Source organism: Mesoplodon mirus (genome assembly GCF_964341445.2).
Source record: "Mesoplodon mirus genome assembly, chromosome: 16".
Taxonomy (NCBI): Eukaryota; Metazoa; Chordata; class Mammalia; order Artiodactyla; family Ziphiidae; genus Mesoplodon; species Mesoplodon mirus.
Genome location: NC_138992.1, coordinates 53902261 through 54046439, shown reverse-complemented (window position 1 = coordinate 54046439; position 144179 = coordinate 53902261). Strand labels below are relative to the sequence as shown.

Sequence of the window (144179 nt, the reverse complement as noted above, 5' to 3'; positions counted from 1 at the left end):
TTAGAAGGGCCATCATCAAAAAATCTACAAACAATAAATGCTGGAGAGGGTGTGGAGAAAAGGGAACCCTCTTGCACTCTTGGTGGGAATGTAAATTGATACAGCCACTATGGAGAACAGTATGGACGTTCCTTAAAAACTAAAAATAGAACTACCATAAGACCCAGCAATGCCACTACTGGGCATATACCCTGAGAAAACCATAATTCAAGAAGAGTCATGTACCACAATGTTCATTGCAGCTCTATTTACAATAGCCAGGACATGGAAGCAACCTAGGTGTCCATCAACAGATGAATGGATAAAGAAGATGTGGCACATATATACAATGGAATATTACTCAGCCATAAAAGGAAACGAAATTGAGTTATTTGTAGTGAGGTGGATGGACATAGAGTCCGTCATAGAGAGTGCAGTAAGTCAGAAAGAGAAAAACAAATACCATATGCTAACACATATATATGGAATCTAAGGGGAAAAAAATGATTCTGAAGAACCTAAGGGCAAGATGGGAATAAAGATGCAGACCTACTAGAGAATGGACTTGAGGATATGGGGAGGGGAATGTGTAAGCTGGGAGAAAGTGAGAGAGTGGCATGGACATATATATATACACTACCAAATGTAAAATAGATCGCTAGTGGGAAGCAGCTGCATAGCACAGGGAGATCAGCTCGGTGCTTTGTGACCACCCAGAGGGGTGGGATAGGGAGGGTGAGAGGGAGGGAGACACAAGAGGGAAGAGATATTGGGATATATGTATATGTATAACTGTTTCACTTTGTTTTAAAGCAGAAACTAACACACCATTGTAAAACAATTATACTCCAATAAAGATGTTAAAAAAAGACCACTAAACAATAGATGGATAAATTATTTTCTATGATAGGTGCCGATATGTTTGGAAAAAATGAAGGAATAAATCAGGGTAAGCAGAATGAGAGGACGGTGGTAAACGTGGGAGTAGGGAGAGAACAGTTAGTAGTGTTAAGATAGGTCTGCTTGAAAAATTGAGGTCCGTGCAAATGTTTGTAGGAGGTAAGTGTATTTGTTACCTAAGAGTACATTTAGAGGAAGAGCGTTCCAGCCAGAGCAATCAGCTAGAGCAAAGGCCCTAAGATGGGAATAGACCTGGGATAGCCAAGGAACAAGGAGGTCAGTGGGCTGGAACAAGGTGTGCATGGGGGAACCAGGGTGTCAGTTGATATAAGGTCTTATAGATATTGTAAGAACTTTAGCTTTTGCTATGTGTGAGATGGGAAAATGGCTAAGAGCAGAGCAAAGATATTTTCTGATTTATGTTTTCAAAGGCTCACACAGGCTTCTTTACTAAGAATAGACAATAGATGGTCTAGTGTGGAAGCAGAGGCCCCTTAGGAGGCTTTTACAACTGCCCAGGTGAGAGATGGTGGGGCCCTGAGTCAGCATGATAGTGATGGAAGCAATGAGAAGTGGCTGGACTCTAAATATATTTTGAATGTAGAGTCAAAAGTATTTGCTGTTGGTTTTGCATGTGAAATGTGAGAAACAGAAGAGTCAAAAGTGACTTTAAGGTTCTTAGGCTGAGCAAGTAGTAGGATGAAGTTGCTTTTTACCAAACAGGGAATACTGTAGAACAGTAGGTTTTGGGGGTGGGCTGAAAGATCAAGAGTTCAATTGTTGCTATGCTAAGTATGAGCTACTTATTAAATAACCAAGTGGTTAAAAATAGAGTAATGCTGAGTATATGAATATGATAACCCACACTCTAGTTTTTTCCTCATCATTGATTCATTTTGTTTTGTACCAAATAAATGGCAGTATATTTATAGCAGAGGCTCAAGGCAATATCGTTATAAACCTGACTCAGTGAGACTAGGTGTGCTGAAAGTTAATATACAGAAGGCGGACTGGAGGAACTCACAGAGAATAATTCATATTAATAGAAGAGGCAAAGGAAGCAAACTTGACCCAACAGCAAATTGCAGAATTGGCCCAGTAGCAGACTTGGCCCCAGAGTGGCAATTCCAGCCACAGAATGGTGTCCATCTCTCAGATTTGTTCCAAGTCTGACTTCTTCCCTCCTTACTTCCTTCCATGGTAGGCTCATTTTTGGATATTATGAGAGTGAGGGTTGTGAACAAAAAGTTAAAGGATTACTTCCACTAAAGTCTCTGTAAGGTATTAGGACAGAAGAGATTATTACTTTGGTTCATTTATGACAGATTGTTATGGATGAGAAAGGGACCCATTTCTCCTCACATTAGTATAGAATACTGAGTAGCTTTTGTACCTTGGTATTCACTATATCAGCACCAGCAGCGAAGGCCATAATAAGAAGTGCTAGCAGTGTCAAGTACAGGGGACCTGAGAACTGTGGTACCCTGTGGAAGTGGTAGCTGAGTCTAGAAAGATGATGGTGCCCAGTCACAAGGTAGATGTTATGTACTGAATGTTAGTGTCTGCCTCAAATTCATATTTGGTATCCTAAACCCCAATGAGGTGGGGTTTTGGGAGGTATTTATGTCTTGGGGGTGCAGCCCTCACCAATAGGATTAGCATTCTTATAAGAAAAGACACAGGGACATGATCTCTCTCTCCACCGTGGGAGGACACAATTAGAAAATGGCAGTCTTTAAAACCGGAAGACGGCCTTCACCAAGAATTCAAGCATGCTAACACCCTGATCTCAGACTTCCAGCCCCTAGAACTGTGAGAAATAATAGTTTGTTATTTAAGCCACCCGTTTTATAGCACTTTGTTGTAGCAGTCCAAACAGACTAAGGCAGTAGATCCCCAGAATTGTAGGAGATTCACAGCAGTACTTAGGGTATGTGAATGTATGTGTGTGTGTGGTTGTGTGTGTGTGTGTGTGTGTGTGTGTGTGTGTGTGTGGAATATGCAGACTGTTGGGTACAAAATAGCAGATGGGTTTGAGAACCAGAGAAATATGTTTTTTTATCAAAGTGATTTGATTTGGGCCTTAGTCGGGGGTGGACTAAAAGAGTGAGTTTACATCACTTTTTGCAAAAAAGATACTATATTTTGGTCACCTTGGTTATTTAGCATAGGATGCTACTGAAACAAAAATCGTGAGCCTCATTTCCAAATGTGCCTTTGGGAAAGAGTTATTAGGAAAGGAGTATTAATGAGGTTCTACTTTGTGTAAGTGACTCCTATAGATGCTTTACATAAGCTATTTCATGACACAAGCTACAATTGACTCAGTGAGTCCTGGACTATTATATTGTTGAAGGAAGGACTTGATTATAAAGATGATGATGATGACAGCAACTATTTTACAGAGGAATTTCTAAGGCATATCCAGTTTGTTTTACATACATTATGCTGTTTAATCTTTACAGCAATACTATTAGATCGACATCATTACACACATTTTACAAATGAGGAAACTGAGAATCAGGTAGGTTGAGAAGTTTGCACAGTTACATGGTTAAGCTGCAAAATGGTTCTTCAAATCTAAACCCTTCTGACTTTGAAGTCCACATTCTAAACACTTAAGACAGCTATTGTTTCAATAATGCTACACAAACCATCCCAGAATTCAGAGGCTTTCAATTACAAATATTTATTTTTCTCAAACTTGTATCTGTGGACCTGCTGGGGCAGCTCTGCTCCAGGCTGTAGGTCAGCAGGGTTTGACTCCAGCTGTGGGTACGGTTCATGTTTGCTCATGTATCTCATTTTGGGTGTACTAGGAGTGTACTTTCATCACGGCCATCAGAGGTGTCCAGGTGACCACATATAGTCATCCCTGGTAATCCTAGGGTGGTGGGGAGATTCGTTCCAGCACCCTCTTCAGATACCAAACTCCAGGGATGCTCAAGTCCCATAGTTGGCCCTCCATATTGCATCTGTCAATTCAACCAATTGCAGACTGTAAACATAGTGCTTGAAATGTGGTTGGTTGAATCAAGGGATGTGGAACCCGTGGATATGGAGGACCCATTGTACAGTTTTTCCTGCTTGTGTCACATCCACAGACATTTCAAAGAAAGTCACATGGTCAAGCCAAATGTCACAGGGAGTGAGGAAGCATCCCCACAGTGGGGAGAACTGTAAAATTACATAGCTAAAGGAATAGACTGATGATTTTATAATACAGAAGGAGCAAATAATTGAGATCAATAATCCAGTTTACCACAGTACTACATCACACTACTTTCCTGTTGAAAGGAAATTTATCACTGCTTCAAAAGAGTCATTCTAACTATATTATCCACTGATAGTGTTTTGAAAATGTTATCTTTCTAAATGAAGAGCTGCATCACACAAAATATTAGATCTTAATACATGCTTGAAAAGGTTCTGATGAAAGTAGCCTAGTTAACTGGCAAGTGCAAAGACATAATTTCTACTTCCATTACTTATATGCATTTCTCTATGAATAAGATTAACTTACATTTTAACGTTATCACCGGTGACCAAGTTGGATCTCTTTATAGTTTCTGGACTTACTCCTCACCCACTCCCCATAATTGTTAATTTCATGTACCTATGAATGTTTCTATAATACTGAGCTTTACCTAGTAAGCTTTTTCTATATGATAAGAAAGCAACTGTTTAATTCATCAAAATCAGAAAAACAATATGATCCAACAAATTATTTTGACTCATACATTCTAAACAGTATTTTTATTGATTGAGGCTTTTATTTTTCATCTCACGTGGTTATTATGACTTCACATAGACAATGCTTTTAGTTTATAGAGATTCTGCAATTCAGTACTGCTGGTACATCATTTAACCTCCAAGTTCTATGATTCTGAAATCCTCTAGGAAGTAAGTTTAGTAACTCTGAATTATTGTTTATTTCAACCCTTCCAGATGGAAGTACATTCATCAACATTCACCTGGACTCTGAGGTTCTTTTCTTGAAAAATCTTCCAGCTGAGTCCCTAAGTGTTTGTAGAACCTTCCAAATAAATCCAAAAGCATTTTAAAGGAGAGTTGTAGCATGGATTTTTGTTCTTTATTTGTATCTTTGGCTTTGTAAGGGGTCCTTTTCAAGAGTGCACCATGGTGGAGCTAGAGGTAGTTACAATAGAAGATAGTTTCTTGCAGAGAAAGCTTAGTTTAGACATTTCACTTCTTTAACATTTCTTTCCAACCTTCTATCAAAAGCATCCATGGGGGGGGTGGCTGTTAAAGCACATGAGGAATATGCTGTGAAAGACTGTCCACCTTTGATAGCTGAGAGCAAAAGTCAGTCGAAGATGACCTTTTTTCTTATTATGTAGCTCAGCTGAGGAACTTGCTTTTTGAACTTGGGCGACTTAGCTTCTTCAACCATACAGTCCTCTCAATAGCCCATATATGACAGCCCAGCAGGTGAATTATTTGCTTCTCATTGTAAAAACCTGCAAAGTTCACCGTGCAAAACACTCACAGTTAGTGGTGTGAAACTCACCTCCAAAAATTGGACAGCAGTCCTAGGGGCCAGGAAACAGGTCTTCTGTTCATTCTCTTTGAACCTGAGGACAGACTGGTTTAACTGTGCTCCTCCTGAGTGCCGGGCTCTGAGCCAAGGGCTCTGTGTATCAGCCTTATGAAGTAGGTAGTATTCTTAGACCCATTTTATAGGTAAGGAATCTGAGACTTAGAGAAATTACAGTTTGCTCAAGGTCACACAACTATTAAGTGGAGGAATCAGGCTTTTGACTCTAAAATATGTTCATAACCACCACAACCTTCCTGCCCCTGTCTCGCTGTAGTTCACATTGGAAATGAATCATACACGGGCAAGAGGCCACCAAAAGTGATTAAATGTCTTAATTTTAAAACCTTTTATATATAATTGTGTGTGTATGTGTGCGTGTGTTTCTGTACCAGAACTAATTTGAGGAAAAATGTAAGGCTTTCCTAATTCCCTGAAATGTTTCAAGAACAAAGGTCTGGAAAAAACAGGGGCGTGGCCTAGAAATAAATAGCTTGTAGAGGCAAAACACTTGGATTCATATCCAGATTCCACCTTCCTAGATGACTGATCTTTGGAAAAATCACCTTATGTATCAGAGACTCATTTTCCTCCTCTGTAAAGCAGAAATATGTATATCTTGTCTTCGTGTGGAGTCAATGAGATAATACATGCTATAATATAGGCCTAATAATTGTGGGACTCTGCCAGTGTTAAGTGACTTCCATTTTCTGTAATAAAGTATGCCCTGTGTGTGTGTATGTGTGTGTGTGTGTGTAGAAGAAAGAGGAACTGTTTATCCCATCGTTTTGACTAGAATGTCAATTTGACTTTTATAAAATATTTTATAACAAATGATTCCTGCTGGAGTTGATCAGTGACCCATATTAAGAATAGGAAAACAGTGGAGAAAAATGTTTACACCATTGCTTAATAGAACTTTTCATGGACCACATTATATTAGTTATACATTGATACTTATGAGATTCTAATATGATTGCCTTATAGTAGACCTCTTATTTGCCAAATTTACCTCACTTGAGTTTTTTTTAAAAGACATCATTGTTATAAGTTGTTTATTTATTTTTTCACTAGGTAAAAGAACAACTCTTTTATATAAAAGTTTATATTGGGAAAGAGCAATAATGATAACTAAATAAAACTACAGCCTTTTCCATGTATTTGACGCTGCTAAGCATTGTGGCTTTTTTGATATTTCCAAAAGAAAGAAAAATTCAACTCTAACTTAAATTAGAAAACTACATATTAGCAAATGCATATAGTTATCTAGAGCTAGTCTAAAATTATAAAAACTACATGACAGTATTTTTATTTTATTTGGGGACACATTATATTAGCATTTCCTGTAAAGAACATGTCCTTTCTCATTAAAAACCAATAGTTTTGTGAGTCAGACTTAAATCCTTTCTAGAGTATTGTTCATTTGACTCTTAGAAAGTGGGGTAATGTGTTGGGCCATAGAAAATGCTATAGATGGTTGAGGACTGAGATGCATTTGGCAGAATAATTTTGGTACCTAGATTATTCACTAAGCAGTCATAAACGACTGAAGGAATTGAAAGAAGGACTCTAAGGTGTCTGCTACTCTAGGTGATGGGAATTGTTGAGAAGGGGATGAAGAGGTCCTTTTATGGACCTTATATGTAGCCAAATCAACTTTCACAGATTTTCTCCTCCGTTCAATTATGGGGCTGACATTACATCTTCCATCTGCATAAAGGTTGTACAGGAGACTGTGATGCAACTATCTACATTATATTTTTTGCTTTATTTTAATAATACAGAGGTCTGACCTCATGTTAAAATAATAGGAATTAGCATCTAACCATAATTTTGGTTAATCTGGAAAGTTTCTCTGTATGCTAAAAGAAAAAAAGAAACCCTTTTCTTAAAATTCCCAAGACTGATTCATGTACTGGACAAGTCATTTAATTTGGTATATTTCATTGACCTTGACAAAAATAGACCTTTAAATACCACTAAAAATCCTTAGCACTGGGCAGCTCTTCAGGAATTCAGGGTTTAGGACTTATTTAATTTTTGGAAAGAGTTTCTAACATGTCAGCTGAACAGATTTTCCATTCTGTGTTTTTGATCTCATAAAATCAGATTGCCCATAGCTGTGTTTTTGATCCCATAATTTCTTCTTTCACATTTATAGCTGTTTCCTGGCAAGGTTTGGGTATCTGTCTATTGCACCTGATTCATGGGCACTTGGGCTGACCTCAGAAAGGACAGAGTGAAATTTCATAGAGCACTTTGGCATGTCTCTCTCCACCATTTCTCATAGACTCTGGACGTAGATAATTTGTTAGGCACAGAATGTGCAGAAATATAAAGAGGACTGGCTGATGAGATAGTGCATCAGGAGACATTATTATGTGTGGGCATCTGATGGAAGATTTAGTATGCCAAAGAGTTTGGAGTTGATCTGATAGCAGAGAGGAAGTCCTTGAGTAAGGGAATAGTGTAATGAAAACTACATTTTATAAGAAGACCTTGATATAGTGTCTTGGATAAGCTAACATGGGAAAAAAGTAGGAAGCAATTACAAGTTATTATAGTATGGACAGGAGATAATGAGGTTTTAATGATTATTTTAAGATTTCTCTGTTTAAGTAAAATATGATTAAAGGTAGAAATAATATTCTTTTCTAAATTTGTGAACAACTGGAAAACATAAAGATTTAGATAGTCTTGAAAAAATTGAAGTAATGAGTTTAAGGTTGTACTAATTTTCACCTTCCATTGTCCATCCTAGATTTCTTTATGCTATACCTCTGTCTGTCTTGATTATACAGTTTCTGCCTGAGTTGAATGATGTAGAAGTAATTTCAGGTTTCTGTAATTAAACATTTTTACCTGAAAGAGAAGTTTTAGGTAATCCGTAGTAATACCTATCTATCTGTGTTTGTTTCTTTCACTAAAAATGGTTTAACATAACACATAATTAATCTTTACCAACAAAAATACAAACTATAAAATTTTGAAATATGAATTTTATCCAGTTATACATTCATCATCATCTATTTGCTCATTCATTCAGAAAATATTTATATTCTTAATAACTTGTAATTAGCATTTATCAAGCATTTCAGGGTGACTTTGAAAGGTAGATCCGTGTGGGTTTTGATCTTGTACTTCTGAGTTCCTCTTAGGATCCACTACTTCAAAATTCTCCCTGGTACTCTTAGACAAGACAATTGCAACCATATATACCACCTAGATTATACCCAGAAATTGAAATAGATTGAAAACTAACTCAAAAAAATACATTAGGGTTTGTTATCTCAAATGGTAGTATGTTTCTCTATTTCTTGCTAAACAGAGACATATGTTCATTAAAGAAGAACAGTAAAACCCAGTCTACCTCTATTATTTCATATTAACTCTCTAGATCTGAGCTAATTTACTAGTCACTAACTAAATGCGGCTAGTCTGAATTGAGATGTGCTATATGTATAAAATACACAACAGATTCTTAAGATTAGTACAAAAGAAAAAGTGTAAAATATTTCATTAATAGTTTTTGTATTGATTACATCCTTTTTTTTTTTTTTTTTTTGGCTGCACCCTGTGGCTTGTGGGATTTCAGTTCCTCCAGAAGGGATTGAACCCAGGCTCCAGACCCTCTGCAGTGAAAGTGCAGAGTCCTAACCACTGGACCACCAAGGAATTCCCTGATTACATCTTGAAATAATATTTTTGAAATAGTGAGTTAAATAGATATATTATTTAAATTATGTCATTTGTTTATTTTTAACATAGCTACTAGAAAAGCTATAGTTCAACATGTAGCTCACATATTTTTACATGACAGCACTACTCTATATTAAATATTCTTGTGAATAGTTCTACAGATGAGTAGGCCTATGAAAATTCTATTTGCCAGATTTTCTTTGGCTTTGTCCACAGTAAAATACCACATTTGTTGGAGTCCACATCTATTCTACCAAAATACTACACTAGTGATTTCCCATATCATTAGATAAGAGAGTAGAAGCATCTGTTTGAAGTTAGTACAAATGTGTATTTCTATGAACACGAAACAGAAAAAAATGATAGGAAGGAGAGGCAGCTATTCCCACTTTTTAAAACGAATCACTGATTCATTTCTAATTGACATGCACTTGCTCTGTCTTGCCAGCTCTGTCTCAGTGTAATGCATTTGAGATGATTATCCTTGAGGATGGTTCAATCTGCTAAACGTCATCACATTTCACTAAATTCAATGAATCTTGAGCAATGTACTTTGATCTACATAATCTCAGTAATAAAAAACCTGAGGCCCAAGAGAGGAAAATCTTCCTCTTCCTTTCTTTTATTTTTTTCGACCCCAAATTTATTCCAGTTGCTTTCACCTGATGAGATACATGTTGGAGCAGTCAATGCTTTCCCAGGGTAGACGAGTTGTCAACTCAGCCTCCACCTTTGCCCCAGACTATGGCAACACAGTCAAGTATTGTAGGAAGGTTGAACTGACCTCAGTGACACCAGCCTTAAAAGGGAAACATGGCAAATTTTATTGAATATCTACTATGTGCCAGGCACTGAGGGCTATTTACACACATTCTGTCAATTAATCCCTATTCCAAGCTCATGAGAATGTTTAATATAATAAAATAATATTTTTAATATTCCCATTTTATAGCAACCCCCTCCCCCAAATATCAGATTGCCTAACTAGCAGTGATGGAGCCTAGATTGGAAATCAGCTATCTTTAAGTCCATTCATGATTTTTCAAGTTATTATTTAGCTAAGAATGCATCCTCTGTTTCATTAGTTATTTGTCATCAATAAATTTATTAATAGACCCTCTTTTGGGTTTACTTATTATTTGCACTTCTTCCCCAACAATAAATAAGTTAGGATTAAAAAAACAGATTATCTTACCTTATACTGTCTCACAATTACTTTTTAAGTAACATTACTTATAATTTATTCACATTTCACTAAATAGACTTCAGGATTGACTTTTACTTATCTTGAACAATTTCTGGTCATTTGTAAACTGTTACTTCTTTAAAAATAATGCCTGGGACTTCCCTGGTGGTCTAGTGGTTAAGACTCCACACTTCCAATGCAGGGGACATGGGTTTGATCCCTGGTTGGGGAACTAAGATCCCACATGCTGCGGAGCAGCCAAAAAATAAAAACGAAAAATAATGCCTAACTGGTATGTACGTTTTAAACTAAATGCCAGGAACAGTTTTCAACACTTTATATATATATATATCTTCTCATTTAATTATTTGCCAAATCCTATGATGTAGATACTATTATTATCCCCATTTTACAAATATTGGAGGTTAATGACTACTAAGTAGAAGAGCCAGAATCGAGACCAGGCAACTTACTTCCAGAGTTTACATGCTAAACTTCTATGTTATTCTGCTATTTTCTAATTAACGGGTTACCTACTCTTTACGGTTCTCTCTTCAGAAATACTTCAGTTTATTGCCAGTTTCTGTTTCCCAGGAAGAATAATAGAACCAATCAGAGAAACATTGTGGAAGATGAACTGAATTTAAGTAGTTAAATTTTGAAACAGAAGCAAATATTTAGATTATTTTTAATGTTTTCTTATGCATCTATATTTTGTGAATTACATATATTCTTTACTATAAGTATTCAGTAAGAATTCAAATTCAATTCAAATTTACCTAGTCTTGACTTAAATTAATGGTAAAACTATTGAGGAATTCTTGTACATTGCCAGTGGTTGGTATTTGCACTTTTCTCTGGGTCTCCCATCTTTCAGATCAAAAGACAGAATAGAATACAGTAGTGGAAAGACAGAATCCCCAGGCACAGTCTCTGCCAAGCGTGAACACATCAGTGACAGTGTTGTGACAAAAGTCTCATCTAAACCACTAAGATGTTTCAGTATTAAAGTTGAAAACACCAAATGGGAAGGAAAATGGCAGGATATTCTGAGTTTAGACAGTATATAAAGGCTTCTCAAGGTGAATCAGGCAAGCTGAATTTTCAGCTCTTTTTAAAGACGTCTTCTGTACCATATTTGCAGAGGTATTGCACACAACATTCATTCAGTTGACCAGTTTTGCTTAGTTTGAACCAGTTCTTTTATCTACTTTAATTCCTTTGACTAGTTGATGTTCAAAATGTGCATCAGATCAGCTGTATCTTTGAGCAGAGATTTCTCTTTACTTTCATAAAATGTACCTCAAAGTTTATTAAAGGCTTTCAGTGGCATTAAGAACTTTGTTTTCAAAATGTACAGTAAATTACACAGAAAATGGTCTTTAATTTTTCTGATCTAATTTTGGAAATAATTTCCTGAGTATTTTCCCCATTGTTCTGAGGATATGTGGAAAATGGTGCAGAATTTAACAGATGAAAGGACTTAATGTAAAGCCTATTTCCTTAATGTTTCTGTGCTTTGAAATGTCTTAACATTACAGCTATTTTTTATATTGAAGTGTGATGTATGAAATTTTAATTCAAATGTAACAGTCCTCTAATTTGACTTTCTTTCTATTGTGAGTGTGTATTTGATGAAAGTAAAGGCAAAGCAGCTTAAAGTATATACTGTTCTGAAATTTGGTTGTTATATTGATAATGACAATCAGCTTCTGTATTTGTCAGAGAACTGAAGGTTTAATTGCCAAGTTGTGATTCAAACAATTCTTCAGGTTTTATAACATTTATACTAGTTTTTGCCTGTTCCTGGAGTTCAGGTTATCTCTCCTATTCAGTTTCAGTCCCCACTAAACACATTTGGGAGTGTATATATTATCAGGCAGCTATAATCTCTCTACTTTTGTGCACCTGCAAAGCAAGATCATAGAACAAGCTTAACTACCTAAAAACAGTAAGGAAGCATTCAATCTATAGACTAGAGGTGCTGTACCATCATTCTGCTAAATTCCAAAACTTCAAAATATCTGTGCAAATAAGCAAACACGTCAACAACATATCATAATGAAATTACTGCATTTTTTTCTCTTTTCTTTCCCTCCTGAAGACTCCCATGTCACTTGGTTTAAAATTTTCCAATTTCGGCCTTCTGCATCTTGATATATCCTTTGCAATGACCTGGAAAGCACAGTATGATCTGACCCCTGCCTACCTCTTAGAACGTATCTCTGTGATTCCCCCACTGCTCACTCTGTCAACACATTGACCCCTTTCTGTTCTGACTGAGGGTCTTGGCATTGGTTATTCTTTCTAGCCCGAACATTTTCGCTTAGATCTTCTCATACCTAAGTCCTTCTTACAATTCAGGTTTCAGCTCAAATACTACTTTCTCAGGGAAGTATTATCTCTCTACTCACTTTGAAGTAACTGCCATCCCTACCCTAAATCACTTTAAATGATCTTGTTTATTTCCTTATTTTCTTTCTTCTCTCATTATATTCAGTTCCACGAGATCAAGAATCTTATAATTTTTGTTAATCCTTATATTTCCTTATACTTCCTGGTATATGGTAGGTACTAGGAAGTGGATAAATGGATAGAATAGGCACAACACAACTTACACTTTACATAGTGGCTAGATGGATCTGCTTTGTATTTGGGCAGGATTTGTGTAAAAGTTGTAAAATAGCTTTCATCAGAGGAGACAAAAGAAGATAAATGGCTTTCAAAAGGACTGCATTCATTAGTGAATGAGGAGCTAACAAGTCTTCTTTTTTGTTTTTAAGATATATATATATTTAAATTGGGGTACAGTTGTTTTACAATGATGTGTTAGTTTCTACTGTACAGCAACGTGGAGTTCCCAGTGCTATACAGCAGGACAAGGTTTCTTAAATAAAAATTTACAAAACAGTTCTAAGGCAAAAGGAGACAACTTTAGTCACATGGTAGCACCTCTGAAGATTAAAGGTGAAATGAAATTAGACTAATTGCATGAAGGAGTTTCTTTGTTTGATGGTAATCATTATTTGGAATCACCTACACCCCAAATCTATCTTACTAGATTTCAGGAAGAGAAAGACAATTACTTGGGCACAAATCCATTTTCTTCCTTTCTTACCGTAAAGCTTCAGTGCTTTTGGTTTGATAAATTGCCTAAACTACCTGGCTGGCTTGAAGGGTAAGTTATGTTTTTACATTTATATTAAACAAAAAACTTGGGCTGTAAAAATAAGTCATCACATCTGATAGTACTGCCTCTCTTTCATTTGTTTGCTATCAAGTGTGAGTTAAAGGTTACATGCAGAACAATCCCAGGAGAGCAATTTACACTTCAGGTAGCAGTAAAGCCCTGTAACCAATAACCATCACAAACAGAGGAGCTGTCAAAGACCAAATTTATTACTCCCATCCCCAGAGTCCTTTTGTTTTCAGAAGACACTGAAATATGTTCTCTTTTCTTAGCCCCCGAGAATTTCAAAGAAGTCCTTTGACCTGTCTTTTGGCACCATACAATAAATATAGAAAATTCCCCAACACTGCCTTAAGATCACATATTGGAGGAAAGAGAGTGGGCAAACAGATGTTATACTGAGTGACAATAACTTTATTGTCTTAACGCTTTTAAAATTTGGTGCAGGGTGTGGACTCAGCATAACTTTTTTTTTTTTTTTTTTTTTTTTTTTTTTTGCAGTACGCGGGCTTCTCACTGTTGTGGCCTCTCTCGTTGCGGAGCACAGGCTCCGGACGCGCAGGCTCAGTGGCCATGGCTCACGGGCCCAGCCACTCCACGGCATGTGGGATCTTCCCGGACCGGGGCACGAACCCGTGTCCCTTGCATTGGCAGGCGGACTCTCAACCACTGCACCACCAGGGAAGCCCAGCATAACTTTTGATAGGCAATGTTTCCTCATTATAAGCCTTTCCTAGGAAAATAATATAAACTGTGCCTAACTCACTCTGCCATTCCTGGCTTGGTGCTAGTGTCGCCCAGGGCCTGTGATTACTATGTACATTTAAGTTCATGATGAATTTTTTCTAGCCTTTTCTTCAAAGTTTTACCTTTCTAGTCTTTCCAAGTGACTCTAATAATCAATATTCAACTTTCTAGCTCTGTGACTTTTAAAATTCCTTTAATTTTTCTGGACTTAAATATTCTCATTTGTAGAATACTGCCACTGAAGACATTATCCGGGATCTTTCCCAGCATTAAAATATAAAGCTAAAGTAATCAAGGAACTTCACATGAGGCAGCTCCTTCTGACAAGATACTAGTAATATTAATATATGTAAACTGTATGTCACTTTTCATTCAGAAAGAAGTAGATTAACTGTTTTTTGATAACTTTTATGAGCAGTTTTTACTAAATCAAAGAAGGCTTTCAGGATAAAAGCACTATAAATGTAGCAAGGATTCTAGCTTGAGCACAAGCTGGTCTTTCAATATGGCAAACAGCAGTGAGGACGGGGGCCGAAGTGGGAGACATTAGATTGCATTAACTGAGGAAATGAGATGATCCTTTACAAAGAACTGGCCCTGAGGAAATCCATCAGGAAAATAAACTTTTCCCAGGAACAAAAGTTTTGGCAGCAGAGGAGAGAGCCTATTCTGAAGATAGTTGCAAATTTTTATTTGAAGGCATTCCTGATCCGTGGACCTATGTCTGTGTGTTAAGAATAAAAAGTGCTGTGATGAAAAATAGACTTGTTTTACTCAAATATGTAGACTACTGGGGCATAGGCCCTCCAACTTGTCCCCACCAGCAAAGCATAACAAAGAGGGTGGTGTTACTCCCTCCCCTCTATTACCACAGCAGTGGACCTTGAGGGCTTCGTATATTGATCATGTTTTCCAGCAAGAGACGGCAGAGAAGGAATAACACCAAGTGAGAATGGATTTCCTCATGAGAATATGGAAGACATCTCCTAGGAATTCCTCAAATACAGCTGGGGGAAACTTCAATGGGTTGAAGTTCAGCCTTGGCCGATAATCTCAGAACCAGTGAAAATTTCAGTTGGTACCATTACTTGGACCTCATTTGAACACTGTAGAAGCTCAGAGTTCTAATATATACATGAAGCCCACTTGCCCAAAACCAGGAGGTATGAATTTAATGCAGTCATGTATGTTCAAAACTTACCAATAGGTATTCAGATCTTTGGAGAAAAAATTTAAATTTCCATCATTTAAATATTAGGTTTTCAGCCAACAGAAATTGGCTTTTAGCAATAATTGCATAAATGATGGCCCAGAGTAGTATGGCATCTAAAATATTAGAAGATCAGTCATGAAATATATATTAGAGCAGATGGCCATGAGGAGAGCCAATCAGACAGAATAATAAACAATACAAATTTAGAAATTCATAGTTAATTAAAGAAGATTAAGGGTGCTTAAAGGGTACGTAAAGACCTAGGGACCTTCTCAAACAAAGGATTAGTATGTTGGTGCTATGCCATGCTCTCCTCTCCAACGTGGTGTTAGTGAAAGGACAGTGATGTGCAGAATAGATGAAAAGACTTCATTAGAATTCTATCTTTGATAACACACATCCCTTGGTTCAACATACAGGGACAAAGTGTCATAAATTCTTGTGTAGTTTGGTCTGGGTATTCATCTCTTTTATTCTGCTCTATGCATTTGGATCCCATTAACTTCTAAAAGGACTTTCATGCACAGATAATAATAAGCACATTTAAGGGGCACAGTGACTTAGTGTACTTTATAGTCTTCAACTCTGGGAAGCACTGCTTTACAGAATGTTAATTCTCAAGGGCTTTTCCTTTAGCAGGTATTCTTCAATCAATATTTGTAGAATGAATGAAAAAGCTTGTTTGCAGAGAAGAACAAATTGTTTCCCCTTAGATTTAAAAGTATTTTACACTTATATTTCAAGGGTCACCTGCTAAATCTTATCCATTTTTCAAGATACACCTCAAATTAACATTTATATTCATCATCTATTCATTTGTTCATTCATTTATTTATTCAAATAGTCAATATTTATTGAATACCTATAGGGTTCTAGCTGTTTTGTTTGATACTGATTAATGAAACATAGTCTTTAAACTTGATGGATTCACTGCTTAGAGAGGAAACTAAATATGTAAATCATTTACACAGTACAATGAGAGAAGTACTATAATAAAAATATGTACACATTCTAGGTGAGCGTGAAAGAAGAAATTCTATCTCTGCTGAATTGGGGTGAAAGGAAAGAAAGTATCATGAAAGGAATCAGAGACGATAACTCCTGAGCTGAATCTAAAATACGGCTTTGCAACCATGGGCTGCAGACCACATCTACCCATATCTACTTCTGTAAATAAAGTTTTATAAGAAAGCTATACCTATTCATTTAACGCAAAGTATATGCCTGCTTTCATGCTCCATGACAAAAAAATTGAGTAGTTGTAACCGTGACAGTATGGCTGACAAAGCCAGAAATGCTTACTCTCTGCTCCTTTATAGAAAAAGTTTGCTGACATCTGGTCTAAAAAAGGTTGGTTTTGCTTGGGCCAAGATTAGACAAAGTAGTATGTCCAGAGGCTTGGAGACATGATGAGAGAACATGGGTGGTTAGAATAAAGACTAAATGTTCAGGAAACAGTAAGTAGATCATTTTGTGAAGTGAAGGTGTCACAAAAGAAGCAGAGGAATAAAGATAGAAAGGTCATTTGAATCAAAATTATAGAAGATTTTAAATGTTGGTGACACTCTTTAAACTTTCTAGGGAGAACATAGCACCGATCAGGGGATGTTTATATTTCTCTAACTCAACCTTTAGTGAGAAGATTCCATACATGAGAGTAGTTTCAAAAGAGGAGATTTGTGCTCAGGAAAAAGTGCAATAAAGTGATATTCTTTAGTCGTTGACTCATCTTTGGGATTATGCATTTTTAGAATGCCATGTGACAAGTATGGAAAGATAGGCCTGGGATTGCCTGTCAATGTGGGAAGAGTTTCTGGCCAGGGAAAATCCATATGAGAACCAGAATAAAGGAGGCATCATCTAGGGTACTTTAATTGGTCAAGTCTGGGCAAAGTCATCCTTGCAGTTTAAACATGAGCCAGGTCAGTTCATCATATAAGAGTTTAGGGGCAAAACCTTGACAAGATATACATTTGAGGATATAGGATTTGGGGGTCCTAGATCTTGCCTACCTGTCACCACTTTTCACTTCAGAGATATAAAAATAACAGAGGAGGCAAAGAGATGTATGCTTCCAACCCCCTCCTCCCCATACAAATGGTGTGTGAATCCAGAAGAATGGCTCTGAAACTAATTAGTTCACCAGAATCAACTGGAGGGCTTCTAAAACGTGTACACTCCTGAGCTATACCCCAGACTTGATTCAAAATTTCTGAGTATGGATCCCTGAAATCTTTACCTTTCCAAAAGCCCCTTAGATGATTCTTATGACTTAACCATTTTGATACAACATTTGGGAACCACTGATCCCCAAGACAGTGTCTATACAGCATCACATAGTCACACTTGTGTCTTTTTCACACAACACTAGAGTTTTGCTCTGTATATGCTCAGTCACATGAGTAATGGAAAGTCTAAAGAAATAGGAGTTTATTTGATAACCAGTATAAGAGTCACTGGAAGTTTTAATTAGGGAGTGATAGGAACTTGGGAGTGATATGTTCTATGATTATTATTAATATGGCAGAAATGTATAGGTGGATTAGTGAGAACAAATGATTATGCATAGATTCAAGTCATAGAGTTGGGATTAATTTTAACCTCATTTTAATTTAAGCTTTTATCTATATAAGATTTCTTCCACAAATTTCCTAACTGATGGATGTTAGGGAAAAATCTAAATTCTTTTAGTAAACCTCACTGCTACTTGTGGAAGACCATGACACTCTTAGATATAATGATAGAAGTATCTTTCTTATCCCAAGCCAAAATGTGCCCCTGTATTTTCCACTCACTGATTGTAATTTATACATCCTTGAAAGAAATCAATGTCTTCCATTTTAATTCACTTCTTATATTTCTCCTCAGCCTTTTCTTTTCCGATCTAAAATGACTAGTTTTCCAAGCAAAGAGTATGTTTTTCAAATTTCTTACCACATGGTCCATGACCTTTTGAACATACTTTAGAGCAATATTTCCCAAAGAATGCCCTTTGTGATACTATTTCTGAGAGCTGCATTTTTAAAAAGGAGTCCCATGGTCAAATTCATTGCTGAAAGACTGAAAACCATACCTTCTTAGAGCTTCACAATGCACACTAGCACAGGCATTTTCCAAGGGAAACTTCATGAAAGAAAACTGTTTTTAAAATGGCATATGTTTAATCTGGTATTTTTCAAACTCATTTGATCACAATAGCCTTATTTTCTGTAACATAGTAATACTCCATTGAACACGTTGCAATAAGGACTGCTGTGTGTTGCTGACATTCCTCTTTAAATGTCAGGTATAGGTAAAAAATGCAACATTCCAAATGTCACCTTATCTCTGCTGAGTTCAGACTTTCTCTTTTTTAGATGTGAACACTGTGTTCTTCTTTGGAAATGTTCTTTTTAATATAGCCCATGACCACATCAGCATTTTTGAGTATTTGTATTATCCTATTGACTCACTGAAATTCTGGTCAACTGATGTCATTAAGGCTTTTCACATTAAATGCTGTCAAATTAGGTCATTCTTAGCCTCCCCTCTGCTGGATAAAATAAATAAATGAGAAAACATATTCTTATTAAAATTTGATTCGTTTAACCCCAGAATTTCATTTGTGGGAAATAATTTTAAATCTTGATTTGGCGAACTGATGCTCTCAGGGATATTTCATCTGAAATATGTCTTCTACACTTTCATATCAGTCTAGGTCTAAGTTTTAAGTCATGTAGGACTTTCGTTTCTCTTAGACATGGATTTGTTTTTTATAGCACTCTTTGGCTATAGTTGCTTAACTAGCTGTATGTCCACTTAACTACAGATTCTTGGTTCTCATTTCTCTACTCACAATAGAATGTGGAAGATTTCCTAATGCCTGGCTGAAGTTGATGCACTAATTCCATATCACTCAATTCTAGCCTCTGATGGGAGTGGCTTTTCTGTATTGTATTCCATGGAACCCCAGCCCTCTGGCTTTCATCCCTTTTTGTTATTCTTGACAGAGATTCCAAATATTATGTCTGGTCTAGTAGAAGGGATTAACATTTTGTCTTGCTTTATTACTACTCTATGTTTAGTGCCCGTGATGATGTAACATGATGATGTGGAGAGATGTTTTCATGTATACTTTTTCCATTCAAGTAATGACATATGTTGATTTTAAAAAGAGACAACAGACACAGTGTTCATTGGAATTCTAATTTTGAGGTCTGCTAGTAAACATTTTGAATTGATTTGTGTGAGGTGTGTGTTAAGACACTCTGAAAATGAAAGTCACTATATCTAATTTTAAATAACTATAGAATTGACAACCCAAATTTCTCTCTCTCCCTCTCTCATCAATAGAACTAGTAGTAGGAAGAGTAGGGGCCAAAATTTACTTGTGATGGAACCTTTCTCTCTAAAGACATGCTATAAAACAAGAAGCATCATTGGAATTCTTTCTGACCTTTAGTTTCCCATGTGACAATGAAGAGTACAAAGGTTTGTACTGTTTGCACTTACAAGAACAACTTGATTTCTGGGCCTTAAAGTTGCACTTAGTTCTAGGTGAATATGACCCCAAACTATTTTACTTATGGCAAAAATTATCTTTTAAGGTCACTGCTGACCATTCAATATACTTTGGAAAGATACCTATGACCTACTCTTAAAAGGTATAATATCTGCTCCATTGTCAGATGCAGAAGTTATCTTTCCACTTTCTCCAGTCATCTTACATTACCAATGAGTGAATATGATGAGAAGAAAATGGTGACGAAAAATGCTGTTGTTTAAATTAAAGAAAAATCCACTTAAACTTCTCTAAACAGAAGCAAATTATAGGCTTTCAAGCTGAGACATAACCTGTCTATTTATCAGCTTAGACTGAAATCCACATGGAAGATGGAAAGGTCCTTGAGGATTCTGAGTAAAAGTCATCTTCTCATAAGGTGATTCCTTATAATCTTTTCATTAACTCTGTCCCCTAACATTATTAAGGATTTTTCTTTTAGAAGGAGTAGAATTTTAAAAAATTGAATATTACTTTGAGCATCCATATGTATCAGCTGCTTTTAAATATCATTCCTTAAATAGAGAACAGGATATAAATCTCTATTATTGGAATAAATGAACACATGCTATTAAATATGGCTGATTTTTAAAGATGGAGTTCTGGTAATGTTTTCAGGAATGTTTTGTAAGATGATTCACTGACATAGGTAATTACCAGCTAAAAGGAGAAGAAACAGAAGAGTTGAAGGTGTGAGGAGTAATAGATGTGTTTGATTCCCAGCCTATAAAGGTAAACAGTGACTCAGCTTTAAGTGGTATTTGACTCTGTGTTTTTCTTTTAGTGATCCTGACATATTTTATGCTGAAGAATACATACATCCATCTTTGCCTTCATGCAACTGGAATCTAGCCATGCAGAGCAAAGTATACAGTTTAAGAATAATTTATCAGAATATGATTCAGCATTACTGCAGCTATAAAGTAGACAGCAAAATTCATTGATTTAGGTGAAAACAGATGTAATAATTATAATTATTGAAGTGATTTTTGTCTCAGAGGAGCATGTTTATGATAGATTAGATGTTGCAATAATCAGAGACACTGGCTTGATCTTGAAGACTGCATAAATGATTAATCTGATACTGATTCATAAAGGAGCAGTATTGTATAGTTGAGGATGACTTTTCATTACGTTGAAATGTAAAACAGGTCAAGATAAAATATAATCATGGAAACTACCTTGCTAATTATGAGCAAGGAGGATCAGGAAGTAATATCCATATCCAGGACAAATCTCAAATTGAATGACTTACCTTCTATTTAACAGCTTAGGCCTCAAGAGGCCTTTTTATTTATTTATTTAATTTTTGTGGTACGCGGGCCTCCCACTGCTGTGGCCTCTCCCGTTGCGGAGCACAGGCTCCGGACGCTCAGGCCCAGCGGCCACGGCTCACGGGCCCAGCCGCTCCATGGCACGTGGGATCCTCCCAGACCGGGTCACGAACCTGCGTCCCCTGCATCGGCAGGCGGACTCCCAACCACTGCACCACTAGGGAAGCCCACTTACCTTCTATTAAAAAAATATATATATATGACTAACCTTTTAAAGATTGAAAATAGATTGCTTTATTGGTTATCCATATATAAAATAATCTAGAGAGCAAAATTTAAAAAAAATAGTTTGTTGGGAAGTGCAAGTGTAATAGTGTTATACAATGAAGTTCAGATCTGTTCTGTAACCATTATACTAGGACCTTCCATAAACTGGAGATAGTTCTTGAATCAAAGGTGGATGGAATGTTAATGTAGCTTTTCCATAAATGCTTACTGTTCAATGAAAAAAGATAATTTGAAAGGTCATAAAGACTGGTTTGTGAAGAACAGAAACTTTAAAGCAATTCTAGGGGAAAGGGCCTATATTCCTTGGTTATTTGTTTTCTGGATTTTTCTGTTCTTCACCTTCATATATCCAAATTTAAGTCAATTTTATTTATCAGTACCTTTCAAAAGGAGAAACATTATATAAAATAGCATACAGAAAAAGATTTGGCAATAAAACATATAAGTTTTAGAGAATAAGATTTTTCAATTAATTTTGTGATATGTATACTCAAATAAAATAAATGAGTATGCTAATGCAAATATGTTAACTTTCATCAATGTACACTGTTTTTGCTCTGGCAATCTCCAGTAACTTCTAGTCTATCCAACTAAGCATGTTGAGGACAATGATTTTCTGAACGATTTTGTGTCCTTCAAGATTTGTAGCACAGATTCTAAAGACTATTTACTATGTCTCTAAGACCAGGCATACAGGTGGTATCCAATAGGTACTTTTTGGGGACTGATTCATTAAAAAGGGATTAGTAGAATGCCTCCTTAGCATTGTTATTATTCCATTAATTTGTATTACTGTATTGCAGGAATAAAATGGCATTTTTTATTCTTTAAAAATCAATAATTCATGTTGGCTCTCTCCACGTTTGATTAGAATCAATTTCCTCTATCCTTCAGAGAGAAGTAATAGGAACACCATAGAAAATAATAAAATTTAGGGTAGCTCTAACATGATTTTTGGGTTTTGCTTTTGCTTGAGAACAGATTACACAGATTTTATGGATCCATGCAAACTATTTCTTTCAGTTATTCCTTCTTTCTTTATTCATTAAGTCATTAAGTCAGCTCTTTACTAGGCACTTCTATGGGCCAGGCATGCAGTAAACATGAGATTTTTCAAGTAAGGCATGAATCCAGAACCACTACAGAAGAACGTGTGCTCTCCAGAATATTGATGAGGGGTCTTAAGGGAACTGAAACCGTAGAGAAGAGCCTAACACTGTGACCCAGGAGCAAGAGGCAAAGAAATTGTGTCAAGTTAGATATCTCATGGGCATGAAGCTCACCAAGCTCATGAAGGGGTGCTTCATTCTTTTTTACATTGCAGCCATCACATTTTCCAGTTTCCAGACAATCACACATGGTTAATTTTGCCTGAAGTGCTTGTTTCACCTCTTTTTCCAAATAACTCCACATAATGCTTGTGTCTCAACCTAAGTTCCACATCTTCAAGGAGACCTTCATTGACCCCTTAGCCTAGCTTAGACTAAATTAAGCCCTCTTGATATATGGAAATGTCACCCTTTATTTCTTTTCAATTTTACTACAATCATTCCATTTCTGAATGTTTGACGTCAATTTTTCTTGCTTCATTTTCCTTTTTTAAAAAAGACTGTATTAACTAGGATAGACTAGATTATGTTATACTAACAGTTAATTTCACAATCTCAGGTACATAATACGAAGAAGATGTATTTCTTGCTTGTGCTTTGTTTTTAGTGCTGACAGAAGTGTGTTCAGCTTTACACAATCATTCAGACTCAGGACAGTCGAGGCAGGCTCCACCAAATATTGCAGACAAACCTACTAGAACAGTGTTGTAGTTTTCTTTTTTTAATTTATTTTTTGTTTGGTATATTTGTTTGTTGAGTTTGTTTTGTTTGTTTGTTTGTTTGTTTTTGGTTGCTTGATCCAGGCAATAGTTCAAGGTCTTGTCATGATCCACTGGCTGGATCTAGTCACATAATCCTGTTCAACTGGAATGGGATTGAGAAATGTAGTTCTCCTTGTGTCCTGAAGGGAGAAGAACCTGATATTGGTGAATGAAAGCAATCATCTTTGAATTGAAATCCCTAAAAAAAAAACAATGGTGAGAAGGAAATGATGTCCCAAATTAGGACCAAAATTGAGAGAGAATTTTTAGCTATTCTAATTAGCTTTGGTCCAATTATACCATGTACTACTAAAAGGATTTGCTTTGGGGATTGCTAATTCATTTTCAGCGGTTATTAAGTAATTGTTTGGAGTAGAAGAAGGTTAAGAGAAATTGAGAGGAGCAAGCATAATCCCTTTTCTGAAAATCTGTATGAAATGGAGTTCATAAACTATAAACTGATGGATTATTGCAGTGGTTGTTTATGGAAAGTTGCAGAAACTGTGGTCTACAGACAGGTGCGTGTCTGCAGAACGTTACTGCTCCACGTGATAAGTAGAGAAATAGAAGCATTTTGAAACTTTTGCAGACATTTGTCAGAGAATTTTACATCTATCAAATCTAATAATAATTTAAAAATATTAAAATAACTAAAAACGCACTTGCATTTTGTGTCTTTGCTTTTTATGTGATTTCATTTTTCTAGCCAATCATTTTTTATTGTGTTTTACAAAAGTTTCAGTCCATGATAGATGGAAAAAAAGAAACCAGTTTGGTTCATCACCACAGATGATTTGTGAAGCACTGGTTTGAGCACTTACCGAAGGATATGAAGGAAAGTGATCACTGGGAATTAGCCTGTGTTGATATACTAAGATAAGCAACTAATATCAGTCCACATATATTTTTCTTTTCAATAAATGATCTAGTAATGTTGGAGAAACACAGTACATTCAGTGTATATGGATTTTGGCACATTGACAATTTTCTCACCTTTTTGGAAAAGTCATTGAAATATGGGCTAAGTACCAACTTTATTAAGTAGGTTATCAGTTAAATTCTCACAGCTGGGATCACTGGTTTACATGTCAGTGTCCACCTCTCCAGTTGCCTCTCCACTCTTCCTGAACATGACTTCACCTTCGATGGCACATCTAGTTCCTCTTTACATTTGTAATCCCCTATTTTTCAATGGTACCTTTGCAACAGGTCTGAGGTGTGGAGAATGAGAAGTCAAATAAAGTAATTTTTAACATTTAAAGGAAAAGATGGAGGAGACCTATGTAAAGCATACATAATAAAGCATATATACTTCAATGGACAGAATTAACTGTGTAATTTGACTATCAAAATAATGAAAATAATCTTAGATTGCCTTTTTAGGAGATGTATTGACCTATTAATTTATATTCTACCTTTCTGCCAAACTGGATTGTCAGTTTACTATCCATATATCTTTAAAAATATCAGACTATTGAAGTAGGTTCAGTATATTTTATTACATATTGTAGTATTGTAAGAGGTAGGTCTGAAATTTGTTTCTGAGCTATCTAGTAACCAGAACAAAGAGAAAAGTAAGAATTATGAATAAGATAAAAGTAAAGATTTTTTCCAGGAAAAACCAAACTTCTTCCCAAAAGCCATACAGAAATTGTGTGATATAGTGGTCAATGTCCACTAAAAAATATGTAAAATAAATATAATTTTGAGTTTATATTTCTTTTTCTTGCTGTAGCTCTTTGGTTGTCTGGTTTGAGCAAAATGTAACAAAACACATCTAAAGTAGGTTCTCAAGTTTTAGATTGCCTAAGGATTGTCTGGGGCGAGTCTGACTCAGCAGATCAAGGGTGGGGTTCAGAAATCTGTGTTATTAAAAAACATCTCAGTTGATTCTGATTCCCATGGTCCAGAGACCACAGTTTGAGAAACAGTGATCTAGAGGAGTCCTTGGCAATTTTCCATGTGGGTGGTTTATCACAATTGAGCCTTAGATAAGAATGGCTGCTATTTGTGATTCTGCTATTTGGAAAACATCTGGATTGCATAAATCAAATCTTGCTAATTCAGAAGACAGCCACATAAAATTTGACCTTAAATGCTTCCTCTTAAATGTACTTTAAAAGAAAAAATAGTTTTGCCCTCCAATGTATTTCTCTGGGCTCTCTGCAATCAATAAATACCATAAATGTAGGATTCTTATGAAAGTGAGAGAGCTTACACAGAAAACTTCACATGGAAAACACTGATATGAAGGATTGCCTGAGGAGTTTCCCAGGTATTATGGAATAATTATTTAAAATATTATCTTAAAGGTCAAATTGACAAATACCTACTACTTAACCATTTAAAAATGAAGCTTTATGCTTTAGATCAGATTATTTAGAATATTTAGTAGTCTTTTATTTATTCTGTAACATGGTTATATTGTGCAAGAAGTAAATGGGTAAATGGGCTAGTGTCTTTTTGTTTTTTTTTTTTGCGGTACGCGGGCCTCTCACTGTTGTGGCCTCTCCCGTTGCAGAGCACAGGCTTCCGATGCGCAGGCTCAGCGGCCATGACTCATGGGCCTAGCCGCTCCGTGGCATGTGGGATCTTCCCGGACCGGGGCACAAACCCGTGTCCCCTGCATCGGCAGGCGGACTCTCAACCACTGCTCCACCAGGGAAGCCCTAGTGTCTTTTTTTTTAACTGTAATTCAAAGTAATGTGTTTGATAATAGAAAAATAAGTCATGTGCTTTGAATATTTTAGGTCCTTTGGCTGACCTAGCAGTACATGGCTGGGGTTGGGTACAAAATTTCTTAGAATTTGTGTTATTGATCCCCTGATAGGATGTTTGAACTAACCTCAAAAGAAAATATCAGCCACCTTCTTATAAGTCAGGTTAGTAGTAAGAATCATAGGATAAGATGAAAAGAGTATGCTTTGTGCAAAAGGAAATCTTTTGAAAGAAATTCTGAAAAGTTACATAAAAAAGAATAGATTTCCTAAATAGTGGAATTTCTTTCAATTTTATTTATAAATATGAAATCAAATAATCCTAAATCCAAGTTAATTCAAGTTTTTAAGGCTCCTGCACATGGACCTCTTAACTATACCTCTTCTAAAAGTTGCTTTATTTTATGAAGCACATTAGCACAGCACACTAGAATCAATGTACTAAATATGGGACAATTGTTTTCCTTATATAAATATGCTGCCTAAATTGTGATGTCTTGAAGCATTAAACATTTTTACATGAAGTCCAAAATGAAAATCTTGTTTTATGGAGATAGAGATTGATAGTTTTTGTACATGAAATCAAAGCATCTTAGAGACAGAGAAAATCTTTTCACCCTCCTTCTCTGTTGCCTGTTAAACACATGTAAACACATTACTAGCAGCAGCAGCAATAGCAGTAGCCATGCCTCGAGGCAGAAATCCTTCTTACAATATTTCTTCCAGGTTTCATATACCCTTTGATCAGAAGTTTCCAAGATAAAGTTTCAACACTTTATATTGTGTCCACTCTCTTGCTATGCGTGTCTAATTGTTGAAAAGTTCTGAAGCCAAATTTTGCCTTCCTATAATTTTCCTCCTTACCATTGGGTATGACACAATAAATATGCACCTAGAACCACATGTTCAATTATTTGAAGATATCTCACATTTTCCCTTAAGTCCTTTCTTCAGGCAGAACATTCCCATTATCTCAAATATTTCTTACACTAAAGAGTTTGCAGATGTGCACTGACTTGTGAATTTGCTTTTCTCCTCTACTGGGTCATTTGCTGATTGTGGACAGGAGCAGGGCAATTTTTATATTTCTATTTCCAATTACAGCATAATGTCTAGAACAGATTAGACAATTAAAAACTTACATCCAGATGTTTTATTAGAAGAATGAGTGAGTTACCACTGAACTTCCTACGGTTTTTCAATATTCCCTTTAAAACTAGTACCAGGGCTTCCCTGGTGGCGCAGTGGTTGAGAGTCCACCTGCCGATGCAGGGGACACGGGTTCGTGCCCCGGTCCGGGAAGATCCGACATGCCGCGGAGCGGCTAGGCCCGTGAGCCATGGCCACTGAGCCTGCGCGTCCGGAGCCTGTGCTCCGCAACGGGAGAGACCACAACAGTGAGAGGCCCGCGTACCGAAAGTAGTACCAAAAACTAAACATGGTACTCTTAAGATTACTGGTCAGTTTGACTGCAGAGTGATTATCACATTTTAGAACTTGGATAATCTGCATTTTAAACAATACTGTACATAGGTTTCTTTTCATTATATCACTCTGTGGACTAATACTGAGTTTGTAGTCAGTTAAATACAGTAGGATTGCTTTTCAATTGGCTATTTACTTAACCATTGTCTCCCAATCTGTGTGAATGTACTTGATTTAATCTAAATCTAGGACCTTAAATATTTCCTGTTAAATTTACTATTTTATGAAAAAATTTAGTTCTGCAATCAAATTTATTTTTCCTAACTCTGTGTTAGGAATAAATTTCGTAGACTTGCCTTTAATGTATCTTCCCAAGTGAAAGGACAATAAGTCACAAGAACCTTGTTGCAAATTTTCATGTCTATAAATCAACATATTTTAGTGATAATGATCTTTCCATCTAACTCTGCTGTTAACCAGATAGTTCTTTTGTTCCCTACAGTTATTTCAGGGAAGGCTTTGTCAAAAGATCTGTTAAATCAGTATATACTCTTTTAAAAAGTGATATTCCAAACTATTTGTCTTATAATTCTGTCAAAAAAAGGAGATCTGGGACTGGGCTGGTCTTTGGAGATAACTGCTTTCTAAGTATTCATACATTACTCTAGAATTCTTCTAGGGATCCATGCCATCAGTATATTCTTTGGATAATTTTCTCCTTCTTTTTGAAAAACCACTGACAATATCTGTCTTTAATTTTTGGACTCTTTTACATAAGCTGGGATTCCTTTCTCCTCTTCCCGCCTTCCTCCTGCCCCCATAAGATTCCAGTGCAGGGACATTCTAAATCTTGTCAGTGTTCTCTGTACCGGGTAACATGAAACATGAAATTGTCAACAAGGAAAGTCTAGAATTTACCAGCTGTTATGGATTTAGAAAAAAAATAACCTTGCCAGGTACCATTATACTTGAAGTTCTTTATACCTTCCCTATTTTGTTATCTATGCAGGTTTTTTTTTTTTTTTTTAGTGGTACGTGGTCCTCTCACTGTTGTGGCCTCTCCCGTTGCAGAACACAGGCTCCGGACGCACAGGCTCAGTGGCCATGGCTCACGGGCCCAGCCGCTCTGCGGCATGTGGGATCTTCCCGGACCAGGACACTAACCCATATCCCCTGCATCGGCAGGCGACCTCTCAACCACTGCGCCACCAGGGAAGCCCTCTATGCAGTTTTGAAATCCATAACTTTGGTATGGCTAGGTACTCTGTAGGCCATATCCCTAATGATGTTTCTTTTACTCTTTCTTCCTAATCTTACCTATTGGTTTCCAATTATGTTTCTGCTCTTAGGTCTGTGGATTTCTCTACAAGTACTTTTCCTTTGACTTCCTCCTCACTATCTGTGTTATAGATCCATTGTTTTTTCCAGACATATGTTTCATCTCCCACCAGTTTTCACTGGTATCCATGAGATCAACTTATTTCTTTAGATTACATTTTAAATTTTAATTTATGAGACACCCATATTCCAAACTGTTCTGGAAATAGACCCTAACCAAACTCATAAGGCCTTGTTTTATTACTGAACTCTTTCCCTGTGAATTATTTAACATCACTTCAATCACTATTATTTTTATGCTGAATTTATTTTTCATACTGTTAGTTCAGTCTTTTGATCTGGGAATTTTTCCCCCTCCCTCATGTCTTAAAAGCTTTCTTTATCGTAGCAGGAAATATTCATTACAAACTTCTTTAGATTTCCAGCATTTCCCAGTAACCCATAATTTAAGAGTCACAAACCTTAGTCTAGAAAAATCAAATCTTGATCATCATCTCTTAAGTACTTAGATGTTCACTTTCTGTATTTTTTAAATAACTTTTAATTCTACAGTCATACTTTTCAACTGACAGAAAAATATAAAATCCCTAGATACACCTATACATCTGTATTAGTTATCTATTTCTGTGAAACAAATTAGCCCAAAACATAGCAGCTTAAAAGAATGAGCATTTATTATCTCATAGTTTCTGAGGGTCAGGAGTTTGGAAGCAACGTAGTTGGGGTTCTGCATCTGGGTCTGTCAAGAGGTTGCAGCCAACCTGTAGGCTGGCTCACAATTATCTCAAGGCTCTACTAGGACTGCAAAGTCACTTCAAAACCCACTAATGTGATTGTTGGGAAGCCTTGGTTCCTTGCTAGCTTTTAGATAGAGACTTCAGAGAGAGAGAAAGAGAAAAGGAGAGCATAAGGGAGAAAGTGCCCAAGATGGAAGCAGCAGTCATCTATAACCTAATCTCAGAAGTGACATATTATTATTTCTGCCATATTCTATTGGTCACACAGAGCATCCCTGGTACAAGGTGGGTGGGGACCACAGCAGGGTGTGAGAAGCAGGAGGTGTAGGTCATTGGGGTCATCTTGAAGACTAGTTGCTACAATGTCTTTCAGTTCCCCATCCAAGCCTTCAAATGGGAGCATTCTAGGTTTCTTCTGAAGAAATTAGTAATTCCCATGGACGTTAATTAAGTAACGGTAGTGGATGAAGACCTATGGTTAACTTTAGATAAATTATCACTATATTAGCATACTCTGATTAGCTGTAGCATATGTTTAAGATGATGATCTAAATTTCTGCACCATAATTTCCAAGTTATTTCATTTCCTAGTTTTCAAAGAATAAGGAGAAGGATTGCGTTTGTTAAATATAGAGAATAGCCACATGGAAGATTAACTCTTCTATATATGGTCTTTACCATGTTTAATTCTAGTTCAGAAATTTAACTATATGGAAATATGTAAAATGGTATATGATATAGTGGAGTTAGGTAGTAATGTGTGAAGATAAAGGGGGTATGGAAGCACAAAGGCCAGGAATTCATTTTAGTTTTCAAACTGTGCAAAGCAGGGGAGATGAGATGATAAGATATTCTGCTTACCTTCAAGGAGCTAAGAGTAATTATTAGTTTCAGAACAGACTTGAACTTTGACCATTATTCCATTTTCCCCTTCCTACTAGCTTCAGGGTGGATATCCCATCTGTCAGTTAGGGACGTTGTGAAAAGCAGTGAGATGATTCTTATTGTGTTGTGATCTCGTAAAAAAAAAAAAAACAATGTGTTATATAAATGCCTTATTAAAATTTAAAGAGCCTGTTATAGGCACCATAATTATCAGATGTCTCTACACAAAATGTGTATTTTCCCCTCCTATAACATAAGTATTAAAGTTTCTAATACAATCGTAACTGTGATGAGGCTTTTCTTACAAATATGAACCTAAGTGGCAAAATGGAAGTAATTCTCTAATTAATTCAAGCTAGAACCAAACCCTTTCCCCTAATTATCTGGCAAACAGATTCATTCTATCTTTCTTCTGGGGGAATTAGTATTTCAGGCAAAAGTGATTTTTGGCTTGCAGAGCCTTAAATAATTTTCAAATATTTAAAATAATTTTGGAGTAAAATACCATTATCCTTTCGAGAAATAAGAGAGTGAAATTAGAAGCCTTTAAGTTCATACAAGAAAACTGTATAAGATTAAAGAATCCGGGGTAATATTTTTGTTCTAAATTGTATTACTACTAAAATGTCTAATTTCAACCCAAATCTTGAAATTATATGGAGAGAATCCTCACCCCAAAATGGACTCTCATCTATAGTTTTTAAAATGAGATCTTTTATTTATTTTGAGGGATCTTTCATACTATCGTTAGATGCAATAGGCAAGTCGCACAAAACATATATACACCAAGCCAGAATGATACAACGTATTGCAGTTTTGAATTAGCATTAAAGGAAAAATAAATTAAAATTAGCTACAATCAAGTTTATCAACTAAGAAAGAATTGGAATATTATTTTCCTTCCTCTGGAGTTGGGGTTCATAGTACAGCCAGGCCATTGGATTTTTGCTATGCTAAACTCAACCCGAGAATAGGAATTGCAGGATACTTATTGTCTGTCAGTAGACCTGATTAATTCACAAATGCTTATTATTTATAATACAGGAAAATACAAGATAATCAGCTTGTACAAATTCTTTCTTGCCGTGCTATATCTTTGAATTCTGAACCCTTAAGGTGTAATTTCTGAAAGTGTCTCCTGGTATTTTGTTACTTGCAAATTATGGCTGTATTACTCTAAGAAAATTCAATATCTGGAGATCATTATTTACCAAATACATGGAGGAGAGAAAATTGTTACTATCTGTACTATAAAAAGATTCTGTTTTACAAAATGATGCACTTCATGATTCCTATAAATAGGGAGCTTCTCCAGTGCATTTAAGAATATGAATTGAATAACAGAAATGGGATGTATACAGAATTTTCCAGTCAAACATTTACAGTGGAACAAAAAAAAAAAAAGATTTTTTTTAAAGTATAAGACTGTTTCTGATTAATTTGTGATCAGGAAGCATTTAAACCATTTAAGAAAAATCACAGTCCATCTTTGGGAATCTGTTGATTTTTTTCACCAATAATTTTATTGTAGGTTTCACCAATCAGTGTGATCAAATTTAATTTTCAGTTCATCTGGGGCTTACTAAATCTCTCTGAATTATATCAGTCAAGATGCTAAATGAGGATATAGAACAACTATGATCTTCTAATGCATCGGTTGCCATGGAAGCTGCTCTTCTGGCCTGATTTGATCAATTTTTTTCAAGCAAGTAATTTGATAAATCTTTCCAGAGGGAAAATGTCATAATGTTCTTATACCAAATTGAAAGAACCAAATTGTTTCTTTAAATTTATAATGGTCCCCTCCTAATAACCATGATATTTTTGTCATTTTATTTACATTCAGCAGATACTAAGCCTTGAGTTTGTGTATTTTTAAAAGCGTGTCACTAAAAGTCTTTCTACTTTAACTTCCTTCTTCTATGTTTATCAAAAAAATGATCTAAAAAATCCAAAGCTTTTTAATATAAATATTGTGATGTTTTCCTTGAGAAACAGTGGCTAATTGCATCACAGTTAATGAAATGCGTAGGTAAAAATACTCTTAGAGCCAACCACCACTATCATCAAAAGCCTTCATTAAATGCTGCATTTGCATATTAGATTTATCGCAATTAGCAGAACTGGGATCGTTACTCAGAATCTTTTGACCATCTAGTTCTGATAATCTGCTTCCTGAAATGAAATGGAGCAGGGAAAGAAACTGTGCCATACTATGAAATGTTATGTGCAGGAAGGGACTTTTTCAGTTTCCCTAAACCAATCTCAAACTCTAGGCAGCATTTTTATTTATGATTGTAGTCATAAGATCCAGTGTGCATTTGCGTAGTTAACTTTAATGCTGCATGAAAAGTAGGGGCTTCGTGAAATTAATTAGGACCTTTACTTTCAGCCATGAGAAAGAAAAGAAGTTACTCTCTAACAATTGCAGGCTTGCCTTTAGGTGGCAGCGTGTATCAAGGAGAGACTGGCTGTGATCTTCGACAACAAAAAGTAAAAAGAAAAAAAAAAAGAGATCAGTTTCTTGTCAGAAATGTCTTCTTGTGTCTCTTGCATTTGGTTTCTTCCTCTAATGAATCTCTGAACATACGTGCCCTGTATCACTGAAATCATCACCATGCATTTTCTTTGGTACAAAAACAATATCTGTTCTTTAATACGTACCTCCAAGTACCCACTATAGTGTTATGAGCCCTGTGGGTGTTAAGGAACATTTTTTGCCTGACTGACTGTCAATACTGAGTTGGAAGTAAACATCTCAACTGCTCTATCATTTCCTGTTTCTCAAAATTGGAGCACAGAAGTTATCTGGAGAGTATTGGCCAAGATAAGAAGAACAAATACACAGTCACACTGTTTAAAAAATATTCAGAAGTGGCAATCTGTTTTTGAATTCTAGAGAAAAACTCCTGTGAGTTTCTCTCTGTGATATGCTGTTCCATCGGGTTTTCTTGGGAATTAGGCTTTGCCAGATCTGTCCAAACGCTTTGTCATAAATTCAAATATGAAGCCATGTTTATCCCTTTTCATTATAACCGTATATCCATGCTGTACCCACTTTCTTCTTATGACTATAATTTTCATAGCAAAAACATAAATATAGAAAAAGTCCCTAAGAATTTTTTTCTGATCTTCTTTTCTCCTATCCTAAACAGGAATTATTGGAATTTTGGAAATAATGCATGTTTCTAACTACGAATGTCTTTTGTAAAAGAGACAGTAAAGGAATTAGAGCAATCCAAACATTGCAGCTCCAAACCTTGATCAGAGAATGTATTACTTTTTACATAATTATATTCTGTTCATGTCTGATTCAGTTAGAAGTCTTTCCAACAAAGTAGGTTACAGCATCTGGAGCTTTTGATCTCATTTAATCCTCTGATGTAATCGGACAAAATGATCACTTCAAAAAGAAAATGCAACCCCTCAAAACCCATCTCCCCAATTTCTAATGATACTTTTAACCCTCTGTGTTTGTTGCAGCTGTCACCCTAAGATAACAGCTGGGTTTAGTTCTAAGCTGCAAGCTCAACTATTGCAGAATATTTGACGATCTTCTAATGCTATGTTTGTCAACAATCGCTTATTTCCTTTGCCTACTTTTTTTTTAAGGGCCCTGAAATCAAGCTCATTAATTCAGCTTATTAAAAAAAAAGCAAAACCCTTGCAAAAAAACTATTTAAGATGGCCTTTCCCAGCTATTTGATGTCTCTAGCCCTGCTAAGTTGCAAGGGTCTTTTTCTGTCTTTTCAGTGTTTTCAAATTCATAAAAACAAGCTTTTTTCTTGACTCTAATTTGCTCCTTTCTATCTTCAAGCTGTAATGTCCTTCTACCGAGTCTCTTGTGTTTTATCAGATGTCCCTTGTTTTTATGCTCTTTATGCCTTATGTACTTTGTGCTTTTGTCCTTTTCAAACTACTTTGGATGCTTGTGGGTTTCAGCTCCCTGCCACAACTGTTCTATTCCTTTGTAAACTTCCTCTTGTGGGCAGAACACAGATCAGCTGCTGTTTAATAAAGCAGGCATCTGATTTCATTCCTTTCACATCCATCAAAATGTCTTTTCCTAGAACTGGCATTCTTCCACTATTATTTGGTTAACTTGCTACATACAAGTGATTTTTCATTTCTTGATTGGGGAAAGAAACTCTCAAGGGTGATTTTTTCTTGTTGAATTGGAGAACACCAGCTTTCCTACTAGGAAGGGCTTTCTTCTCTGCCATTTTGATACCCATCCATCCTCTAGTACCTTGAAGCTACCAACTTTGTGAAAGTTAGTGATCTTTGGAGAAAAATGTCATATATTTAACTTCATCTTGAGTTAAAAAACAAAACAAAAAAAATTATTATATATCTTAAATTGATGAACTGCTAAAATTAATTTCAGTAATAGCAATTCTAAATGTTCATGTGTATATATTTTTCTTTATTTGGCAGAATCTCAGATTATAGCATTTATCTATAAGCTCCCATTTCTTTTCTTCCTCTCACTGTTAAGAAACAAACAAGAGTTATTTTTCTCATTTTGTGGTTGGGCAAAATGAAGAAATGCTAAGTGAGCAGAAATATAGTGACAGAGAAGGGAATAAATGTCTCCTGATTCCAAGCCTGCTGCCTCCAGCAGTTTGAAGCTGCTGGTTTCTCTGAAAGTTACTGATATTTGGAGGAAAATGTCACCATTAAAGTGCACTATAGCTTCCACTGGACCAAAGGGATTCTCTGCTTACCATGGGAATGCAACACAGTGATGTGTTTTTGAAAAGTCTTGTGGATCTGTAACTGCTAAAATGAGGCAATTTTCTTTGATTAACACAAGAGTCCATTAACTGATTAGAAAATGTTCTTAATAATATAAGAGGCATGAGAATTCCTGCAAGCTTCTCCTGACTGTGCAATCCATTTGGGGGTTCATTACTGAAATACTGTTTAATGCCTAAAATGAGAATATTGAGCATTTTCAAGCAACACCTATTGTAAGGGCTGTGAATAACCATTTTTTTTTTTCCTGAGGAGATCAGCATTATATATATATATATATATATATATATATATATATATATATATATATATATATATATATAAAACCTTTTTTCCTAATTACAATATATGTTCATAAAATAAAAGTTTAGAATATGCAAAGATGCAAAACCAAATTGTCTGTAATTCTCTCACTTTGGTTTAATTATTTTTCAGATTTTTAAGTAAGCATACATAAAGAATTTTACAAGAATGGGTTTGTGGGTCTCTCAAGGGAACTCCAACAAAAAGCAGCCTTTCTCCACATCTGAAAAGTTAGAGAGAAAAACCCCAAAGGAGTATAGAGGCAAAAATAATGTTTATTACTAACAGAGGGTAGGCAGAGCAAGTAGCTTTATATCTGTTATAGGCTTGCAATAGGAAATTTTAAGATTATGTAGATTCCCTGTTATAGCGTCTGGTTCTAAACTGGGTTGTGGCCCATGCAAGAATCCTACCCAGGTAAAACTTATAGCCTGGAAGAGAGAAAAGTCTGTGTTCTCTGCAGGAATGCTCCATCTTGAGAGGAAGTGAGTGGTTTTAAGCAGAGCATGTCCAGTTATTTGTAAACATTTACCAACAGATTAACTCACAGGGCCAAGAGAATGTGCATTATACAAATTAGTTTCCCTTAGCTGGAAGAACACATCAGTATGGAGAAGTATTTCTCATCAGCAGGGTCACACAATACCTGCTGGTTTATATTTTGCCCTGTCCCCCCATTTAACCAGGAAACTTGATTTTTTTTTCTAGATTCTAGGTGAACCCACTGGATTTACATTAGCCAAGCATGGTTTTAGGCATATAGCATGAATCAAAACTGGAAGTTATTATTATTATTAATTACTATTATTATGTACAAAGAAAACAACTGAAAAACAATATGAGGGGAAGATTGATGCTACCCCACTTCAAGACATACTATAAAGAGACAGTAGGAAAGAATAAACAAATAGATCAATGGAACAGAGTAGAGAGCCCAGAGATGGACCCACATAAATGTAGTCAACTGATCAAAGAAGCAAAGATAATACAATGGAGAAAAGATAGTCTTCAACAAGTGGTACTGGAACAACTGGACATGCACATGCAAAAAAAAAAAATGAATCTAGACATGGAATTTGTACCCATCTCAAAAATTAATTCAAAATGGATCATAGACCTAAATGTAAAATGAAAAACTATAAAACTCCTAGAAGGTAAAATAGGAGAAAACCTAGATGACCTTAGATTTGTCAATGACTTTTCAGATACAACACCAAAGGTGTGATCCAAAAAGAAAGAATTGATAAGTTAGATTTCATTAACATTAAGAATTGCTTTGTGAAAGACAACGTCAAGAGGATGAAAAGACAAGTCATAGACTGTGAGAAAGTTTGAAAAAGACTGATAAAGCTGATAAAGAACTCTTACCAAAATATACAAAGAACTCTTAAAACTCAACAATAAGAAAACAACTCAATTAAAAAATGGACCAAAGATCTTACTTAAGAGGTCCCTCACCAAAGAAAACATACAGATAACAAATAAGCATAGGAAAAGGTGCTCCACATCAAATGTCATCAGGGAAATGTAAATTAAAGCAATGAGATACCGCTCACTTCACACCTATTAGAATAGCTAAAATCAAGAACACCAACAACACCACATACTGTTGAGAATGTGGAGTAACAGAAACTCTCACTAATTGCTGGTAGGAATACAAAACAGTATTATGGTAAATACAGCCACTTTGGAAGATAGCTTGGTAGTTTCTTGCAAAACTAAGCATGTGGGCTTCCCTGGTGGCTCAGTGGTTGAGAGTCTGCCTGCCGATGCAGGGGACACAGGTTCGTGCCCCGGTCCGGGAAGATCCCACATGCCGCAGAGTGGCTGGGCCCATGAGCCATGGCCGCTAAGTCTGCACCTCCGGAGCCTGTGCTCCACAATGGGAGAGGCCACAATAGAGAAAGGCTTTCATACCGCAAAAAAAAAAAAAAAAAAAAAAAAAAAAATCATACTCTTACCATACGATCCAGCAGTCACATTCCTTGGTATTTACCCAAAGAAGTTGAAAACTTATATTTACACAGAAACCTTCATACATATGTTTATAGCAGCTTTATTCATAATTGCCAAAACTTGGAAGCAACCAAGATGCCCTTCAGTAGGTGAATGGATAAACTGTGGTACATCTAGACAATGGATTATTATTCAGTGATAAAAAGAAATGAGCTATCAAGACATGGAGGAACCTTAAATACATATTATTAAGTGAGAGAAACTAATATAAAAAGGCTACATATTGTTTGATTCCAACTACATAACATTTTGGAGAAGACAAAACTATGGAGACATTAAAAAATATCAGTGGGGCTTCCCTGGTGGCGCAGTGGTTGAGAGTCCACCTGCCAATGCAGGGTGACGCAGGTTCGTGCCCTGGTCCGGGAAGATCCCACATGCCTTGGAGCAGCTGGGCCCGTGAGCCATGGCTGCTGAGCCTGCACGTCCGGAGCCTGTGCTCCGCAACGGGAGAGGCCACAACAGTGAGAGACCCGCATACCCCCCCCCCCAAAAAAAAGTAGAAGTACAAAAATATTGGCTTAAATAATCAAAAAGGACTTAATGGAGGAAGTTGGACTTTGACCCATGAAAGATTAGATACACTTTAGCTGTGGCTCAAAAGGGGAATGGCGTTCACAAAGGAATAGCAGTATCAGAGGTTCAGAGAAATTTATGTCAAATTAGAACACTAGTGTAATCCTTGGCTTTCTTCTTAAAGTGGCTTTGGAAAGTATATGTTGAAACTGCAGAGCTGTACTGGGAGAATCCAGTTCAGTGCCTTCACCATTATAATAATTCTGCTCTTCTCCCTCTATTCTTTGGTCTATCTATATTTTCCTGATCTTTGTAACAAAATAATGAAAATAGTAAGAATTGGAAAATTGAATCTGGATAGTACTAACAATTAGAAGAGTTACCTCTGTGAGAACTTAACTTGAAATCTCATGAAGCGATTATGAATAGCCCTTAATTAACATTCACTTGAACATATTTGTTGTAACCACTAAGTGATAACTCTGGTCTAACGTTTAAGGTTACACTACACAGTAAATAGTAGCTACAGTTACCAAGTATTTCATGCAAGTTAACAATATATAGAGGATGCAGTGAACATTGTTGAAACCAAGAATATCAGCATCTAAAAAAGTTGTTCACCAGGGGCTAGTATAAATTCTATGATAAAGAGGGTCCATTGCACTTTCACACGTATAATGATTGTTCTTATAAAATGTTGAATCAACCATAATCATTTATATATATCAATTTTGATTTCTTGGTGCTTTTGATAATAATAACACATGCAACTGTGGAATTCTTTACCATTTGATACCTGTTTGTACTGTGAATAATAAAAAAACGTTACATTAAATGGTCTCTGGAGCAGGAAAGTATTTTCTACTGGAATAAATTCTAAGGGTAGATTTCTGATTCATGAATAGATAGTTGAAAGATTCAGTTAGGATTAGGTTTTTAGTTATGTTAGCCATTATTTTTTCTCCCTCTTGGGAAAATATAAAACCCAAGGCAAAGCTAGAATTTATTAGCTTCTATAACATAATCAGTGCATTCTTCTTCACATAATAACTAATCCCAAACCTTCAGGGTGTGGATTATACTTTTTTTAAAAAAATGGCTTTCACTTTTAAAGTCACTAATATTTAACTTCAAAAAATTCAATTATTATAATCCTATCTTCTGCCTACACAGACAATTTATAAAACCTTTAAAACTCTTTCTTCATTTCTGCTTGATATACCAATATATGGTATATGTAACATACTCTATCTAGTATCTCTATAAAAAGTTTTTCCTTTTGCCTTGTAAAATATTTTGAACCTAATTGTGATATTTTTTAATAAAACACATGTTTTACCTTAGTCTTTTCCACCCCGTGTGTCTGGTTATTGTTCGTTTGCTAATGTGATGTTTCTTCTCTGCATCATATCCATTGATTGATTGGATGCTTATGAAATATTTGAATTCAACCTCATTGGATCTATTTTTATCTCACACTGAGCATTCTGTTGGTTAATTTTCTTTAGATAATAGGCACATCTATTTAGAGTTTTATGTTATGATAATGTGGTATAATGTAATACATCTTATTAATTTCCTAATAATCATTTTGGCATTGAATAGCTTCTTTAGAATGTATTTATTTATGATATCATTATGAATACATAATGATGCATGACTTTATAAATTGTATAAAGGTTTACACTTTTCCAAAAAGCCTTACCATAAATTTTTAAAGGCACTGTACAATTAGTTAATGCTGTATGTTTTCTAAGAGACAGTAACTTCCTACTGGGAAAATTAATCAATTCCAGGAAAATCAAAGTTTGATAATCAAGGGTTGATAACATAAATTAGCCTCATGATGATACTGAAAGTTGTTGCTCTGTGTGGTGCAAGTGTGGTAGAAAAAATGGCAATTGTGTCTCTAGTTGTATATGACATAGAATTCTTGTAAAAGTTGTCCTTTGGTTTGTAATTGTAGTGCTGTTTCTCTTTCTCTTGATTTACTGTGTATATCATTGCTCAAAACAACAACAATGGAAGCAATCACATTCCCATCAGGCATAAAACTGTGTGATTGACAAGTGAGTCTGCCATTTTGGTTTAGTAACCCTGTTACAACTGTGCCATATTTTTTACAGTTGTGATTCATTAAGTACCCACCTATGGCTCTGCCATTTTTTTCATTATATGTTAGCTTTTGAGCAATTTCTGTTATTTATTCTCTTGCCAAGACTAACCCAGTGAGGTTGTTTGGAAGCAATCATTCTTACAGGACTGATAGCTTGGCTTTGTTCTAGGACATTTGTTGGTGACTTTTTTTTTGCAATACATGTTTTTATTTTATTTTTTTTTTGCAATACATTACATGTATACATTACATACAATACATGTTTTTTTTGCAATACATTACTCTTGGATGATACCAATGTAGTTTGATTAGAAATCAGGACACTGTCGAATAAAGAAGGATTTCTATGGGGGCTGAAATAGAACATGCTACCCAGGAAGCCTTAAGATAGAGCATAAACTCTTTAGGAATATATTAGAGTGACACTGTGTGAGTCAAAATCATGTGTCATATCAAATTTACAAGAAGATAAGGATGTTTGTTGAAATGATAATGTATGAGAACAGTCAGACCAATTCATATTTCTGTCAAATATAAGGTTTTAGAAACTTTCTAACAATTCTCTACAGTATACATATCTGCCATACTACTGCCTAGGAATAGAAGAGAGAATTATTTCAATAGATTTGCCTAAGGTTAGTCACCAAACACATAAGTTAGTGATTAAGAAAACATTTTTAACATTTTACCTTTAGGAAGGATATGTGCAAATTTCCTCATTTTTCAAAGCATCTTTATATACTGTGCAAGATGATTAATTCAGAGCTAGACATTTAACAGCATAATTTAAAGTCATAGAGGCAACCACTGGGATATCTCAAATGAGTAATAGTAGGTGGAGGAGAGAGAGGAAGAGAAGAGCAAGGTAGATGCCCAAATTCCTCATCTCTCATGATGAGGAAACGGGAAACTGCCAGCATTATGAATAAGAGAGACATAGAGGTATATTGTAGTGATGACAACCACTAAAATAACTAAAAATAAAAATGTTGAAATACCTGTTGTTGAAGAATAGAGCTAGAAGGTTAGATCTGGGGAAAGAGACCTTACCTTCTCACTCTTAAATTCCATAGTGTTTGAATTTATTTTTTTGTGTGTATTCTCTATCTTTAGAAAAGATACTCTCCATTGGTATTTCCATCCTCTATTCTCCTTGTCTATACGTTTTATAATCACATGCAGCTTTACCCAAATCTCAAATAGCATATACCTTCACATTTCTCTATAAGAATGAGTCATCTCATATGATCTCCAAGAGAGTTTTCACTGGGTTTGTGCCTCTGCCAGTCCTCTAGGTGGAACTGCCTACACAGTGTCTACACTGTCAGACTGAGGGCTTAGTGGAGGAAAACAGTTATTATAGAATATGGTTCCAAAGGTTAGAACAAAGACCTATATGCAAATATTAGAAGAAGAGAAAAATCAGAGTAAGATAGAAGGAATTCCTTCTGGAGGTACTGAGGACCTGTCACTAGAAGTTTCAACTTAGGATAGGTGCATTAGCTTCATTCATAAATGGGCAGTGAGACAAAATTGTGGCTGAATTTTGCCTTGTTGGGATGTTGGGTTTATGCAGGATATCATTTTTCTTCTTCTATGTAGAAGAAGCTGTAGTGCACAGCCTCTAGGGTAGTATCTCTCCATATATGATCCATATGTATGCTGAATGAGAATCAACCTGGGGTGTTTGGAAATTTATGGGCTACAGACTATACATGCTGCTTCAGAATCTTTTGAGTCCTGGGAATCTTAACATTTAATAATGTTGGTTCTGGTGTCGACTAAAGTGTGAGAGTCTCTGCATGGAAAGCAGAAACACATACAAAAATTGTTTCAGATAAGTATGTTTCAAGAATGTGGCTCTTATGTGACCATCACAATGTGTGCAATGAAATAGTGTCTGGGGAGAAGATGGTCAATGCCAAGATATTTTTTTTAAATTGTGTTCATTTTGTTTTTGTAGTTTTATCTTCTCTCTTCTTCTTATATTATTTTTCTTTCACTTCGTGCTATAGAAATAGTGATGAATGCTGTTGAGGCAATAGTTAATCCAACCCCAGACTCTCATTTTCAGGTAATTATTTGAAACCAGAACAGCACTTAACAGCACTGACTTATCTGTCTTGGGAGATTAACTAATTAAAAGCTCAAACAAGACAGGCTCTGGTTTTTTGTTTTCTTTTCTAAGCTGGTTAACAGAAAGAAAAGAGAAAAATAAGAATATTTTGCCTTCTGATATTTTTCTGCCATCATTTTATATTTTTAAAATATGTAGTGTGTCTGTGATCTCTCTTTTCTGAAAAATAGAATGGCAGATTAATATGAAATGGTGAGGGAGGCACAACTGAAAAATGAATCAAATTTATTCAGCCAGAATTATTTAAAAAGATGCAGTAGAAGAGGGCAATGTTTTAGACAAATTATCCAGATGATTGAGGGAAAGCAAATAAAAGTTTTGTGTTTGTTGCATTATCTAGGTATATTTTTATACTGTCTTAAACCAGTGTACTTTGTGGACTGTAAATTTTAGTCTCAATTTTCATTAACCTAATAAGACTGATTAATGAGATATATGCTACAGTACAAGTAATCACTTCATTGATTACACAAAAACAAATGCCACTATCTTGTCGCTGATATGAGAGAGGATATTTTGATTTGGATTTTTGTTTTTACTTTTATTTTGCTTAAGACAACCATCAAATCAAACCTCAGTATATTTCCCCGGTCTTACACTTGGTCAGGTTAGTATTGAAAATGTGTCTTCTTGAGAGCCCTTGTTGCACTTGGGTGCGCGTTTACTTTTGGAGCTGTGTAGTGATCTATCAAACCATCTTTTTAAAGCAAAATCCATTTCAAATGACAGTACCCTATCTTTAAATGTTTCCAGTCACCATTTTAAGAAAAACACAAATACCTGCCATGGGTAGCAGCGTTTTGGCTAAATTTCACACATTATTAATCTTATGATGTTCACTCATAAAGTCTGGGTAGTTTGATTGTACTTTTCCTTTTCATATGCACTTTTAAACTGTGTAATGTCACTCTGTTCTCCCCTCAGAAGTGGCTGTGATATTGTTTTGTGTGAAATGATCCTGTTTATAGTTTTGATGTCATCTTGTTAAATCTGGGAAGTGATTAGGGGGTTCTTTGATTTGAGAAACACATAAAGATCTTGTGACTGTTATGCCATTTATGAATTCAGATTCATCCATGTAGATTACATCCTTTTTTCTTTTTCTTTTGAAATGAAAAGACGAGTGCTTTTAACATTATTCTTTAAGATGGTATGTGCTCTTTAGTAGAATCTGAAATGGAACTGTAATAAATATTCATCTAATCTACAGGACTTGCACACAGAGTTTATCACCATTTCAATTTCAAGCTTTCATTATCTGCCTCTTGCACTGTCGCTTTGGACTAGCTCATTTTTCCCCCTTTGATAGTGACAACAAAAGAGCTAGACCCTTTTTATAGTTTGTGGTTATGTTTAGGCTTAGTAAAAAAATCTTATAATATTCATTTATTCATGCATGCTTGTCTCATGGGATAAGGTAACCATATCATTTGCTTCAATTCTTTCCTTTTCTTCTTTAAATTCGGAAATTCTTCTTTTTATTTCTAAATACATTTTCTTTAGTACATCCAATTCTCTCCAGCACTCCTGTGAACAGCTGTGGGTGGTGATGGGGAGATGTTTTGAGATAGTGCTTCTGAATTCTGCATGTCCCCCCTGAGCGGCTTTATAGAACATGGAAAAGTACAGTCTAGCTCTGTGGCAGATGGACTTTCAAATAGCATTCACTGAGATCTTTCCCTTTCATATCAAGAAACACAGCTATATACCCTGCTTAGTATGCTGACATTTCACAGTTGATATCCTCATATATTTTCCCTCTCACTTGATGGCAGGGATGGGGAATTGAGGTGCCCTTTTCAAGCAAAACATGGGTTTGTTTGTTTTTTTTTTCAGCATCTGTGAATGTTGACTACAACAATCTATTTGGCTGAATTCTACATGTTTTCTAAATTCCTATGTTGTACACCTAATGCAGTGACGACCACCTGTTGGAAAAATGCTAAATTGTTCTCTAAGTGTTTGTTAGCATTTAGCTCAATGATTGTTATATTTTAATATATATTTAATTTAGTAATTCTTGAGACTAATTTTTATGCCATCTTTCATTTCTTTTTCCCTCCACTAGTTTGAGCACTTGTATTTTATTAATTTAAAAATGTACCAAAATTGGCGCCAAAAGAATTCTTGGACAATTCAATGATATCAAATACAGTGTTTAAAAAATTTTGACAGTGAAAAGCATTATCTAGTTTAAATTATATCCTGTGTTTTGAACTGATTTTTACTGTGTATTTTGGAGCAATTAGATGACCAAGAAACTTTTCCAAATGGAAAAAAAAAAGAGTTTTGCCAAAGAGATGGGGAATTGCCACATTTTAAGCTTCTTTATAAAAGGCAGTTTCAAATATCAAAAAGTTTCAGCAGAAATATTACATGCTTATTCTCGGTTCTGCAGTAAATTTGGTTATGGAAAATTTAATACAGTCTGTGTGAAGAGTCTGGAGATAAGTAAGTGTGTTGTTTCCTCTTGGGTAACTCCAAATTGTTTTCTTTAAACTTGTGATTTAGCAGGTAATCCTCTAGGTGAACCTTAACAATCTGGTTATACAGTAGTGCCAGGCCCTCTGAAAACAGCAGGTGATTGGCTAGCTGCCTCACCACTTCCAGCTCTGGGCTTAGGGGAAAAAGACATGTGAATCTTTATGAAGAATTCTAGTGCAGGGTTTATTTAGATTGAAAAGTATCCATGGATGGTCATTAGAGAAGTTTTTAAGGGGCTTAGGATCCATTAGTCAGTGGCAGCTTGGAAATTTCATTTGTACAAGTATAACTCTTGGTACTTCCTCTCTTGTTTATTTGAAAGGGAGACAAATGCTTATGAAAGATTTAAGATTAACCTATGGAAACAGAAAAATTTGTTCTCTGAGAAATAGAAAATAATCTGTGACAGGAAAGGGTTCAAAATCAGTGACCCTGACCATTTTGTGGTAGTAGAAAGTGGATTTTGTTAAAAATGAGTGGGCACAGCAGGAACAGGTTATTATTTTTAAGAGTGGCTATCAGTTTGAGGGCCACAATTATATACCAGATGCTGGGCTGACTGCTTCATGTGTATAATCACATTTTATCTGTATAACCCTATAAAGTAGGAGCTATTATTTCTCCTGTTATACAGGTGAGAAAATTGAGACTCAGAAAGATAAGTGTGGGAGACAGAAAAATGGCTTCTCCAGATATGTCCCCATCCTAATCCCTGGAACCTGTAGCTATGTTATCTTACTAGGAAAATGACACTTTTCAGATGTGATTAAGATTAAGGACCTTGGGGTGGGATGGGGGAGATTATCTTGGCTTGTCTGGGTGAGTCCATCCTCATCACATAAGTCTTTAAAAGAGGAAGCATCTTTTCTCATTGTGGTTAAAGATCCAGATGTGATGATGAAAGAAGGGTCAGAGAGATAAAAAATTGTGGCTTGGAAGTTGGAAGAAAGGTGTCATGAGCCAAGGAATGCAGACAAACTCCAGAAATTGGAAAATACGAGGAAACAGATTCTCCACTAGAGGCTTCAGAAAGTTTCTTAGTCCATTTAGGCTGCAATAACAGAACCACAGACTAAGTGGCTTATAAATGACAGAAATGTATTTCTCACAGTTATGGAGGCTGGAAGTCCAAGATCAGAGTGCCAGCATGATTGGGTGAGGGCGTGTTCCAGGTCACAGACTTCATGTTATATCCTCACATGGCAGAAGGGTCTAGAGAGCTCTGTGGGGTCTGTTTTATAAGAATACTAGTCCTATTCATGAGGACTTTGCCTTAATGACCAAAGTGCCTCCCAAATGCTGCACTTCCTAATTGTATCACACCAGGAATTAGAATTTCAACATATGAATTTTAGGAGGCAACAAACATTCAGACCTTAACAGAAAGGAACAGAGCATGGCAAACATCTTGACTTTAGTCCAGTGAGACCCAACTCAGACTTCTCACCCCCAGAACTGCAAGATAATAAATTTGTGTTGTTTTTAAGCCACTACATTCCTGGTAATTTGTTATAACAACAATAGAAAATTAAGATAATAATAGTATTTTTATCCATAGAAGGTCTGAGAAAGCCTTAGAATACCTAGCAGGGCTGACAGAAGGTATTTCTCTCTCAAAGCCAATCAGTAAAGACTAGAGGAGATGACTGCTACTTCAAATGTGAAGACAGCAATTCAAGACTTGAAGAAACATAAAAAAATCAAGGAAATGTAACACCAAAACTGGATCACAATAATTTTCCAGTAGTTTACCACAAAGACATGAATACTGCAATTTATCTGATAAAGAAATAAATATAGCTGCTTCAAGGAAGTTCAATGAAATACACACACACACACACACACACACAAACCACAGTGGACAATTCAACAAAATTAGGAAAACAATACATGAACAAAATGATAAGATCAACAAAGAGATAGAATAGTAAAAAGAGAACCAAATAAAAATACTGGAGCTGAAGAATATAATGAATGGAATGAAAGATGCAATAGAGAGCATCAGTAACAGAAAGAATCAACCATAAGAAATAATCTGGAAAATAGAAGACAGGAACTTTGAAATTATCCAGTCACAGGAGAGCAAAGAAAAAAGAATGAAAAAAAGTGAAGAAAGCCTATGTGAGCTATGGATAATGTCAAGGTAAGCAATATGTAAATTAATGAAATCCCAGATGGAGAAGAGAGGGAAAAGGGGACAGAAAACTTATTTAAAGAAATAATGACTGATAACTTCCCAAATCTGGGGATAGGTTTGGACATCCAACTTCATGAAGCTTATATGTCCCCAGGCAAATTCAACTTAAAGAGATCTTCTCCAAGACACACTATAATAAAATTTTCAAAAATCAAAGACAATGAGAGAATTATAAAAGCAATAAAAGCAATAAGCAAAAGAAGCTCATCACTCACATGGGACTTGCAATAAGTCTATCAGTGGATTTCTCAGCAGAAAGCTTAAAGGTCAGGAGAGAGTGGGATTATATATTCAAAGTGATGAAACAGAAAGAAAAAAATCTGTCAACAAAGAATACTTTAGGAAAGTGGTCCTTCAGAAATGAAGGAGAGAGAAATATTTTTCTGGACAAACAAAGCTTGAGGGAATTCATCATTACTAGACCTATATTGCAAGAAATACTGAAAGGAGTTCTTCAAGTTGAAATGAAAGGATGCTAATTGGTAACATGAAAATATATGAAAATATACAGCACACTGGTAAAGGTAAGTATATATTCAAATTCAGAATACAATCAGTCCTTTGTATCTGCAGGTTCTGAATCCACGGATGCAAACAAATACAGATAAAAAATATTTGAAAAGGATTTCCCTGGTGGCACAGTGGTTAAGAATCCACCTGCCAGTGCAGGGGACATGGATTCAAGCCCTGGGAAGATCCCACATGCCACAGGGCAGCTAAACCTGTGCATCACAACTACCGAGTCTGTGCTCTAGAGCCCACGAGCCACAACTACTGAAGCCCACGTGCCTAGAGCCCGTGCTCTGCAACAAGAGAAGCCACCACAATGAGAAGCCCACTCACCTCAAAGAAGAATAGCCCCCACTCACCGCAACTACAGAAATCCTGTGTACAACAATGGAGACCCAATGCAGCCAAAAATAAAAATAAATAAATAAATTTATTTTTTAAAAATTCCAAAAAGTTTCAAAAAGCAAAACTTGAATTTATCACGAGCCAGAAACTACTTACATAGCATTTACATTGTCTTTATAACTATTTACATAGCATTTACATTGTATTAGGTATTATAAGTAATCTAAACATGATTTAAAATATACAGGTATACGCATGTTACCTATACATGTGTAGGTTACACATACAGTAACCTACATGTGTGTAGGTTATATGCAAATACTACACCATTTTATATAAGGGACTTGAGCATCTGTAGATTTGGTTATTCGTGGGTAGGGGGAGAGTCCTGGAACCAATCCCTCATGTGTACCAAGGGGCAATTGTACTCTAATATTGTAATATGGTGTTGTGTTAACCACTTAATTCTAGTAAAAAGATTAAAGACCAAAAAATATTAAAAATAACTATAGCTATAATAATTTAATGAACACTCAACATAAAAGAGGTAAATAGTGACATCTAAAAACATAAAGAAGGGGAGGAGTAACAGAATAGAGTTTTCGTATGCAATCAAAGTTGTTGTTATTAGTGTAAAATAAACTGTTATACCTGTAAGGTGTTTTATGTAAGCCTCATGGTAACCACAAAGCAAAACCTACCTTAGATACACAAAAGATGAAGAGATCAAGAGAATAAAAGCATGCCATTATGTAAAATCATTAATTCACAAAGGAAGACAGCAAGAGAGGAAGAAAGGAACAGGGGAGCTACAAAACAGCCAAAAACCAATTAATATATAACATTAGTAAGTTCTTATCTATCAATAATTACTCTAAATGTAAGTAGATTAAATTACAAAAAAAATAGAGTGGTTGAATGGATTTTTTAAAAAAGCCAATTATATGCTTCTTACAAAAGACTAACTTCAGATTTAAGGACAAAGTGAAGAAATGAAAAAAAATTATTCCATTCAAATGGTAAACAAGAGAGCAGGGGTAACTATACTTATATCAGACAAAATTAACTTAAAAAAAGGCTGATAAGAGACAAAGAACTTAATTATATAACAATAAGTGAGTCAAATCATTGAGACTATAACAATTGTAAATATATATATACACTTATCATTAAAGCACATAAACATATTAAGCAAATGCTAACAGATCTGAAGGGAGAAATAGACAATACATTAATACTAAGGAACTTCAAAACACCACTTTCAAAAATGAGTAGGTCATCCAGATGGAAAATCAATAAAGAAAGGTTGGACTTTTTTTTTTGCGGTACGCGCACCTCTCACTGTTGTGGCCTCTCCCGTTGTGGAGCACAGGCTCCGGATGTGCAGGCTCAGTGGCCATTGCTCACAGGCCCAGCCACTCTGTGGCATGTGGGATCTTCCCGGACTGGGGCATGAGCCCGTGTCCCCTACATCGGCAGGTGGACTCTCAACCACTGCGCCACCAGGGAAGCCCGAAATGTTGGACTTTAATTATACTTTAAACCAAATGGACCCAACGAATGTATACAGGATATTCCTTCCCACAGCAGCAGAATACACATTCTCATAAAGCACACAGGGAACATCTCCAGGATAAGTCATATGTTAGATCATGAAACAAGTCTTATCATTTAAAAAGACTGAAATCATACCAAGTATTTTTTTCTGGCCACAAAAATATGAAACCAGAAATCAATACCAGGAGGAAAACTGTAAAATTCACAAACATGTGGAGATTAAACAACACACTCCTGAACAACCAATAAGCCAAAGATGAAACTAAAAATAATATACTGAAACAAACAAAAATGGAAAAAAAATACCAAAATTATGGGATGCAGCAAAAATTTTAAGAGGGAATTTCATAGGGATGAATGGCTCCATTAAGAAAAAAGATATATCTCAAAGACACAACCTCACATTACACCTCAAGGAACTAGAAAAACAACAACAAATTAAGCCAAAAGGTAGCAGAATGAAGGAAATAACAAAGATCAGAGCAAAAATAAATGCAATAGATAGCAGAAAAGCAATAGAGAAGATCAACAAATGTAAGACTTTTTTTTCTTGAAATGGTAAACAAAATGAGCAAACCTTTAAACTCACTAAAAAGAGAGAAGACAAAAATAAATAAAACTAGAAATCAACAAGCAGACATTAATTACAGAAATACAAAGGATCATAAGAGACACCATGAACAATTATATGCCAACAAATTGGATAATCTAGAAGAAATGGATAAAATAAAAAAAACATACAACCTAGCTAGGCTGAGTCATGAATAAACAGAAAATCTGAACAGACCAATAACTAGTAAGGAGACTGAATCAGTAATCAAAATACCTCCCCACAAAAAACTTCCTGAACCAGATGGCATCACTGGTGAATTCTGCCAAACATTTACAGAAGAATTAATGCAGTCCTTCTCAAACTCTTCCCAAAAATTGAAGAGGAAGGAACACTCCCAAACACATCTTATGAGGCTAGAATTATCCTAAAACCAAAGCCAACTAAGGTCACTTCAATTAAAGAAAACTACAGGTCAATATCCCTGATGAACATAGATACAAAACTTCTTAACAAAATACTAGCAAACCAATTTCAATAGCACAAAGGATCATACACCATGATCAAGTGGGATATATCTCTGGGATACAAGGATGATTCAATATACACAAATCAATAAACTTAATACACCGCATTAATAGAGTGAAAACAAAAATCATATGATCACCTCAATAGATGCAGAAAAATCATCCTCTCATGATAAAAAAAAAAACTCTCAACAAATTGGGCATAGAAGGAACATACCTCAATATAATATAGACCATATATAAAAGCCCATAGCTAACATCATATTTAATAGTGAAAGGTTGAAAAGGTTTTTCCTCTAAGATCAGGAACAGGGCAAGAGTGCCCACTCTCACCACTCCTATTCCACTACTACTGGAAGTGCTAACCAGAGCCATCAGGCAGAAAAAGAAATTAAAGGCATCCAAGTCAGAAAGGAAGAAGTAAAATTGTTTCTGCTGGCAGACAACATGATTTTATATATAGAAAACCCTAAAGACTCTGCCAAAAAACTGTTAGAACTAATAAACAAATTCAGTAAGTTGCAGAATAGAAATTTAGCATAAAAAATTAGTTACATTTCTATACACTAAAAATGAACTATCTGAAAAAGAAATAAAGAAAAAAATTCCCATTTACAATTGTATCAAAAACAATAAAATACTTAGCAATAAATTTAACCAAGGCAGTAAAAGATCTGTCGACTGAAAATATAAGGCCTTTATGAAAGAAATTGCAGAAGACACAAGCAAATGGGAAGATATCCCATGTTTATGATCAGAAGAATCAATATGTTAAAATGTTCGTACTACCCAAAGCAACCTACAGTGTCAGTGGAATCCTTATCATAATTCCAATGGCATTTTTCACAGAACTAGAACAAACAGTTCTAAAATTCATATGGAAATAACACGTGTTGGTGAGACTATGGAGAACAGCTAACCCTTGGGCATTCTTGGTGGGAATGTAAATTGGTAGAGCCCTTATTATTATTATTATTACTCAGCCAGTTTTATTCCCAATAGCCAAGACATGGAAACAACAACATAAGTGTCCATCTACCAATGAATGGATAAAGAAGATGTGGCATGCATATATATATATATATATATATATATATATATATATATATATATGTATATATATATATATTTATTTATTTATTTCAGCCATGAAAAAGGACCACTGCCATTTGTGAAAACGTGGATGGAACTTGAGGGTATCACGGTAAGTGAAATGTCAGAAAAAGAAAGACAAATTCTGCGTGATCTCAGTTATGTGTGGAATTTAAAATAGCTGAACCCATAGAAATAGAAAGTGGAATGGTTGTTGCCAGGAGCTGGGAGATGGGGAAAATGGGGAGATGGTCGAAGTGTACAATTCCCAGTTATAAGATGAATGGTTCTGGGGATCTGATGTATAGCATGGTGACTGTAGTTAACAATATTATATTATATACTTGAAAGTTTCTAGGAGAGTAGATCTTGAATGTTCTCACCTCTGAAATAAAATGGTAATTATGTGAGGTCATAGAAGTGTTAACTCTTAACTAATTCTATTGTGGTAACTATTTCACAATATATACATGTATCAAATTTTCACATTGAACACCCTAAACTTAACACAATGTTATATGTCAATTACATTTCAATAAAGCCAGAAAAAAAGTTAAATAAACAAATAACATTGGTACAAGGGAAAGAAAAATATTTATTGAGTGTCTACTCTATGCCAGGTATGGGACTAGGTGCTGGATAGGTGGTAGGATATACTGATACATAAAACAGTCATGGTCTTGCCTTTTTGAGGTATTCTTTCGTCGAAGACAGCAAAAAATACAAAAACAAGGAAATAGATGAACAAATATCCTAATTACAATAGTGATAAGGGTTATGGGGCATATAAGTGTATGAATTGTGATAGAATATGATATTAACTGTAACTGACTTTCTTTAAATGGTTAGAGAAGTTTTCTCTGAAGAGGTAATATTTACTTTAAAACTATGTGTAAATTGAGAGGCATAGGAAAACTAGCATTTGGGAAACTAGAGTATTAGGCATAGAAAAAGACATATGCTAGTGTCCAAGGAAGGAAAGAGTTTGTTGGTGTGTTCACAGAACTGAAAGAAGTCTTTAATAGTTGGAAAAGAGTAAGCTAGAGAGAAGACTCGTGATGAGGTTGAAATTGTGAGCCAGATCATGTAGGGCTTTTATAGGCCATGCATAAGAATTTGGGTTTTACTCTAGTTGCTATAAGAAGTCATAAAAGTGTTCGCAGAGCAAGGAAATAACATGAATTGATTTATGCTTTGCGAAAATTGGATGTGCAGAAAGTGGATTGCAAAGGACAAAAGTCGAGGTTCGGGGACGAAGAGAACTGTAGTCCATGACACAATAAAGTACCTCTTCCCCAGTTTGCACAGGTTTAGTGACTGTCTCCTCCTGAAACAGATTCTACATGATTACTGTCTCTAGAAAAAGGAAGAGAGGCTGCGTTACATGTGCATTATCTTTTAGTTAAGATCTCAACTACCAAAAATATGAGCTCCTTAAATGACTGGATGTAAACAACAAAGATTTCTGTCAGCCTTGATGTCATACTAATTTATCCTTTTGGCATAGGCATTTGTATATTTTTTCCCAAAATGTGTATTGTGATTTGGGGACAAATATTAATCTAATCTTGAGTTGGAAAGCTAACAGGAAGAACTAACTCTTCAATATCACAGCTTATATGAGAGTGATTCTAAATATCTTCTTCTGACTCAGTATAATTTATAAAATTCAGGAGAAATAGTCTAGTTTATTAGGTATGAAATTGTATCTGCTACAGATATAATATGTACATATTTCTATTATCTCTGATGATGAAATCACCTTTATATAAGAAGCTCTGTGTTGCTCTAAAGACATTAGATGGAATTTAAAAGATGCCAAAAACATAAGTGAATGCAACTTCTAATTTCATTTTGAATTAAAAAACCATCACTAGTGCAAAACTCCACAATAATGACAAGCTAAGGCTTTATATATAAGAAAAAAATCCTTTAAGAAATTAAAAAGCTAATCATCTTACAACATAAACACTTATCCACACTGTTTATATATTGTATTCTGCTTGTTAAAGAGATTTTAAGAGTCTGCATTAGTGTGTAGAGTTAGTGCCATGTTGGTGAATTAGAGTTGCTAACTACTTTGTCAACTGTTCATTTTGGTAGATTTTCGCCTTGCATCCTAATGTGGTTTTCAAGTCTCATTTTGATGAATTTTATTGTTACATTAGATACGCTCTGGTTTCTCCAATCAGTCATGTTCACTTCATCACTGTCAATGTGCTACCATAACATTAAATATGACCAGAGGTAAACATTATTGAAAGCTGTGCCTGTTACTGCTTTTTTACAGTAGTGTAATTTTGTTTTTTTATTTCCTGTGATTTTATTCTGAAACGGGTTTCAGCAGTATTTGCCTGAAGCCTTTTTCAACTTTTCTTTTTAATTAAAAAGCCTAATTGGGAGTAATAAAAACTTCCAATTAAGCCTTTTAAATAAAAACTGAAAGCTGAAAGTGGCTCTGGTTGCAGATAGACGCTGGCTCTGACACTTGCATTAGGGCAGGAGTCCATTACTACAATACAATTTGTGGTTTCCAGGTTTAACTTGAGACCTGCGAGTTAGGAGAAGTGGACCTTGAGAGAGATACCCAAGCAGATAATTGTACAGTTAAACATCCATTTTCTTTCATGAGGGGCTTTATTTTTGAGGCAGGAAGGATACTGAAGGGGAGCTTGAATCAATCATCATTATGGCAGGCTCATTAAATAAAAATTTCAGTAATGTTGCACATTTAATAATAAAAACACAAGATTTTAGTATTTGAACAAAAAGATAAAATATGCTATCTTATTTCTTTTTTTAATTTAGGTATAAAATAATCTAAAAGTTTTGGACTTGTTTTATTTTCTTTCATTTCTTGTACCAGAGAAACATGCTAGGAAAAAGCCTGCAATGAAGCCTAAGGTCACACAATGTATAATTGGACAGATCGGTGTATAATTTGCTGATCCTTGTATATGAATTGAATAATAAAGGACTAAAATAAGCTTTTTATACTATTTGAAATGTGTAACTATGTGACTCTGGGATTTTCCTATAAAAAACATTTATGTATTGAACTTAAATTTCTAGCTTTTATCATGATATATGTTTGGGGGCAGGAGGGAAGGGTATGATGGGAGTTGGATTGGGAAGGAGCAATATTTTAGCTTTGCTTGTAATTGGCTCTTAGCAGATTTCATATACTTTGGAAAGGTTAAACACAGGAAACATTCTGTGACTGAATGTCTCAGTTAAGTAAAATACTATTTTAAGACAAATTTTAACTATTTTTCTCTATGGTCACCTATTTTAAATATACCTATTTTTAACAATCAGCCTTATTTGTTTTCTTATACAAGTAGTACCTGTTGCTTACAGAAAATTTGAAATGTATTTAAAAATCAAATTCATATATAATCTTACCTCAAACCACACAACATGTTTGGTATATTTCTGTCCAGCTGTTTCTTTCTTTCTTTTTTAAAAATTTTTAATCTATTCTTTCTACACACATTCACATACAAATGGGCAAAGATAATAAATTTGAGATTGTATTACTTAGAGTTTTATTTATTCTTTTTTCACTTAACATTATATATAAGCATTTTCCATTTTTCAAAAACATATGTCAATATATTTATCCTAATTTATTTGAACAGTCTCCAATTTTTGCTTATTTGGGATTGAGAGGCTGACTATCACAGCAGGTCAGAGCATGGGTTTGGAGTCATGCAGTCTGAATTTAATACTTGCTCCCCAAATCCACTAGCTATGTGATGTTAGCAGTCTCCTTTTCTGAGCTTTTATTTCCTCCTGCATAAAATGCAGAAAAGCATAATATGTACCTAAGGGATAGACATGAAGATTATATTGGTTAATCTATGTAAAAGTAAAAGTGCCATGGCACATAGTAAACACTACACACATATTATATAACTGTTATTGTTTCAAACTATTTTCCATTTTCGATAATTTATGAATTTCAAATAATCTAATAATATTTCTACTTGGTTAGATTTGGCAAAATTAGCTCGTTCCCTGTTACCCTTAGTCCCAGTAGATGTCTCTAGAATGGTTTGTTTAGATCCTCGATTATTCTCAGTAAACAGTTTGGGAGTTTACTTCCTATGGGGTCACATTTTTATTGTCAGAATTTTTATATTGTTTTTGGTAGCTATTATAAATAAAATCTTTCTTCATTGCATTTTCAATTGCTTGATATTTGTGTGCTTTCAGTTATTGATTTTTTAGATATCCATCCACTAAAAGTTTACTAAAATTTTAGTAATAATTGAAATGAAATATTACTTTTGAGGCATAAGGGGAATCTTAGTAAAATTGTCTGTTTCCAATTTTTTTGGAATTAATTTTTTAAATTAAATATTTTGATAGATTTTCACTTATCTTACCTGAGTATTGTTCCTTTTAGGTTTCTGTTTTTCTTTGAGTGAATTTTGAAATTTTATACTTTTTTTTCAGGAAATTATCTATTTCATTAATTTTTTCAGATATCTTAAACATACAACTTTGCATTTAATTTAAAGGAGAAATCCTTTTACTTGTTATCAGACCCTCTTTTCCATGCTTAATCTTATTTACTGATTATTCAATCTTTTATTCTTGACTAGATTTTCTAGAGATTTATTAGCAATATTATTTTTAAAAGAAAATATAAGTTTTGGATTCATTTTATTGTTTTCCTTTTGTTTCAAATTTACTTTTACTCTTATTTTTAAACTAAATTATTATTATAACTTCTCCAGGACAATGATTAGGTTATTTTAAAAAAGTTAGAGAATGTATTTATCATAAATTTGTCTCTAAGTTTTTCTTTGCTTGCAGTTAGCACATTGTCAAATGATTTTCTTTTTTTCATATTTTCTTGTATGCTCCTATATTTCAGAAAAGTGTCTTTTTGACCCTAATATTACATAAATTGTTGTTTTCTAATTTTCTCATCATTTGTTCTCTCAGTTATTGGCTATTGTGGCAGTTTACTTTATCTATGAGTCTCCTGTTTCACCATGCTCCAGACTGCTGCTAGAAGTATATTTTTAAAAGCAATATACTTTCCACAATAGATGTTGTTTAAGGGTACAAACTTGGAAATGATAAATAATACTGATAAATAATACAGATAAATAAATACTAAAGACCTAATATACAGCACAGTGATTATAGTCAACATTACTGTACTATATAACTTCAAGGTTGCTAAGAGATTAGATTTTTTTAAATAAATTTATTTACTTTTGGCTGCATTGGGTCTTTGTTGCTGCACGCAGGCTTTCTTTAGTTGAGGCAAGCAAGGGCTACTCTTCCTTGCGTGTGCATGCTTCTTATGGTTTTAATTTAGGAGAGGGAGGTTGAAGGTGGATATCTTTGTTTTCTCCTCTTTCAACTAACTCTCTACATGTTTTGCCTCTAGATCCGGCAAATACAAATGCTTGGATAAGCTTCTAAGTAGAAATAAAAATGATAATTATCTTTTATTTCTTTTTTTTTCTATGCAGTCATATAGGTGGATTTTCATTAAACATGGGAAGATAAAAAATGGGAAATGCACTTTCCCTGAACTCTCTCAATGTTCTATAAACTGTTCAATTAACTGTACTTGCCATTGTCCATATTTCTTCCCATAGTCTCTGGATTGAGGTCTCTCTTGTGTCTTGGTTAACATTATAAAAGAGAGGCAATTTATTATTTTTTACTGAACTGGGAATAGCTGGGTAAATAAATACTGCTACTAATCATTCCATTTGCTTCATGACCTGTTGTTTAAACTTCTAAGGAACCATAACACAGTAGGGACTAAAACTATCTTAAAAGAAAAGTCAGCTAGTAGATAATAAGAATAAAACTTGATTTTTCCCATGCCTCTGTGCACCATATCCAGCCACCTCAAAACAGCCAAGCAAGTAACTCCATCCCACATACCACATAGAGAAAAAAGAATAGTAATAAAAATTTCAAAGGAGGATAAAGAGCTGGTTTAAGAATCTGAGGTATTTCACATAGAGAAATTTGGGTATGAATCCCAGCTCTGTAATATAATAGTTATGTGACCAGGGGCAAGTTATTTTTTCTCTCTAGACCTTAGTTTCCTCATTTGTAAAATGGGGATAATAATACTTAACTCACAGGTTATTGTAAGGATTGAGATGCTGAATAAAAACCACCAAGAATAGTAAGTGATGCAGGGTAACAGCTCAATAGCTCAATACTGCTGTTATCAATGGGACTGAAGCAAGAAACTTTTCTATCATTGTTATACTTAAGGGACTATTTTGCCATAAGACAGCAAAAGTCAAAATAGTGATTTCTCTTTTTATTTCAGAAAATGTGGGTCTAACTCTGCTTCTATTAAGAGGGAAGTGTGTGTGTGTCAGGGCGGGGTGTGTGTGTGAAAGAGATTGAGAGACGGCAGTGGGGGGATATACTGGCACAGTGGGTGGCGATGTTTCTGCTTGGGTGTACTTAAATTGATTGCTTTAAAACATTATTTAGTGGCAATGTAAGGGAAAGAACAATTGATTTGGAATAAGAAAACTTAGGTTTATGTCTCAGCACTGCCAAATATTGATTGTATTAAATCCTTGATTCATGTAGGTATCAGCAAATGTTTATTAGGATTAAGGACAAATGATTTGTTAGTCCCTGAATATTGGGGTTGTATATAAGTGCAATAGGCTGCACTATTTGCTTCTTTTAAATATCTTGAAAGAGTGATGAGAACTTGAAAGCAAACTTAGTTAGAGTAAGCGTCCATGACTGTGGAGCAGATTGAACCTGCTAGAAATGTTACATCTTCCAAAATGTTTTCTTTGCTGACTGGGAGCCACTAATAGGGACCTCATTATTACTGAATAATTTATCCGGGTCAGTGATTATCACTTTTTTGTCTTGGGACACTTTTATACTTTTAAAAATGACTAGGGGTTCCAGAGAACTCTTGTTTATGTGAGTTATATCTATTGATATTGCTGTATAAAAATTTAAAACATACATTTACAACTATACTAATCAGACCACTACATGTTAATATAAAGAATATTTTCATGAAAAAGAACTACATTTTCCAAAATAAAAAAGATTAGTGAGAAGAGTTAAATCCCCAACCCCTTCATTTTTGCAAATCTGATTAATGTCTGGCTTAACAGAAGGCACCTAGATTCTCTGATCTGTTTCTGCATTTGGTCTGTTGAGATGGCATCTATCATGTAGCTTCTGGAAAACACTATATACTTGTCAAATAATGAGAGTGAAACAAGCAATGGATATCTTAGATTTGTTGTGAAATAAATCTTGACCTGTCTCCTGAAAAGATCTCAGGGACTCTCATGGGTTCCTAGTCCACGCTTTGAGAACCACTGATATTGGTTAACCATTGTTTCTTTCAGCTGTCTTCTTTTAAATTTGGACTCAGAAAGGACTCTACAGTTACTCGACACCATAGGATGAATTGATTAAATTATTGAATTCTGAGTGGGAGAGAGAGCAAGAATGAGAACAATGTAGACTTGAAAGGAATGTGGCCTTGAAAAATATGGGAAATGAGAGGTAATGAATCCTAATATCAATTACATTTTGCAGTTTGTAAATTGGCTCCATTACTTAATAGCAGCTTAAATTTGGACCAGTTACTTAATCTTTCTAAGTCTCAGCTTGTCCATCTATAGAAATAGGGATAATAATATTTAATTCATGATGTTATTGTGATGATTAAATAAGATAATATTTGTGAAACACTTAGTTTACTGCCTGACACATAGTAAGTGGCTCACTATTAAGCTATTATTTGTATTGTTATTTTTATCCAGGATTTGACCTGCTTATAAACATATGTAAATTCTCTCTTCAGGGTTACATGTCTGTGTTGCATTAAATATCTTTGTGCAAAAGATTTCCATATTTAGAATAATGTCCTTACTTTAGAATCCTATATGCTGGGGTGAAGTGAGGGTAGCATCGACATATATACACTACCTAATGTAAAATAGTTAGCTAGTGGAAAGCAGCAGCATAGGACAGGGAGATCAGCTCGGTGCTTTGCGATGACCTAGAGGGGTGGGATAGGGAGAATGGGAGGGAGGCTCAAGAGAGAGGGGATAAGGGGACATAGATATGCATATGGCTGATTCACTTTGGTGTATAACAGAAACTAACACAGTATTGTGAAGCAATTATACTCCAATAAAGATCTATTAAAAAAAAAGAATCCTATTGGAATTACCGACTCAATAAAATTTTTAAGGCTTTGAATTTATGTGGGGAAATTACTTTCCAAAGGGCTATAACATTATCACTCCTATGAGGAATGTATGAGTGCTCAATAATTTTATGTAGATTCTGAGTCCTGGGATACAGCAGTAAGAAAAATAGAAGAACTGTATCCTTTGCTGTGGCAGGTAATATAATTTAAATTTTACAAATTGTATAGGTGAGAATTGTAATGTCTACTGAGTACAAACCATCAACATAAACACTTGGGAGATACAGGTATGGTCTTTTGTATAGATAAGTTTTTCCCTAGTGTCTCAGATAGCATTTAATAAAAGTAAATGTAATATATCTTCCTGAACTAAACCGTAGTATTAATGATTTGGTTTTGTTTTGGCTAGTAGACCTTTAAAAGCATTTAGAGTATACTTTATCCACTTATTTATTTTCCAGACAGGAGCTAACCCTTGGGTAATACATTCTAAGGGCTCTAATTTTATCCTGTTTTAAAATCCTGGTAGAGATAAAGCAAGAATGAGGGCAGTGTGGAAGAGAGAGTTGAGGTAATTAGATTGGTTGAAATTCCAGGATAGACATCATGAGACAGGCTCTCAACTATGACTGTGGTAGTAGGAATATGGAAGAGGGGTTCAAATCGTGTTATGGGCTAAAATGTCTCACTTCCCAAATTCATGTGTTGAAGTCTTAAACCCTGGTATCTCAGAATGTGACTGTATTTGGAGATAGGTTTTCTTTTTTTTTTGTGGTACGCGGGCCTCTCACTATTGTGACCTCTCCCGTTGCGGAGCACAGCCTCCGGAAGCGCAGGCTCACCGGCCATGGCTCATGGGCCCAGCCGCTCCATGGCCTGTGGGATCTTCCCGGACGAGGGCACGAACCCGTGTCCCCTGCGTCGGCAGGTGGACTCTCAACCACTGAGCCACCAGGGAAGCCCTGGAGATAGGGTTTTTAAAGAGGTAATTAAAAGTAAATGAAGTCATGGAGGTGGACCCTAATCCGACATGACATATGTCTATATAAGAAAAGGAGTTAGGACACAGACACATGGAAGGAAGACCATGTAATGACATTGGAAGAAAATGGCTATCTACAAGAAAGTAGTTAAGCCCTAACAGGGAGAAACCCAAAGATGGGAATTTTCGTCTGCTCCCTGTAAAATTAATAACCAGAAATCTCAATTAAACTGAGTTGGAAGACCAGAAGGGAGAGTTCCCACACCCTGTGATGAGAGCAGAGCCCAACAGAAAGAAGAAAGGCTCCTTTCCCTGGCAAGGACTCAGCCAAAAAAGCCACAGACTCTTTGTTTATTGTAGACCTCCCAACTTCCTTGTTCTTCTCATAAAAGTGCTCTCCTTCCCTTGTTATGTGGGGATTGCACATGGCTCACCATGGTTGCAGACCCTGAATTGCAATTCTCTTCTGGCCCCAAATAAACCCAACTTTGCTGGAGAAATATCCGACAGTCTATTTGTTTTCAGTCAACATCCATTTGTGCTGTGCCCTGGGGGAATAGCCACAGCAAAGGACTGTTTGCTTCTTAGCCACTGCTTCTGTGTTTGTTATAGTCTTGTGGGACTCAGGAATGCTGAGCCCTGTTGCTTATCAGAGATAGATGATTCGGTGGTCCGTCCCTCAGGCAGCAGCCTCAAAAGTTGGGGATCTACATGTGTGAACAAGTTTTTTCCAGGGAGATAACTGGCAGCTTGGCTTTTTTATTGGAGTAAGCTAGAGGGAGAAGGCAGGAGAAGTGTCCAACAGAGCTCCCAGGTTCTGGGGAGAGTGCAGTCAGCCTTGACATGTGCTAATTAGAAGTCAGGCTCTCAGGCAGCAGCTTGTAAAATTTGCAATCAATTGTCTTCTAGGAAGGAACTTGGAGATGAGGATTTTTGCCTGCCCCCTTTGTGCTGGTCCCCATGCAGACAGCTTCATTAAGCACTCAAAAGTCTATTAATAACTTCTCCTTGGAACTTCCCTGATGGTCCAGTGGTTAAGGCTCCATGCTTCTAATGCAGGGTGTTCGGGGAACTAAGATCCTACATGCAGCATGGCTAATAATAATAATAATAATAATAATAATAACAACCTCTCTTTTGTTTGCTGTAGTTCCCATGTGACTTGTGTACACAAGCTTCTCTGGCTTTCAGAGCTGGGTGTTTGGGGGTCCTTTCCTCAGGCGGGGCAGTTGAAGTTGGGGCACTAGATGTGTGGTCCAAACACTTCTCTCCTCAGGGAAAGTCGGGAGTTGGGGGTTCCATCCTGATTGTATGGGGCTATCCAGGGGTTGGCCAGAGGTTATTCCATATGTAAGAGTCCCTCAACTAGTTTCTGGATTTCTCTCAGAGGGAATTGCTCCATATGTGGCTGTATATTTGGAGTGTACATGGGAGGGGGGAAAGTCAGAATCTTCTTATGTTGCCATCTTGGTTCAGAGTCCCATCCATGTTTGTTTGAATGAACTCTGACTCAGGTTTGTGCTTGACTGTCTGGGTGGATGATAATACTGTGGAACATGTAACTAGGAGGACATCTCTTTGAGCATGTAGTTGTGAAACCACTAGGTGGGGTTTCATGGGGGGCTCCAAGAAGCTACTGTTCTTTATGTCTTAGCACAGACATAAAGTGAGAGGCACAGTGATAGATAAGAAGTGATTTATTAGAATAGGATGCTTGTGAAGCTTATAAGCATGCAAGTGAGAGGGTGCTGAGCCCCAAGAACTTAATGGGCTATAGTTTTATAATCAAAGGAGAAGTGGGGAGGGGGAAAAGACCACCTTCTTCCTCATTCTTGAGTGGACATCAAGCTTCCATCATCAACTCCTCCTCCAGGTTGGGCAGGGGAGTTTTCTTGTTCCTACCTGGTCAAGCCAGGACTGTCATGGCACTATGGAAAATTATTTCAGGTCTCAGTACAATGAGGGTCTTTCACTTTGAAATGTCACCTTTCCATAAATTATTACTTTTTATGTTTTCAGAGAGCATGTCCTAGGGGTTATTAACTTACTGAACTCACTGGCAGAATGTGCATCTCATGCCACCATTGTTTTATTGTTTTGGGGCATGTCTCATGCTTCTGTTGCATGGTTTTGTTGCTAAGCATGCCTGCTTCATTTTGTGGTTAAAACCTCCATTTTTAGGTCATCATTAACTTAAAGGGGTCTGCCATACTTTTTTTTTTACTTATAATCCCGTAATGGGATTAACTATTTAATCATCTACTTTGTCCCTTTACTCTGTCCATATCAGTTGTTAGCATAAAGTATGGACTTAAGCCATTCTTTACATAAAAATGTTTCATTAACTAGTTGTTTACAGCACTTGCTTATTCTCACAAGCATCAAAATTTTTATTTGGTCATTTATTTTACAAATGATGTTTCATTTCCCTTTAAAAAATTTAAGTTCACAACTGAAAGGTATTCTTACAGGATAACTTTTGCTCTTGTTAGCTTTTTTCTGCTAAACTCATTTTTGCCAGTGTTGCAAGCTGATATGGAATAAATTAAAACTTCCTTGAGTTAGGTTTTATTAAAGTTATAGAACTATGGATAATTAAGTCATGAACAATAAAGTACATGAGATTCTAGAGGAGAAAAAAAAAGCAATGCATGCAAACCTGATTGTTGTTTTTCCTAGAGATACTAAATTCTGGACTGCAAAGACCACATCACATGATGTGTACTAAATCTGGAACTTCTTGTTTAGCTAGTATCCGTTAGCAGAGAGAACATAAAGTTAATTTAGGTGATGACTTCAATGTAACAATGTTTTTCTCTTGTGTTTCTGACTTTCTGAACACAGATACCAGATTTTCAAGTATTTTCTTTTTAAAGGAGACTATATGTCGACTAAAAAAAATACATTCACAACCTAAAAGTTGAGAGTTATATTTTATTTGGCGAGAATCTTTAGGACTCCAGGCCCAGGAGACAGCATCTCAAGTAACCCTAAGAAAACTGCTCCAAGGAGGCGAGTGGGGAGCTAGGATATATAGGAGTTTTGCAACAAGAGTCAGGTAGTTGGAACATCAAAAGATTATTGTTAATTAAAGAAAACTGGAAATCCCAAGTTAAGGAATTTAGCGCTTTTCTATGTATGGGAAGATGCAAGAGTCTAGGCTCACTAAAATCATTCCTTTGATATGTACCTCAGCTATCTGGGGCCAGTATCCTGTGTCATTACATCCTGAGTTCCCTCAGGGCTCACCAGCTCACCAGCTCGCCTTTGGTGGTGGCTGCATGCCTGCAATCCCTGATGACTATGACATCCTTTGTTTACTGATATGGCAAGAAAATATTCCATTTATCAACTACTATTCATATCACTAGTTTCTTTTCTTTATCAAACCAAGTAGAAAAATATTTAATGGTAATTTGGAATTCAGCAAAGAAATTAAATGGGAAATACTACTTTTCTGAAAAAAAAATTTTACGGAAGGAATTTTTTCTGAAATATTTGATTATTTTATACTGTTTAACCATTGATTTATTAGTTTATTTCTAAGAACTTTTGACGCTGAAACTCAGCTTCTCTGTACACTGGTGCCAAATTGAATCTTGGAGACAGATTTTGGTGAAGTAGAGGTTTATTACTTTGCCAGGCAAAGGGGGACACAGCGGGCTCCTGTCTCAAAAAGGTACGTGTCCCAACTTGGAGAGGATAGTGAGAAGTTTTATAGTAATTGTTCAAAGAGGGCGTGATCAGCTTGTGGATATTCTTCTGACTGGTTGGTGGTGAAGTAAGTAGGAGTCAGCATCATCAGCCTTCAGTTTCCAACTGGTCTGGGGTCTACATGCTTGTGGGCAGCATACCATTGTTAATCGTTAACTTCTCCCACCTGGAGGGGGTTTCAGTATCTGCAAAACAGCTCAAGGATATTGCTGTGTGTATCCGTTGATTGGGAACGAGGACCTTGCCCCAAGGCTGCACTATTGTTTCTCTTGACTGTTTGTTTCTCCCTGGTGTAGCATCCCTTTCCTTCCCTAATTAACAACTGCTTGAATCTGCCCTTTGGAACTCAGGGAAGGTCATGGAGGCTGAATAAAGGCTATTTCTTGTAATCAAAGAAATGGAGGACACAGAAAGTTTTTGTGCCCAGGAGCCCCATAGGGCTGTGCTTGGTCTCACTCTCTTCCTTTTCATCTCTCTCCCTGCTCATTATTTTGCATTTGGCTTGCTGTTCATTCTTTTGCTAATCTATTTTGAGCCACGAAAGCAATGCTACTGTGTTGATAGCATGTGTTGTACCTAGAGCTGTTTTACCATATGTCTACTTCCTACATTCAAAATGCCTCTGTTATTTTGAGTTATTTATTAATTTCTGAGCTTATTTTACTGTATATACCTATTTTGATCTCACTTTATTATTCTTCATTGACTATAGATGGCTTTTCCTTCACAAGGATCAAATATTTCCTGAATAGATGTAGAAGAAAAAATACTAAAATGATAAAAAGAATAAAACTATTTTAGTTTGGCTAATTCTGACAATAAGAGATGCTGTCATAGGTAAAACATTAGAAATTGGAAATACCTGTGGATTTCTCATGTTTTAAGGAGACTCTAGGATGTGAAGAAAATAAGACTGTTGCTGAAAGCAAATTAGGATCATTAATTAAGTCAACGGTTATTTATGGGACACTTACTCTACATCAGTACATGTTGATGATGCAGGGGTGAACAAAAGGGGACAGGTTTTGATCATCTGGATTAGGTTCATGCTTGTGGGGAAACAGAGAGATAATCAATGATAAATTGGTAATTAATAAACAAATACTAGTTTTAAAATAGATAGTGGTAAGTTTTAAAAAGAAAATTTTAATGGGATGATGTGATAGAAAGGGTCTGTGTGGTCACTTTCCTGAGGAGGCTAGGAAAGAACTCTTCAAAAAAGTAACATTTAGGGCTTCCCTGGTGGTGCAGTGGTTGAGAGTCCACCTGCCGATGCAGGGGACACGGGTTCGTGCCCCGGTCCGGGAGGATCCCACATGCTGAGGAGCAGCTAGACCCGTGAGCCATGGCCGCTGAGCCTGTGTGTCCGGATCCTGTGCCCCACAACGGGAGAGGCCACAACAGTGAGAGGCCCACGCAAGGCAAAAAAAAAAAAAAAAAAAAAAAAAGTAACATTTAAACATGGAATTGACTGACCAGAAGATAACTACGCAGTGATCTGTGGAAGAACATTTTGAGAGAAGAGAACAGTTTAGTGAAAAAGCCCTAAGTCTGAGGATGAGTTTGGTGCATATGAAGAGCCAAGAAAAGGTCAGTATGTCAGGAGAGAAGTAGATAGCAGGTGAGAATTTTGGGAGGTGATGTAGACAGAAGATAAGTCTTGTAGGGCTTTGCAAGTATGACTCATAAACCAAATAAGTTTGTAAGTGAGGAGTGGAATTATTTTATTTAATTTATGTTTTCTGACTGCCAAGTGAAGAATACACTAGAAGGGGTCACAAGAAAACTTAGGGAGCCTAGTTTGGAGTCTGTTGCATTGGGCAAATAACATATGGTTATTCCTCAGACTAGAGTGATAGCAGAAGTGCAGGGATTTGAGATACAATTTCAAGGTAGAGTAGACAAGGCTTGCTGAAAGATTGATAAGGGTATTGAGGGGAAGAGAAGCATAGAAAACATGTCTTGAGTAACTGGGGGAGTGGTGGTGTTATTTTCTCAGTTGTAGATGACTGGCAGCAGCCTGTCACCTACCCATTCTTCCTTTGTAACTCTCTCAGGCATATTCATATGGGATCCCATAATTAGTTCTGTGTAGTGAAAAGAGTTGATTTTGAAACATCTAAGCTTTGTCTTTCACCAGCTTTGGGTTGTAGTAAATTTACATAGTGTTTGTGAAAGCAAATTTCTAATTTGTGATCAGACTATTAAATGAGATCATGAATGTGCATAGCAGAGGACCTGTATATAATAAGAGCACAATTTTAGCTTTAATTTTTATTGTTTTTTGCTTTATAATAGATTTTAATTTATTTAAAAAAATTTTATTTTAGTGTGGTTGATTTACAATGTTGTGTTAATTTCAGGTATACAGCAAAGTGAATCAGTTATACATTTATATCTATCCACTTTTTTTTTTTTTTAGATTCTTTTCCCATATAGGTCATTACAGAGTATTGAGTAGTATTCCCTGTGCTACACAGCAGGTTCTTATTAGTTATCTATTTTTTATATAGTAGTGTGTACATGTCAGTCCCAATCCCCCAATTTATCCCTCCCCCCCTTATTCCCTGGTAACCATAAGTTTGTCTTCTACATCCGTGACTCTACTTCTGTTTTATAAATAGTTCATTTGTACTCTATTTTTTTAGGTTCCACATGTAAACAATATCATATGATATATGTCTTTCTGTGTCTGAATTACTTCACTCAGTATGACAATCTCTAGGTCCATCCATGTTGCTGCAATGGCATTATTTTGTTCTTTTTTATGGCTGAGTAATAATCCATTGTATTTATGGACCAAATCTTCTTTATTCATTCCTCTGTTGATGGACATTTAGGTTGCTTCCATGTCCTGGCTATTATTAACAGTGCTGCAATGAACATTGGGGTGCATGTGTCTTTTTTGAATTATGGTTTTTTCAGGGTCTATGCCTAGGAGTGAGACTGTGGGGTAATATGGTAGTTCTATTTTTAGTTTTTTAAGGAACCTCCATACTGTTCTCCATAGTGGCTGTATCAATTTACATTCCTACCAACAGTGCAAGAGGGTTCACTTTCTACACACCCTCTCCAGCATTTATTGTTTGTAGATTTTTTGATGATGGCCATTTTGATTGGTGTGAGGTGATACCACACTGTAGTTTTGATTTGCATTTTTCTAATAATTAGTGATGTTGAGCATCTTTTCATGTGCTTTTTAGCCATCTGTATGTCTTCTTCAGAGAAATGTCTATTTAGATCTTCCACCCACTTTTTGATTGTTATTTGTATTTTTGATATTAAGCTGCATGAGCTGTTTGTATATTTTGGAGATTAATCTCCTGTCAGTTGCTTCCGACAAGGGATTAATACTTGTAAATATTTTCTCCCACTTTGAGAGTTGTCATTTTGTTCTGTTTATGGTTTCTTTTGCTGTGCAAAACGTTTTAAGTTTAATTAGATTCCATTTGTTTGTTTTTGTTGTTATTTTCATTACTCTAGGAGGTGTGTCAAAAAACATCTTGCTGCAATTTATGTCAAAGAGTGTTCTACCTATGTTTTACTCTAAGAGTTTTATACTGTCTGGCCTAATAGGTCTTTAATCCATTCTGAGTTTATTTTTGTGTATGGTGTTATAGAGAGTTCTAATTTCATTCTTTTACATGTAGCTGTCCAGTTTTCCCAGCACAACTTATTGAAGAGACTGTCTTTTCTCCACTGTATATTCTTGCCTCCTTTGTCATAGATTAGGTGACCATAGGTGCATGGGTTTATCTCTGGGCTTTCAGTTATTGTCTTGTTCATCTCTGTTTGTTTGTTCTTTAGTTCTTTCATTGTTAGTGTATAGGAATGCAAGAGTTTTCTGTGTATTAATGTTGTATCCTGCAACTTTACCAAATTCATTGATGAGCTCTAGTAGTTTTCTTGTAGCATCTTTAGGATTTTCTATGTATAGTATCATGTCATCTACAAACAGTGACAGTTTTACTTCCTTTCCTGTTTGCATTTCTTTTATTTCTTTTTCTTCTCTGATGCCATGGCTAGGACTTCCAAGACTATTTTGAGTAATAGTGGCGAGAGTGGACAACCTTGTCTTGTTCCTGATTTGAGAGGAAATGCTTTCAGTTTTTCATCATTGAGAATGATGTTTCCTGTGGGTTTTTCATATTTGGCCTTTATTATATTGAGGTAGTCTCCCTCTATGCATACTTTCTGGAGAGTTTTTATAATAAATGGGTGTTGAATTTTGTTGAAAGCTTTTTCTGCATCTATTGAGATGATCACATGATTTTTATTATTCAATTTGTTAATATGGTGTATCACATTGATTGATTTGCATATGTTGAAGAATCTTTGCATTCCTGGGATAAATCCCACTTGATCATGGTGTATGATCCTTTTAATGTCTTGTTGGATTCTGTTTGCTAGTATTTTTTTGAGGACTTTTGCATCTATGTTCATCAGTGATATTGGTCTGTAATTTCTTTTTTTGTGATATCTTTGACTGGTTTTGGTATCAGGGTGATGGTGGCCTCATAGAATGATCTTCCTCTGCAGTTTTTTTGGAAGAGTTTGAGAAGGATAGGTGTTAGTTCTTCTCTAAGTGGTTGAAAGAATTCACCTATGAATTCATCTACTCCTAGATTTTGTTTGTTGGAAAATTTTTATTCACAGTTTCAATTTCATTACTTGTGATTGGTCTGTGAATATTTTCTATTTCTTCCTGGTTCAGTCTTGGAAGGTTGTACTTTTTGAAGAATTTGTCTATTTCTTCCAGGTTGTCCATTATATTGGCATGTAGTTGCTTATAGTAGTCTCTTATGATCCTTTGTATTTCTGTAGTGTCAGTTGTAATTTCTCCCTTTTCATTTCTAATTTTATTGATTTGAGTCTGCTCCCTTTTTTCTTGATGGGTCTGGCTAAAAGTTTATCATGTTGTTTATCTTCTCAAAGAACCAGCTTTCAGTTTCATTGATCTTTGCTATTGTTTTCTTCATCTCTATTTCATTTATTTCTCCTTTGACTTTTATGATTTCTTTCCTCCTACTAAGTTTGGGTTTTGTTTGTTCTTCTTTTTCTATTTGCTTTCGGTGGAAGGTTAGCTTGTTTATTTGAGATTTTTCTTGTTTCTTTAGGTGAGATTTTATTGCTATAAACTTCTCTCCTAGAACTGCTTTTGCTGCATCCCATAGGTTTTTGGTCATTGTGCTTTCACTGGCATTTGTTTCTAGGTATTTTTTGATTACCTCTTTGATTTCTTCAGTGATCTCTTCGTTATTTAGTAGCATATTGCTTAGCCTCCATGTGTTCTTTTTTTTTTTACAGTTTTTTTTCCTGTAATTGATTTCTAATCTCATAACATTGTGGTGAGAAAAGATGCTTGATATGATTTCAATTTTCTTAAATTTGCTGAGGCTTGGTTTGTGACCCAGGATGTGACTTATCCCGGAGAATGTTCTCTGTGCACTTGAGAAGAACATGTATTTTGCTGCTTTCAGATGAAATGTTCTATAAATATCAATTAAGTCTATCTAGTTTAATGTGTCATTTAAGACTTGTACTTCCTTACTAATTTTCTGACTGGATGATCTGTCCATTGGTGTAAGTGAGGTGTTAAAGTTGCCCACTATTATTATTTTTTTTTACCCACTATTATTGTGTTACTGTTGATTTCCCCTTCTATAGCTGTTAAAATATTGCCTTATGTTGGGTGCATACATATTTACAATTGCTATATTTTCTTCTTAGATTGATCTCTTGATCATTATGTGGTGTCCTTCCTTGTCTCTTGTAACAGTCTTTATTTTAAAGTCTATTTTTTCTGAGATGAGTATTGCTACTCCAGCTTTCTTTGGATATCCATTTGCATGGAATATCTTTTTCCATGCCCTCATTTTCAGTCTGTATGTGTCCCCAGGTCTGAAATTGGTCTCTTGTAGACAGCATATATACAGGTCTTATTTTTGTATCCATTCAGCCAGTCTGTGTCTTTGGTTGGGGCACTTAATCCATTTACACTTAAAGTAATTATCAATATGTATGTTCCTCTTACCATTTTCTTAATTGTTTTGGGTTTGTTACTGTAGGTCTTTTTTCTTCCCTTCCTCTTTTGTTGTCTTCTCTTATGTTTCATGCCTAGAAAATTTCCTTTAGCATTTGTTGTAAGGCTGGTTTGGTGGTGATGAATTCTCTTAGCTTTAGCTTGTCTGTAAAGTTTTTGGTTTCTCCATCGAATGTGAACAAGATCCTTGATGGGTAGAGTAATCTTGGTTTTTCCCTTTTATCACTTTAAATATACCCTGCCACTCCATTTTGGCCTGCAGGGTTTCTGCTGAAAAATCAGCTGATAACCTTATGGGGATTCCCTTGTATGTTATTTGTTGCTTTTCCCTTGTTTCTTTTAATATTTTTTCCCTGTATTTAATTTTTGTTAGTTTGACTAACATGTGTCTTAGCGTATTCCTCCTTGGGTTTGTCCTGTATGGGACTCTCTGTGCTTCCTGGACTTTGATGACTATTTCCTTTCCCATATTAGGGAAGTTTTCAACTATAATTTCTTGAAATATTTTCTCAGGACCTTTCCCCTTTTCTTCTTCTTCTGGGACACCTATAAGTCGAATGTTGGTGCATTTAATATTGTCCCAGAAGTCTCTGAGACTTTCCTCATTTCTTTTCATTTTTTTTAAATTCTGTTCCATGATGGAGATTTCCACCATCTGTCTTCCACATCACTTATCTATTCTTCTGCCTCAGTTATTCTGCTATTGATTCCTTCTAGTGTATTTTTCATTTTAGTTATTGTCTTGTTCATCTCTGTTTGTTTGTTCTTTAGTTCTTCTAGGTCTTTGTTAAACTTCCTTTTATCTTCTGGATCCATGCTTCCATTCTTTTTCCAAGATCTTGAATCAACTTTACTGTCATTACTCTGAATTCTTTTCCAGATAGATTGCTTATCTCCTCTTCATTTAGTTCTTTTTTTAGGTTTTTATCTTGCTCCTTCATCTTCAACATATTTCTTTGTCATCTCATTTTGTCAGACTTACTGTGTTTGTGGTCTTCTTTCCACAGACTGCAGGATCATACTTCCTCTTGCTTCTGGTGTCTGCTCCCTGGTGGGTGAGCTTGGTCTGGAGTCTTGTGACATTATCCCCTAGATAGGGGGGTTAATTTGTGTTATGGTGATCATAGCCTGCCCTAGACATTGAGTGGGGCCTCCCCTTTGTTCTGTGGTTGTCACTGCCTTGTCAGGGTTGGCGTCTGCTCCTTAGTTGTTGGAGTAGAGGCCCCCAGATCTGTTTCTTAGCTGTGATTCTGATCTGTAGTGCAAGGTAGGTGGGACTGGAACATTCTCACTGAGAGAGAAGCCACTGAGTATTCCTCCTCTGGAGTTGTTCACCTGTGAATGTGCTCTGTTGTGTCCTCTTTTGCCCACAGTGTGAGCTCACAGAGTATACTGTTGTTGGCATTGCTCTCGGTCCTGCCTTAACTGTGGGTATGCTGGCAATCAGCCCTGGTGACTCTCAGGTGTTGTTTTCACCCAGCCACTGGTGCAGGTCCATTGAGGTCAGGTCCCAGGACTGCGGTAGTCATTCACTTGGACCCACTGTGGGAACTATGGAGGCAGCTCGAACTCTAGTGTGGCGCAAACCCTGCTTATACAACCCACAGAGATTACAGTTGCTAAAGCCAGACCCATCCCAGCTGTAAGAGCACTTGTTGGTCTTTCAAATGTTTTGCAAGTGCTGAATTTGGGAAGCCATCGGTGGATGTGTAACTTCACAGTTTGTTTAGCTGTGAGGAGAAATTTCAGCACTTCTTCCTTAGTCACAGCCCCTGGGACCCAGCTGTGGTTTTAGCCAGTCTTCTGCACAGATTTCCTAGTGGGGGGAGCTATCTGTGTCCTCCTGGGACAGCAGGGCAAGTCCTGACACCCACTAGCAGATTTCCTAGACTGCCAGGGAATTCCCAAATTTACTTCTTAAGAACAAGTGTTTCTCTAGTTTTCAGCTGACAGCAATGTGACCATATTAGAAAGACTATTTTGTTCTTCTTACCTTGGATGTTCATATGTCTTCATTTTTTCTCTTTTTTTCCCCTAAGACATAATTGACACATAACATTGTGTAAGTTTAGAGTGTGCAATGAAATGATTTGATATACGTATGTATTGTGAAACATTTACCATAATAACGTTGGTTAATACATCCTTTACATCACATAATTACCATTTTATTATTGTCATGGTGAGAACATTAATATTCTACATTTATAGCATTTTTCAAGTATTCAGTACAGCATTGTTAATTATAGTCACCATTACCATGAGATCTCCAGACCTTACTCATCTTAAAACTGGAAGTCTGTACTCTTTGACTAACATCTTTCCATTTCACTCATGCCCCTCAGTCCCTGGCAACCACCATTCTATTGTTTCATGGAGTTCAATGTTTTTCTATCCTGGTACAAGTGAGGTCATGCAGTATTTGTCTTTCTCTGTCTAACTTATTTCACTTAGCGTAATGCCTTCAAGGTCTAGCCATGACATCGTGAATGGCAAGATTTCCTTCTTTTTATGGCTGAATAACATTCCATTGTATACATGTATGCCACATTTTAAAATACATTCATCTATCAAATTATTCATCAAAGATTGTTTCTGGAAATGTCTTGGCTATTGTGAATAATGATGCAAAGAACCTGGGAGTCCAGATATCTCTTTGAGATAGTAATTTTTATCTTCTTCAATAAATACTCAGAAGTGGGATTGCTGGATCATATGGTAGTTCTATTTTTAAATTTTTTGAGGAACTTCCATACTCTTTTCCATAGTGGCTGTACAAATTTTCATCCCCACCACCAGTGCACCTGCTGTCAGAGTGCACCTGCTGTCAGAGTGCACTCTTGTGACTGCTGGGTCTCATTGCAGGCTCATGGCAGTGGAGGCCAGTGATGGAAGCTGTACCGACTACTGCTTTCTTCAGTGGCAGAAGCAGCTGAGTTTGTCTGCAGAGTAGGTCACTGGGAGCTCTAATTCCTCCAGCTGTGTGACTGCTACTGGTAACCCCTGCTTTTATTTCTTGTTCTTATTCATCTCTATATGTCTCAGCTTTTCAGGTCTCCAGGTGGGGTGAAAGTGAATAAGGAACCTCCATGTAGTGCCCTGAAAGGCTAAGGAAGCTGGTTGCTCACTCTTCTCTTCCTTTCCCTGTGAGGGGAACTTTTTCTAGCTGGGGAGTTCCTTCCTGGTGCTGAGTGATGCTGGCTTGGGGGATAGGATGATACAGGCAAAATGAAGCTCTCTTCCCTTCTTTGGAAAACTATTCTCAGTTTTGTTTTTTTTGTTGTTGTTGCTCTACTCTGTTGCTGATATTTCCTAACTGAGCTCCAGAGCTTCCCCAGAGCTGTTTTATGTTTGTGGATAGCTAATTTTTTATCTTTGTTGGAGGACAGAGGCTGGGGTCTCCTTTTTCTCCATCTTGATGACATCCCTGCTAAATTCTGTGAGTCTTCTTAATTTACTAAAGGAAAACCACCACTTCTAGAAGCAAGAGTAGTAGAGTAGTATCAGAAAATTCAATGAAAATGAGACAGCTGCTCAGTTGGGTAAACTGATGAAAATGCATCTATGACTCACAATCAGGGTTTACATGTATGTTTGCATACACAAATATTTGAATCATATGTGAAAGCAAAGCAATAAATGGGGGTAAGAGATGTATACAAAATCCAAATGCCGTTAGAAATGTAATTTCCTATTCTGTTTTTATAGAGTATAGAAACAATTAGAAAATAGGCATATAAAAATATAGAAACAATATAGAAAATAAGCATTTTCTCACCTTTGTATATGATTTTTAATGTATGTGTGTGATGTTGCATGATATAAACTCATTGTGTGTTATTAATAAGTTCTTTAACCACCAGCAGAACTCTAATTTAACTACCAGTATCACAATTTTATGTTATTTAACAAAGTAGGATTGGGTTTTCAGACACTTGTGGACTCACTTGTTTGTGGATTTGCTTTGCTTTTGGCTGGTAATGTAGAGTTTTGATCAGCTATATCCCAGTGGATACACTCTACATTTTGAGTATATTCTCTTTTGGATTTGGGATTTTGATACACTGAATCATAGCTCTGGGCTCATACTTTTTTTCATGGGTGGTGGACAAATTGAATTATTTTTAAAAAGGCAGTGAATGGTATGTTTTAAAAAGTCTGTATAACTTACCTTTAGCTCCTTTTCTATATTTAAATATATTTTAGAGGAAAAAATCAGAGTTCCTAATACTTTTAAAGCTAGAATTAAAGTGCATTAAGGCTCTCTCGAATCTTGTTATCTGTCATTCTAAATCCTCTTGAAGTTAGGTATAAAGAATAATAGATATATATTCAGTGAGGATACTGAAGATTTTTACTAGCTTGAGGATTAGATTTTCAGCTATCAGCGTTTAAGCTTCAAGTTGCTGTCAGTTAGTCTTGACAAGGCCAAAATAGGATTTTAATAGTTGTGATTGTGGAGAGGGTGCTTTTTTATTAGATGAGGCAAAGTGTCAATTAAAAGGATATTGAGATAAAGAAATTGAAACTAGATTAAATTTATACTTTTTCATGGATGATAAGAAAATCCATTTTCGAGTTACATTTCATTGAGGATATATTATCAGAGGAAAAGCTGGAATACCTTGCTCACTTAAAAGATTGCCTTTAGTTCTCAAAAGACATTAATTGCCTAATAATCATTTCAAGAGAATTTTTGTATATATAAAACAAGAATATTTTAAATAAAATGCAATGCCAAGACCAAATAATGACAGTTACTTTTAAAGAAGCTGCAATCAGCAATCTTATTTTCCCTTCAGTCTTTCCTAGTGGGTCCCTACCATTTAACATTTGCTGTCCTTCAGTGAGATTTCTAATCTTATAAGAAAGTCTGAAAGCTATATTGATATATATCCATAAAAATAAGTACTTTGTATCTTTCCAGCATGACCGTCCTTTTTAAAGGGCAATGCATGGTAAGACTAAGCTGAAGATTTTACAACAACATTGAAAATTGAGCATGCTTCTATAAAATGCATGTAACACCAAGCTGGAATGTGCTGTCCTGACCAATCTATATAAAGAAAATTGTTTCTCTCTGATGGTTACTGCATATTGTAAAGTGGTTGGATAGGTTTTTCTCAAATTTAGAAAGCCTTCTTAGGACTTAATGTGTAGGCTATGTATTAAATAAGAAATTCACTTAAGGAAGACCCAGGAGATTCTCAAAGAGATGCCTCCACTGAGCTTCAGGCATTGATTTGTGCAGGGTTGCTTCTCACATTGCCACTTAATCTAGTTTGTGTCTAGGTAAGTACCATCAGAGATTTATCTATATGTTTAGTGACAGTTAATGATTCTTCCCGTTTTTTAGGAAAATAACACAACATTGAAAGTTAGCTACTTCCTTCTATCCTCTGTAGTTTTGTATGAGAAATCCATTGTCTTTAGAATGAGTGTTCTCCTGTAAGTAATGCCTCACTTCTCTCTGACTGCTTTCAAGGTTATTTTTTTGTTTTTATTTTTGTTTTTTGGTGTTGTTTTGTTTTGTTTCGTCTTGATTTTCAGAAGCTTACTTATTCTTTGGGTTTACCCTATTTTAAGATTCACTTATATTCTTGAATCTTTAGGTTTGTGTCTTTTGCCAAATTTGGGAAACTTTCAGCCATTATTTCTTCAGATACCCTTTCCACCCTACTCTCTTTTTTCTCCTTGCCTTCCTGGGACTCTGATGATACGAATATTGAGTCTTTTTTAATAATCCTATGGGTCTCTGAGCCTTTGTTTATTTTTTTTTCCAGTCTACTTTCTCTCTATTTTTTTCATACTGAGCAAATTCTATTGATCTTTCTTCAAGTTCACTGTTTCACTCCTCTGTCACCTCCATTACTATTGAGACCATCCACCAAGTTTATTGTTCCTATTATCATATTTTTCAGTTCTATAATTTGCATTTAGCTAATTTTTATTTTTTCCATTTCTTTGCTGAGATTTTGTAATATTTTTTCCATTTGTTTCAAGGGAATTTATACTTGATTGTGGAAACATTTTTATGATAGCTGCTTTAAATTCCTTGTTAGATACCTTTTATAACTGATTCATCTTGTCATTAGCATCTGTTGATTGTTTTATCTCATTCAAGTTGTCTCTTGATTCTTGGCAAGAGGAGTGATTTTTGGTTGTATCCTGGACATTTAATCTATTATGATAGAAAACTCTGGATCTTGTTTAAATCTTATGTTTAGACAACAATTATCCTATTGTTTAGTACACAGGCTCTGGCTTATTGTTTTGGGCTGTGGTTCCAACAGCAGTTTAATTTCAGGGTATTTGCAATATTATTTTGGTCTACTTGGTTTATCAGGCACTGATGTGGTAGTTATTGGTCTCTGCTGGTGCTGCCCAAGAAGCCAGAAAAGATTTCCTGAGGCTGGGGTGCAGGTTTCTCTGGGTGGAGAGGAGGAGCCTCAGCCCATAGGGTTGATAAGTCTTCCCTGGCCAGGAGGGGTTGTGGTGGGATCCCTCTGGCTAGTGTTGCCCAGTTGCCTTGTATCACTTGATGAAGGAGGAGAGAGCCTCAGGCTCTGCATGGAAGTAGAGCCCTTCCCCTGCAACTTACTGTTAGTTGGGTTCCCTATCCATCCCCCTTATAGGTGGTGCTGGTCTCACCTGGTGTTATCAAAAGGACTCCCATTACAATGTGGGGGGAGGAAAGAATCTCCCTTGCCTGAATGCTATTGCTAGATGAGAGGAGAATGCATGTGAATTGCTCTCCTGTTGTATTATTTTTCTAGTCCCGGGATTCCAAACCAGTTTACCTTCCTCTTCTCACCTTCCAGAGTTTTTCTTTGATTGCCTTTTGTGTTATTTCCAGAATTTGTCATTAACCTTAGTGTGGAGAAGCAGAAAGAAATGAGTCTACACATCTTGTCTGGATCTCATGTTGCCACCTACTATGGCATGTTGGGAAAAGAAAGGAATTTGAGGTGAAACAGTTTCATCTTGGGATCCTTGTTCAGCCACTAATCTATATGACCTATATGATCTTAGAAAATGTGTTTGACTTCTCTGAGTCTCATTTTCTTTATCTGTAAAATGAAGATAACATTTACTCATACACTCTTTATTTATTCAACATAGTGTCTGCCCTTGCAATCTTACTCTGATCTGAGCACTGTTCCTGCTACTGGAGATGCAGTAGAATATAAGAGAGGGATGATCCCTGCTCTCATGACACTTTATTCTTGTGAGATACTAAAATAATCAACAGTAAACCTGAAAATAAATAATTCCAGAGAATAGTTAAGTTCTATGAGAAAAATAAAACATGGTAATGCTAGAGAATGGCTGAGATGGGTACTTAGATGGGTGTATTACAGATACGCAATGAGGGTCTCTCTGAGGAGGTGATGTTTCATTCATTCAGCCTGTTGATTTGGCCACATTAATTGAGCTCTTACTAGGTCCTGGGTATACATTTGAACAAAGACCTCAATGATAAGAGAGTCCTGACTATTTGAAAATATTGCAGGATAACCTTCCAGGCTGTGGGGGGAACACTGTCAAAAAAAGCCCTGAGGTGGGAAGAATTTTGACAAGACTGGGGAATAGAGAAGGGTGACGAGTGTAGTTGGAATGTGTAAATGAGGGAGGAGTATTTATAGAAGTGATCTAAAAAGAAAGCAAGAAATTGTTTATGTGGGTGCTCTGGGACTTGAGCCAATAATGAGAAGACCTTAGAGGGTTTAAACAGATAAGCGATACAATCTATATATGTTTTACAATGATTACTCTAGATGTTTTCTAGGGAATGGAATACAGCAGAGCAAAACTAGAAGCTGGGACACCAGTTAAAAAGCTATTTCAGCAGCCCAAGTAAGAAATAATGAAACTTGAGAGGCAGCTATGAAAAAAAAAAGCAGTTGTAGATTGGAGATATGTTTGCAGTTTGAACAGGCAAGGTTTTCTGAAGGACTGTCTCTGTGAAGTTAAGAAAAATGAGGAATCAGTTCCAGACTTTGGCTGGATGATAGGAGCTATGTGAGACATAAGATGTTTGGGAGAGGAGTTGGGGTCAGAAATAAATATATTTGTTTTGGATAAGTTTTGAAGTGTCTATAAAACACCCATGGAGATGTACTATAAGGAGTAAATATCATGGGGTTTAGGGCTGTATGTTTGAGTATCACAACATCTAGATGATATTTAAGGCAGTAGAACTGCAGGAAATCATCTAGGAGGAGATTACAGAAAGAGAAGGATTTCAGTTACACCATAATTTAAAAGTCAGGAATAAGAGATGCAACCAGCAGAAAAAGATCAAGAAGGAGCAAGAGAAGGTGTGGATAAAAATCAGATAATTCAGTGTCAGACAAGCTAAGTGAAGAAAATATTTCAAGAAGGGAGAAGGATCCGGCATACCCTAGCAGTCCAGTGGTTAGGAGTCAGTGCTTCCACTGCAGGGGGCATGGCTTGGATCCCGGGTCAGGAATTAAGATCCCCCATGCTGGGTAGCATGGCCAAAAAAAAGAAGGGAGGAGGGTTCAACTTTGTCAAATTCTTTAGCAAGATGAATACAAAGAATTGACTGATAAATTTGGTAACTTGGAGGTATTGAATGTCTTTGACAAAAGTTACTTCAGTGGAATAGTCATGGTTATTGTGAAAATCATTTGTATATGAAGTTTGGCATTCTACTAATTTTAGTAACTTTCCCTCCCTCAGTTTCTACCTATGTAAAATGGTTTAATATATAATTTTCTTTTATATATTTGGAGGTGGACCTGTTTTAAGCAAATGCATACTTAACACATACATCCAATGAATGGGTGCTTATTTCCATAAAAAAAAATAAGTTTGATCCAATAAGAATTGCCTCTATACCATAGATATTTAAATAGGCAGACTTGTCTTTAAATACACATGAAGATGTGGGCCAAAAAAATCTTATTGCAATTTATGTCAAAGAGTGTTCTGCCTATGTTTTCCTCTAAGAGTTTTATAGTGGCCGACCTTACGTTTAGGTCTTTAATCCATTTTGAGTTTATTTTTGTGTATGGTGTTAGGGAGTGTTCTAATTTCATTCTTTTACATGTACCTGTCCAGTTTTCCCAGCACCTCTTATTGAAGAGGCTGTCTTTTCTCCATTGTATATTCCGACCTCTTTTTCATAGATTAGGTGACCATAGCTGTGCGGGTATCTCTGGGCTTTCTCTCCTGTTCCATGGATCTACATTTCTGTTTTGGGGCCAGTACCATACTGTCTTGATTACTGCAGCCCTGTAGTATAGTGTATAAGATAGATAACTAATGAGAAATCTACTGTAAAGCACAGGGAGCTCTATTCAGTGCTCTGTGGTGACCTAAATGGGAAAGAAATCCAAAAAAGAGGGGATATATGTATACGTATAGCTGACTCACTTTGCTGTACCGTAGAAAGTAACACAACATTGTAAAGCAACTATACTCCAATAATAATAATAATAAAAAAACTATACACATGAAGATATGCCAAAACGTGCATGATTTTAAAACCAAACATTAAGCCATACTTTCCAAGGGTGACAGATATGGACATTTTAAAAGTGCTTCTAAAGTTTATTTTCAGAGGTTACCTTATTTTTATAATAATCACTACTACTGCCATTACCATGGAGACAACCACAATTAAAGTCACAGCAATAATAGCTACCATTTTTAAGACATGGTACATATCAGACACTTTATTTATATTATATTATTAGGGCAGGTGAATAGTGGCCTGGAACGTGAGAGGCTGATGAAGAAAGGATTGTGTGCCTTGGCTCAGCATCGATGGATTTGCATATGAAAGGTGTGTCACAGGCAAGTCGTTTGCTATCACCGGGAATTAGCTAACCCTGGGAGGGGCAGTCCCTCTCAGGTCAGCAAGACCCCAGATGTCAAAGCATCAAAATACAGAAAATAAAATTCATGATTAATACATTATTCGACACTTATTATACACTAGGCACAAACTTTGTCTCATTTATTTCTCATGACAAACCTTAAGGTAGGAATTACGTTTTGATTTTACAAATGACGAAATTTATGTTGGTTGGTTGTAAGAAAAGTCCCAATAGGTGATGAAATCCTGGCTGTGTCAGTGCACTAAGTAATCACTTAATGTCACTGAACACTTCCATTCTGCAGCTGCTACATGATGTGTCTGTGAGTGGTGGTGAGAATTAGCACTAGATGGCTTCTGAGGTTTCTCACTGCCTGGGTTGCTTGGTATAGTCTGATGGGATCTGAAGAAGCGGTGACACAAGGAAGCTCATCTTGACAGCATGTGCAGGAAGCAGTACTAAGAGGGGCCTCGCCCAGGGGGAGAGTCTTCACAGAGACACTAGCTCCTATGCTATAAACAAATGTGGATGAAGGAAGGAAGGAGAGTAAATGGAAAGGAATGAAAACTGCATGGGAGAGGTGGGGTGAAGTAGCACTCTCAGTGGACCAAAATTTTCATAGACCAAGTTTAATCAGGGGTTTTTCAAATCCAGTCTTTTTCTCGTGGATGTTGAGATTCTAGGGGAATGCAATAAGTGGGGTGGGGAACGATACAGTTTTGTGAGATGACGGAGCTTTAAATTTAGGAACATTTATTTAAGATGATGTGTGGGAGAAATGGAATATGCTAGTAAATTAGCTTCAGAAACCACAGAGACACAGGGACATTGGACCATTAGAGCTTCAGGACTCTGAGGGTCAAAGAAAATAGGGAATCCGTGGGTATCTGAGAAGCACAGAAAGTTGGGATCAAGTAAATGACCCATCTTTCCCATGAGAGACATGTAAGTGATTTTAGAATTTAGAGGAATAATATCAAGGTGGTAAAAAGATTTTTCTGAAAGTTGCCATTTGATGGGGCAAGGGTTTTGATGAGTTGTCTTACCAGCACCACTTTGGTTTTGGCTGAGAGGCAACTGAGCTAAATTAAAGCACAGGTTGGAAGGAGCCTAGCAGTCCTTACTTCAGACCCCTCATGCTCCCTTTGGAGGTTTTAAAATCCTTAATTATCACTGTTGCTGTCATTCTGTCTCGAGGACTCGAGGTCACTTTTGGTTCCCCCAATCATACTGTAATGCTTTGTTCTAAGTGTAGTTCACTTTGGTACAGTGGATCCAGGACAGATGGAGAGATAAAAGATATGCAAACACATAGAGAAACGTGTTTTTATTTATGAAAAACAGCAGCCTGGAATTAACATGGGTATCTTACTGCAAGGACCACAGCTCTATTCTATTCCACATGACAGCCCCGGGGAAACAAAGTTTGGGTTCTCGAACGTAGACATATTATCTATTGTTTTAATATTTATTTTACACAGGCACCATGGAGAGTTCAGTAAATATATGGCAGGATATAGATGTTCATATTTCTCTCTCTCTTTTTTTTTTTTGGTTGCATTAGAAGAATGCAACTATTTCTTTTCTTCAGTACCTAGTTGTATTTGAAGATTAAGCCAAAGGAAATTTATTTTCCTTTATTCAGACTGAATTTTAAGGACCATTAAGTGCTATTGTTAAAGAATATGAGAAGAGAGAATTGTTTATTTAGAAACTAGAAAGGAGAAGAGGGCTTGCAGGACAGACAAAAGATTTATTTGGCATTGCTTTGGCAGAAGAAAGTTTATCTATCTATCATCTATCATCTATCACCTATCTATCTATCTATCTATCTATCTATCTATCTATCTATCTATCTATCTATTTCCTCAAGCCATATATGGCTTGAGGATGAAAAAATATATATAAAGTAGAGGGTATTCAGAAAGAGTGTTTTCTGACACATAATTGAGCCTAAGAACATTTCCCAAGAAGGAAGCCTGATATCTGGAGAGAGCCAGTTGCAAGGACCTGCGGGTGATCAATGCAGAGTCATCGTTGGATTTCCTGGCTCCACACAGGAACTGAGCCATTGCAGACTGTTCTATCTTCACTTGAGCAGGCACCTTCCATGGACTGCCCCCTGCTAGAATCTGTCCTAGCAATTCCTTCTGTCAGTGTCTTCTGACACTGACTCACTTCTTCATAATTCAGGGCTCCATGGTGTTTTTACCCAGCAGGAGAGACACTTGACCTTGCCTTATGACTTGCTTTATTCCTGTTTGATTATTTTACTGTTGCCACCTCCCCACCCCCTGCATCTGCCTACCACAAATCCTCAGGACATTTGTCAGTAAAAAATTAGGGGGTTGAAAACTGTGATTCCTAGACACATCATTCTATTTGGGAGACTTGATCTAAATCACCTTGAGATGTTCTCTGGTGTAGTAAATATAGCCATATTACACTTGTATCACCTCATTTAATACTCAAAATTGGGGTAAGTTCAGTTATTTTTTAGGCAGATTTTATAGGAAGAGGAAGCTTTGAGTGTTTACTCAGCTTGCAGAAAGTAGAGCCATGTGAGGAATCCTGTTTAGTCAACTCCAAAGCCAAGTTGTTGATCATTGTTATTTTTTCTTCCTTGCCACTCTGTTCCTGTTTCTACAAGTAAAATATCAAGTTAGTATGCATCATCTTTACTTTTAAACAAAGGCATTGCCCGCTGCATTCTGTATTGCTTCAGTTGACTAATAATAGGAGTGACCCCACTTCATTAAACGACCCTGACTCTCTCATCCATGAATCGGCCTCCTTGACAGAACAGAATATAAATAACTTAAATACTTAAAAATATGCTTCCATGCAAGTGTTGCTTAATTCATGGCTTATTCATGACAGCCCAGCCTATTTAAGCCTGGATGTCTTGCTGTAAATATATGAAGGGGGAGATGAGAAAGGTAAGACAGAGAATATACTTACAAGCTTAGAGATTCAAAAGTCTGAGAATGGTCATAAACGGCTGATTTAGTTCCCTCCTTAATGGACTATTTCTAACTTACCATCCTGTCAGTGAATGACCTAATCCCATCTGAACAAATTTAAGTGTTCCCTATGGAAACTATTTCATATTATTTATTTATAGTCTACTTTAGACCTTTTGAAGTCTGTTTTGATGTATACTTCATAAAAATCTTAGAATTCTTAATATATTTTGATACTTTATTGTTACAGTTATATCTAACTATCATACTATGTGACTAAGAATAATATGATGATTCTTTTCAACCTTGTCTCATGTCTCTCTTTCGATTATATGAGTTGGGCAGTATTAAAAACAAGAGAACCATGGTATCATCTACCATCAATACTGAAATACTAATTTAAAAATGCCTATGTTAGCTATCAATAAACTAGTAAGCGATAAGTTGAGAGTGATAGTTTCTTCAAAAGTTTGTTAGCATTGCACATTAAGGATAATACACTGGTTTTGTTCACTATTGTCTGTGTGGCTTGAACTTGAATGTTAAATGTAGCTATGAGACCAGATTGAAATGGACCTTGATCACATTTGTGAATTTCCGGGAACTTGTCTTACAAATAACACCTTCTTGGTAAAGAAGGTTATGGCCTAAACTAGTGCTGGGTAGATCTTGGTACATAGTTGAATAATTTACTTGTAAATGATAATGCTACTGGTCAAATGAGCAGTCTCACAATTTGTTAATTTAAAACATACTTAGTCTTGGGTTTCCCTGGTGGCGCAGTGGTTGAGAGTCCGCCTGCCGATGCAGGGGACACGAGTTTGTGCCCCGGTCTGGGAAGATCCCACACGCAACAGAGCGGCTGGGCCCGTGAGCCATGGCCGCTGAGCCTGCGCGTCCGGAGCCTGTGCTCTGCAACGGGAGAGGCCACAACAGTGAGAGGCCCGCGTACAGCAAAAAAACAAAAAAAAAACATACTTAGTCTTGCTTTTAATATAAGTCATATACAATTCATATTTATAGGTTGCATTTAGGATAGTTACTTTTTTATTCAACATTTTTCTGTTAATTTCCTTTGTTGGTAGAGGAAACACAAATCTAACTTTTGCTTTCCAGAAGAATCTAGGGTTTTGTCTCTCAATATAAAACTGTCCACGTGTCTGAAGTAGCAGAGTTTTGCTGAAGAAATCACTCTTTAATCAAGAAAGTGCAATCTGGCTTTTCCTAGAAACAATAGATAAGTAAAAAATAATTGAGTAGAATAGCATGAGCAACATATTTACATAAGATTTTAATTCACAAGTCAGACTAAATCATGATCAGCTCTACTATTTAAATGGGACAATCGTTTCCTGCAAACTGGGAAATTACTCAGGGAAGGATAAATAGAATGGAAGTTCCTCCCATGTGACCCTCTGCCAGTTTCATGTTTATTCCTCCATCTTTATACTTGCACAATCTAACACATTTATCCTTCCTACAGGAGTTACTCTGATATGCATTAGACATTAATATGCACATCTGAATGAAGAGTCAGGTTCCAAATTGTAATAAAAACCAATTGTAAAGAAGTTCTTCCCGAATTCAAATCTTTAAAACAGCCACAACAGATTAGATTATTTTTAAGGCATGTAAGTTGTGTTTTATTGCTTCTTTTTTAATGTTCAAAATTTACTTCATTAGTTATTTTATAGTGTGTCCTTAATGAATACATTCATATCAGACCAAGGGGAATGAAGCCCATCACTGAGAAGGCTTTCTAATGAGCCATAGAGAACTGAAATAACTACATATGCGTTCCACAAATGGATCATTAATTGGAAAAAGAACCAAAGTGTGGAGATATAATCCTATAGGATGGAACTTAAAACGAGGATATGTTTTAAGGCTTTAGATTTTTTTTTTTTTTTCGGTACGCGGGCCTCTCACTGTTGGGGCCTCTCCCATTGCGGAGCACAGGCTCCAGATGTGCAGGCTCAGCGGCCATGGCTCACAGACCCAGCCGCTCTGCGGCATGTGGGATCCTCCCAGACCGGGGCATGAACCCGTGTCCCTTGCATCAGCAGGCGGACTCTCAACCACTGCGCCACCAGGGAAGCCCAAGGCTTTAGAATTTTTGATTCACTTGTGTGGAGGAAAAAAGTGAATGAAAATTCATTTTTCCCTCTAAAATAAAGGTCTTACATGAAACCATTGTTGTAACCTAATTTTGAGAAAGAAATAATTTTTGAGGCTTTGGTTAATTTAACAAGAACTCTTGTCTCGATCTGATACTTTTTTTCTTGGTTATTTAAGTAGCATGTTTCATGACACTGGTGGCTCTTCTCTCCCACTGCTGGTGCTGCAAGGACAGCTTAAGATGGAACATACTGACCTTAGGAGAAATAAGGACAACTCCAGGCTGCTGTGCCCACTCGAACAAACCTGCTAAGAAGAAGGACCTTCTGTGAACAGGTAATTTATCCTCTACAGGCCCAAGGGACAGGGCAGGGCCGGGTGGGTGTATTAAGTTAAACCATGCTGCCACCAGCCACCACCAGCTTCCATGGGCCCTGGGAAGAGTAGCCTGGGCTGGACAAATAGCCACTTCTTCCCAGCCCACCAACCCTATCGAGTGTCCTTACTTCCACCCCTGGTGCTTCTGCTCACCTATGGGAGCTTTCATCCCCAGCCCCCAGAGGGTCTACCAGTTGCTTTGCTCAGGGCGGCCCTCAACAAACAGATGACTCCCACCTCCACAGCTGGGGCTACCTCCAGTCTTCCCTTGTGACTCGTTTCAGAGAAACACAACCTCTCTCTGCTTTGTAAAAACAAACAAAAAACCCCCCAAAACACCAAATGCATATGTGAGTGAAAAGGGGAGCTATTGATATTTACAGTTGGACTACAGTCATAAACCTGGTCTGTCCTGGACTCATTGGAATATATGGCTGTATTAGGATTAACCAGGGTTCTTTACATATACATTATGTACAAAGAGATTTATTATGAAGAATTGACTCATGCGATTATGATCACAGAGGTTGGAAAATCTGTAGAGCCCATGTCCCAGTTTGAGTCCACAGGCTGAAAGCTGCTGTAGAACCACGGGGAGCTGAGATACCATTTCGAAGGTCTTCAAGCAGGAGAATTCTCTCTTATTCTGGGAGGACCTGTTTTTTTGTTCTATTTAGACCTTCAGCTGACTGGATGAGGCTGCTCACATCATGGAGGGCCATATGCATTAGTTAGTCTACCAATTTAAATGCTAATCCATTCAAAGACATCTCATAGAAACACCCAGATCATGTATGACCAAATATCTGGGCACCCTGTGGCCCAGTCAAGTTGACACATAAAATTAATAATTGCAGTGGCCACCAGCTGACTTCAAAGCAGCAGGTAATTTTCTGTCTCATGTTGAACCTCTGTCCAATGTGATTTACACAGTATTTTCTTTTACCTTTACTGGAATGAATCTAGTCTCTGCTTGTTCTATACTTGCTCTTAGCTTGGGTCACAACCTCCCTGGCTCCAACCTCATCATGTTTATTTACCTCTCTCTTGTATGTATTTACTTTTATCATGTCAATTTAAAATGGTGATTTACAAACGATGTTCTGTGAAGGAATGTGGTGTGAGGGTGGATAAATAGAGGGCTCGAGGCAACAGATAGTTTGTCGGGCATCACATTTGCTTCACCTGTTGTAGCTCTGTTTTGTTGTTGTTGTTTTATTGGTATTTCTTTAGAGTAAGCTTTTATCTGAAGACAGATTAGTTGACTAAAATATATTTGAAAATCACTTTATATTTGCCTTAATGAGTCTATAATTTTGCATCAGAGAATCCATGAAACTGCTGAAATTGTATGTAATAATTTTTTCTTCATACAGATATATTTTTCTGAGGTGAAGGCACACACATTTCTCATTTATTTAAAGAGGCTTGTAACTCTCAACAAATTAATCACCAATGGTCAAATGTTATGTGTGACATCTTGTATTTTCAAAAAGGGATATGAGCTAGAAATTGCATACAAGGGCTTTGAAAGTATGGATATCTAATAAATCATCTCTTTTGTTTCCATTGGATCACTAATAAAATGATACTGAAATTATGCAAGGATTCATCAGCACCAGAAAACAAAAGAGAAAAAAATGCTTTTCCAATCCACATTTAGCAGTAGACTTTCCTGCCTTCTTGGTGGGGTGGCATATTTGATATATGGAGAATTAAATATCTTCCTGCTCAAAAGCCTTCTCTGAAACTTAGCTAAATAGAAAAATCATCAAGTCAGACCAAGTTTAAACAGAAACATTTTCAGTTTTCTATTGTTGCATAGCAAACATTCCCAATGCTTTAGTGGCTTCAGATAACATCATTTATTATTTCTCATTGTTCTTTTGGTTGGCTGGGTGGTTCATTACACTACGTATTGTCAACTCTTTTTAGTTGGGAGCTTGGCCAGGCCACCTGGGTTCTCCATGTGGTGCCTTATCTTCCAGAGTATTTCCATGTATCCTCTCTCTTCAGGAAAATAGCCTGGAATCCCTAAGTTTAGCAGATGCATCCATACATATAAAAATAGAAAAATTCATACCTTAAAACCTTTATTATTAAAGTAGGAAGAAAGAATATAGAATAATTAAGAGTTCTGTTCAAAATATATGTAGATATATATTTAAATCCAGAAAATAAAAATTAAGGAAAATATAGACATAAATAATAAGGCAAAAGGAAGAATTTAATAATTTGAAAAACCTTCACATGTGATAGATAAATATCAAAAACTGCTTCCTTGAAAACAGGTACGGAGGTTCCTCAAAAAACTAAAAATAGAGTTGCCATGTGATCCAGCAATCCAACTCCTGAGCATATATCTGGACAAAAGTGTAATTCAGAAAGATACTTGCACTCCTATGTTCATAGCAGCACTATTGGCAATAGCCAGGACATGGAAACAACCTATTTTTATGTCCATCAACAGAAATATGGATAAAGAAGATGTGGGATATATATATACAATGGAATATTACTCAGCCATAAAAAGGAATGAAATAAAGCCATTTGCAGCAACATGGGTGGACCTAGAGATTATCATAATAAGTCAGTCAAAAAAGAGAAAGACAAATACCATATGATGTCACTTATATGTGGAATCTAAAATGTGACACAGATAAACCTATCTATGAAACAGAAACGGACTCACAGACATAGACAATAGACTTGTGGTTGTCAAGGGGGAAGGGAGGTAGGGAGTGATGGACTGGGGGTTTTGGGTTAGCATATGCAAACTATTATATATAGAATGGGTAAACAACAAGGTCCTAGTGTATAGCACAGATAATTATACTCAATATCCTGTGATAAACCTTAATGGAAAAGAATACAAAAAAAAGGAATGTATATATATGTATAACTGAATCAATTTGCTGTACAGCAGAAATTAACACAACATTGTAAATCAACTATACTTCAATTAAAAATAAAGAAGAGGAAATTAACACACACAGAAAGAAGACCATATGGGGACAGGGAGAAGACAGCCATCTACAAGCAAAGGGGAGAGGTCTCAGAAGAAACTAACCCTGCTGACACCTTGCTATCAGACTTCTAGCTTCCAGAAATGTGAGAAAGTAAATTTATGCCATTTAAGCCAAAAAATAAAAGCAAAAATAAAAACGTGATTGGCATGGCACATTGGCAAAATGTGATTTCACATTTGCCTAAATAAAAATTTAAAATCTTTGTAAGTCAACGTATTATAAATAAAAGTTTAAATATGTTTCAGTTATGCAAAGTGAGTTAAGTTCTAGAGATATGCTGAGCAACATTATGATAAAAATGTTTTATTATACACTTAAAAATTTGTTGAAAGTGTGGATCTCATGCTAAATATTCTTACTATAATAAAAAGCAACTTGATAAAGTGTTTTTCCAAAAAAGTCCCCAAAAAGTGAATACATATTCTCATTAAAGAACCCTTACAAAAAATAATGAAAGAAGGAGTAATAAAAAACATAAATAACAAATACATGAATAGGACATTAACCAACAGAACAATACAAAATTAAATTAAAAGTGTGAGTTGTTTATCCTCACAATTAATTAAAGAAAATTTATACATTTTTCATTTTAAAATATTAAGTGACACAGCAAGAGTACAAGTGACACAACATATGTATAGAACAAAATATTTTAAATGATATCATTTGATCCAATAATTTTTCTCCTATAATTAACCCTAAGTAAATAATCATGGATGTGAATTAGAACATTAGTATTTAATAGCAAACATAAAATATAAACAACCCACATTTACAACATAGAATAATATTGAAGGACCTTAAATCTATATGATGGCAATAATATTCAGGGTGATTGATACTATGTGACTAAGCAGTATATAAAATATTATGCATAGTGTAATCCTAGTGGAAAAAAATCTTAGAATATATATACCAAAATATTAATAGTGTTTAGTTCTTATTTGTTGCATTATAAGTGATTTTTATTTCTTTTTTTAGTGTGATTATCTGTTATTTTCCAAAAAAATTAATAATTATTTTATTTTTGTAATCAGAAGAAAGCTATCCAGTTACTAAATATTATACACAAAAGGTGACCAAACAAGACTAAACATTCTGCTTGCATACACGTATGTGAACACGCACACACACACAAACACACATACCTCCCAGAGTGTAGACCTCTTTGCTTTGCAGCATCAGCTCTTACAGCATTAACTGATTTAATAAGTTTCCAGAGCTATGGCATCTACGGCACAGGTAAAATATTTGGACAATTCTCAGCCTGTATTCCCCAACCACATGAGGCAATGAAGACACTTTTGACTATGTGGTGAAGAGAGATTTGTTCTGCTCTGGGCAAAACTGCTATCTGAGGAATTTTTTTCAGGTCCAGACCTGACAGCTCTCAAGTATTCAGAATTCTATTGGCCTGAAAGATAGTTATTTTTTCACTGGCCCTTCAGTTACTCCTTGAGAACTCTATCAGTGATTGACATAAGATTTACAATTTCATATAAGTCAAGAAGAAAGCATCACTATATCTGCTTAATATTTACTTATTCATTGATCCTCCTTGTTCTTTCCTTCCTTCCTTCCTCTTTCCCTCTCCCTCTCCATTCTTTTTTTTTTCCTTCCTTTTTCTCTTCCACCATCTCCTCTTCTTCTTCCCTCAAGTATCTACTATGCGCCAGGTGTAACACTTAGTGTTGGCCGGTGATAATCAAACCTCTTTACTTGTCTTCTATGAGCTCAGAGTTACTTGGGGGCATATTAGTAAATAAATTAAATTTGCCATTAAAGTGTTTTGTGTTTTCAGAAATTTTATGAAATAGTACTTGCAAGGGCTAAATTGAATAATCCTCATAAGGATTTAGTGAGAAAGATGGTGAGAAGCTTAAACGTTTTGATAGAATACCTCAAGTCAGGCAACTTGCCTCACTCTATGACAACTATTACTATGGAGCAAAATCTCTTGGTGAAACGATCAATTTGAAAACTATATTCTATCAAACTGGGATCTTTTTTTTCTCCAATATCCTGCTATGGACTGAATGTTTGTATTCCCTTAAAATTCATATGCTGAAACCCAATCCCCAATGTGAGGGTTTTAGGAGAGGGGACTTTTGGGAGGTGATTAGGTCTTTAGGACAGAGACCTCATGAGTGGGATTAGTTTCCTTATAAAAGAGATCCTGGAAAGATCCCTTGATCCTCCCCCCATGGGAGGTTATAGCAAAAAGACAGCCATATGAGGAAGTGGGTTTTCACCAGACACTGAATTTGCCAGTACCTTGATCTTGGACTTCCCAGCTCCCAGACTGTGAAAAATAAACGTCTGTCATTTAGAAACTGCCAAATCTATAGTATTTTGTTATAGCACTTCAAAAAAACTAAGACATATCCCTTGAAAGTGTTTTCCAGCATATCCTGACCAGGAATAAACTTTTCTTCTCCTCATTCACTATTAACTATGTATAGAGGCATCTCCCGGCCCCAGTCTCCAACACCTGCAAACTGTTATTTTATTCTCACTGTGTTCTCAAATGTCATCCTTCACAAAATACCTGGATTTTCTACGGTGGTTAGGAAAGTAAACTTGAACTTTGCCCTGTTTTCCTCTGCTTCCCACTATTAATCTCTTTTACCATCTTTTAATTTCTTAAGATTCTGGATGTGAATATATTGACTTGTGAGTTGGGATGAAAAAGTGAAACAAGATTTCAATTTGTGTGTGGGAATTTTCCCCTAGAGATTAAAAAAGTCAAGGTCATGCTACTGTTCAAAGTTCAGATAGTAATGAAAGATAACATAGTATTGGTAGACAGGATTCAAGTAGAAGAATGTTCTGATTTATTAAACTTGTCTTTCTAAGTAAGATAAAGTAGTTGAGCTAATAGACAATGCAAGTCTTTTCTTCCTGAGTCTCCAAAGGAAATAATTCTGCAATAAGAGCCTTGGGAGACAGAAAACTATCAAAACAGGTTCTGCTCTGATGCACAGACATTGGGAAAGGGACTATATAATTTTGTACCTCGACTGAGGCTAATTCAAATAGTGTTAATTGCTCTTCTGCTTCCAGTCATGGTGATGCCTGAGACTCAGTGCAATTCCACTGAATCTCCCCCCAGAAGTGAGAGTTCTGGAAGCTGAAATAGGTTCCAGGAGGAGCAATGATCTGGACTTTAGCTGTGCACTACATTCACCCCAGCATGTCTTGGAACCAGGGCTAGGAAAGCAGAGAAGAAGCCAGGCACTGGCATCACTTCTATCTATTACTTTTTGTTAATGTTTCCTATAAATTGACTTTTGCTGTTAAGGGTTGCTTAATTTATTTAATTGTGCAGAGGGTCAAGGCAGAGTTGACATGGGTTATAGAACAATGTTAATAGCTTAAAATGTTTTATATGGTTCCCTTTTGACCTCTAAGCCTTCCTTCACTAGTGTTTACCTAAGTAGTCATGAAGCCAGGAAGAGATTTCAGGTTCTGATATCCAGTAGGAGTTTTTTGTATCTATATTTGCCTTGCAAGCCAGACTATTGTTAGATGAATTGTTTAAGGTTCATATCCTTTTAAGCATGGGAGAAATCTTGTATGGTAACCTTGATCATTGCGTTTTAAAAAGGGGAAATTTTGAGAAGTAGGAGAGGAAGAAGAAAAGGGGAAACTTCCCATTCCTAGTCTTGATGGATGGTGGGAAGGAGAGAGATGAAAGAGGCATAGTAGCATGTGAAGGTGTCAAATGCAGGGACCTCAATTTCTATTCTTCAGATTTCAATCCAGAGTGGTAGTGTGTCAGATAAATAAGGATATCACCAAGTACAGAGGGGCAGGTCTTCTTTATGCTCTTGTTTGTGACTCTGGGAAGAAGCTAGATTTGCATTTTGCAGACTGACCTAGGCCACATCACTGAACACTTGCCTGGGGAAAGCTTGACAGAAAGCACTGGGCCAGCAAGCATGGCTCTTCAACAGTGTCCATAGGATCTGGTGTCTGTGCTAGGAAGTAGTAGGATCAAAGTTAGACCTTAGAACTATCTTCAGTAACACCAGGAGGTAAAGTGAGACCTTCTGTGTCTGAACCCTGAGCAGAAACATGGGTCCAAAAAATGATACAAATGAACCTATTTACAAAACAGAAACAGACTTACAAATATCAAAAACAAATTTACAGTTACCAAAGGGGAAACATGGCAGGGAGGGATAAATCAGGAGTTTAGGATTAGCATACACACACTACTATATACAAGATAGATAACCAACAAGGACCTACTGTATAGCACAGGGAACTCTACTCAATATTCTGTAATAAGCTACACGAGAAAAGAATCTGAAATATATGTATAACTGTATCACTTTGCTATACACCTGAAACTAACAACATTGTGAATCAACTATACTCCAATAATTTTTTTTTAAAAAAGAAGCATGGGTCCAACCAAAGAAGAATGAACTAAAAGTTTACCAAGAGTTGACATCTTAGAGGAGCCTGACAATAAGTTGGTAAGGAATCTGCATTTAAGAATCATAAATTGCTCCCCTCTGCCTCCATCCAGAGTGTGTGAGCAGTGAAACTACAGGGAAGAAGCAGGAGAGAAGCAGCTGCAGGGAAGTTATCTGTGAGACTGAACATTTTTATCTAAATGAATGAACATATCCTGAAGGGCAATTTTTTGATATCAGACTAAACTTTAGGTTAGACTATTTACTCAACAGAAACAATGGGGGACACAGTAGGAAGAATAGATTAGTTATAGCAAAACTAATATACTACATATATAAAAAAGCTTGTTATATAACAAACTTTTAGTTCTTTAGGTTACAGCATGAATAAAAATTGTTGACCGCTTTTTAGATGTAAATTATTGAAGTTAGCCCACAGCTGTCATTTTGAAAAATCGTCTACTTTCTCTTTCAACTTAAAAAATTAAATTCTGATTAAAGTCGAGGCAGTTCAAGGTATTGAACTGTCTTTTCCTATGTTCCTCCATTTTTTCCTCATACCTCAACCTGACCCCCTTATGCACTCTCCCATCTTCTCCTTCCAAGATTTTTAGACCTGAATTTTGGGAAACCAGGTTTTCAAGATCACAAGGCTTGGCTTGATGAAATTCCATTCAACGAATGCCAACTGTTGTGAACCTCCTATGCTCATACCTATTTTTTTTTTTTTTTTCGGTATGCGGGCCTCTCACTGTTGTGGCCTCTCCCGATGTGGAGCACAGGCTCCGGACGCACAGGCTCAATGGCCATGGCTCACGGGCCCAGCCGCTCCACAGCATGTAGGATCTTCCCAGACCAGGGCATGAACCCATGTCCCCTGCATCGGCAGGCGGACTCTCAACCACTGCACCACCAGGGAAGCCCTGTGCTCATATCTTTTAAAATTCTTAAAACATGGGTGCAGGTATTCACATCTGCATTTCTGCATTTGGATCTGCAATTCACTTAAAAAAAATGTTTTTAAGACAAGTGGTAAGAAATACTGTTACCTGTCTGAAGTTGTAAAGACCTACTGGTTTTAAAATACTTGTAGCAGTGAGAAAGGTTTGTCATTCAGATAATCTGCATCTAGATTTTGCTTCCCCCGTTTTTGTGTCTAATTCTGTGTGGTTCTCTACTATAAAAATTTTTTTTGTCTCTCTAGGTCATGTTTTTTGTTCTGAGATTTGCATGTGCTTTGTGGATTCTGTGAATGCAGTGAAATTGCATGCATATGCTGTACTTTTTTCTGGTGAAGATTCATATTTTTCATGAGATTTTTAAAGAGGAATGAGAGTGAACAAATTTGAGAATTCTTGTTCTATCTTTTTTTGTCAGTTTTATTTGTCTCATAAACTCCTCATTTCCCCCATTCTCTTCACTCCTTTCTCCTTCCATAATGTGGGTAGGAAATATATCATTTTTTATGGCTTAGTAATATTTCATTATATATACGTACCACATCTTCTTTATCCATTCATCTTTTGAGGGACATTTATGTTGCTTCCATGTCTGTAAACAGTACTACAATGAACATTGAGGTGCATGTATTTTTCAAATTATGGTTTTCCCTGGATATATGCCCAGGAGTGGGATTACTGGATCACAAGGTAGCTCTATTTTTACTTTTACAAGAAACCTACGTAATGTTCTCCACAGTGGTTGTACTACTTTACATTCCCACCAACAGTGTAGGAGAGTTCCCTTTTCTCTGCACCCTCTCCAGCATTTATTGTTTGTAGACTTTTTGATGATGGCATTCTGACTGGTGTGAGATTTTTTGTTTGACTTGCATTTCTCTAATAATTAATGATGTTGAGCATGTTTTCATGTGCTTTTTGGCCATCCTTATGTCTTCTTTGGAGAAATGTCTATTTAAATATTCTGTCCATTTTTTGATTGAGTTGTTTAGCATTTTTTGATATTGAGCTGCATGAGCTGTTTGTATATTTTGGAGATTAATCCCTTGTTGGTTGCATCATATGCAAATAGTTTCTCCCACTCTGTGGGTTGTCTTTTCATTTTGTTTATGGTTTCCTGTGCTGTGCAAAAGCTTATAAGTTTAATTAAGTCCCATATATTTAGTTTTGTTTTTATTTTCATTACTCTAGAAGGTGGATCCAAAAAGATATTGCTGCTATTTATCTCAGAGAGTGTTCTGCCTATGTTTTCCTCTAAGAGTTATATAGTATCCAGTCTTACATTTAGGGCTTTAATCGATTTTAAGTTTTTTTTCTTTTTTCTTTTTGTATATGGTGTTGGAGAATGTTCTAATTTTTTTTTTACATGTAGCTGTCCAGTTTTCCCAGCATCACTTATTGTAAAGAGTGCCTTCTCTCCATTGTATACTCTAGCCCCTTTGTCATAGATTAGGTGACCACAGGTGCATGGCCTTATTTCTGGGCTTTCTATCATGTTCCATTGATCTATATTTCTGATGTGTGTGTGTGTGTGTTTGCCAGTACCATACTGTTTTGGTTACTGTAGCTTTGTAGTATAGTCTGAAGTCAGGGATCCTGATTCCTCCAGCTCTGTTTTTCTTTCTCAAGATTGCTTTGGCTATTCAGGGTCTTTTTTGTTTCTATACAAATTAAATTTTTTTTTGTTCTATTTCTGTGAAAAATGTCATTGGTATTTTGATATGGATTGTACTGAATCTGTAGATTGCCTTGGGTAGTATAGTCATAATAAACCTACCTAAGGAGGAAATATATCTTTATGAATATAGAAAAACTTTGCTTTCTGACTATAACATAAAGGAGAAAAAATGAGAAATTTTATATATCTTTTAAAGAAATAAAGTTGTTTTGTTATGTGTTCCTTGGTTTATTTTATTTAACTATAGGTCCTTAGCTATTTTAAAGCAAACAAACAATAAAACCAAAATAAAACCAACAAAAAGAGCAACAAATACCCTTTGGATTCCTTTTGATTTTGAAAAGAAATATAAGAAATTACTTACTATTTTTATGAAATTCTTTTCAAATGCAAACAACATTTTTTTGAATATTGAAATAATAATTTAAAAAAACATTTAAATTTTACTTAGAGGGGAATATGTATGTATCCTAAAATCTTACCACCCAGAATGAATCACAATGAATCTTTTAGAAAAAAATTCTTTAAGGTATCTTTCATATTAACAAAAATTTTTAAATAAATGGGGTCACAATATAATTATGTATTTTGTAATCTGTTTGTTTTTCCCATTGAAGAATACATCATGGTCATTTTCCACAAAAAGAGATCTAAACCATCATTTTCAATGCTTATGTAGGTTTCAATTTATATTCACATACCACAATTAATTTTACCTATGTCTTATTAAGTGTACCTTAGTTTTTCCTAGTTGTTCACTTTTACAAATAATATATTCATCTGTGTCTTTTTTGTATGTATTTATATTTTTATTTTAGTTTTAAAAATTCATTAAGATGTATTTCAGACATACACAGATATATAAAGGAAAAGGTAGTAGACACCCATATACCCACTACTAAGTTCAAGACTTAAGAGAACACCAGAGAATTAGGTCCCCTAGATGTACTGACACTTCATATAGTTATCTAATTGACTACTTCAGATAAATTTCTAGAGACTGAATTTCAGCATCAAAAGCACAGTGAAGTCATTCTTTTGAATATATTTTATTTATTTGTACTGATTTATTCAATAAGTATTCAGTACCTGTTGAGTTCTGGAAACTATGCTTAGGCCAGGAATAGAGAGACAAAAGACACAAGAAGAAGATATTCTTGAGTCAAATAATTTATCAAATAATATGACAAGTAAAATATAGCATGAAAATTGATGAAATATAACTAAGAATAGTATATAAAAGTAGCGCAGGGAATTTGACCTAACTGGATGGTCATAATAGACATGGAAGAGGAAGTGATTAGATTTGAATTAGTTAAGACATGAAGGTGAACATGGATAACATTTCAAGTGTAGAGCGTCATTTTCAATTCAAGAGTTGGTGCCATGGGGAAATTCAGGTCTGGCTGAAGCATGGAGTTCTTAGAGAGAATGGTGAAGGATGGAGGCATAGAAGAAGGCAGAATTTGAGTGTTAGAAACAGAGAAGAGTAGGTAGGACCACTGATAGCATAAACTGAAAATTTTGTTTTAAAAAGTAGTAATTAACATGGTTGAAGACAGAAAAGGGTAATTTATAGAGGGAGAGATTGAGGACACTGGAAAACCAATAAATTAACTGAAGGATGTTAGTATGTTTGCTGTTCTGTTTCTGTGTCATTACTTCTTAAATTTTAAACATTTCCTTTTGAAATTCACTGTAATAAACATTCATTCCTTCAGCTCATACCTAGGATGTAGCTTGCAAAGAGAAGTCTATATGTCTCCCTTTTATATCCCTTCCCTTCTAGCTGTGTGTGTCAGGAGGCAACAGCAGGTGCCATGCTTCCTGTCTAGACATTCTCTGTATTCATCTTGATTGTACAGAGCTCGGTGAAGTGAATATTGGGACTAGTAACATTATTAGATCTCTTCTCACTAAAAAATAAAGCATCCATGATCATCCTAAAGGAGTAAATTGGCACGCATGTTATAGGCAATTTACTTTCAAGTTTTATCTAAAGGAATCATACTTCCTATGCAAGTTTTGTTTAAAATGTCTTGCATTTCAGGTTAATGCTGTTGACCACCAGTGAAGACAGTAAAAATTGACAGTGTGTGACAAATAATCTTCCATACTAGTAGACTAGTGCTCTCTTCGTTTGACCTTTGATTGCTTAGACGTTATGCGCTGCACTATACTGGAACAGCTTGAAACGTCCAGGACTTTCTGAGTCTTAGCAACTGCTTGAAGCTTTTTTTTTTTTTGTAAATGCTGCTTATATTTTGATATAATATTATGATGTATTCAAATTATCTTGATTATTTTATTTTTTAATTTTTATTATTTTTTAACATCTTTATTGGAGTATAATTTCTTTATGATAGTGTGTTAGTTTCTGCTGTAGAACAAAATGAATCAGCTACGTATACTTATAACCCCATATTTCCTCCCTCTTGCATCTCCCTCCCACCCTCCCTATCCCACCCCTCTAGGTGGTCACAAAGCACTGATCTGATCTCCCTGTGCTATGCTGATGCTTCCCACTAGCTATCTATTTTATATTTGGTAGTGTGTATATGTCAATGCCACTCTCTCACTTCGTCCCAGCTTCCCTTTCCCCTTCCCTGTGTCCTTAAGTCCATTCTCTACTACATCTGAGTCTTTATTCCTGTCCTGCCCCTAGGTTCTTCAGAACAATAATTTTTTAGATTATATATATATATATATATATATATATATATATATATATATATGTTAGCATATGGTATTTGTTTTTGTGACTCGCATCACTCTTGGCAACTGTGCTTTGGACTTACAGCAGTAATGTTGGTTCATGTGGATAATGGAAGCAGTTTTCTGCCTCTGTGGTAGTAAATGGTCTTAAATGAACTTTGTTCAAAAACTTTTCCTTATAGAACCCTTGACACTGTTTTTGACCTTGTACAGAACTCATTCTCCACTGCAGAAATGGTCACTGCTGGTTAGAGAGATAAAATTACTTAACTATCATACATGACTGGCATAACCTGAACCATGAAAATTGAAGAAAGGGAATTTTTAAAAAATCTCTTTCCTTGCTGTGTAGAATTATTGTTTCCTCTATTTTTATGCTCGAGAACAACTTGTTTTGAGATTTATATTACCCAAGTAATTGCCTTTCTAATTTCCTTTGGGGATTATTAAGCTAATATACTAAATCGTTTAGTGTCATTTTTATATGTTTTGACTTTTAGGTATTTAGAATTCTAATGAGGGATTTCTGTTGTTCTAATTTACCCTGAAAATAAGTAAAACTAATTTTGAATTTTAAGGAGTGCTTACTTAAGAAATGAAATATTGTAATAAGTATAAAACTTTAATTTCATGTTTTAAAAATTAATTTGTTAAATGTATATGTGTGTGCATATGTGTGTGCATATTTGTATTTAACAAAGGCTATGAGAGTGACATACTTGAAATATTACAGAATAATTCAGAAAATAATAATAATACAGAAAAATTCAGGAATTTGGAGGAATCATTTGAACCTATGGAACATTTAATTTTGTAGAAAAACCTTACATGAAACTAAGCAAACAGTAAACTCATTGAAAATGATAAAGTTAGAAGTAAAGTTGCTAAAAGGATCATTTTAAAGATCTAGGAGCATTTCTGGAATATTGTTCAGATGTATTTTAATTACCTTCTTTATGAGGAAAATATTAAGATCTATATGCATTCAGATCTTCTCTTTTAGTTTTATTAAAAATTAACCTCAATTAGAAAATTTATTCTAAATATTATGTACCTCCTATATGCAAAGTACCATAATAGACATTCCAAGTAATATTTATTTTTTTATTTCACAAATATATATTGCACATTTATTGTGAGTCGTTGGAAGCTTTCCAGTAGGGTAAAAACTAAATCCCTTCAATTTATTAGGAAGGCCTGTGATAAACTGGGGTGATTGATGAGAGAGTGAAATAAAACTGATTTAGAGGTAATTCAATAGCCAAAGAATGGAGTACAAAGGACCTAGACCAAGGTCATGACAATGGGAATAAAAATAAAGAAATGGATTGAAAATTATTTTTTAAAAGTTGATTGTTTGTAAGTGAGATTGGTCAAAAAAAGAGAGAAACGAAAGAACATACAAGAAGTTTAGTTTGTGTCATTAAATGAACAAAAATGAAACGGCTTGAAATAGTAAATCCAGAAGGGCAGATGGTCAGTAAAGAAAGACTAAGCCTTTGATTCTAAAAAATATGGAGGTGATGGTAGAGACTTCCAATTGAAGGTGTTGATTGGCATTTGGGGCTATGCAGAGGAGTAGGTAGATTACTATAATGGCCAGAGCCTCATCTAGCTGGATAGAGAAAGATATAGGGCAGGAAAATTGAAGTTTTTCTCCCAAGTTCCTATTGTTGAGATTGAAATAAATAAGTGAATTTTGAGTTAAACATCCTATATTCAAGAACTATATCATAACTATTATAACATTGTGGTAAATATCTAGGAACTTAGTAAGGTGATCAAGGTTTAGTACTTTATACACACATAAATGCTCATATACAAATAATCACATGAATTGGGCACCAATGATGAACCTTTCATTTTTCTATGATTTATTTTGGTATCTACTTATATCTCTGGAGTAGGATGATACAACTTCAGATATCAGGTGAAGTTTTATCCTACCTAGATGGCAAATTTTGTGCCCATCCTAGAGTTTAGGTTAAGCACTTGCCCTTTGTGGGCTCCTTGAGCTTACGTAGTAAAAATCGATTCACAAAGGAAGAAAAAAAATTATTTTGCTTTTCTTGAGAGTGTAGCAAATGGAGTTGTCTAAGTAGAGACTAAGTTCTTGGAGGGACTAGGAAGAGTTGGATGGAAAGGGATACGGAAATGAGTGTGTTTATATTAATTTCTCCAGAGGTGGGAGGGAAACTTCCCCAAGAATAGAGAAGTGAGACCTCACTGTTCTGAGTAGATTTCTACAGAATAGGGAGTTGCAACTATAAAATTACCTGTCAGAAGAGCTGCCTCATCCATGTCTCTTGATTGAATCCTCAGCTCAGGGCTATCTCAACTATGTTTGCTTTGGTAACCATGTCAACCAGACTCAGGGCATAGAGCCTTATTATTTCTCTTCTCAATCTTATTGGGTTCATCATATTCCAGGGGTCCCCAGCAATCCAAAGACTAAGTTGGCCTAGTCTCCCCTTTAGCAGGATGTAATGGTAATGATAAATTTCAGGAAAACAGTTAGAAAAGGAAATGAAAAAAGGGGCAAAATAAAGAAGAATGATAGTTCTTTGTGAGGAAGGGTGAGATTTAGAAATTAAAATCTGGCAAGAGCAATATCCAGAAGTCTTACAACAAGCACCAAAAAAATCTGTCACCTGGGTAAAAGGATCTTTTAATGCTAAACTGTCTCTTAGGAAAAATATCCTTATCTTAGTATGGAATTAATGTCTGGAGCAGATTACTGGAAGAGGAATTCAGGGAGAGCAACCAAGATAGAAAGAAGAGGTTTTAGTCTCTGATATGGAAGCAAGGAGTGATGTGGAAGCTGGGAACCAGTCTGGATCTTTAAAACTCCCAGTACATTGGCTTTCTTGCAAATTTTGAAGCAGCCATTAATTAGAGACCTAATATCTCTGTCTCCTGGATGTGTGCAAAAAATGCTACAGTAAATATTAGAAGTTTTAGAATGAGTTAATAACGTTTGAATGGAGGAAAATTCTAATTAAGGTTTAAGAAGTTTCAGATAAATTTCTTCTGGCAGCCATGTGTATGTAAACACTAACCCCAGAACTCAGAGTCAGCTCTCTCTTTTGGTGAAGACACTACCCTTTTAATAACAATTAAGAGATTCATATCTGAGTCTTTATTTTCTTTATGTATCTCTTCCTCTCATTAAGTGAAGCATGATGTAAAATGACAGTCTGAGGCTAGAAATCTTGTCTCCAGCAAACAAAACAAATACTATCTACAAAGATGTTTGTGCTGTCAGGATAATGGTGCTCTCCATGACGATGAGTATTTGAGGGTTTGGTTGTTAGGGTCACATCATCGGGATTTCTTTTTATCCTTGCTAATATCTGACACTTTTGTTTCTCTGCAGTCACACTATCAATTATAGATGTGGAGAGGAACTGAGCATAGGAATTTTTGGAAGTGATTTCAAAACTTATCTCAATGACAATTATTTACTTTTAGAAGAAACTTCAGTGTAATTTTTAGAAAGGTTGTTGGTGGCTGTGGACTTCACCCACTGTCAGAATAGGCTACTTTCACCATATCTTCTTTCTAATTTTTAGAGAGAACTTGGAGACTGGGTACAAAGTGCCATTCCTGGTCAAGCACAGGTAAATGTTGTCTGGGTCAAAAACAAGGAAAACCCAGAGAAGACCAAAGTTGACTAGAATTAAAGATTTATGCATATTCTTTACATGACCTTGACATAAGGATGGGAACAGTTTGATGTAACTGACCTGAGGCATAGGATGGGTAAAGATGCAGGTCCTGTGAATAGAAAAACAGATTGAGAGGCTTCCCTGGTGGCACAGTGGTTGAGAGCCCACCTGCCGATGCAGGGGACATGGGTTCGTGCCCCGGTCCGGGAAGATCCCACATGCCGCGGAGTGGCTGGGCCCATGAACCATGGCCGCTGAGCCTGTGCGTCCAGAGCCTGTACTCCGCAACAGGAGAGGCCACAACAGTGAGAGGCCCGCGAACCGCGTAGTGTTCTACTTTATGGATGTATCACAGTTGATTCACTCACAAGTTGAAAGACATTGGGTAGTGTGGTAGGCAGGATTTGAGCTCCCCTGATCTTTGCCCCGTGGCATTATGCCGGTGAATACGTTATGTTACATGGCAAAAGGGAATTATGTTTGAAGATGGAATTATGGCTACAGATTTCAGGTGAAAATAATGTTGGTAACCAGCTGACCCTAACATAGGGTGATTATCATGGTGAGTCCAATGTAATAACAGGTACTTAAAAGTCCATCATAAGTGTCAAAGAGATGCAATGTGAGAGGATTTGTTGCACCCTGTTGTTGGATTTGAAGATAAAGGAAGGGAGATGTGAGCTAAAGAATGTGGTAGCCCCTAGAAGCTGATAACAGTCCTCAAATAATAACCCATAGGAGAGCAGGAATCTCAGTCCTACAACTGCAATCAACTGAATACTTCCAACAGTTTAATTAAGTAAGGACATAGATTTTCCCCTAGAACCTGTAGAAAATAACTCTGTTTTATCAACATCTCAACTTTGGTTTTATGAGATTCTAAGAAGAAACTAAGCCACGTCTGCTGGACATTTGACCTGTGGAAACTGTGAGGTATTACGTTTGTGTTGCTTAATGTGACTATTTTTGTGGCAGTTTGCTATGACTGCAACCAAGAAATAATATGGTAGTAATATGGCTAGTTTGGAACAATTACAAAAAAAGCTGTTATAAAACTTAAATATAGATATTTTTGTTTAAACATGTTTTCATTTATCCCGGATAATATCTACGAGTGTCACAATTAATTCTCATTCTTTAGGATAGTTATGTTCTGTAAAGTCACCTTCAACCCTGAATTAACTAGTAATGGGACAGTTGATCCTAGGGGAAATACAGGGTTAAGTTCCTATGAGCCTCTGATCGCAATGAGTTTTTTGTCAACTGATCATTACATAACCTTGTTTTATATGTGTTTTCTGTTTAAAATCACGTTAATTAATATATATTGATTTATTAACATTGAACTTGTGGTCAACAGCACTATAACTCATGGCTGAATGAAACTTATCTTATGTATGCATTTTCTCTATAATACACATTGCAGCCTTCTTGTGTTTAGAAACATCAGACAGCATTTAAGTATGACACACCTGGAGGGCATTTTAAACCGCAAAATCACCAACAAAAAGCAAACAAATGCAAAACAATGAAAATGCCCCACAACAAAATAGATCGAGAAAAGGACACATTTACCATATGAGAGTTAAACAAGAAGCCAGAGCATTGCCTTGTTCAAGCTCAGCTGGGAACATGCATGTTGGTTGAGTCCAATTTGTCACTGATCACAAAAGCCTCCACAAGTATTGACTTGGGGATTACAAGTAAATTTCAGCAAATGGGTAAATTCACAAATACAAGATCTGTAAGTAATGAGGATTGATTGTATTATAGGATCATATGGTGAGTGTATGTTTAACTTTGTAAGAAAATGCCAAAATATTTTCCAAATTCACTGTACCATTTTGCATTCTCACTAGCAATATATGACAGTTCCAGCTGTCCACTCCCCCACAGCAATTAATAGTGTCAATTCTTCTGATTTTAGCTATTCTAATAGATATATAGTGGTATCTCATTGTTGTAATTTACATTTTCCTAATTATTAATGATAACAAACCTCTTTTCATCTATTTATTTGTCATCCTTATGTCTTTTTTGCTGAAAATATTTCTGTTCCAATATTTTGCTCATTTATTAAAAACAGCATTGTGTTATTTTCTATTGTTTTTATAGTTCTTTCTATATTCTCAGTATAAACCCTTTGTGAGATATGTGATATGCAAATATTCCCTTCTAGTATGTGGCTTGCCTCTTCATTCTTTCAAATGTATCTTTGGCAAACCCAATGCATTAGATTTTATTTTAAAACATCTTTATAGAGTATAATTGCTTTACAATGGTGTGTTAGTTTCTGCTTTATAACAAAGTGAATCAGTTATACATATACATATATCCCCATATCTCTTCCCTCTTGCGTCTCACTCCCTCCCTCCCACCCTCCCTATCCAACCCCTCTAGGGGGTCACAAAGCACCGAGCTGATCTCCCTGTGCTATGCGGCTGCTTCCCACTAGCTATCTATTTTACACTTGGTAGTGTATATATGTCCATGCCATTCTCTCACTTAGTCCCAGCTTACACTTCCCCCTCCCCATATCCTCAAGTCCATTCTCTAGTAGGTCTGTGTCTTTATTCCCATCTTGCCCTTAGGTTCTTCATGACTATTTTTTGTTTGTTTGTTTGTTTTTTAGAATTCATATATATGTGTTAGCATATGGTATTGGTTTTTCTCTTTCTGACTTACTTCACTCTGTATGACAGACTCTAGGTCCATCCACCTCACTACAAATAACTCAATTTCGTTTCCTTTTATGGCTGAGTAATATTCCATTGTATACATGTGCCACATCTTCTTTGTCCATTCATCTGTTGACAGACCCTTAGGTTGCTTCCATGTCCTGGCTATTGTAAATAGAGATGCAATGAACACTGTGGTACATGACGCTTTTTGGAATATGATTTTCTCAGGGTATATACCCAGTAGTGAGATTTCTGGGTCATATGGTAGTTCTATTGTTAGTTTTTAAGGAATGTCCATACTGTTCTCCATAGTGGCTGTGTCAGTTTACATTCCCACCAACAGTGCAAGTGGGTTCTCTTTTCTCCACACCCTCTCCAGCATTTATTGTTCATAGGTTTTTTGATGATGGCCATTCTGACTGGTGTGAGGTTATACCATATTGTAGTGTTGATTTGCATTTCTCTAATGATTAGTGATGTTAAACATTCTTTCATGTGTTTGTTGGCAATCTGTATATCTTCTTTGGAGAAATGTCTATTTATGTCTTCTGCCCATTTTTGTATTGGGTTGTTTGTTTCTTTGATATTGATCTACATAAGCTGCATGTAAATTTTGCAGATTAATCCTTTGTCAGTTACTTCATTTGCAAATATTTTCTCCCATTCTGAGGGTTGTCTTTTCCTCTTGTTTATGGTTTCGTTTTCTGTGAAAAAGCTTTTCGGTTTCCTCAGTTCCCATTTGTTTATTTTTGTTTTTATTTCCATTTCTCTAGGAGGTGGGTCAAAAAGGATCTTGTTGTGATTTATGTCATAGAGTGTTCTGCCTATGTTTTCCTCTAAGAATTTTATAGTGTCTGGCCTTACAATTAGGTCTTTAATCCATTTTCAGTTTATTTTTGTGTAGGGTGTAAGGAAATGCTCTAATTTCATTCTTTTACATGTAGCTGTCCAGATTTTCCAGCACCACTTATTGAAGAGGCTGTCTTTTCTCCACTGTATATTCTTTCCTCCTTTATCAAAGAAAAAGTGACCATATGTGTGTGGTTTATCTCAGGGCTTTCTATCCTGTTCCATTGATCTATATTTCTGTTTTTCATGCCAGTACCATACTGTCTTCATTATTGTAGCTTTGTAGTATAGTCTGAAGTCAGGGAGTCTGACTCCTCCAGCTCCGTTTTTCTTTTTCAACATTGCTTTGTCTATTCGGGGTCTCTTGTGTTTCCATACAAATTGTGAATTTTTTTCTTCTAGTTCTGTGAAAAATGCCAGTGGTAGTTTGATAGGGATTGCATTGAATCTATAGATTTCTTTGGGTAGTACAGTCATTTTCACAATGTTGATTCTTCCAATCCAAGAATATGGTATATCTCTCCATGTGTTTGTATCATTTTTAATATCTTTCATCAGTGTCTTATAATTTTCTGCATACAGGTCTTTTTTCTCCTTAGGTAAGTTTATTCCTAGATATTTTATTCTTTTTGTTGCAATGGTAAATGGGAGTGTTTTCTTAATTTCACTTTCAGATTTTTCATCATTAGTGTATAGGAATGCAAGAGATTTCTGTGCATTACTTTTGTATACTGCTACTTTACCAGATTCATTGATTAGCTCTAGTAGTTTTCTGGTAACATTTTTAGGATTCTCTATGTATAGTATCATGTCTTCTGCAAACAGTGACAGCTTTACTTCTTCTTTTCTGATTTGGATTCCTTTTATTTCTTTGTCTTCTCTGATTGATGTGGCTAAAACTTCCAAAACTAGGTTGAATAATAGTGGTGATAGTGGGCAACCTTGTCTTGTTCCTTATCTTAGTGGAAATGGTTTTAGTTTTTCACCATTGAGGACAATGTTGGCTGTGGGTTTGTCATATATGGCCTTTTTATGTCTAGGTCAGTTCCCTCTATGCCTACTTTCTGGAGGGTTTTTTTTTTATCATAAATGGGTGTTGAATATCATCCAAATCTTTCTCTGCATCTATTGAGATGATCATATGTTTTTTCTCGTCCAATTTGTTAATATGGTGCGTCACATTGATTGATTTGTGTATATTGAAGAATCGTTCCATTCCTGGGATAAACCCCACTTGATCATGGTGTATGATCCTTTTAATGTGTTCTTGGATTCTGTTTGCTAGTATATTGTTGAGGATTTTTGCATCTGTGCTCATCAGTGATATTGGCCTGTAGTTTTCTTTCTTTGTGACATCTTTGTCTGATATTGGTATCAGGGTGATGGGGGCCTCAGATAATGAGTTTGGGAGTGTTCCTCCCTCTGCTATATTTTGGAAGTTTGAGAAGGATAGGTGTTAGCTCTTTTCTAATTGTTTGATAGAATTCCCCTGTGAAACCATCTGGTCCTGGGATTTTCTTTGTTGGAAGATTATTAACCACAGTTTCAGTTTCAGTGCTTGTGATTGGTCTGTTCGTATTTTTGATTTCGTCCTGGTGCAGTCTCAGAAATGTTGTGCATTTCTAAAAAATTGTCCATTTCTTTCAGGTTGTCCATTTTATTGTCATATAGTTGCTTGTAGTAATCTCTCTTGATCCTTTGTATATCTCCAGTGTTAGTTGTTACTTTTCCTTTTTCATTTCTAATTCTATTGCTTTGACTCTTCTCCCTTTTTTTCTTAGTGAGTCTGACTAACGGTTTATCAATTTTGTTTGTCTTCTCAAAGAACCAGCTTTTAATTTTAAGGATCTTTGCTATTGTTTCCTTCATTTCTTTTTCATTTATTTCTGATTTGATATTTATGATTTTTTTCCTTCTGCTAACTTTGGGGTTTCTTTGTTCTTCTTTCTTTAATTGCTTTAGGTGTAAGGTTAGGTTGTTTATTTGAGATGTTTCTTGTTTCTTAAGGTAGGATTGTATTGCTATAAACTTCCCTCTTAGAACTGCTTCTGCTGCATCCCATAGGTTTTGGGTTGTTGTGTTTTCACTGTCATTTGTTCCTAAGTATTTTTTGATTTCCTCTTTGATTTCTTTTGTGATGTCTTGGTTATTAAGTAGTGTGTTGTTTAGCCTCCATGTGTTTGTATTTTTTACATATTTTTTCCTCTAATTGATATCTAGTCTCATAGCCTTGTGTTCAGAAAAGTTACTTTATATGATTTCAGTTTTACTAAATTTATCAAGGCTTGAAGATATGATCTATCCTAGAGAATGTTCCATGAACACTTGAGAAGAAAGAGTATTCTGTTGTTTTTGAGTAGAATGTCCTATAAATATCAATAAAGTCAATCTCATTTAATGTATCATGTAAAGCTTGTGTGTCCTTATTTATTTTCATTTTGGATGATCTGTCCATTGGTGAAAGTGGGGTGTTAAATTCCCCTACTCTGATTGTGTTACTGTCTGTTTCCCCTTTTATGGCTGTTAGTATTGTCAATTTCCCCTTTTATGGCTGTTAGTCTTTGCCTTATGTATTGAGGTGCTCCTATGTTGGGTGCATACATATTTATAATTGATATATTTTCTTCTTGGATTGATCTCTTGATCATTGTGTAGTGTCCTTCTTTGTCTCTTGTAATAGTCTGTTTTAAATTCTATTTTGTCTGATATGGGAATTGCTACTCCAGCTTTCTTTTGATATCCATTTGCTTGGAATATCTTTTTCCATCCCCTCACTTTCAGTCTGTATGTGTCCCTAAGTCTTAGGTGGGCCTCTTGTAGACACCATATATACGGGTCTTGATTTTGTATCCATTCAGCCAGTCTATGTCTTTTGGTTGGAGCATTTAATCCATTTACATTTAAGGTAATTATCGATATGTATGTTCCTATTACCATTTTCTTAATTGTTTTGGGTTTGTTACTGTAGATTTTTTCCTTATCTTGCGTTTCCTGCCTAGAGAAGTTCCTTTAGCATTTGTTGTAAAGCTGGTTTGGTGGTGCTGAATTCTCTTAGCTTTTGCTTGTCTGTAAAGGTTTTAATTTCTCTGTCAAATCTGAATGAGATCCTTGGTCAGTAGATTAATCTTGGTTGTAGGTTTTTTTCCCCTTCATCACTTTAAATATGTCTTTCCACTCAATTCTGGCTTGCAGAGTTTCTGCTGAAAGATCAGCTCTTAACCTTATGGGGATTCCCTTGTGTGTTATTTGTGTTTTTCCCTTGCTACTTTTAATATGTTTTCTTTGTATTTAATTTTTGACAGTTTGATTAATATGTGTCTTGGCATGTTTCTCCTTGGATTTATCCTGTATGGGACTCTCTGTGCTTCCTGGACTTGATTTACTATTTCCTTTCCCATATTATGGAAATTTTCAACTATAATCTCTTCAAATATTTTCTCAGTCCCTTTCTTTATCTCTTCTTCTTCTGGGACCCCTATAATTCGAATGTTGATGCATTTAATATTGTCAGTCCCAGGGGGCTCTGAGACTGTCCTCAATTCTTTTCATTCTTTTGTCTTTATTCTGCTCTGCAGTAGTTATTTCCACTACTTTTTCTTCCTAGTCACTTCTCCGTTCTTTTGCCTCAGTTATTCTGCTATTGATCCTTTCTAGAGAATTTTTAATTTCATTTATTGTGTTGTTCATCACTGTTTGTTTGCTCTTTAGTTCTTCTAGGTCCTTGTTAAACATTTCTTGTATTTTCTCCATTGTATTTCCAAGATTTTGGATCATCTTTACTATCATTATTCTGAATTCTTTTTCAGGTAGACTGCCTATTTCCTCTTTATTTGTTAGGTCTGGTGGGTTTTTATCTTGCTCCATCATCTGCCATGTGTTTATCTTCTTATTTTGCTTAACTTACTGTGTTTGGGGTCTCCTTTTCACAGGCTGCAGGTTCATAGTTTCCATTGTTTTTTGTGTCTGTCCCCAGTGGCTAAGATTTGTTCAGTGGTTGTGTAGGGTTCCTGGTGTAGGGGACTAGTGTCTGTGTTCTGGTGGATGAGGCTGGATCTTGTCTTTCTGGTGGGCAGATCCACGTCTGGTGGTGTGTTCTGGGGTGTCTGTGGCCTTATGATTTTAGGCCACCTCTGCTAATGGGTGGTGTTGTGTTCCTATCTTGCTAGTTGTTTGGCATAGGATGTCCAGTATTGTAGCCTGCTGGTCGTTGAGTGGAGCTGGGTCTTGGAGTTGAGATGGAGATCTCTGGGAGAATTTTTCCTTTTTTATATTACACGGAGCTGGGAGGTCTCTTGTGGGCCAATGTCCTGAATTTGGCTCTCTCACCTCAGAGGCATAGCCCTGATGCCTGGCTGAGCACCAAGAGCCTGTCATCCACACAGATCAGAATAAAAGGGAGAAAAAGAAAGAAAGAAGAAAGAAAGAAAGAAAGAAAGAAAGAAAGAAAGAAGAAATAAAATTAAATAAAATAATGTTATTAAAGTAAAAAAATAAAAAAAATTATGAAAAAAATTAAAAAGTAATAAAAAAAAGAAAGAAGGAAAGAAAGAAGAGAGCAACCAAACCAAAAAAACAAACAAACAAACAAAAAAAACAAATCCACCAATGATAACAAGCCTTAAAATCTATACTAAAAAAATAAAAAACCAAAAAACGGACAGATAGAACCCTAGGACCAGTGGTAAAAGCAAAGCTATACAGACAAAATCACACACAGAAACATACAGATACACACTCACAAAAAGAGAAAAAGGGAAAAAATATATATATATATATACCATTGCTTCCAAAGTTCACCTCCTCAATTTGGGATGATTCATTGTCTATTCGTGTATTCCACAGATGCAGGGTACATCAACTTGATTGTGGAGATTTAATCCCCTGCTGCTGAGGCTGCTGGGAGAAATTTCCCTTTCTCTTTGTTCACACAGCTCCTGGGGTTCAGCTTTGGATTTGGCCCCACCTCTGCATATAGGTCACCTGAGGGTGTCTGTTCTTCACTCAGATAGGACAGGGTTAAAGGAGCAGCTGATTCAGGTCTCCACCTCACTCAGGCCGGCAGGGTGGAGGTGTATGGAAGCCGCAGAGAGCCTGCGGCAGCAAAGCCCAGAATGACGTTGCACCAGCCTGAAGTGCGCCATGTGTTCTCCCAGGGAAGTTGTCCCTGGATCACGGGACCCTGGCAGTGGTGGGCTGCACTGGCTCCCGGGAGGGGAGGTGTGGATAGTGACCTGTGCTTGCACACAGGATTTTTGTTGGTGGCAGCAGCAGACTTAGCGTCTCATGCCCGTCTCTGGGGTCCATGCTGTTAGCCGCAGCTCACGCCCGTCTCTGGAGCTCCTTTAGTAGCGCTCTTAATCTCCTCTCCTCCAGCATCAGGAAACAAAGAGGCAAGAAAAAGTCTCTTGCCTCTTCAGCAGCTCCAGACTTTTTCCTGGACCCCCTCCTGGCTAGCCGTGGCTCACTAGCCCCCTTCAGGCTGTGTTCACGCAGCCAATCCCCATCCTCTCCCTGGGATATGACCTCCGAAGCCTGAGCCTCAGCTCCCAGGCCCCACCCATCCCAGCGCAGGAGCAGACAAGCCTCTTGGGCTGGTGAGTGCTGGTTGACACCGATCCTCTGTGCGGGAATCTCTCCGCTTTGCCCGCTGCACCCCTGTGGCTGTACTCTCCTCCGTGGCTCTGAAGCTTACCCCCTCTGCCAGCCACAGTCTCTGCCCGCGAAGGGGCTTCTAGTGTGTAGAAACCTTTCCTCCTTCACAGCTCCCTCCCACTGGTGCAGGGCCCTTCCCTGTTCTTTTGTCTCTGTTTTTTCTATTTTCTTTGGCCCTACCCAGGTACGTGGGGAGTTTCTTGCCTTTTGGGAGGTCTGAGGTCTTCTGCCAGCATTCAGTAGGTGTTCTGTAGGAGTTGTTCCACATCTAGATGTATTTCTGGTGTATCTGTGGGGAGGAAGGTGATCTCTGTATCTTACTCTTCCGCCATTTTGAAGCTCCTCAGTCCTTTAGAATTTTGATGAGGTTAATTAATTACTTCTTGTATAGATCATAGAATCTAACATATTTTTTTCGAACGTAAAGTAATGCAGAATTTCTCTTACATTTTCTAGAAATTTTATAGTTTTACATTTTGCATTTAGGTCTATGATTCATCTTGAATTAATTTTTGTAAAGAATGTGAAATATAAGTTGAAGTGTAGATAGATAGAAGGATAGATAAATGTCTATTTGTTTTAGAACCATTTGTTGAAAGACCATCATTTCTCTATAGCATTGTCCTTGCATCTTTGTAAAATATAAATTAACTATGTATGTGCATCTATTTCTGGACTTTATTCTGGTCCATTGATCTATATGTCATTATTTTCTCCAGTACTACACTGTTTAATTGGTACAGCTTTATATTTAGCTTTAAAATTATGTATTGTTTGTCCTCCAACTTTGTTCTTCAAAATTGCTTTTGCAATTCTTATTAATTTGTCTTTCCATATTAATTTTAGAATTATCTTGTTGACAAAAATATTGTGCTGAGATTTTTGACTGGGATTGCATTGAATCTATATATCCATTTGGGATTAATTGACATCTTTATAATATAAAGTCTTTTAACCCATAATTGCTTTATTTCTCTTAACTGAGATTCCCTTTGATTTCTTTCCTCAGTATGTTGTATTTTAAGCATACATAGCATTCAGATGTTTTGTTAAATTTATAACTATGTATTTCACTGTTTACTGCTATTATAAATAATATTGCTTTTTAAACTTTAATTTCCAATTATTTATTACTATTACATAGAAAAATAATTGAATTTTGTATATTAGCTCCATAATGTGTGACTTTGTAAACTCATGGATGGTTCTAGGAGTCCCCCTAGCTCCTTTTGAAGACTCTGTAAAGACTTTCTAAGTAGATAATCATGTAGGATATGAATAGTGATAGTTTTATTTTTTCCCCTTCTAATTTGTATGCAAATTTATTTTCCTTGTGTTATCAGTATGAAGTTAAATAGGGGAAGGTGAACATCCTTGCTTTTCCTCAGTTTGGGGAAAAATTCAGTCTTTCACTGTTAAATATGAGTTTGCTATAATGTTTTTTAATGTTACTTATTAAGTTAATGGAAGTTCCTATACATTTCTAGTCTGCTGAGAGGTTGTTTTTTTTTTTCTGTGATCAGATGTGGAATTTTGTAAAATGCTCATCTTTTGAAAAGCTCTTATGGGCTTTCTATTTTAGTCTGGTTATATGATTAATTATCATGTGAGTTTTGAATATTGAACAAGCCTTGCATTTCTAGGATATATCCCCTTGTTTCTAACATATTATCCTTTTTATTTATATTACTATATTTAGTTTGTTATATTTTGTTGATAAGTTTTGTGTCTGTATATGGAGGGTATTTGTCTATAGTTTTCTTTTTTTTTTCTTTTTTTTTAAAATTTAATTTAATTTTATTTTTTTGCTTTATAACAAATTTAATCAGTTATATATATACATATGTTTCCATATCCCCTCCCTTTTGCATCTCCCTCCCACCCTCCCTATCCCACCCCTCCAGGCAGTCACAAAGTATCGAGATGATCTCCCTGTGCTATGCGGCTGCTTCCCACTAGCTATCTACCTTACGTTTGGTAGTGTATATATGTCCATGCCGCTCTTTCACTTTGTCACAGCTTACCCTTCCCCCTCCCCATATCCTCAAGTCCATTCTCTAGTAGGTCTGTGTCTTTATTCCTGTCTTACCCCTATGTTCTTCATGACATTTTTTTTTCTTAAATTCCATATATATGTGTTAGCATACAGTATTTGTCTTTCTCTTTCTGACTTACTTCACTCTGTATGACAGACTCTAGGTCTATCCACCTCATTACAAATAGCTCAATTTCATTTCTTTTTATGGCTGAGTAATATTCCATTGTATATATGTGCCACATCTTCTTTATCCATTCATCCGATGATGGACACTTAGGTTGTTTCCATCTCCGGGCTATTGTAAATAGGGCTGCTATGAACATTTTGGTACATGTCTCTTTTTGAATTATGGTTTTCTCAGGGTATATGCCCAGTAGTGGGATTGCTGGGTCATATGGTAGTTCTATTTGTAGTTTTTTAAGGAACCTCCATACCGTTCTCCATAGCGGCTGTACCAATTCACATTCCCACCAGCAGTGCAAGAGTGTTCCCTTTTTTCCACACCCTCTCCAGCATTTATTGTTTCTAGAGTTTTTGATGATGGCCATTCTGACTGGTGTGAGATGATATCTCATGGTAGTTTTGATTTGCATTTCTCTAATGAGTAAAGATGTTGAGCATCCTTTCATGTGTTTGTTGGCAGTCTGTATATCTTCTGTGGAGAAATGTCTATTTAGGTCTTCTGCCCATTTTTGGATTGGGTTGTTTGTTTTTTTGTTATTGAGCTGCATGAGTTGCTTATAAATTTTGGAGATTAATCCTTTGTCAGTTGCTTCATTTGCAAATATTTTCTCCCATTCTGAGGGTTGTCTTTTGGTCTTGTTTATGGTTTCCTTTGCTGTGCAAAAGCTTTGAAGTTTCATTAGGTCCCATGTGTTTATTTTTGTCTTTATTTCCATTTCTCTAGGAGGTGGGTCAAAAAGGATCTTGCTGTGATTTATGTCATAGAGTGTTCTGCCTATGTTTTCCTCTAAGAGTTTGATAGTGTCTGGCCTTACATTTAGGTCTTTAATCCATTTTGAGCTTATTTTTGTGTATGGTGTTAGGGAGTGATCTAATCTCATACTTTTACATGTCCCTATCCAGTTTTCCCAGCACCACTTATTGAAGAGACTGTCCTTTCTCCACTGTACATTCCTGCCTCCTTTATCAAAGATAAGGTGAACATATGTCCGTGCGTTTATCTCTGGGCTTTCTATCCTGTTCCATTGATCTATCTTTCTGTTTTTGTGCCAGTACCATACTGTCTTGATTACTGTAGCTTTGTAGTATAGTCTGAAGTCAGGGAGCCTGATTCCTCCAGCTCCATTTTTCGTTCTCAAGATTGCTTTGGCTATTCGGGGTCTTTTGTGTTTCCATACAAATTGTGAAATTTTTTGTTCTAGTTCTGTGAAAAATGCCAGTGGTAGTTTGATAGGGATTGCATTGAACCTGTAGATTGCTTTGGGTAGTAGAGTCATTTTCACAATGTTGATTCTTCCAATCCAAGAACATGGTACATCTCTCCATCTATTTGTATCATCTGTCATTTCTTTCATCAGTGTCTTATAATTTTCTGCATACAGGTCTTTTGTCTCCTTAGGTAGGTTTATTCCTAGATATTTTATTCTTTTTGTTGCAATGGTAAATGGGAGTGTTTCCTTGATTTCACTTTCAGATTTTTCATCATCAGTATATAGGAATGCCAGAGATTTCTGTGCATTAATTTTGTATCCTGCAACTTTACCAAATTCATTGATTAACTCTAGTAGTTTTCTGGTAGCATCTTTAGGATTCTCTATGTACGGTATCATGTCATCTGCAAACAGTGACAGCTTTACTTCTTCTTTTCCAATTTGGATTCCTTTTATTTCCTTTTCTTCTCTGATTGCTGTGGCTAAAACTTCCAAAACTAGGTTGAATAAGAGTGGTGAAAGTGGGCAACCTTGTCTTGTTCCTGATCTTAGTGGAAATGGTTTCAGTTTTTCACCATTGAGGACGATGCTGGCTGTGGGTTTGTCATATATGGCCTTTATTATGTTGAGGAAAGTTCCCTCTATGCCTACTTTCTGCAGGGTTTTTATCATAAATGGGTGTTGAATTTTGTCGAAAGCTTTCTCTGCATCTATTGAGATGATCATATGGTTTTTCTCCTTCAATTTGTTAATATGGTGTATCACGTTGATTGATTTGCGTATATTGAAGAATCCTTGCATTCCTGGAATAAACCCCACTTGATCATGGTGTATGATCCTTTTAATGTGCTGTTGGATTCTGTTTGCTAGTATTTTGTTGAGGATTTTTGCATCTATGTTCATCAGTGATATTGGCCTGTAGTTTTCTTTCTTTGTGACATCCTTGTCTGGTTTTGGTATCAAGGTGATGGTGGCCTCGTAGAATGAATTTGGGAGTGTTCCTCCCTCTGCTATATTTTGGAAGAGTTTCAGAAGGATGGGTGTTAGCTCTTCTCTAAATGCTTGATAGAATTCGCCTGTGAAGCCATCTGGTCCTGGGCTTTTGTTTGTTGGAAGATTTTTTATCACAGTTTCAATTTCAGTGCTTGTGATTGGTCTGTTCATATTTTCTATTTCTTCCTGATTCAGTCTTGGCAGGTTGTGCATTTCTAAGAATTTGTCCATTTCTTCCAGGTTGTCCATTGTTTTGGCATAGAGTTGCTTATAGTAATCTCTTATGATCTTTTGTATTTCTGCAGTGTCAGTTGTTACTTCTCCTTTTTCATTTCTAATTCTATTGATTTGAGTCTTCTCCCTTTTTTTCTTGATGAGTCTGGCTAATGGTTTATCAATTTTGTTTATCTTCTCAAAGAACCAGCTTTTAGTTTTATTGATCTTTGCTATCATTTCCTTCATTTCTTTTTCATTTATTTCTGATCTGATTTTTATGATTTCTTTCCTTCTGCTAACTTTGGGATGTTTTTGTTCTTCTTTCTCTAATTGCTTTAGGTGCAAGGTTAGGTTGTTTATTCGAGATGTTTCCTGTTTCTTAAGGTGGGATTGTATTGCTATAAACTTCCCTCTTATAACAGCTTTTGCTGCATCCCATAGGTTTTGGGTCGTCGTGTCTCCATTGTCATTTGTTTCTAGGTATTTTTTAATTTCCTCTTTGATTTCTTCAGTGATCACTTCGTTATTAAGTAGTGTATTGTTTAGCCTCCATGTGTTTGTATTTTTTACAGCTCTTTTCCTGTAATTGATATCTAGTCTCATAGCACTGTGGTCGGAAAAGATACTTGATACAATTTCAATTTTCTTAAATTTACCAAGGCTTGATTTGTGACCCAAGATATGATCTATCCTGGAGAATGTTCCATGAGCACTTGAGAAAAATGTGTATTCTGTTGTTTTTGGATGGAATGTCCTATAAATATCAATTAAGTCCATCTTGTTTAATGTATCATTTAAAGCTTGTGTTTCCTTATTTATTTTCATTTTGGATGATCTGTCCAATGGTGAAAGTGGGGTGTTAAAGTCCCCTACTATGAGTGTGTTACTGTCGATTTCTCCTTTTATGGCTGTTAGTATTTGCCTTATGTATTGAGGTGCTCCTATGTTGGGTGCATAAATATTTACAATTGTTATATCTTCTTCTTGGATCGATCCCTTGATCATTATGTAGTGTCCTTCTTTATCTCTTCTAGTAGTCTTTATTTTAAAGTCTATTTTGTCTGATATGAGAATTGCTACTCCAGCTTTCTTTTGGTTTCCATTTGCATGGAATATCTTTTTCCATCCCCTTACTTTCAGTCTGTATGTGTCTCTAGGTCTGAACCGGGTCTCTTGTAGACAGCATATATATGGGTCTTGTTTTTGTATCCATTCAGCCAATCTGTGTCTTTTGGTGGGAGCATTTAGTCCATTTACATTTAAGGTAATTATCGATATGTATGTTCCTATTCCCATTTTCTTAATTGTTTTGGGTTCGTTATTGTAGGTCTTTTCCTTCTGTTGTGTTTCTTGCCTAGAGAAGTTCCTTTAGCATTTGTTGTAAAGCTGGTTTGGTGGTGCTGAACTCTCTCAGCTTTTGCTTGTCTGTAAACGTTTTAATTTCTCCATCAAATCTGAATGAGATCCTTGCTGGGTAGAGTAATCTTGGTTGCAGGTTTTTCTCCTTCATCACTTTAATTATGTCCTGCCACTCCCTTCTGGCTTGTAGAGTTTCTGCTGAGAGATCAGCTGTTATCCTGATGGGGATTCCCTTGTGTGTTATTTGTTGTTTTTGCCTTGCTGCTTTTAATATGATTTCTTTGTGTTTAATTTTTGACAGTTTGATTAATATGTGTCTTGGCATATTTCTCCTTGGATTTATTCTGTATGGGACTCTCTGTGCCTCCTGGACTTGATTAACTATTTCCTTTCCCATATTAGGGAAGTTTTCAACTATAATCTCTTCAAATATTGTCTCAGTCCCTTTCTTTTTCTCTTCTTCTTCTGGAACCCCTATAATTCGAATGTTGGTGCGTTTAATGTTGTCCCAGAGGTCTCTGAGGCTGTCCTCTGTTCTTTTCATTCTTTTTTCTTTATTTTGCTCTGCAGCAGTTATTTCCACTATTTTATCTTCCACCTCACTTATCCGTTCTTCTGCCTCAGTTATTCTTCTATTGATCCCGTCTAGAGTATTTTTTATTTCATGTATTGTGTTTTTAATCGATGCTTGATTCATCTTTAGTTCTTCTAGGTCCTTGTTAACTGTTTCTTGCATTTTGTCTATTCTATTTCCAAGATTTTGGATCTGGGAAATAGAATCTTGGATCATCTTTACCATCATTATTCTGAATTCTTTTTCAGGTAGACTGCCTATTACCTCTTCATTTGTTAGGTCTGGTGGGTTTTTATCTTGCTCCTTCTCCTGCTGTGTGTTTTTCTGTCTTCTCATTTTGCTTATGTTACTGTGTTTGGGGTCTCCTTTTTGCAGGCTGCAGGTTCTTAGTTCCTGTTGTTTTTGGTGTCTGTCCCCAGTGGCTAAGGTTGGTTTAGTGGGTTGTGTAGGCTTCCTGGTGGAGGGGACTAGTGCCTGTGTTCTGGTGGATGAGGCTGGATCTTGTCTTTCTGGTGGGCAGGTCCACGTCTGGTGGTGTGTTTTGGGGTGTCTGTGGACTTTTTATGATTTTAGGCCACCTCTCTGCTAATGGGTGGCGTTGTGTTCCTGTCTTGCTAGTTGTTTGGCTTAGGGTGTCCAGCACTGTAGCTTGCTGGTCGTTGAGTGAAGCTGGGTGCTGGTGTTGAGATGGAGATCTCTGGAAGATTTTCGCCGTTTGATATTATGTGGAGCTGGGAGGTCTCCCGTGGACCAGTGTCCTGAAGTTGGCTCTCCCATCTCAGAGGCACAGCACTGACTCCTGGCTCCTCAATTTGGGATGATGTGTTGTCTATTCATGTATTCCACAGATGCAGGGTACATCAAGTTGATTGTGGAGCTTTAATCCGCTGCTTCTGAGGCTGCTGGGAGAGGTTTCCCTTTCTCTTTGTTCTCACAGCTCCTGGGTCTCAGCTTTGGATTTGGCCCCGCCTCTGCGTGTAGGTCGCCGGAGGGCGTCTGTTCTTCGCTCAGACAGGACAGGGTTAAAGGAGCAGCCTCCTTGGGGACTCTGGCTCACCCAGGCTGGGAGGGAGGGAGGCTCACGGAGTGCGGGGCGAGCCCGCAGCAGCAGAGGTCGGCGTGACGCTGCACCAGCCCGAGGCGCACCGTGCGCTCTCCCAGGGAAGCCGCCCCTGGATCCCGGGACCCCGGCAGTGGCGGGCTGCATAGGCTCCCGGAAGGGCGGCGTGGGCAGTGACCTGCGCTCGCACACAGGCCCCTTGGCGGCGGCAGCAGCAGCCCCAGCGTCCCACGCCTGTTACTGGGCTCCGCGCTTTCAGTCGCGACTCGCGCCCGTCTGTGGAGCCCCTTTAAGCAGCGCTCTTAATCCCCTCTCCTCGCACACCAGGAAACCAAGAGGGAAGAAAAAGTCTCTTGTCTCTTTGGCAGCTCCAGAGTTTTCCCGGACTCCCTCCCGGCTAGCTGTGGCACACCAGCCCCCTTCAGGCTGAGTTCTCGCCGCCAGCCCCAGTCCTCTCCCTGCGCTCCGACCGAAGCCCGCGCCTCAGCTTCCAGCGCTGCGCGCCCCGGCGGGCGAGCAGACAAGCCTCTCGGGCTGGTGAGTGCCGCTCGGCACCGATCCTCTGTGTAGGGATCTCTCCGCTTTGCCCTACCCAGGTATGTGGGGAGTTTCTTGCCTTTTGGGAGGTCTGGGGTCTTCTGCCAGCGTTCAGTAGGTGTTCTGTAGGAGTTGTTCCACGTGTAGCTGTATTTCTGGTGTATCCGTGGGGAGGAAGGTGATCTCCGCGTCTTACTCTTCCGCCATCTTACCCGGAAGTCCTATAGTTTTCTTGTAATGTCTCTGCTTTTGGTATTCATATAATGCTGGCCTCACAAAATGAGATGGAAAGTATTCTACCTCATATTTTTTGGAAAATATTGTGTGTAATTGGTATTATTTCTCCCTAAAATGTTTGAAAGAATTCACCATTGAAACCACCTGGAATTGGATTCGTCTTTGCTAAAATGTCAAAATAATATTTTAAAAATGTAATTGAGCACCTGTTACATGTCTGAAATATTAGTCACTTTCTCAATTTTTACAGCAAGTTTTGGCCTAGGTTAGCAGCATGTATTCATGGAAGAAAAGATCAATCAGTAGATTTGATGCAAAGTAGACGCTACTTTATTAGTGTTCTTGGTATTTCACCGAGGATACTAAAAACGTCTGATAGAAAAGCTAGGCTTGTATTTATGGTGACATAAACTTGTGACCTCAGATCAAGTCACACAACTTCTTTGAGCCCAAGTTTTCTTATGTAAGAAATGGATGTAATGCATCATAAAACACATTACATCAGATAAAGCATTCTGAATTTATGCCAAGATTAAAAATGACCTAATTGGTCAGATTTTTATGGAATATAAACATTCATTTTTCATAAAGTATAAAAAAAATCAAAGGTTTAAGTTATATAACCGTGAGAGAAACAGCTAGTTGGTCATCAAAATATGTATTCTCTTTCCTTTCTGGGAACATAGCAAGATCTTATTTCTCAACCTGAATTCTAGCCAGAGTAACATGCAAGGAGGTACTGCTTGCCTTCCAGTCCTCTTGTGTGCAGCCCTTGTTTCATTCCCTTCATGCCTGTGGGGATGGAGATAATTAGTCAGTGGTGACCTTGAAGATTGCAGAGGTGCTATGAGCCTGGGTCCATGAATTATTACATGGATGAGCATTATCATGCCAACACATTTACATTTCCAATAATATTGTGAAATACAAAATAATCTAAATTGTTTGGATCATTTGGGGATACATTTGTTAACAACAGCTAGTGTTACCCTAACTTGTACAATTCGATAGGGTGAGAATTCTCTCTTAAACTATCATTTTCTTATTAGGAAAAACGAATGTTCAAATTTGAGCAATCCCAAATGGAACATAAGTATCCTATTTCAGAGAGGACACCATTTATGATCCCTCAACCTATGAATCAAAGATAAAAAAGAAAAATAATGTTTAAGAGTTTGTTAATCAGGGGAAAGATTCCAGGGGAGGATATTTGTGATGGTATTTGCTTATTTGTTTAGGGGGAAGCATAGTAATCCAAATAATGCTCCAAAATAGGGCATGCCAGGCAGTAATGATATTTAGTTTATGTAGCTAGAAACTTTACTTACACCTGTAACTGTATGGGACAGTATATGAGCAATGTTTATTTAGAATTATTAAATGACTACTGGAGAAGCTGAAGTATTATATGTACTTAAGAGCAATAGGAGCCATCAGGTATTTATGTGGCTCACTAATAATTTCCATAATTCTCCTTAGTGCTGAAAAATATTTGCACACATTTAAACCAAATTCCACAGTACTTTAGAAATAACAAGCCAACAATTAAAAATGTACAGAGGTAATAGATTCATGTGCTTTCTGTATGATGGAAGATTGTTTAGATTTCAAGGTTTATTTTGACCTGCCAATACTGTTATTAATAATAGTTCCTCATTTCCTTCCACTGCTGGGATTTGACAAGATGTTCTTTCACCTTGAAAAACTGCACATAGCGGAGAGTTTCTTTGCCTTATTCCTGCAGTCTTAACATATCACACTGAGTAAAGACAAATTGCTTTTTTATTCTGTGATCTGTGATATTTTTGAAAAATGGTTTTCAAATCAGGGATTTGATTCCTCTCTTTGTATTGAAAGATCATAAACAAATACGTTTTTATGTTATTTTTCTTTAGTAAGATTTATGATTTTATCCCTAGCAACTGGACTAATTCAATAAGCAGCAGACCATGAGGCAGTAAATGGATACACTATTAATTTTTATTGCTAAAGTTTCTTTTGCATACTATTTGATCTAAAGATGTTATTCACATTTTTATGGTGATACGGGCAGAGTGAAAAAACCTAACTCTATAATTCTTATTGATAAAGTCTGGATATTTTAAACTCAGCAGCTCAAGGAAGGCAACAATTCACATCTCAGGAACTAGTTCATTAAGTGAAAAGTCTTGTGTGAAAAGGGGAAAGCAAAGCAGGTAGAGCAGAGTTTAGTGCCCAATCAATAGAACACAATGGGGAAGGTTTAACCACAGTACTAATATCAGTTCACGACACGAAGTTGGTGGATGATTCATTCTTTTCTTTGTTCACCTTCAAAATGAGAAGTATAGGCCTGACTTACCTCAAAAATAGCCTCTTAAAATTGGTTTGATTCTGAGGTTGCACGAAATTGGAGCTAAAACAGTTGACCATTAAAACAGAATGTTCAAATTTAAAAAAAAAAGTTGAAGGGAAAACAAGGATGTGCCTCATTTCCAGATGTACGGGCAATCCATAGGCCCTCATCTCCAAGACTAGCTTGCTAACTTTGAAGTTGTACTAATTGATGAGTACAGCAGAGTCTCCCATCCCAGGCTCACACTGATTAACCCAATTCTCTCAATTCATATTCCCTCACCTTTGAAAAAATGTGTTCCTACAGAGACTTGGAAGAAGTGCTGAATCCAGTATAAACACTGGGTTGGTAATGATAATCCAAGCCTTTCCAGAACTATGTTATATCAATTTGACTAATATGTATTGAGGACTTATGTTTAAGGTTCATGGAAATACAAATAAATACAGTCTATGCCCACTAGGAGTTTAATAAGAGAAATAAGATCCAATTATAAAAGATACATAAAATTAATTGATAATCATGCAAAAGCTGTTTTAAATCTGTTTGGTGCTACATGCTAAATGGCTGCCATGGGTGTTTAAAGGTGAAGTAGCTCATTCTATGCTGGTATAGCCTGGGAAGTTTTATGGACATTCATTTTACTCTTTGAAGATTGTTTAGTATTAAGCAATATTAGAACACAAAGGATTATTATTATTATTATTATTATTATTATTATTATTATTTACAGTACACGGACCTCTCACTGTTGTGGCCTCTCCCACTGCGGAGCACAGGCTCGGGATGCACAGGCTCAGCGGCCATGGCTCACGGGCCTAGCCGCTCCATGGCATGTGGGATCTTCCCGGACCGTGGCACGAACCCGTGTCCCCTGAATTGGCAGGAGGACTCTCAACCACTGCGCCACCAGGGAAGCCCCACAAAGGATTATTATCTTTACATCCATGAGGCAGGCAGTAAATACCAAAGGCACTCAAAGAGGAAGACATGAGTCAAGGCTAGAGTAGTCTGAAAATTCTTATGAAGGACATAAGATCTGAGTTGGGTTTCTCTCAAAATCTATGGCAAACATAATAATGATGAAGCATTAGAAATTTTCTTTTAAATGAAATCAATATACAAAAAAGCCAGGTTGCTGATCACAAATCTATAGTAGACACTTTTCAAAAATGTTTTAATGAGGTATAATTTACATACCATATAATTCACCCTTTATTTAAAGTGTATAATTCAATGAATTTTTTATATTAATTTTAGGATATCCACAGTTGCACAGCTGTCATAATAATCTAATTTGAGTTCATTTTCATCATTCAAAAAAGAAATGCTGTACCATTAATAAAAAAAAAAAAACAACCCTGTACCCTTATACCAGACACCCCAGCCTTAGGCAACCATTAAAATATTTGTCTCCAAAATTTGACTAACATTGTTTCATATACAACAGGTGGTCTATTGTGACTGACTTCTTTTACTGGGGATAATGCTTTTGACTTTCATCTATGTTATAGCATAGATCAGCACTTCATTACATTTTACATTTTATTGACAAATAATAGTCCTCTATCTACATAAGTCAGATTTTATTATCTATTAATAAACAGATTTGTCCATTCATCAGTTAGTGGACATTTGGGCTGTCTCCACATTTTGGCTATTATGAAAAATGCTACTATATAAACATTCATGTACAAGTTTTTGTGTGGATGTATGTTTTTATTTCTCTTGGCTGGGAGAAATTGCTGGATCATATGGCAACTCTATGTTTAACCATTTGAGGAATCAGCAGACTGTTTTCTATACCTACCAACAGTATATGACTTTTCCAGTTTCTCTACATCCTCACCAAACACTTGTTTTCATCTGTCTTTTTGATCATAGCCAATCTAGTAGGTATGAAATGGTGTCTCGTGGTTTTGATTTGCTTAACTCTGATGGCTAATGGTGATTGCACATATTTCCATGGCTTATTAGCTATTTGTATGTGATCTGTGGAGAAATGCCTACTCAAAGTCCTTGCCTATTTTAATTGCATTATTTTTTATTGTTGACTTGTAAAAGTTCTTTATATATTCTGAATGAAAGTCCCTTATCAGACATGTGATTTACAGATATTTTCTCCCATCCTGTGGGTTGTATTTTTACTTTCTCAATGGTATCCCTTAAAGAACAAAAGTTTTTAATTTTTATAAAGATCAATTTATCTGCTTTTTGTTTGGTTGCTTGCATATCTAAGAATCTATAACCTAATTGAAAGTCACAAAGATTTACTCATATTTTCTCCTAAGAGTTTTAATGTTTTACCTCTCACAATCAGTTCTATGATCCATTTTGAATTAATTTTTGTATAAGATGCCCTGATCCCTGGAATTTATGACTATGTTACCTTAATTTGCAGATGTGATAAAAGTTATGGACCTTGAGATTGGGAGACTATTCTGGATTATCCAGACGTGCCTGATCTTATCACATGAGTCCTTAAATTCAGAGAATCTTTCCTGGCTGTGTAAGAGAGAGATGGCCATGTGAAAAGGACTTGTCGCCCCATTGTTGGTTCAAACATGTAGTGTTCTATGTGTAAGGACTGGAGAAAGGCCTCTGGGAGCTTAAAGTGCTCCCAGATATTGATAGCCAGAAGGACATAAAGTCTTCAGTCTTACAACTGCATTGGACTGAATTCTGCTAACACAAGAATGAGCAGGAAATGGATTTTCCCCTAGAGCCTGAAGAAAGGAAGAGAGCCCCGTGGACACCTTGGTATTAGCTCTGTGAGATCAGTGTTAGTCTTCTGACTATAGATAATAAATCATGCAAGATAATAATTTCTTGTTTAAGCCATCAAATCTGTGGCTACTGCAACAAAGAAAATGAACACTAATTCCTATTTGATTTTGTAATGGGATTTTCCAAGTTAGTCTTTTCCTTCAATCTGGGGAGAATATCCTTCTCTGTCCTCAGATTTGGGAACACCCACTCAGTGATTTTTTTTCATGCCATGAATTCCAATCTTACTTATATATTCTTTTGCAGTCTCATACTACTGATGGAAGAGTTTGCAGAAATTTCTACCACATTCTTCAAGAATTCTCCTTATGACATATTGAAATAATAATAAAAAAGATTTATTTTCTGATGGGGTGTATGACACATTTCCTGGTTATCACTTAATTTTGCCTTTAGTTCACATATATTCTGCACATTTGAACAACTTAAATTTGCCTCTTTTAACAAAAGAAAAATAAAAAATTTGTGGTAAAGCCATGTAAATTACAGCAATATCTCAAATAATAATGATAATTTTGGTATGCTTATTACTAAACTGTACTCTCTGGAAATCACAAGATCTTAGTGTTGGAAGTGATGTTAACTTCTTAAACCTGGAACAGAGGAAACTGGTGCCAGAAAATTTAAATCGTAAGTGACTTGCAAAGGTTTATCTGGTCTGTTTTGGTGGACCCAAAACCTGACCTCCAGTATTATGTTTTCCAGTTGAAATCACCATTCACTAAATATTTCATTCTTTAAGAAAGAAGGTAGAAGAGATATGTATAAATATATTTATAACTATATATATATATAATTTAGGTTTAAAGTGGATCCCATAAACCCAAGAGTTTAGTGAAAGGGCAATATATTAAACTCTTAGGTTTATGGGATCCAGTTTAAACATAATTATAATATAAAATATAATAGTAGGGTTATTACTTTGTGGTTCAACGTTTATTTTCTTTTATAAGGGCATGCAACTTTAAAAGACATGCTAAGATTGGTAAATGTTAATAACTTAAGTAGTAGATAAAATGTGTCTTTATTATAATATTTTCTTACATTTGTGTATGTTAGAAAATTTCCATAATTAAAAAAAAGGAACATGCTGTAGTTCATAAGATTAAACTGTCAGAGGTACAGCAAATTCCATGGACTCTGAAATTGTGAAATTATCAAAAGGATATTAAACTGTGATTTTGTCATGTCATTTTTTTTACTTTTTTTTTTTTTTGGTGTGTCTGTGGGTATGAACTCTGAATGTCATTCAGTCAAAAGCATAACATCAAGAGATCTTTTCGATAAAAAAGGAAAACTCTAGACATTTGAATTAGCTGATGGGGAACAAACATGGAATGCATTAAAACAAGGAAAAGCTAGGGTGAATATCAATTCATTATATAAAATACATGCAGTTCTAGATATTTGTAGATGTAGATAGGTATGACTATTTAAATTCTGTTCTCTATTTTAAGTAACTTTCTCCTTTTTGTTTCTTTAAAGAAAAAAACGATGGCAATCTTGACAAAATTGATGAATTTTATTTTTGCATTTTAAAATATATTTAATATTAATTAAGACTATAAATTTAAGGTTAGCTAAATTGCACTCCTGCAAATTTAAGGGAACTTAATGGAATGATGGAAGAGAATTTTGCAATTTAATGGTATCACCATTAATGACCTACTTTTCTTCAAGTAGATGTATTTGGGGTAGCAGTTTGCAGTTCAGATATGATTTTTATATTTGCTAACAAGTCAGTGAAGGGAAACAGCTCCAACTGTTTCTTTTTTTGGTGCTTCTTTAACGTTGTGCTCCAGATCACTGTACTATCAGTCAAGCAAAATTTTCATCTCATCTTCTAATCTATCAATTTCTAGTCCTCCAAAATGAAATTCCAATGGCAATCCTATTTTAACTAGAATGAGAGACATGCAGTTTAGGGCTACAATTTTATCGCCACCCCTCCCAACGAAACAATAATGACTCATGGAAGTACCTGTGTTCTTCTAGGTATCCTTTCAATAATATACCCTGAAGAAAATTCCACATTCTTATATCTGACATTAATGGGAAAACTGATTATCTCTTTTCCTAGCCCTAATGTTCAATGCCATTTCTGTGTGTACATCTATTATGGGAGAAGTCTTGGCCTCTACTTTTATTTCATAGAACATCTTTTAAAAATCCAGGGACAATAATGAGAATTAGAATTATGTCTTCTCTTTAAAGTTTCTTCCATGACATAGTGGATCTGAGGACCAGTTTTTCTTGATCTATGGAACAGAAGTTAGCTCTTCATTGCCCTCTGATTTTGCCTGTTTCCCTAGAATGCTGGAATTATAGCTATGTGGTTTATTTCTACATGTATGTAAGACAAGACCTGGCCTTTCACTAATATGTTTTTTTATTTTAGGCCAAGTTCACTAATCATTTAGTCTTTAAATGCAACTAAAAGTAACCATGTTTAAATATCATATTGCAAACTATCACTAGATCCTTTAAAAATATAATCATTTAAAATGATTTTATTGAAAGGTCCTAGCTAGGAATGTGTCTTCTAGTTACTTTCCTTCTGAAGATCCTTATTTATCAAAAATGATGACCTTCCATATTCCAAAGTGTGTGAGTACACTTACTGTCCTGTTCAAAACAGCAGCATCTCATTTTTCGCTATTGAAAATTCCTCATTGGTTCTTAATTTGGATATGTATTTGCTATATCATTGACTACGTGCTCTTTTTTGTTTTGCTTTCCTTTATTCAGGAATCCATCCTTTTTTTTTTTTTTGTCTCTTCATAATTTCCCCAGCAGCATGTTTTTTTGTTACATTAGGACCAAGGCCTCTCCCTTCCCCATGAGGCTACAGGACATAGGTCAAAGCCGCATAGTCAGGAGAAAGCATGAAGACTTGTTGGCCAAAAGATCTGGCTTTGAATCTCAGTTTCACCTGATAAGTTTGCTTAGAAGAGTAAATTTAATAATATGTACAAAGATTTTGATACAATGTTGATGTTCAACGAATGGTATTTCCTTTTACTTCATTTCTTCTCTCCCACATGCTTTATCATTTATATTTTTGGTTTAACTAGCAAGTAAAGTATATGGCCGAGTGTCTGTCATATAGTGTTACTCAACAAATACTAGTCATTATTAAAGTTATTACCCATGTTTTGCCACCTCAACTTTTCCTGACTATATTTCCTATGAAGTTCTTTATGCTTTCAATGTCAAATATATTTATTTTTCTCCTCTAAATGTAGGCTGAGAATGTTTTGTCCAGGAACTGGAGTTTTTGATGTGTTTTCAGGAGGCTGAGTTCCTAAGGGTGAAAAGAGAAAAACAGGTAAAGTGGAAGAACAATTACAGTTAAATGATTCAGAAAAGTTGGAAAGGAAGAAAAAATGAGGCTATATTTGTCTTATTCGGATAATATTTAAGAAACACAGTTTTAAAGACCAATGTGTACTGTATATGAATCGTTAAGATACTGATGTTTTTAGATTCACTATGTGTGTGGCCTTATGACTGATCCATTGTATTAATAGTGCATATTGGTGTTTGACCAACATAACAGTAATTAAATGTAACATGATACATGGAATCTGCTATGTGATTACCATCAAGGCACAATTTTATTTCATGAATGATATGAAATTTTTTGAAAGAGGAACTTCAGATTTCACCTTGAGATAAAGTTTGTAGTCAGAGTTCACTGCAGGTGGATAGATATATTGTTCAAATACATTTTGAAGAAAATGGAATAAACCATGACCACTTGTGTGTTCCTTAAATATATGGTTGGTACTTTCTTTGAAAATACATCTTATTTGATATCAACATTCTTGAATACCTGCTTTAAGTAATTCTAGTTATAATAATTTCTCATATTTTATTATCAATACCCGCTGTTCCCTTCCTTAATTGTTTTTTCCTATATGGGCTATTGCCACAGAATGACTTTTAGCATTTGTTGCCAGTTTACTATAAAATCTCTCCCTGCCAGCAATATTGTATTAATAATGGAAAGCAATTGTATAAAGTGCCTTGACTCTTCTACACATTTTTATATATATAGTCAGTTTACTATATAAGATGGCATGTGAGTGCTCTCACTGAGAGGATCTCATTCTCTTCAAGGGCTACAGTTGTAACGTTCCAAAGACTTCTGGGTCTACATCATCAACCCAGGTCTTTCTCTTGAATTCCATGCTTACATTCTGAACTGCCTACTGTTCATTACTAAAGACATTTCAACTACAGTTATGAAGAGCTGAACTCATTAATTTTCCTCCACATAACTGTTAATGAAAGGCACCACCACCCATATGTTTGCTTATGTTTTAGGAAGACTGGGTATCATTCAAATGCCTCCTTCTCTATAAACAGCCTCCATGTTCAATCAATCATTGCATCTTTTGAATCTTACCTCCTTAGTTGAATCTATTTTCTTCTCTTCATCTCCACGGCCCTACCACTTTTTAGGCCGTCAGCATCATTTACCCATTTTACTGCAACAGCATCTGATTCAGTAGCCTACTTCTTGCATAGAAACAAATGTAGGCACAGAATTATTTATATCATGTCACTCCCATGCCTAAAACATTCCCTCTGCCCTAAAACTGAAGTTAAAACTCCTCAACATGGGTTACGGTTTCCTTTATGATCTCGTTCTAGCTGACTACACTGGTTTTATCTCTATGCTCTTCCTCCCTAGCATCCCTGTTAGAGCTCCACCGAACTTCTTCCAGTTTCTTGAATAGCTTATTCACTATCTTCCTTCAGAGATTTGCCCTTCCATTTTCCTTGTCTGAGATTCTCTCTCTACTCCATTTTTATTATTCACTCTTTGTATTAGTTAGGGTTCTCCAGAGAAACAGAACCAATAAGATACAACTTATTATAAGGAATTGCCTCACATGATTATGGAGGCTGAGAAGTCCCAAGATCTGCAGTCAGTCAGTTGAAGACCCAAGAGCACTGATGGTCTAAGTGCCAGTATCAGTCTGAGTTCAAAGGCAGAGGACCAATGTCCAAGCTCAAAGACAGGTAGAGAGAGTGAATTCTCCTGTACTCAGCCTTCTTGTTCTATTCAGGACTTCAATGGATTAGATGAAACCCATCCACACTGGAGAGAGCAATCTGCTTTTTTCAACTCTATAGACTCAGATGTTAATCTCATCCAGAAACACCCTCAGAGACATACCCAAAATAATGTTTAACCAACTATCTGGCAACCCTATGGCCCAATCAAGTTGACACACAAAAGTAGCCATCACACACTTCTAATCTCATTCTGGACACCTTTTTTTCAAGAAAAATTTCTATGACCCCGGGTCCTGATGAGATTGCATTCTTACTCTCTCACCTGCTTCTATAGCTCCATGTTCATCCCCATCCTAGCACCTATCACACTTCATCCTCATTGCCTGCTTACTTACATCCTAAACAAGACTCTAAGTCTTGCTCATCCTTCCTTTTGTAATTCCTAATTTAGGAGTTAGGAATTACATTTTGGTACTTAGGAGGTGTTCAATAAATATGCATTGAATGCATGAGCTATTCTATTAACCTTTAACTTGAATCCTTACAAACATTAAAACAATATAATTATTGTAGCTTGATTGCTTATATAAAACCAACATTTACTCCTGCCCAATTATGGCTGAATATATATGTAACCATATTCAACATTCTGGTTTCATTAACTTTCCTCTGGAATTTTATACACTAAACCTGTTCAATCTGTGGTTTAGATACTTTATGCTGATTAAAACTGTGGCTGTCTTGTTAGAATTCTCTTTGTTGCTCACCACCACGGAAAAGGGCATTCAATTTAGCTGTTTCAAATTAGAAAGTCGCATATGAAAGGAACACAGGCTTTGGAATAAAACAAAGCCCAGGTTTGGAGACTAATGTTTTTTGCCTTCATTCTGCCTTAGTTATTGACTTCTGTGTACTGAGCATCTAGAAAAATACCTGGCACAGAATAGGTTCTAAAAATTGTTAGATAACTTTGATAAGTTACAAAGATTATTTTAGTCACAGCTTCTCATTTAGTAAGTTACCATAATTGTATTTACTTCACAAAGGTTTTTGAGACTATAAATGAGTTAATATACTCAAAATGAGTGCAGAGCATATGCCAAATGAAAGTCTCTTGTATTTCTTATTTTCATAGTATCAGCATATCTGAATGAGAATGTGTTTATAAGTGCAAAATATTGGCTCAATCCTGTAGCCCCCAATTACATAGTTTTCCCCTTTAAGTATTTATATGTGCCAGATACTACTTAAGTGCTTTACATACATCATCATTTCATTTTAATAAGGCATTGCTCCTCTCAATTCATAGAGAAAATCTAGTTTCATAAAGATTCAGTAACTTGCCCAAGTTCACATGTGTATAGAGTTGCAAAGCCTAAACTGGCACTTGAAATTATCTAATATCAAAATACGATGGTAATAACCTTGTTCAATTTTAAAACACCTGGAATAAAGTCTGTGTTCATTAGAAGTTAATTTCTTTTCCCTTCTCGTCCTATAGAATCAGCGTTCTACTGGTCTATATCTTTTGTATTTGCATAAGCATGGAGTGTATGGCGTTTAGTGGAAGGCATTTCCACCAGAGCGTGCGAAGATGCTTTTGTTCTAACTGCTCTTGGCTCCTTCCCAGCTATGTTGACTCCTCTCCCACCCACCAGTGGATGTTCATACCATTGCACAGCTGGAACACAGCCATGACTGCTGCAGATGAAGTCTTCCATGGATGGACTTTGTTCAGACTACACTGGACATTTTGTAATGGGAATATTGTTTGTCTTTCCTTCATCTTTGAGAAAGTAAAAGACCCTCCTGGCTACATCCAAGTAAAGGAGAAAAGCCAAGGTTAAACTTACATCTCTATACCCCTCCCTCCACAACGTTCAATTCAATACATAAAATGAGCCCCCACGTTAACTGTCACTGCTTAATCCCTTACCAGATGATGTTCTTCCACCTGTATTTTGGAAGCTTTCCCTTCTTTTCTCTTCTCAGATTTACTTCCACAATAATCATCCTCCCATTCTGTCAATGATATCTTTTTCTTCTGTGTTATTATTGCTCTTATTCTTCCTCTCTACCTTAAAGAATATCCTTTTTTCCTCTATAATAAAAATAACAACAAACTTCCTGAATTGCTCTGATTTTTCTTTTAGTTACCATTCTTTCTTTTTCCATTTGATAAAAAACTCTTAGACTTTTTGGTAATCTTAATTTTTCTCCTATTATCTTCCAAGTTATACAATTTAAAAATTGCTAAAAGAACTCTAATAAAATTTTATTGAAATAAAAACCATCAACTTAACTACATTTACAACTTTATAAATTAACTGAATTATATATATTGATTTAGTGATTTCATTGTTTTTAAACTGATACTTCATATATTTAAAAAAGCTTTTAGAGTTAACTGTATAATATTTTATCCCTGAAGAATCAAAGATATTCTCTGTATTTAGTAGGGAACATTTTTCTATATTGCAGACACTTAGCTAATTTACAAATGAATGTGCTTCTTCACATGGGGTTTAATAAATTGATTTTTATAATAACTTTATTCTACCATAATAGGAAAATATCCTTAATGATAAATGACTAATCATTAAAAAAATGAAATATGTGAGTAACCAGTTGTTTTTGTTCTTAATTACTTGTTCTTAATTACTGTACATACACAGGTGCAAGACACATAGACACACTTTTTTTTTTTTTTGCCTATTACTACCTATATAAAATTTAATAGTAATTTGACTAATGTGATGAGGAAAATTATTCTATTTATAATTACTTGAAATTTTTTGAAGAAATTTGAGCATTTGGTTGCTAAAGTGGGAATTAACATTTTAAAGATACAGTGTTTTCAGAGAGCTCAGCAAAGCATTTGGTTATTTTTTAGCCTCAAGAAGTGGGAAAATGGTAGTTATTTAAATGTCACTGCTTTACAAAGACTTTAGTCTCTTGTTTCCTTGTCTATTTATCCTTCATTTGCAAGTGCTTGCATAATATATACAGTAAGTGTATTTTTTGAAGTATAACTATTTTTAACATATGCAATCCTTAATTTTATTGTTTCATATTTACATTAGAGATTAATACGTTTTCTTGAATGCTTGGCAGATTAACATCTCTTTGTTTACCTTTATGATTTTTGTTCTAAGCACTAAAGAAGTCTGTCATTAACAAAACTGAGCTAAAGTCAATGATTCTATTTCTCAGAACTTTTTGCGACATTGAAATTTTGGAAAAACATGCATATAAATTAGATGATAAAGGTAGAAACTGCAGTTTTAATTGTTAGTTACTCAGTGTACTTTTAAGCCTACTAGATGAGAACATTGACACCATTATTTCATGTTTTATAAGATAATTTATTATTATTTTGAAAACTATTTGCCATGTTTATTCCAATTCTTCAATTATTTTAATAAAAAAATCAACCTAATTAAATCATTGAAGGTTAAAATTAAATTCCATTTCAATATTCTTTACCTAGGAATCCTAAGAGTTTCTAAGTGTTTAATTACCTCAGTTGTATAAGGGTTAACAGTCAGAAATATATCTAGGTTATCTAAGTCATACAATTGTCAGATGGTTGCTAAGCAACAGATAGGTTTGGCTGATGCATGTTTCTAGGCAAAGCTTATAGTGTGAAAATAACAAGTTACATGATACCTGCATTTTTGTTGTTATGCTTTTAGAAAATAAAGTTGTACTGGAGGGGAGAAAAAAAAGCCTTGACATTTATTATGCACATTATCTTTCTTCTAAATGTCAGAACTATATTATTTGATAGTTAAGTGATAAGGGACATTAAATTAAAATGACAGATGACATTTTATTTCTTATGTGGTTTTAGATATTGGCTTTTCATTTAATCCTGTTTTTTGTAGCTTATCATCAAGTTAATTAATTTCTAAATTTATTATGATTGAAAAGAAGCTGCAAATCAAAATTAATTAAAATATAATTACTTTAAAATATACACATTTCAATGCTACTAAGGAAAAGAAAGGAAAATGACTTATATTACATGATTCTAGCACAACACCAGAATATTTCAGCAGTGATGGAAATGGTACTGAAATAGAGACCACATTTTAGAAATCTAGGGTGAAACTTCAATCCTTTGCAAATGATTTAAAACTACTATTACTACATATTACTTGATTCATTTTTGTTATCTGTGTCCAGTATAATGCCTGCCTCTTAGTTATAAACTCTTATGATGTTAGTTCTTCCTCTTTTTTTTTACTCTCCTTAATAATTGATGAATAAGGAGTAGGTGAGAATTTTAATTGCAAGAAGAAAAAATAAAATTATCCATTAGATGTCTAGGAAACAAAAGTACATTGTATGGTCATTAGTTTTCAAACGTACTATGTATTATTTAAAGTAAAAATTTCAGAGGTCTCATTTTTTATTCCCCAAATGAGGAGTTGTGGAAAAAATCATAAAAAATCATTTTGATTTAGTTTAGTTTTTCATCAGGAAAATTTAATTCAAAATTTAGCAAAATTAATATTTTCTTTTGTGTCAATTGGGAATGCAATCTCTCACCAATTATGAGGTTTCTCAGTGAAATTCCAGTTCTTAGGATTAGAGGAAAATCAGAGAACATTCAAATTCAACATCTTTATAAAAAAATTTCATAAAATTTCTATCTAGAATTATGATTCTGGTGCTTCTCTCTGATTTCTAGAATTAGATAATAGAATTTAAGGGAACTCAATTGAAATAAAGTAGGTGAGGTAGATAAATCAGGTGGAAGGATATGGTGACAATGAGTTAACAAGTCAACTGAAAAAATACCAGAGTTTTTTTTGTAATTCAAACCAAACTTTCTGTTTATATAAACCTTAATTCTGTATTCAGTTCACAGAGCAGACATCTGCTCAGTTATTTTAGACTCTAAAAAGTGAGGCCAAGATTTATTTTACCTCTTGGAAAATCAACCAAAGAACGTCTTTATATTCTTGATGTATAAAGTGAGAATTTCAGACTCCATGTGAATTTGTTGACAATACCATATAACAAAAATAATAATAAAATAAAAATACTTGAAATTATGAAACATTGTTATTTATAAATATATCTAACATAAAGAGAAATGTAGTTATGCTTAATATATATTCTCTATCTAGCAGCTTTTATAATATGTGGCCTTGTTCAAGAGCAAACTGTCTGCCTAACACCTTCTAAAATAAAGAATATACCCAGATAAATATTGTTACCAGGTTTCAGAAATGTTTCAACATGTTATGAAATAAGCACATTTAGAAAATCAGGACTGTTACAATTTGAGGACTAGATTGTTCAGAAGGTGATGCTATTTTCAAAGTTATGTCTCTTAAGACTATGATGCTCAATTTTCTTTTTCTTTTTGACATCCAGAAACAGAGGCATGTCCGGATGAAGAGAGTTTTATTTAAAAAGCAAAATAAAACACTTTAAATAATTAGTATGGATGCTCGATGTTTTGATATGAATTTCTGGGGATATTTTGAAAATTAGTTGTGGTTAATTCTTTTCTCATTTCTTCTAGATTTCTCCCACTTTGAGGGACATGTGAAACTAATGGAACCAGATGTACAGAAGAGGATCAAGCTGTATAAATCCCACTTCCTTTAAATTGCTAACTATAGTTATCTGTATTTTAATAAAGAGACTTTTATTAGTATTGGAGATGTTTCTTGTCTTACAACTTCGATTGAGTTGTTAAATCTCCAATTACTTTCTTCTTCCCATATTATTTTTTAATAGATTATCTGTATAGAGTTTCATGGACATTCTAAGAAATGATGATGAAAAACTCTTTAGTCTTGAATTGAGGTAGAGTAAAATAGTAAATTTTTGTTAAGTCAATTAAATCATAATAGTCTTTTAAGTTATTTTATAAAGAACATTTTGGTGGAGCCATAATAGGATCTTTCTTTTAAAACTTTATTTTCCTTCTACCTGTGGACATAATCTACTAGAAACTGACAGCATTCCTATACTGGTTAGCAAACAGACCCATTTATACAGAAGAGATTCCAGATATCCAAACTTGACTTAGAATATAGTATGCATATCCTTGAATTACTGAAAGAGACTGTTCCAAACAGGTGGCCTGCTCAACCATGTGTAGGATAATAGAAGAAAATAGACATACGATGAAAAAAATTAAGAAAATCTTCATGATGCCATTAGTTTAGCTTATATTGTACTTGAAATTAATTTGATTACATTAGAAAATAAATATGAAATATAATCATATATGTTAAAAAGGCCTTTGTTAGGAGACCAAGGCAGGAGTCTCATGATGCTTACTATAATTAGAAAAGGAACTGTATCTGGGGACTGGAGAAGGAAAAAGACTAGAGAAGAAGGGAACGAACATTTATTAAATGCTTGCCACTTGATAGATATTATTCTAAGGGCATGTTATCTCAGTTAACATTTATAACCCAGTAAGGCAGGGAATGTCATTGCTAACAGGTAGATGAGAAAGAAAAAGAAACTTCAAGGAGTTATGTAATTTGTAAAATGTTTTAAACTGGTAGCCAGCAGAGAAGGTGTTAGACCTCAGGCGTGTCTACCTGCTGGGCTCGTGTTCATAGTGGTTGCTGAACTTGAAATTAGCAGAGATAGCAGCACTTATAGCAAAAGAGCCATCAGAATGTTCCTCATTTTGTGGCTTCCTGATAGGTGCTGAATAAACATTCAGTGACATGGGCCCAATTTTAGAAAATAATCTATAATTTAATGGAGGTTAAGTCTTCACTGACTTTATTTCCTAAATCTTATGTAGGACAAAAACTTCAGTTGCAGATATACAGATAACAGCCTGAGTGTGTTAATTTGGCTAAAAGACAGATGTTGGTGTTATAAAAACACATAAATGGCGAACATCGCTTACAACAGTGGTTTGCAAACTTGTGTTTTCAATTTATTTTTAAATTATTTTTTAATTTATTTTTGGCTGCATTGGGTCATCTTTGTCGTATGTGGGCTTTCTCTAGTTGCAGAGAGCGGGGACTAATCTTCGTTGTGGGGTACAGGCTTCACATTGCGGTGGCTTCTCTTGTTGTGGAGCACAGGCTCTAGAGCACAGGCTCAGTAGTTGTGGCACATGGGCTTAGTTGATCAGCGACATGTGGGATCTTCCCGGACCAGGGCTTGAACCTGTGTCCCCTGCATTGGCAGGCAGATTCTTAACCACTGCGCCACCTGGGAAGCCCCTCAATTTATTTTTGAATGTGACTCACAGTAAGAAAAATATACTTTCTTTCATCACCAACACATGCACACAAGCAAATTTATAAAATAGTACTTTACCATAACTACAAGTAATGCAGTATATATTCCATCCCATCTCATTCTATTCTATCCCATACCAGTTCATGCTATGGTATAACATTCTATCACTTTTTAAAAAATACTTGTTATACACACACTGAATAGATTTCATAACACACTGTGGGCCATGATTTATAGTTTGGAAATTACTGATCAAAAGGTATCAAGGTAAAGTTTCCAGAAGAATATAAACCTTAAACTATAAATTTAGATGAAGAAAATAAGTAGAAGGTAGCTAGATAGAAAAGTAGGGGATGGGAGGCAGTGTAGAGTTGTGTTCCAGGCAGAGACAACAGAAGGTGTGGAAGCCCAGAATTGGAAAAGAATTTGGTTAGTAGTTCAGGTACCTGAGAGAAGGGACCGTGTAGGGGGAATATATTGGCAGAGTGGGAAAGTAATATATGTGATCTATATACATAAAACTCAAAGCTATGCAGTCCATATTAACAATGAAATTTTCAGAGGATGCTATTGGAGGAGGGAGTAGTGTTGGTTTGATCAGACTGTCTTCATAAAGAGGTCAAGGTGGGGAGAGGTGGGGAAACATCCAAAGAGGGACCAGATTGGATATCAGAAGAATAGTTGTGAGTCTGCTATAGTGGGCTGGGTGTGAGACAGAGAGTGGGCTGGGTGGTATGTAGTTTAGAATAAGCCAGTGCAGAAGAATTGGAGGAAAGTAGATGAGATAAAGATATATCTAGTAAATAAAAACAAGAGGATTTAGTGATGGATTGGTTGTGGAAAGGCAGTGAAGAATGATGGGTTAAAGACAATAGTTATAATAGTTGTTAACATTTTAGAATACTTGTGTCAGATACTTGTAAAGCAATTTCTGTCTTAAATTTGGCCTTCAAACATTTTTTCTGAATGTAACCTACATTAAGAAATCTATTTTCTGTTATCATATACACAGATATATTTGTAAAACAGCACCTCTCAGATTTTTGACTTATCAATTAGGTAAAGGCTAGTGCTATAAAGTAAATAAAGAATACTGGAGAAATTTGTTTTATAGAGGGGAAATGAGGGATGATGAGTTTGGTTTGGATATCATGGACTTTAGATGTCTCTATGTGGATCTGAGCTCAGAAGAATCATTTGGGCTACAGATAAAACATATGGGAGTGATCAGCACATAGGTAAAAATGAAAACCAAGGGCTCAGTGAGATCATCTGGGCAGAGAAGACAGAGTGAAAAGAAAACAAGGCTTCATTTAGAGCCTTGCACAAATCAAATATTAATGGTCAAATTGAGGAGGGACAGCTGATAAAGGAGCCTGAAAACAGTGGCCTAAGACAGAGGAGAAAATCAGGAGAGAGTATCATCACGTGGTCACAGCATTAAGGTGTTTTTTTTGTTTGCTTGTAAAATGATGAGTATATCAGAATGAGTCATAAACTGTACAAAATAACTCTGTAGAGTCAACTAAGGTAAAAACAATGAAAGTTTCTTTTGGATTTAGATACACGCTCAGTGGTGACCTCAAGGAGAGGTGATCTCTATGGTAGAATGTATAAGGGTTGTAAATGTGTGACTTAAACAAATTCTGTTTAACCTATGATTAGGTAAAATTCACATGCTAACATGTCTTTAGGTAACGTTTTCATTTGGGGATAATTAAACATCTAGCCAAAATTACAGCTTGGTCCACTAAGTCTGAGGTTGGAACCCTGTCAACTGTGAAGACTTACTCTTCCATCACTGCAAGGACATGCACATGAGACAACACAACAACAACACAATGAAGACAACAGTAAAATAAGGAGGGTCTTCTAACAACCCAAAGAACGTTTACAGGAGTTGAGGAATGAGGAGGAGTTGGAGGCATGGGGAATGGGGGAATGAGGAGAGAAGCTGTCATTGTACAGGATGTACATACACTTGGCCTCCCTGCTGTGCTCTTCAAGGTGGAGGGTTCCCCTTGGGTGGTTATGAGAACAAAATAGAAGTTACATTTTTCTCAGTTGCCTTAGACCTGGTCCCTGAAGTTCCAGAACACAGGGAGGTTGTCAACTGTGTGATGGGACAGATTTTCAGGTTAGAGCAGATACAGGAGATAAGAAAAAGTAAAGCACTGAAGCTATTAAGAATAGAAAGTCCCTGAAAGGTGATTGATTGCCTATAAAGAGAAGGGGATGCTAGGTTAGTATTAGGGGTGTCTTTTTGAAATCATAGATATATTTATTTTCTTAAAGAATAGGGATAACTTTTGGTTTGCAACCTTGAGAGTTCCACAGATGAAATTCAAAACTGATTTCCATAAATGAAGGGCAAGGAGGGACTGAAGAAAGAGACAGAACACTCCAGATTGGTAGGTGGAACTTTTAATAAGCAAGGGAACTTACATGCAAGGCTTGTCGTGGGCAGACAGAAGACAAGGAGACCTCTGCTCCTGACTGCCAGAATCTTAAAAGTTTATATAGAAGCTTTAATGGGGTTCAGTCACATACACTGTCCTGATGGTCTCAACAACACCTTATTCTCTCAAAGCTGTGTCCTTGTAAAGACTCCCAGTGTAGGCATGGTGAGCAGAAAGTACATTCCAAGGATGGGGCAGAGTTTAAGGAGTCTCCATCTTGGGTCTGGCTCCTGGGTCAACCAGTGGTCATGTCCTCTCTATGACCTCCTCCAAAAATACCTCATCTGTTGTAATAGGAAAGTAGATGGAAAAGAAGGAAGCCATTTTAGGTAGATTTATGAATACAGTGGTGCAAAGTTGAGTTGATTACCTTCTGAAGGCTTTATATTCCCTTTGAAATATATAAATAAGTGTAGGCAGTGAGCTAAACTTGTGAGAGAAAGAGAAATGACAGAAAATAAGAGAGAGTCAACAAGAGAAATAAGAGCAACCTGGCAAGATTCCTGGGCAGGATTGAAGTCCCAGTTTAGTTTATAATGGTTTTAATTTCCTCAGGTGTGTGAATTTCCCCTTAGCCTCACAGTTTGCACGGGGGAGACAGATGGTTGAATTCATCCTGGATTAGGGTGTTGTGAGAGGTGTAACTAAAGGACAACAGGGAAACTGTGTTCTGCATATTACTAAAAGAATGACTTAACTAGTGGACCACAGTCTCTAATTGGTCAACTGGAATTACTCACAATGACTTCAAAGTGTACTTGAATTTTTTTGTTCTGAACTCATCTTGAGCAGGACCTCCCATTTGCACTGGGGATAGAAAAACAAATTTGTCAGTTAAAGATAACTCAAGCTTGTATTTTAACACAGTCTCTTTGGGAGTAAATATTCTATTAATTCAAAGTTCAAAATAATTTTCATAAATGTTTCTCTTCATCTCAAGGGGTCTTGCCTTCATTTCTTCTTTCTAAGATACCTGTCGATAGAGGAGATCAACGCCAACTGGGTGGGAGAATAGGACCGTTAAGTCCACATTTTTCCTTATTCTTCTCATTCTCTCTTTCCTTGGCTACTTCTCTCAGTATCTAGAAATGCTTAACCTCAGTGTCTTGTCTGAATAGGAACTACCATCATATAACATCATCTTCTTTATCTAGGAACAATATTATGAAAAGGGGAGCTGATAGGTAGGAAGAAAGTAGAAGGGTTGGTGGATTAGTGGTCCCAACATGGTAAAAGAACAGATATAGCATAACAATTCAAGAAACAAGATGGAAGGATTAAAATGTATTCAGGGAGGATGATGTCTGAATTTAGTTTTCCGAAGCCAGGGAAGTTTTGTAGGTGACAACATCCAGAGTATGCCCAAAGGAGTTGTTAGATGAGGTAAAATGATGGTCTTTGAAAAAAAAAAGTGCTAATGCAAGACTGGTGTGTAGTTTGGGTCCTCAACATTGACTGGGAATCATCTAAGACACACATAAGAGCTGGAATGGAGATTGAGACCATGATCCCAAACCTTCAGTTAGTGAGGCAATTATTCCAGATAGCAGTGGCAAATGGATTTTAAATATCATTTTCAGTAGAGAGAATCTCTGATCATCATAGAACAATAGAATTGAAGGAAGAAAATATAGTATAGACACTTTTTAGAGGTAGCAGGTGAGGAGGAATTTATAACTAGAAAGGGATCAAAGAGAACAATGTTAGAACTTTCATGCCAAGACTTGCTAAAGTTTCTGATGGACTTGGACATTTTGTCATTGGTCCCCACATGTTACTGTGACAAAAAATAAAGATTTTCTTCACTCCTGAATGGATGAGGGGTTGGAAAAGAATAAATGAACAGCTGGGTGAAAGGTATCAAGATACCCTTCCCTTTCCTGCCTCTTGGCCTCTGCTCTTATAATGTAGCAGGATTTGGAGTCATCGCTGTTACTGACGACAACCCTGTCTGCAATTTGTTGACATTTTACATAACAGGATATGGAAGTGAGTTATGAATAGCAGTCACTGTCATTTTCTTGTATTTTGAAATGTTGAAATATCCTTGGACAAAAGGACCTTGCTGAATGCAGTTTCCAGATATCTCACCCTGCTAACTTAGATGTGAAATGCAGGAAAGCAGTGGGGTGTTGTGTGGAGACTGAAGAGAGAGACATAGGCAATTCCTGGCTAAGTGTCAACTGGGAGAGGCTTTGAAATTTACTGTTTAATTGTGATTAACTAGTTGAGCACTTAATTAGTAGTTACTTCAATTAGATAAGTATTTAGTGGGTAATTTTTTTTAATTTCCAAGGCTTCATTTATTGGGTAGATTGTATCTATTATAAAATGCTTTTGCATGTGAGACTGATCTCTTCAATTGCTTTTTCATAAAGAATTCTAGATTTGACACTTTGAATAAAGTTCCATATTATGCAAAGCTATTTAAAAAAAAAAAAGAAACCAAACTGTTCTGATGAATTCACAGAGTTATCATGTGGTCTCTTTATTTACAATCATTAGAATTTATGCTGTTCTCAGAAATTATACTTTATTACATGGCTTATTATTTTAATGCTAAAGGTGTTATCTAATTACACTATAATTAAATGTAATTTATTAAATAGAAATAAAGACAAAACCAGTAATCAGAAACTCTTCCTCCATTCATAGATATTCAGTGAAGGTGTATCGTGTAATGAGTTTACCAATGTTTACTGTAGAACAAGTAGAACAAAATTGGCATCATTTTTCCTTTCATCATCTGACAGTGCGCTTGGAATTCATTTACATAGCTATACAATGAAAGTCATTACCCTCATCACAGATCTACTGTTGTATAACCAGCAATGAAAAAGTGAAGTTTTTGAAGAGGGAAGAGGTAAGACGATAGATTTCTTGTTGAATAAAATAGTTCGAAGTTCCTTTTCCTTTTGCAGGGGAGCAACTTATGTTAACATAGAGCTCTTGTGACCTTAGGTTTGGCCAAATCTCCAAGAAGACAGATTCTGTTTACTCCTACACAACAAAGTGAGGAAGACTTCAGAGAGACATGACTTACAAAGGAGACAGCCTGAAACTGGTGCTGGAATTTGTTCTGTCCCCATCCAGAGCAATAAAGGGATTAAAGTGGAGAGACTAGGCAGTGGGAGATAAAAGATTTCTTCAGAGTTGGTGTGCTCTGTGTTCTTCCCCTCTGCAAGGTATAGAAGTGTGTGCGCATATGCACGCATGCGTGTGTCTTGGGATGGTGAATTGTTTTCTTCTCATTCTATGAATTCAAATCTATGGAGAGGCACTGCATGAGCCTTGTGGAGAAACAGGTACGTGCACCTGTGGTTTGAAGAACACAGAAGCTGAGGCAGGAGCTGCCTATCAAGCCACTAAATAAAAAGGATAAATTGGGGAGGTAAGTAGACTCACACCAGTTACCATCAGAGATGTTCATGTCCAGCTGTACTCTTTCAACAAGGTGGTTACATTCATCTGTACCACACATTTAACACAGGAGAATTAGCTTCTCAATTAGCAACTATGTAATTGATTAGAGTTCAGGATAGAGAAGCATCAATTCCCCACCTCTCCTCTCCCACCTCAATCCCTTCTCTACTCTTGGCTTTCTCGAGTAATGGTCTCTCTCAGTCCATTTATAGTGGTTAACAGCATGGTCACTGAGGTCAAGCCACCTGGAATAGATTTTTTTTTTTTGAAGATGTTGGGGGTAGGAGTTAATTAATTAATTAATTATTTTTTGCTGTGTTGCGTCTTCGTTTCTGTGCAAAGGCTTTCTCTAGTTGTGGCAAGCGGGGGCCGCTCTTCATTGTGGTGTGTGGGCCTCTCACTATGGCAGCCTCTCTTGTTGCAGAGCACAGGCTCCAGATGTGCAGGCCCAGTAGTTGTGGCTCAGGGCCCAGCTGCTCTGTGGCATGTGAGAGCCTCTCAGACCAGGGCTCGAACCGGTGTCCCCTGCATTAGCAGGCAGATTCTCAAGCACTACGTCACTGGGGAAGCCCTGGAATAGAGTTTTGACTCCATCCTTTATGACACGAGAAGCAGTTGCAGTTTACCAAAACTCTTAGGCTTCTGTATTGTCATCTGCAAAATGGAGAGGAGTATAGTGCCGACCCCATGGTTACTGTGAAAAATCAGTGCATGTAAAGTAATGAGCTCAGTGCCCGGCACATGGAGTTAGATAGATGTTAGCTACTGTAAAATATATATTAAAAATGGATGTCCACTCTAGAGTGTCCTACTGTGCCCAATCCTATCTCAAAATACAGATTCAGGAATTTCTCCTGTGAACTCAGTTGGGAGTCTTGTGATCTCTGTTGATTTTCAAAAGTCTTGAGAGTTGCTGGGAAATGTCTGCATTGAGCAGCTGAATGATACAGAAAG

At 36.1% G+C, this 144179-nt stretch overlaps 1 long non-coding RNA gene across 1 annotated transcript; it reads left to right on the top strand.

The window, feature by feature from the left end:
- The first annotated feature begins 51707 nt into the window (after window positions 1–51707).
- LOC309792260 lies at window positions 51708–135683 on the top strand. The gene is made up of 4 exons (XR_014291659.1): window positions 51708–51766; window positions 59037–59196; window positions 85697–85852; window positions 135647–135683. It is a non-coding gene; the product is annotated as an uncharacterized lncRNA (long non-coding RNA).
- Window positions 135684–144179: the final 8496 nt, after the last annotated feature.